The sequence below is a fragment of the Callorhinus ursinus genome, unplaced genomic scaffold (assembly GCF_003265705.2).
Source record: "Callorhinus ursinus isolate GAN/ISIS: 27379988/994484 unplaced genomic scaffold, GSC_fseal_2.0 scaffold15, whole genome shotgun sequence".
Taxonomy (NCBI): Eukaryota; Metazoa; Chordata; class Mammalia; order Carnivora; family Otariidae; genus Callorhinus; species Callorhinus ursinus.
In genome coordinates this window covers 27,305,238-27,449,416 of record NW_027397077.1, presented here as the reverse complement: position 1 = coordinate 27,449,416, position 144,179 = coordinate 27,305,238, and the positions used below count along the sequence as shown (strand labels likewise).

The 144,179-nt window shown below is 42.4% G+C and overlaps 1 protein-coding gene and 1 pseudogene across 1 annotated transcript; both read left to right on the top strand.

Annotated features, from left to right (window-relative positions):
• Positions 1 to 44,054: 44,054 nt before the first annotated feature.
• On the top strand, positions 44,055 to 47,172 carry LOC141374237 (threonylcarbamoyl-AMP synthase pseudogene; annotated as a pseudogene).
• Positions 47,173 to 59,495: 12,323 nt separating this feature from the next.
• Positions 59,496 to 135,723, top strand: RYBP (RING1 and YY1 binding protein). Its single transcript, XM_025885061.2, has 5 exons — positions 59,496 to 59,652; positions 60,429 to 60,554; positions 130,933 to 131,109; positions 131,198 to 131,296; positions 131,683 to 135,723. Exons 1-5 carry the CDS (start codon positions 59,621 to 59,623, stop codon positions 131,933 to 131,935), a joined length of 687 nt encoding a protein of 228 aa, XP_025740846.1. The 5' UTR covers positions 59,496 to 59,620; the 3' UTR covers positions 131,936 to 135,723.
• Positions 135,724 to 144,179: the final 8,456 nt, after the last annotated feature.

Sequence of the window (144,179 nt, the reverse complement as noted above, 5' to 3'; positions counted from 1 at the left end):
AACACGTAGGCTGTCTTTCTCCAGAGACAGTGATCCAAGAGAGAAAGGTAGATGCCACAATGCTTTTTATGACTTTGGTTTTGTGAAATCCCATGCTATCAATCCACCCCATTCTATGTGTTACAAGAAAGTCACTAGGTCCAGCTCTATTCAAAAGGAGAAAAATTCCTTTCTGCTTTTTGAAGGGGGGGGGATGCAAAAGAATCTGTAGATGTATTTTTAAATTTTCTGTGGTAGCCAGGTTTGAGATGGCCCCCCAATGATCCTCATCTCCTGATATTCACACCCTTGTGTATTTTGTTCTATACTCTATCACAGTTGTTCTCTTTGACCAGTGGCCTATGGAGGAGTGATGATGTGTCACTTCTGAAATTAAGATATAAAAAGCTCCAACCTCTTTTGCTCTCTTTCTTTCTCCCTGCCTCCCTTGCTCTGGAGGAAGCAAGCGACCATGCTGTGCACAGCCTTTCGGAGTGGTCCATGAACTAGAGCCTCCAGCTACCAGCCAGCAAGGAACTGAGGCCAGCCAACAGCTGTATGAGCAAGCTGGAAACATCCTCCCGTCCTCACTGAGCCTTCATGACACTACAGATTCAGGTGACAGTTTGTATCCTCCTGAGACCTCTTGAGACCTGGAGCCAGAACCATTCGGCTAAGCTGCTCCTGGATTCCTGACCCGTAGAACCTTTGGGAGATAATGTTTGTTGCTTTAAGTTGCTGATGTTTTGGGGTGATTTTCTTATGCAGCAGTAGATAACTAATACTTCACCGGACATGTAGCACTGTTTTTTCCCCAGAGGAAATAAAGGTTTGTGTGTGAGTATATGTGTGCTGAGTGTGAGTGTGTGTGCTGAGTGTGTGTGTGTTGAGTGTGCAGGTGTGTGTGTGTGTGTGCCTTGAAAAGAGAGTGAGAGAATAAAATATAGCTCTACTTAAGTCAGCAAAGGCAGACATGTCTATCTTTCAGTCCTCACTGAGTATTCTGATGTTTCCCTAACCACTTGGAAATTCTCAATTAAATCTTAAGTTGAAATTGTTCTTTTTTAGGGCTGGAGGCTGCTGCTTACCAAGCTGTAAATTGCCACCAAGATTGTATCAAGCAGAGGCGCCTGGGTGGGTTAGTTGGTTAAGTGTCTGCCTTCGGCTCAGGTCATGATCCCAGGGTCCTGGGATTGAGCCCTGCATCGGGCTCCCTGCTCAGCGGGGAGCCTGCTTCTCCCTCTCCCTCTGCCTGCCACTCCCCCTGCTTGTGCTCTCTCTCTCTCTCTCTCTCTCTCTCTATGTGTCAAATAAATAAATAAAATCTTAAAAAAAAATCATCATTTATTGGAAAAAAAAAAAAAGATGTGTCAAGCAGGGCCTGGGCAGCCCCTCCCTCAAAATTGCGGGTTGGGGCGATACTGGGCTCCAATGTGTATTAACAGGCTCTATGCTTCAAAAGTAGCAGTGATTCTTCTTTTAACTTCTAGTTAGCATTATTGCTTTAGGAAGTCTATAGTTACAGACTATAACAAGTATCTTGTGGGTAATTCAATCATATTTTTAGATTTAATAACAAAAACATATGTACAATCTACACTTTTTTCAGTTATTCAAGATAATACAGCATCCATTTTTTTCAATGAACATGAGATGAGATGAGAACTACCTGGTGCCAACACCGGCCCAGGCCTTGTTCACGGGCTTTAAATGTCCTCACACTGCAGGAAGAGAGCACATGCCATTGGGGCCGCAGTAACACAATGACAGGAATGCTAAAGCCCTCCTCTTCCATTTGGTGAAAAAGCCAGCAGTCTGTCTCCAAGGAGCCCCACAGGGTGACTTGTGAATTCACCCAGGTTCAGGTTCTGGTCATAGAGCTTTGTAGGCAGCACACAGAGAGCAATCTGTGCCCTAGGGAAAATCTATTAACCACCCTCATGAGACTTTTGCATAAACCAGGTCAGTTTATTAATTTACAATGAAAATTCTAACTATCACAGGGACCAGGACACTCCTGTTTGCCTGTCAAGGCTTCCTCCCTCCTCCCGGCCTCTTCTCTTCTCTTACTTCCATCCCTGCTCTGATGAATACTTAGTGAGCATGTCCCGTGAGCCAGGCACAGGGCTGAGAGCTGGAGGAACAGTGACAGATCGAAGCAACAGAGTTCCTGCCCTCCGTCTGAGAGGTAGAAGGAAATCCTAATTGAAACACTCACACAGATGAATGTCAGGTCCCTTTGTTTTTCATGGAGCCCTTTGAGATTATAATGACCGTGAAGGTTCCGGTCCTCAGGACAATGGGCACTCTCAAACACACACAACATGGCGCACACAACTTCAGGGGATTCTCAGTCACCCTTAAACCCATCTGGGGATGTGGGGTGCAGAATATCCCCCTCTGTTGGCAGAACTACATGGGAAGCAGCCAAGTCATACCCAGAAGTTGGCTTCGAGATCATGGAGTTGAAACAAGGGTGTTATTGAGCTGAACTGAATGTTCAAGGCCATTAGGCTAAGATTGCCCACAACATGTCATAAATGGCTTTGCCACTTGAGATACTCCCTCCATTGGAGGTCTCCCCCAACATGGAGCAGTGCCTGAATGGAGTCCTGTCAGCATTAACCTCTTTTCTCTAAGTGAACAAAGCTGACCAAATCCCACTTGGTTGACTAGTCTCTCTTTAGACTGGCCAACACCTTGATCCACCGAGAGCCAACACACCTAGCCTTGGAGTGATACAGTGGCCTTCAGAGGACTCCACATATCTCATCTCTGATCCATCGTATAGGTTTAAAGCTTAACTTCGGTGGAGAGCTGTATCTTTCTTGCAAGTTCTTAGAAGCCATAGTGTTCTGGGCCCCAGCAACTTCCAGCTGGTTTTTTCCAAGAGCATCTGGAACATCAGAAGAGGCAGACACCTGGCTCATCAAAAACCTCTCCAGCCTAACTTTCTTCTCTCCACAAGATAAAGCAGGAGCTGGCAAACTTTTTCTGCAAAAAGAACCACATAGTAAATATTTTAGGTCTCTTTCATAACTACGCTGTTGTTGAGTGCAGAAAGCAGCTGTAGAGAATACATCTATAAATGAGTACAGCTGTGTTCCCACAAAACCTTCCTTACAAAAAACAGCGGGCTGGCCAGATCTGGCCTGTGGTCTGCAGTTTGCTGACCCCTGCCTGGTCTAGGAGATGATCGTCCTGACAGCTTCTCCCCAGTTCCCTCTGCTCTCCTTCACTGGTCTTCCTGAAGGATTTATTTCCACCGTATTTCCGAGGATTTAACAGACAGAGAAAACAGTCCTGCGGTAAGAGCAAATGGAGGATTGCTCTCAGCTAGGAAAGGCTCCCCAACCTCGGGATTCCGTCCTTGCTGATGTGTACAGCGTGCAGAGACGGTGGGGAAGAAACATCAAATGAACGTGGGGAAAACGTGAAGAATGTTAAATCCAGAGAACAGAAGGTTCCAGCAAGGCACCAGGAGCAGTTAAGAGCACTTCCTCTTCAGTCAGATGATGACCTTAATAGTAACAACAGCACAGCACAGGTAACATTATTGAACACTGACCCTGTGTCAAACATTCCTCCAGGTGTTTTTCTAAATATCCTATGTAGTGCTGGGTTTGCCTTCCAGCCGTGCCACCCTCCAGCGGTGTAACCGCCTCACCCCTCCGAGCCTTAGTTTCTCCATCCCTCAAACGAGGGTGTGGAGTAACCTATCAAAAGCATTCAGCGCAGGGCCTGGCTCCCCCTAAGTGCTCAGGGAGAATTAAACCTTCGTTATTCCGATCTGTGCAGGGGCCAGGCTTGTTGTCCATACCCCAGAGCTTAGCATGGAAGCCGGTTGATGGAACCACTGGAACCTCCGCAAAGAGAGACTCCACCCCCAAGAGAAGCTTGTACCCAGTGCTACCAGGGTACAGAGTTCTGTGGGAAGGTTGTAGGTTGTTGTGGGGTTTTGTTCTGTTGTTGTTTTTTAAAGATTTTATTTATTTGTCAGAGAGAGAAAGAGAGCACAAGTAGGGGGAGTGGCAGGCAGAGGGAGAGGGAGAAGCAGGCTCTCTGCTGAGCAGGGAGCCTGATGCGGGGCCGATCCCAGGACCCTGGGACCATGACCTGAGCTGAAGGCAGACGCTTAACGGCAAGCGGCTGCCTAACGACTGAGTAACCCAGGCGTCCCTGTTGCTGTTGTTGTTTTTTAAGATGTTCTTTATTTATTTGAGAGACAGAGAGAGGGAGGGAGAGAGAGAGAGTTCACAAGGCAGGGGAGGGGCAGAGGGAGAAGCAGGTTCCCTGCCAAGCAAGGAGCCTGATGCAGAGCTCCATCCCAGGACCCCAGGATCACGACCTGACCTTAAGGCAGACACTTAACTGACTGAACTACCCAGGCGCCCCCCGCCCCACCAGGTTATAGATTCTTGGAAGAAAGTGTTCTGTAGTGAAACAGATTTGAGAAATTTTCAATTAAGCAAAATTAAACAAGTTTCTCAACGCTATATTTCTTAGAGCCCTGAATATACTACTGTGGTATAAATCACTAAACAGGTGTTATCACAAACAGCTTTTTCCAGATATATTTATCCACCAGTCGTTTCTTGCCCCCCAGGGAGTCCTTGAGGATTGGTTTGTCACAGAAAACCGTTTAAGAAGATACAACTGGAGATGTGTGAAAATTGATTGGCTAAGTGAGGTAGTGAGCTCCTCATTAAGGGAAGCGTGCAAGCAAAAGGCCAGATGCTCAAAGGGCAGGTGTGTTGACAGGGTCATCCTGTGGTAGATGACAAGGGGACCGAGTGAAGTGAAAGGCTCCCGGCATTCCCTACAGCTGGTCTTCAGGCTCTGGGGACTGTGCTGGTTTTCTATTCCAGCCCTGGAATTTTGAATTTGATACCAAGAAACAAGCCTTTTGGAGAACACTCCAGTAGCCCCAAGTAATGAGGCCCTGAGGAGCCAGGCTGACTGACCAGCGCAGGGCCTGGCTCCCCCTAAGTGCTCAGGGAGAATTAAACCTTTGTTATTCCGATCTGTGCAGGGGCCAGGCTTGTTGCTTTGGGGCCCCTCAGGTCTGCTGGGGATCAAGGTGTGGGTCACCAAGGGCAGTGAAATCGCATTGTCTGACATAACGTAGGAGCTCAGGAAATGTTCCTCTTTGCTATCCATCCTGAGTGTCCTGAGATGTCACTGGCCAAGGGCAGATGACCTGAACTGGACCCTCTGTTCTGACAAGGCGGCAGCCTTGCAGTGGGCTGGTCCCTGCAGCTACATTTCTCTAGGCCTCCAGTTCCTCGTGTGTAAAATGGGAATAACAGTCACTTCCTAGGTGAGGATCCCTAGGCTGTCTCGGCTGTAGCTCTCCTCAGGGCTAGGCACACAGGGCCTTCTCTGAAGCTTTGAGCGCCTGCCCCCAGGAGCAACCTCCAATCAAAGGCGGCAGGCACGGGCACGGGGTGACAAGTGGCCCAGCATCCCTGGTCCTGGGGGCAGGCAGTTCTGGGAGGGGGCTTGGAGCGGTGACCTCACTAATTCATCTTATGTCAACATTTGTCTGTTCCTGTCTCATTCTCGTCGCTCCCTCCCCCTGCTCCTGAGATCACCTCTTAAAGAAACTGCCAGTATCTAGATCCTTTCCTCAGGCTTTGCTTTTGGGGGAACCCAAACGAAGACAGGACTGAGTAAGACACTGTGGCTATGGTAAGTGCTCGGTAATTATTCACTGATTATTCACTGACTGTTACTGAAAAGTCGAGTGTGGTCCGCCTTCTGGTCTCCGTCCTGCTACCACCCATGTGCATGTGCACACACATGCACACACGCACGCACATGCTTATATCAGCAATTCTAAGGCTACTTGAGATCTTATTCTCTCCATCCTGGTTAAGACATGCTAAAATTTCCCCTGTCCACATGAGCTGTAGGAGCAATCTGGTTACTGAAACCCTTCCAATCCCCTTGTTTTCAACATGATGTGGACAAACTGCAGGATGTTGTGGGCTAAAACTAGGGTTAATCTCTTTCCACTTGACCAGTCCTAGTCTCCAGTTCTCCCACCACTCTTTGCTCCTTTGCTGGAATTTTCCCGCTTGTCACCAGAAAGGACCCACTTGTCACCAGAAAGGACCAATTCCGGAGCTGACCTTGTTGACAAAGGCCAGAGGCCCTGACTGGAGCCAGGAACACTGAACACAAGCAGGGGGCAGTTTTCGAGGCGGGAGATGGGTGGGTTCATCAAAGAAGGCATTTGGATGCTGTCACAAGGAGTGGCGGGGACGTACCCTCTGCTTCTGACCTCCCCTGTGGCGGTAACAAGTTCTAGAACTTCTTTCTGCACAATGAGCAGAGCTTTTCTGCTCTTGACGCTTAAGTCCTGCCTGACTCCCCCGCCCGCCCCCCGCCATTTAATCATCTTTCAGGTTTGGGGAATGTCTGTTAAAAACTCACCATTTGTTATCACGCTTCTCAACATCCTGGACGATGGGGTACTTTGTGGGAACCCCAGAACATTATGACTCTGTTGGAAACCCCCTCCCCAGTTCACTCGGTGCTGCCCGCTCTCCTCACGAGCAGGGTATGAAGTGTCCTTGGCAGTCCCTGCTCAGTGACTCCTCGGCCCCATATCTGTGCATGCCCCCTCCCAGGCCTTGCTGAGCGCATTGCTGGTTAATTGGAGGAGTTTTCCAGTAACAGGAGGTGACCTACAATGAATAAAAGTTATCTCTTGATCTAGTTTAGTAGATAATGATGACAGAGAATGTTCAGTTACAGTAAAGCAAAGAAAACGGTTTGGTATTACGAGGATGAACAGAGGCACAGTGGAAGAGACTGGGCCTCGGGGGTAGGAAGATCTGAGATTGAATCTAGCTGTGACAGTTACTTGCTGTGTGTTTTGGGCAACTTGCTGAACTTCTCTGGGTCTCAATTTCTTAATCATTATAAATGGGTCAGATTATACTATGCAGACGTCTTTTTTCCCTTTTCCTGCTTTTCTTCTGTCTGTCCAAAAAAATTACATCTTCTGGTAATAGCCTATTCTATCTCATGTTGTGGTGGAGGTGCCGGTTAGAGTAATATCCATCCAGTGCCTGCCACCTCTCCAGGGTTCCTTCTTAGGATTTTGAAGATTTCATTAATTGACTGATTAGAGAGAGAGAGAGAGAGAGAGAGAGAGTGCACAGCAGGGGGAGAGGCAGAGGGAGAAGCAGGCTCCTGGATGAGCAAGGAGCCCGATGCAGGACTCGATCCCAGGACCCTAGGATCAAGACCTGAGCCCAAGGCAGACGCTTAACGACTGAGCCACGCTGGCGGCGCCCTCTTCTTAGGATTTTGTATGTAAAGGCTGGAAGAAAGACCCTCTCTCTTTCCTCTGCTGAAGTGAAATGATCAAAGTCTGGAGCTCTGGGTGGAAGCTCCCTGTTCTTCTAAGGCCCCTCCCCTCAGGCCCCTTCCCCTCCCTCCTTTCTCCTAATGTGGGGAGAAAATAAAGCCAGTACTCAGAAGCAGATCTGTAAGGAGGGAATCCCAACAGCATTTGTTTAAGTGTCTTTTGAATTCTCTTTTGTAACCATTACTACTTTTTAATTTTGGTTTTGGTTTTGTGACTAAAAACAAGAGGGTCTTTAAAGTTTGTTGAGCCAACTTTTCTTGTTTTCTCGATGAATAAAATGAGGTCAAGGGAGGCTGTGTCACCTCCCTCAAGCCTTACGGCACCGCAGGCTTCAGACTAAAGAATGGAGTTCCTGGATTAATGGAGCCCGTGGTGCCTCAGCTTTCTGTTAGGACAGTCGGGTAACTCCCAGACTATTTAGAAGTATAATTCCCAAGTCCCTAGATGATGCCTCCCTAACCTTGCTGTCCCTAAATCCTTCTTATCTTGCCCTCTACCCCTCATCAAACCAATGGTGTCTGGAATACCACTAAGGTACTGATTCCTTTGTGTTCTCCTCTCTATACTTCTTAGGGAAGCATAAACTAATTTAGACTACTGGATGAATTGTTCTTAAGACCCTCTTTCCTCAGAAGGAAAAGGGCTTCAGGTATCTTGGGAGAATGGATAAGAGAAAGGGATAATATATGGCAAAGATTCCAAAAGAGGGAAAATGGTGCACCAAGGGGAGTTCAGTGCTCCTGGAGAGAGACCGCATCAGTTGTAGAATGTTCCTCCTCTCTCTGTCACCGTATTCCCCTTCTCAGTGTTCCTACACAGAATCAACACTGCAGCTGTTCCCGCCCCTTCTCCAAAGCTGCAGAATCTACCTCCTGCCTTAAAGGCTGAAAATGCAACTCACTTGCCCAATTTGCTTGTAGCTAGAGTATGTGACCAATTCCTGACCAGTTAGACAATAGGGGGAGGGACTCTGGTGGAGTTGCTTCTGGGAAGGTCCTTCCTCCTTGATAAAAGAGAGATGCACTGGAGAAAGTTTCTTTTATTTCTGCTTTCAAATGTGGTAATATGGAGACATGATGGTTGGAGCTGTTGCAGCCATTTTGCCATCATGAAGAGACATGTCTAAGACAAAGGCCAACAAACTGAGGATTGTGGTATGAGAGATGCAAAGAGGCAGGGTCCTAGATGACACCATTTGTCTACAGAAATAATCCTGGTACAGCCCAACTACTGGATTTCTTGTTATATAAGATGGTAAATAATCTTTATCATTTAACCACATTTAATTGGGTACTTTCTCTTGCAGCCTCCAATCATTCTATTACTATGTCTCAGGCTTGTTTCCAAGAAGTTTCCTTAGCAGAATATAGTTTTGTCTCTAAAATAAAGGTTTTTTTTGATGTTAGTTTGTATTTTTTTAATCACTGGAGGTTCTTTTATTTTTTTAAGGTTTTATTTATTTATTTGAGAAAGAGAATGAACGGTGAGGAGGGGCAGAGGGAGAGAGATTGGGAAGCAGACTGAGCAGGAAGCTTGATGCAGGGCTCGATCCCAGGACCCGGAGACCATGACCTGAGATGAAGGCAGATGCTTAACCAATGGAACCACCCAGGTGCCCCATTACTGAAGGTTCTATTTGATTTTTTTCAAATCTACTGGGTGACTTGATAGTTTCCTGTCCCATTAGATATCTTTGACCTCGTCTTTTATTTCTTTAAATATATTATGCATGCCTAGTTTATAATCTATTCCTGATAATTCTAATATATAAACTCTTCGCAAGACTACTGCTGCTGCCTGCCATTACTGCTGGTTTTTATACATAGTGCCTTATTTCTTTTTATCCCGGGTTATCTTTGACTGCATGCTGCTCAGTGTACCTGAAGAATCATTGTAGGAGTAATTTGAGGTTGTGGGTAAAGGTACCTTCCTCCAGAGAGGATGTGTGTCTGCATTTGTCAGGTGCTTGGGGGCCACCTTAAACTAGGCTCAAGGTTTGAGGTTGCCTGGACCACCAGACATTGAATCCTGGTTGCAAAGTCACAAGGCCTGGGTTACTTCTGGTTCACCTCTTCCCTGAGTGTGTAGGGTCATGGGGGTCCCTGCTATTACAGAGAGGGTCTCTAATTTGACTGCCCTTTTGTTTTCTGCCTCCCTTATCCCGCAAGGCCATCAAAACAAAAGTTCAAATTGCTGGAATCAGCTAATGCTCTGGTTCAGAAGTGACTTCCATACTCTGCTTATCTGTTTGGGGTCCTGTTTTTCCTTCAATTTTGTCCTGGTAGTGTCTTAGTATATAATTAACTCTTACGTGCTTGTAAGATGCTCAATTTATCCAGCAAATTTTCTTGTTTCCCAAAGGAGGGCTGGTCCAAATAGCCCTCCTGATTTCTAGCCTTCAACCTGATTTCTGCTTGCCCTGATCCCTGACACTTGTTTGTTCCAACTTCTACTGGGTTTTCTGTGCTGACTTGGGTATAATGGGGTTCCAGCTACTCACCTAGCTCTTGACTCTCAGCTGAGCCTGGATCCAGGACCTTATGATATTTGCCAACATTGGCCCCTCATGTGCCTCCCTTCCTCATAAACCTCCTGGCTACCCATCTGGCCTTGACTCTCCTGATTAACTTTCATTTCTAGAGTCACCTACTGCCTTGGTATCACCTACCCAGCTCATGACACCATCTTGAGCTTCCCTTGATTATTTTAAGTAGATGCATTTAAGGCTGAGTCTATTTAATCCTCTTGGTCAGATACAGGACCACGCTGTGGGGGATCCTCATGATTGTTTTTTACTGATGAGTAAGTCTCAGATTTTAATCTTTCTTTAAAATGTAGAAGGCCAAAATTTAAAAAAAGAAACTGAAAATGGTCAAAAAAAAAAAAAAACCCCATCAGACCTGTTTTAAGACTTTTATTTGGGTGTTGAGAGTCTTATTTGGCCACCTACAAGAAAAAGGCAGTTAAGTATAATGACAGAGGGCACAGTCTTATAAATCCAGTGGGCCCAGGCTTAATCCCATTTCCACCCCTTGTTAGCGAGTGGATTTGTACAATTCATCTTACTCTTCTTAATGTCTATTTCCTCACCCATAAAATGGTGCTAATATTTCCTTCTTCATGAGGTTGTTATGGGCAAAAAGAGATAAAAGGCATGTTTAGCACAGTACCTACAGTCCATAATCGCTCAATTAAAGGCATTATCATTATCATTGTTATTATTAACAGTAGTAAGGTCTGCCTCCCCTCCAAATATTTCACAAACTGGGTTGTCATGCAGCTGCTCATCCTTTATTCCATCCTGTAATCTCCACCACCTGAAGCTTGACTTCATTAAGCAACAGTGTGGTGGTAATTATTCCCAAATGGCCCTGGCTAAACCACACATGTTCCTCTGGATCTTACGTGGTCAGATTTGTTTAATGAGGTGACTAGTTGAAACAAGTCCTGCTTGATGAGGTTCGGGGTTGTGATATGAGACAAGTTACATTCATATCTGAAAAACATCTTGGTTTTTCATCTCCAAGAGTAGTTTTTCAGAAGACAGAAGACCCAGCAGAAGACAAAGATAATTAGGCTCCTAGTAGGACATCAATGTACACGGCCTTAAATCTCTTTGGTATAGACACTGCAGGATTTTAAGGCTAAATGGTTCAAATCCAGCCTCCTCATTTGCCAGATGAGAAACCAAGACTCAGAGATATGGAATGACCTTCCCAGGGCCACATGGTCCATTGATGGCAAAGCCAGAACAAGAATCCAGATCCTGGGTCCACAATAAACCAGCCATGGGACATGCCAGATGTCGCGGTTTTAAAAGATGTCTGCAAATACATCTACAAATTCTTTGACATTCCTCCCTTCAAAAGATAAGGTGTAATTCCCTTCCCCTCCAATATGGGCTATACTTAGTGACTCACTTCTAATGCATAGAATGTGAGGAAGTAACACTATGTGATTCCTGAGGTTGGGTCATAAGAAGAACATAATTTTTCCTGGTTCTCTCTCTCTCTCAGTCCAGCCGCCATGGTTCGAGGACACTTAAGGGGAAGTCTGTTGGGGAATAACTGAGGCCTATCACCAACAACCAGTACCAACTTGCCAGCCATATGATTGAGGCACCTTGAAAGTTGATTTTCTAGTCCCAGTCGAGCCTTCAGATGACTGTAGCTCCGGCAGACATCTTATCTTCAACCTCATGACAGATCCTAGGCCAGAACCACGTAGTCGGGTTCCTCTCCAATTTCTGACTCGCAGAAACTGTGGGAGATGCTGTATGTTTATTGTTAGCCTAAGCTATTGAATTTTGGGGTAATTGTCAAGCAGTCCTAGATAACTAATATACTAAGGTAACTAATACTAATATTTAATTTAATACTAAATTGACTCAGGACTTTTTGAGTTGGAAGTGATAAAAGTCCAGCTCACCTGTTAAAAAAAAAAAAAGAGAGAGAGAATTATTACTGGTCTCTAAAGACTAGCTTTAGGGATGCCATGTTGTCAAATGATGTCATCAGGATTCTTTTTCTCTCTCATCTCTCTGTTGGTTTCTCTTTCATGGCTTCTCTCTGCTGGGTCCATTCTCTCCTACAAAGATGTTTTCTCTATACTGTAAGGGTTAGCCTGGCTAGAGGCAACCCAGGGTTTCTTCATTCCAACTTAATAGCCCTAAAAAAAAAAGAGGGCTTCTCTCCTCCAACAGTCATGGACATTCCCAGGAAAGACTCTAATGGGCCAAGTTCGGTTCCCATGCCTGTGCCTGAACCACTCACTGTGATTAGAGAAACGGGGTAGGTGACTGGTATCAGTACCAGGCCAAGGCCACAACAAACTTGTTTTTCAAAGTGTGGTCCGTGGACCAGCAGCGAAGCATCATCTTGGGCCTTGTTTGCAATGCCAGATCTTGACCCCTCTCTAGCATCTCTGGATCAGAATCTGTATTTTCTCTTCACAAGATCTCCAGGTAATTTGTATGCACTAAAATTTGAGAAGCACTATTCTAGTATGATGTATTTCCCAGCAAAAATAATCTTTCCTCCTTCTCATCTCCTCTGTCAATTTATAACTCCCTGCCCTCTTTATCTTTTAACCCTCTTATATATAAGAGGGCTATATATAACCCTCATATATATATCATATATATGATATACAAAATATATAAAAGATATATATGGAACAAAGATGTATGTATATGTATGTATATATGTATATATACGTGTGTGTGTGTATATATATGTGTGTGTATATATATATATATATATATATATATACACACACACACACACATCTCTTTTCCACCACACTTGGGTCCTTAAGGACAGAATCTAATGTCTGATGGACAGTGTCATCTTCTGTAAAATGAAGATAATGTGGGACACCTGGGTGGCTCAGTTGGTTAAGTGTCCAGCTCTTGAATTCGGCTCAGATCAAGATCTCAGGGTTGTGAGATCCAGCCCCATGTTGGGCTCCGTGCTGGGCGTGGAGCCTGCTTAGGATTCTCTGTCTCCCTCTCCTTCTGCCCCTCCTCTCCCACTCCCATGCACGTGTTCTCTCTTTCTAAAAACATTTTAAAAACAAATAAAAATACAAATAAATTGGAGGTAATGCTCTTCACCTTAGAAGGGAGCTCATGAGGACAGCACAGTGCCTGTTTTGTCACAGATGCACAATCCTGAGAGCTAGTACTCTCCTTTTCCACTGGCTGCCATTTAGAGCTTACCAAGCACGGTGCGAGGCCCTTTAGTACATCTTCCCGTTGAAGCCTCACAATAAAGCTCACAGCTATATCAGGGAAACAGGTGTTTTGAAAATTTTGGTATTTAGACAAGTTCTAAATTTCATTTAGAAATCAGGACATGAAGCAAAGTCATACAACTAAGAAGTAATTGAGGCAGGATTTGAGCCCAGAACTATTGACTCCATGGCCTAGTTTTTAATAGCTCTACTATATTGTGTTGCATAAGGAAGTCTTTCAACCATTATTTGTTAACTTAAAGAATAAAAGCCCTGGGCTCCCAAAAACAAGGATCACAAGATTCAAACCGGCTCAGGCCGGGCCAATGATATAACTGAGACAAAGGGCAAGCTAAGGAAACAGTCTCTCTTTTTTTTTTAAGATTTTATTTATTTATTTGAGAGAGAGAGAGAGATAGTGGCAGGCAGAGGAAGAGGGAGAAGCAGGCTTCCCGCGGAGCAGGGAGCCCGACTTGGGGCTCTATCCCAGGACCCTGGGATCATGACCTGAGCCAAAGGCAGACGCTTAATGACTGAGCCATGCAGGTGCCCCAAGGAAACAGCCTCTTCCCTCTTTAGATAAGTGGGTCAAGCAGGTATGATGATAAATGGCAGGTGACCTTCACCTCAGTGTCACGGAGACAAAAGGACAGAGGCGGCCCTGGGAGCTGGAGAGCACACGGGTGGTCTGAGAGGGCAGAGGCCCCACCTTCCTGCCAGTGTGTGTGGATGTGGCACCTGGATGGCTCACGCCTGGCATCTGCTCTGATAAGACAGCCCCGAGCCATACGCAGTGTTAAATATTTTGAATCTGGCCTCTGAGAAGGTGGACCCAGTGTTTTCAGATTTCATTTGTTCAAATAAAGCCAGAGATCTGGACTTCTTTGTGAAATCCTGGACTTTTAAATATTGGTGAATAATTTATTTTTTAAGAAGTGCATGGGCCATACGTGGGGACGGGGGTCTGGGGGGGTGGGGGGTTGGGGGGCATCGTGGGGAGGGTAGTGGTAACCAGACTATAGCCTCTGTCGTAAGCTGTACAGTGAAATCTACACGGTTTTTATTTACTAAACCAGTACAAAAACAAATAGGGAGGGGAGGGAAAAAAGGAAGAAGGAAAGAAAGAAGGAAGGGAGGAGAATGCTGGCTACCTGACCAGGGTGTCAAGCGGTAAGGCCGAAGACAGCTTTCGGCTGTGGAGCGAAGGGGAGAAACAGGGGCTCTCTGGGCTAATTGTCCCAAGGGCCACAGCTTCCAGTGGGGAGTCCCTGCCACCTCCCAGTGCCGCCAAGGGCCAACCCAGCTAATCAACTTTTTTTTTTCATCACCTTGGAGGCCCGCTCCGTCTTTTGTTCAGCTGTAATCTTTCTTAATTAGATAATTGAAATAATCATCCAATTAAGTTGGTTCGCATGGCGAACCCCCCTGACTGGAGGACTTGCTGAATCCAGCTGGCTTCTCATTTCCGCTGACTCTGTTTCTCGCCTCATGCAGGGTCTGGAACAGGTCTCAAGCTGTTTTCTTTCCTCTCTTTCAGTTGGCTGTTTTCAGTTCACAGGAGCTACAACTAAAGTTCATTTCTGGCTGATGTCAAAACAGACTCCCTAAGCAGCTAAAGCCGAAAGTCAGGACTGGCCCCATCACAGTGGTGGACAAGAGTTTCAGGCTCATGAGTATTTGAATCCCTGTTCTGTCACTTACTACCGGGGTGACCTTGAACGTGTGCACTGATATTGCAGAGATGTGGTTTCCTCATCTGCGAAATAGGAATAAAAACAGAACTTACCCACACGTAGGACTGTTGTGTTACCTAATTGAGATCATATAAGTAAGACTATCAGCCCTGTGCCTGGCACATGAGCACTCAGTACATGTGAGGGTTTTTGTTTTAAACATGGAAAAGGATTTTTTTTTAAGATTTTATTTACTTAGAGAGAGAGAGAGAGTACACAAGCAGAGGGAGAGGGAGAAGCAGACTCCCCACTGAGCAGGGAGCCCGACGGAGGGCTCAATCCCAGGACCGACTGAGCCACTCAGGTGCCTCTAAAAGGATGTACTCTTAATAGCTCAAAGAGTTGCCTCCCATCTTTGTAACAAAAATAGAAAAGGGGCGCCTGGGTGTCTCAGTCAGTTAAGCCTCCAGCTCTTGATTTCTGCTCAGGTGCTGATGTCAGGGTCATGCGATCGAGCCCACCGTCCATCGGGTCCATCGGGCTCTGCACTCAGCAGGGAGTCTGCTTCTCTCCTTCTCCCACTCCCTCTGCCCTCCCCTCCCCCCATTCTCTCTCTCTCAAATAAACCTTTAAAAAGCAAATAAATGAACTATAGAAAAGAAAAAGAAATAAAGGAAAGAAAAAAGAGGGGAGTCAGAGAGAGATATAAGATGTAAATGATGCCAGAGATTCTGTGGCTATTTGGTATTCCTATAGGGCATTTATACGCGAATCTAGTATCTCCATCCTGGCTTCTTCCCAGTTACCTCTAACACCCACCCACGAGATTTAGAGATAACAGCCTTTCCCTTCAGGCCCTCCTCTGTAAATGAAATTGCAAGGCAGTATTACCTTCACTTGCGCACCAGATTGGAAGGTCCATATGGGCAGGGCTGTGTCTGCCGTGGGCATCATGGTATCCTGAGGGAATTACCAAGAAATAATTATTAAGTAAGTACATACTGAGCATGGAGGAACTGTTCTCTAAAAAGACATCCAAGCCAGTTTCATGTAGTAACACTTTAAAACATTTTAAAACAAGGATATAAGAGGAGCGCCTGGGTGGCTCAGTCTGTTAAGCCTCTGCCTTCGGCTCAGGTCCTGATCCCAGGGTCCTGGGATCAAGCCCCGCATCGGGCTCCCTCCGTCTCCCTCTCCCTCTGCCTGCCACTCCCCCTGCTTGTGCTCTCTCTCTCTCTCTCTCTCTCTCTCTGTGTGTGTGTGTGTGTGTGTGTGTGTCAAATAAATAAATAAATAAATACATCTTAAAACGAAAAAACCGGGATTTAAGACATGTAACACATTAGCTAAGAATGGAGAAAAATCTAGAAAAAGGCTAGTATTACTAGGATCACAGAGTAAAGCAAAAACCCTTTGTGACTCCAAAACCCAAATGCCCAGGCTTTACCTTAACCTGCTTAAAATGCTGACTAGCCAGAAGCCAGGCAGCCAGTAAGCACAGTGGATTCCGCCTTGGCTCAGCCTTAGCTGCATTTCTTTCTTCAGTGCAGACTCCTGAAAACTCATTCTCCATTGTTTCAGAAGAGTCAGGGATTGGAAGAGAATGATTGCAGTTCTGTGCAGAGTGTATTTTTTAATGCTTTTTAATCTTTTAAAAATTACACAAGCAGTACATCATTTTTTTTTAATGGGAAAAATGCCCACAAGTAAAAAAGAAAAATGAATTTTCAAAGATTGTTTTTTAATGGTATTTTTTTTTTCCAGGAGTGTACTTTTAAAAAGTGATAAATTTGGGGGCGCCTGGGTGGCTCAGTCGTTAAGTGTCTGCCTTCGGCTCAGGTCATGATCCCGGGGTCCTGGGATCGAGCCCCACATCAGGCTCCCTGCTCAGCGGGAAGCCTGCTTCTCCCTCTCCCACTCCCCCCTGCTTGTGTTCCCTCTCTCGCTGTCTCTCTCTCTCTGTCATATAAATGAATAAAATCTTTAAAAAAAAAGTGGTAATCTTCGACTCCCATACAGGGCCACAATGTGCTTTATATACAGTGCATTTCTTGTGCTTTACAAAACTAAAATGTTTCTTAGTGCTTTGCTCTGCAGTTCAGCTGTGGGTAAAGGGATTGCAAATTCCCATCTCTTCAAACACATCAGTAGATCAATACTCTCCAAGGTTGGATTGCTGGACTTTGGCCCAAGAGGACTGTTTGATGTTGAGTATAGTGGGAAGTCAGTAAACGTTCCAGACAACTGCCCAGTCACTAACTTTCTGAGCATACGCTCCCTATTTCTGCCTCTGGGACTTAGTGCATATTCAGTGTGGTAGCCATAATCTGACAGAGCCCTCAGGGATCCTCCCCTCTTGATATTCACATGTTTGTATCAGGCTGGCTTATGTCATCAATGAGATATTGTAGAAAGGATGGAGCGTGGCTTTGGGAAAGTGAAGTCATAAGTCATTGCGGTTTCTGCTTTGCTCTGTCTTGGAACACTTGCTCTGGGGGAGGCCACGTGGCAGCCATGTTGTGAAGATGCTCAAGCAGCCCCGTGGAGAGGCTCACATGGTGAGGAACTCCTGCCGTCAGGCTTGCAAGTGAGCCATTGTGGAAGCAGACCTTCTAGCCCCAGTTAAGCCTTCACACAACAACATCCCCAGCATGGATCTTGGCTACACTCTGCACCACAACCACCCAGCTAGGTCACTTTCAAATTCCTGACCCACAGAGTTGTGCAAGCTTTGTTTGTTTGTTTGAAGCTGCTAGGTTTTGCAGTAATTTGTGATGCAGCGATAGGTGATTTATACATTCACCCACCTATGCAGAAGGCTTACTCCTTTCCTCTCCAAATTCACTTTCTCAAGGCTCAGGTCAAATTCTTCCTGTCTGAATTCTCCAGCCCAGTCACCATGCCTGTCCTTCTTCTGTGGCATTCGGTTAGAAAGAAGGACAGCTGTTGTGTCTTTATTAGAAAGTGACCACATAATTTATAGTCCGTGCTGAGACACTCCAAGAGTACTAAGTAATGATCATGGGAATCAGCAAAATCCAACAGAGTTCAAAGGCAAATGCTAACATTCAGTCAGTCACCCCCGCTGTTTGCAGGGTTGCAGTTGTACTTGCCCAATGTTTGGATGGGCAAAGAAAATGTAACTTCTTTATTTTTCTGTAATAGGTCTTTTTCCTTGCATACCTCCACCCAGCTAGATGGGGGGTGGGGGGGGAGGTAGGATTTTATGCCAGTCTGGTCATTTAAACCATCTGTGTGATTGCTCAGTCATCGCCTGGTTGGGCAGGGGGAGAAGTGCAGCCAGAGTTCTGAGCTTCATCTTCCCATCCCCATCACTGCAAATCCTCCACCTCATCCCTTGAGATGGAACCTGAGCATGTGGGGGATGAGTAGGAAGTGGAAGGGGAACGAAGATGCTCACAGGTTTCCTTTAAGGAGTGATTGGTCTGAGCAGCTCCCTGGGCTGGGGGATCGTGGAAAGGCTATTGGTTTTCCTATCTGTTTGTAGCAAGGTTCTGAAACCAGAGCCTTCTCTAATGGGTGTGGGATTGTGCCCTGCACAAGTGCGCCCACCAAGGGGCTGAAACCTAGCCATTGCTTTGCTAGCTAAGCCATGAATCCGTGGGGCTGTGTGTGTCAGAAGAAGGAGGCTTTTTCTAGTTAGCACAAAGGCATTCTGTGGGCAGGGACAGACCCTGGCCAGCACCCAGAGTCCAGGTTATTCGCTCCTGGCTTTGCATTCTTTGCCTGTGGCAGCTTGTTGCTCCCGATTGCAGGCCAGAGCTGGTTCTATCTCCCCGGTCCCACGGTGGGCCCATGGGAAATTCTGGGTCCCCTACATGCCCTGAACAAGCTACAGAGGGCCCGGGCATCTTCCTCAGGCTCCTGTACACACTCCGGCTATCACCTGCACACCATTGCTCCTAGGCTGAGGGTCCCAGGGCCTTGAGCTGGAGGCAGGTCCCCCAGGGGCTGGCCGACTTCCTTGCACTCTGCCCTAGGATGTGATCAACTTACCCTGTGTTCTCACACTTCCCCCCCCATTTTCTGGATGTTTCTAAATCTCTTCTCCCTGGAGACATCTGTCCTTATCGGTGGCTTTTTCAGCTTTCCTTTTCTTCCCGCCATCTTCCCAGGGCGGCATGAGTAGGTCTGGGGCATACCTGGGAATGACAAAACTCAGTGATCTGGAGTGGTGCTTTCCACCTTTTTCCTCTGGTAGCACACCTAGAAAATAATCTGGGTATGGCCCACTGGGTAAGCTCGAGAGGATCTGGAACTCTGGAGGGCTGCCCTGCAGAACTAAAGGGGGGCCCCATCCACCAAGATCCTACCAGGCTGCTCCAAGAGCAGTGGAGACCAACTCCCCTGGGGTACATGGAGGCACTCTGGTGGGGCAGTCCTTCCTAGAACCTCCAGCCTGACTTTGCTAGAGGGGAACTATGCGAAATACCTTTCCCCCTCCATAAAGCCTCACTTTCAAGGCCATTGTCTCTCCGCAGAGGTCAAGAACCTCAGCTTGGAGAGTAATGCTGATCAATGGGCTCTTTATTCTTTGATCTTTCTTTTTCCCTAGGGCACTAAACTTCCTGGCTCAGCCCTAGAGCTGGGAAGCAGCAAGAATAAATAGTTTCAAGTGGGAAACTAAAATACATAGGCAAAGCCTTGGTGAAATAGGATCTCCAGTACAGCTGCAATGATAGGAACCCCTCTGGCTGTGGGTGTGTCTAGGGGCGGGCACGATGGGTTTGGGGTTGGTGGGTAAGACCTCAAGGCAGCAGCATACTTGAGTTTGAATAAATGGAATTTATCAGCACACTTGAGTAAATTGTAGCTCAACTGCCTTCCAAAAGAGCAGATTCATGTTACTTCCAGGGCTTTTGTTTTGTTGAGTGGCTTATGCAAATGTAGAGCCAGCCCCCTGGCTCCTGGTGACGAAGGGGAGGGAACACCATTATTCCTCTCCTGTGCCCCTACCCTGTCAATACTCATCGCCACGGATTAATTTTGTCTCTGTTTGAATTTCCTATAAATAAGATACTACGGCATGTATTCCTTGTGTTCTGATTTCCTCTGCTTAGCATCATGTCTGATACTCTCCATGTAGCTGTGGTTGGCAGCTCAGTGTTCTTTTTCCTTGCTATGTAGTATTCTGTTGTCGCAAAATACCCTCAGTTTATCCGGCCTTTCTACACTTCATTTGGACCGTTTCCATTTTAGTTATCACACACAAAAGCTGCTATGAACATCTTTGTTCATGCTTTTTTGTAGGCATTACTCATTTCTCTTTTTATGTGGGTTTTTAAAAAATTCTGGCTAATTATTGTTTATGTCTGATAAAAGTCATATGTGTTCATTTAGAAAATGGGACATCCCAAAGGGCAAGGTTTATAAAATGTTGTCATCAATGTACATTCAATTTGTACTTGACTTTTCTTTCTTCTTCTTCTTCTTCTTCTTTTTTTTTTTTTTTAGGTAGGGTCCTTGCCCAGTATGGGGCTTGAACTCCACAACCCCAGGATCAAGAGTGGCACGCCCTACTGACTGAGCCAGCCAGGCACTCCTGTACTTGGCTTTTTCACTCCAAATACCGGGAGCATTTTTTCATCATACTCCATATGGAAGGATTTTACCCTCTTTTTTTTTTTCTTACCCTCTTTTTAATTCCTTTTGGCCTCATTCCTTGATAGGCCATCAGTTAATCTTTGCGATGGTGATGAGAAGGTTTTCCCCAGGAGAGACCTGGAGACAGCTGGCAACCTACCCTATTCCCCGCAATCCCCAGACAGATGCAGGCTGTCTCATGTGAGAATGCACTGGGTCAGCAGGGCAGATGCCTCCCTCCATCACCCCCGGACTGAGCAATCACAAATGGATCTAACAAGTTGCAAGTACAGGCTGCAAACTGAGAAAAGAATGAGAAGTGCAGCTGAGAAATTGGAAAACAGAGTAATAGTAAATAGGGAGGCAAGCAATGAGTTTGGAAAGCAGTGTCACTGCCCTCACCAAAAGTGTCTTGGACAGCTCACCCTGACCACGAACAATTCTGGGGTTTCGGTTCTGTGGGATCCCTGGATTCATGTAACCCTGACAAAGAAAATCACAGGACAGATGCAAACCTAATGCTTTTCCATTTCCCCCCTCTCTTAGTCCATCTCGAATATCGGCAAACTTTTCTCAATCCCTTGTTTGCATTCATTTTGCTGATTATGTTTGATCATAAACCTAAGTATCTGGAAGTACCTCTCTGTCCTTGTGTCCTCATCATAGGGTGAGGGATGATCCCCTATCACTTACAGCAGGGTTTTTCAACCTCAGCACTGTTGACATTTTGGGCCAGTTAATTCTTTGTCATGGGGCTGTCCTGAGAGCATCATGGGATGTGTGACCCACTAGGTGCCAGTAACGATACTCTTCCCTCAAGGTGTGATGAGCAAAAATGTCTTCAGACATTGCCGAATATTCCCAGGGATTGAGGGGGAGGGCAATATAATTTCCATTTGAGAAGAACTGGCTTAGAGTTACTATAAGTATCACGTGAGATAATATCGGTAAAGTTCTTAGAAGAGTACCTGGCACTAAGTAAGCACTCAGCGTTGATGAGGAGGTCCTAGAAATGTGGACTTGTGGCTGGGGCTACTTCACAAACCAATTTGCTTGTTTATTTATTTCCCCTGTATTACTTTTTGCATCTTCTGTTCTTCCTTCTTAAAGTGCCATGGTTTAAAGGGCTTTTTTTTTTTTTTTTTCCAAATGAGCAGTTCCTTTCTTTATAGGTGCAAGTATCAGAAATAAAACTTAGAAGTGCTGGCATTTGCAAGTGGCTTTTGAAACTGGAGAATGTCAAAGGAATGTAAATCATACTCTGTATGAGCAGGAGAGTGTATTTTTCTGAAGCTTTTGCGACCATTAACTCATTGGACACCACGACAGTGTGTTCTAGATGAGCCTAAACGCAGACGTGAGCTTTGCTGTTTGCGGACAGCCTGGGCTGGTGAGAGACCAGAGTTGGTGAGCACCAGGTGGTGGGGGGGGGGGGGGGGGGGCGCATGGGGGTATTGCTTGGTTTGTTTATTTCTTCCTGGTGGAAGGGACGAGATTATTCTGTGGACTGGGAGGCCTGAAGAAGACAGAAGATGAGGAAGCGGCCCGATAGTGTAGGTCCCTTCATGCAGCCTCCGGGATCGGAATGCCGAGAGGGGGCTTAGGACCGTGTTGCAGAAGAATACTGCTGCCAGATGCAGGGCAAGGGCAACCTTCCGTCAAGCTCTCTGCCACAGACACTGTCAGTTTGGGCTTCCTGAACCCGCATACCCTCCAGAAAGGAGTCCAAGTGGTTTCAGGTCTCTTGCCTGCCACACCCCACTATCACCAGCAGACACAGAAAACACCAAGGTATGTGACTGGGACCTCCGATCTTTTGCCAGGCCCCTCAGGGCCTCTCCCCGCCCTTGGCTCGGTTTTGCCTTGATTCTGCCTAGAGTTCTACCTGCCCTGGGGGATCAAGGGCACAGTTCTTTAAGTCCCTGGGGTCCCTGAGATGAGGCCAGTCAGCAGCGTCTCCTCGGGTTACCACTCAGAGACTGACAGCCACCCCCACAGCCTGTCCCCAGGCTCCAGCCACGCCCTCAGGCACGCCCTTTGCTGTGACCACGCCCACAGCCTGTCCCCCGGCTCCAGCCGCGCCCGCGGCCACGCCTTTAGCTGTGACCACGCCCACAGCCTCCCCTCCGGCCACGCCCTCGGCCACGCCCACATCCCGTTTCCCCTCCCCCCCGGCTCCGGCCACGCCCGCGGCCACGCCCGCGGCTGCGACCACGCCCGCAGCCTGTCCCCTGGCTCCAGCCACGCCCGCGGCTGCGACCGCTCGGCCTGGACATTCCTCCTCACAGCTGCTTTCAGCCAAGTGGCTGCCACCAAGTTCCTGCGAAATGACTCATAGGAGACTGCTAACTTTAGGGGAAATCTCGTGCCTGCTTTATTTGTATGTTGTGGGGACCAACATGATGAGAGGCCACAGGGTACCTGAACTCCATCTAGAGCTTTCAAAACTCTACATTCAAAACGTAACATTTTAAAGGCCCCTGCACACCCCTCTGTGCAATACTTGGGGACCCGCTTCCCAAGTATTGAGTGGAGGAGAGGCCAGCCGTGAGTACCCTGGCACACTTTTATATCTCAGCGTGGCATTTGGGACGGCACTCCCGAGTACCGCTGGACCTCCAAATATATCTGCGCAGTCCCGTGAAACTTAATTTCCCATTCTCTCCCTTTGTCCTCGGGATCCTCACCAGATCAGGCTGTACCAAAGCCAGTTCAGCCCCGAGAACCGTGCCATGGCACTTGGAAGCCCTCGATATCCCTTTGGACGGCCTGGCCTCCTCCTCCCTCGAGAACATAGCGCTCCAAGGTCACAGACTGTCTGCTTGGTCGTTGTTTACAGGACAAAAATTATTGGCATGCGAGTGTTCTCATTTCTTTCTCCCCGTACCAGAGGCAACCCTGTAGTTGACCACCCGTCTCCTGCCTCTTGCTGAAGAGGCGGGATTCTTTCAGATGGGTGCGAAACTGGGTTGATCTGTAAAGAACTGGAGAGAGGAGGGCAGAGGAAAGTGTATAAATGAGGCAGAGGCAGAGGCAGAGGAAAGTGTATAAACTTAACCTGTATCAGAAGAACCACCTGGGGATCGTGCCAACATGCGAACTCCGATTCGGTAGATCTGGGGTGGAGCCTGCCACTGCATTTCTAGCAGGCTCTCAGGTGGCAAAGATGCTGCTGGTGTTCAGAATGCATTTCGCACAGCAAGGGCATGTGGGACTGGATATCCGGGAGGGTTGCACAGAACCAGAGAGATAAATTCCATAGAGTAGCTTTAGCATGTGAGAGAAATGGATAGAAAAGAAAAGATTTGGCTTGGTTTTGTTTTTATAAGTGTTGTCACAGCCTCTGTACTTGGCCCTCATCATTCTCAAGAAACGCAAGGATATTGTTTGTCAGCTGCCCAGCCTCTAGCCTGTCTTCTGCAGCTAATGGCTCTCCATTTCTGTCTGATGGAATAGTTAGCCAGGTGCCCACCCCTCCCTGGCACGTGACTGCCAGCAAGGCCAATGAGGTCTCCCGCTCTGAAATGTGAATCATGGATTCAGGCCCAAAACAGACAACAGTTGGAGTGTTCTCTTTCCAGCCAAGGCAGCTGGGTGAGATTTTTGAGCGTTTTCTGCTGCCAAGAACCTTCTGGAGATGCTGGGTGCCTGATGGCTCTATGCCTGAGTCTTTAGCCTTCCCTTTGCTCTAGAGTACTCTCCAGTATCCTTTCAAGAAATTCTCCTTTTTTGCCTAGACCAGCCAGAGTCAGTTTCTGTTGCTTGCCATCAAAGCACCCTAACAGATATGCTATTTAACCAACATAACATTTTGAGCTCTTATTTTGAAATAATGTCTCTTTTCCTGACTCTGGGGTGGGGGTAGGGGGTCATTTTAATACCACTGCACCACTTAGGCTGAACCTATGGTTGCTGGTTTTGTACAGATTGCATTTGGAGTCCATGCCTAGCTCTGTGCCTGAGAGAAACACAGTAGGTGCTCAATGAATGGCCATAAAAAGAACGAGCAGTCACTTCACAGCATGTGCGCTGAGCTCTGGCATCTGTCAGCTGCCCCTGTGCCCAGGGACATGTTAGATGGCCATCAAATACTAAAATAGCAACAGCTTATAGGAGAGCCTGTGTAAGCTCGTAGCAGCACTAGCTAATAAACTTCTGACCTTTTCCTTGGATTTCCTTTCTCCCTGCATCTTTTAAGAGCAGAGTATTATGGAAGGTCAGCAGGGAGCATGGTCTTTGTTCCATGAATGTATTGTATTGTGGTTCCATTAAAATATTCCCTGTTAAATGAGAAGCATGCCAACATTTTCATTATGGTCTTTCCAGTTGTGGCAGTTATTGCTAAAAAAGAGATAAACTCTCTATATACTCTGAGGGTTGATAGTCCAGGCTGTAGAGCCAAAAAAAACCAAACCAAAAAAAAAAAAACCCTCTACCATCTCAACTGCACTATGAACTAGCTATCCTTGGCCATGTGACTTAAATTCTCTGAGGCTTAGTTTCCTCATCTGTAAAATGGGCATGGTATTAGCATCTTCCTCAATGGGGTGTTACGAAGATTCAGTAAGGCAATGCATATAAAGTACTTATGTGCATTAAGGCGATACCTGTAAAGTGACTGGATCATTGTCAGTACTTGAGAAGTGTAAGCTATTAATAAAATTCATTTTTCACTGAAGCCAGAATGTATAATCCTTCCCTCTCCTACTTTTAATAGAAGTCTTAAAAAAGGCATTTGATCCAATTATGGTAAAAAAAAATCGTGCACATGCGGAAAAGACAGAAAGAAAACATACTACAGTTTTTAATGTTTGTCTAAGGGTGTGACATTGTGTCTAATTTTTTTCTTCTTTTAGCTTTCTATGCCTTCCACCTTCTTATGCAGTGACCATGCACATTATTTTATAACCAGAAGAGAAGCCCTGACAAATGCTATCTTTAAAAAAGAAGGAAAATATTGACGCAAACTGCAACATGATTTTGTAGAAACTGGGTGGGGAAAAAAAATTCCCTGTTAGATGGAGAAATAGATGTTTTCTGGTCAAGAGCTTATTGGGAGGAAAATGACATCAATTTGGGTTCTCATCAGTTCGAGTGGCAAATCATAATGCAAAATGAAAGTACATTCAGGGGAGCTGAACCCACACTGGGATTTTGCTGCCTGAATCATTAAGCTAGAAATGACCTCAGGAGGGTATGTGACCCCACCCCCTTCCCTCTCCTCGGGAAGGCTGACCCTGGGACTTTTCAGGACTCATGAGCAATGGTCCTATTTATAAGCCCTCTAGGAACTAACTCTACATACATTGCCTTCCTCCTAAGCTTCAGGCAGGCTCAGTTTAGCTTCTGCAGGTGCCCCCAACTAAGGATCTCCAACCTAGTTCTCCTTCTGCCTAGAAGCCTGGAAATTGTCCCAGATCTTTTCTGTTCACCCTGGGTCCTTGCACAAAACCTTTATCCCCCTGGAAGTCAGTTTTGTCACCTGTCAAAGAGGGATGGGAAGGATTCGAAGAGATCATGCAGAGCTGGGAGTTCGACGGGGGCCATCTTATCCTGTGACACAGCCTGTGTGTTTAGCCATGTCGCTACCACCCTGGTGGGAAAGGGTGACACAGAGAGGTGGCTTGTCTACAAGAAAGGTGACAGTATTTTGGAGGTGGGGTGGCAATCCTGGGAGAAGGAAGCGAGTGGTGGCTGGGAATGGGAGGAAGGGAGAATGGGGGGGATTTCAGAGAAAAATGGAGGCAACTCAGGAAAGTAGTGCACTGTCAGCAAGGGTGCACACAGAGCAACAGAAACCCCTGTTACAGCAACCGCTGAGGAGCTCAAGGACCAAGCTGTTAGAGATTCCATTTTAATTACTCTGCTGTGCAGGACTGTAATACCCCTCTCATTATCCACAAACTTTTAGGGGCCCAGCCTGTGTTCATAATGCTTTGAGGCCCAGAGGAAGTGAGCTGGTCCAGCAGTAACGGAGGGGGAGACTGGGTACTGCAGCCTCAAGAGCAGAGGATGAGGATTAAGGACTAGGGAAGAGTATGGACCAAGGCTGCAGTCCCCACTGACCAGACAGGGTAGAACTTTCCGGAAATCTGTGGCGTTTTTTCAGGAGACTTATCAAAGCACTGCAGTGGAGGCTGAAACCATTTTCCCTGGGTATTAAAGCAAAGAGCGATTACTGGATTTCGAAGAACTTGGGCTCCTCCAGGGGGAGGTGTCTGGATGATGAGTATTAGCAGTGTTAATATGAGTCGTAGTGAAGAGTGTCGCTATTATTACTGACATTCGTATTGGTATTGGTATATTCCTTCCCCTCCCTCAAGTCCTGAATTAGCTCTTGCGTCCATTCTCCTGGGACCAAATCAATGAACCACCGCTAAGACCCTGCCTCGCTGCGTGTTGATGAGAGTGGCATGTGGTATCAAATTAAAGGCCCTTCTGAGACCAGAGAGATACACTTATTGCCCACACCCCCTCCATCCACATCCCAGGTCACTTCATCATGAAAGGAAGTTAAATGGGATTGGAATGAATTGCTCTTCCAGAAGCCATGTGTGTAGGTCCCAACCTTCCAAACGGCTGCCAGCCGAAGGCTTGATCATCTGCTGCTGCCTAACAGATCTCCAGACAATTTAATAGCTTGAGTAACCGTGCACTTTTATTCTCTCACACAGTTTCTGTGGGTCAGGAAATAGGGAGTGGCTTGGCTGGGTGGTTGTGGCCCGGGGTTGCTCAAGAAGTTACTGTCAAGATGTCACCCAGGGCTGCACCCCTCTGAAGGGATGAAGGCACGGTTTCCAAGATGGCCCACTCACGTGGCTGGCAAGCTGGGGCTGACAGTTAGCAGGAGGCTTCCGTTCCTTGCCTCCAAGGACCTCGCTTGATTGTCCTCATGACATGGCAGCTAGTTTCCCCTTTCCCCCAGAATGAGTGAGCCAAGAGAGAGTAAGGCAGAATCATAATACCTTTTATGACCCAGCCTCAGAATCACATGCTGTCATTTTTGCAGTGTCCTGCTGGTCACAGAGGTCAGCTGTACTCACTGGGGGAGGGCATTAATACTGGGAGGTGAGAATCACAGGGGACCATCCAAGGCTGGCTTCCACCCCCTGCCCCAACTCTGGTACCAACTGAGATCAACCATGTTACAACTCCCAGAATCATTGGTTTTTTTCTTCTTTTTACATGAGTGCGAAATTGGCCACTTTTCAGTTGCAAGAATAATTATAATGATGATCCCACTTGACATTACTGCATCATTTTCATCTTCTAGGAGCTGTTACTGCTCCATGCTGCAAATGAGGAAATGAAGGCTCAGAGAAGTTCAATGACTTGCCCAGTGTCCCCAAATTAGAAAGTTCTGGAAGGCTGGGAACAGAACTTGTGTGTTGTAGTTCCCAGTCCAATGTCCTTGTCATCATACCACACCGTGCCAACAGTCCTTAAAGACACCACATGCCTCCCTATTTTCCAGGGCAAGTATGGGTTGGAAAGCAATGGTAGTGTAGGAGACCTCATCTTTCTTTATTTGAAAAAAACTATTACACAGGTGATCCATGTTCATTACGAAAAAATTACAAAATAAAAATAATCTTTTAAAAAAGAAGAAAAAGGGGGCACCTGGGTGGCTCAGTTGGTTAAGCATCTGCCTTCGGCTCAGGTCATGATTCCGAGGTTCTGGGATCCAGCCCCTTGTTGGGCTCCCTGCTCAGCAGTGAGAATGCTTCTCCCTCTCCCTCTGCCCTCCCCGCCCAACTCGTGCGTGCGCGCGTGCTCTCTCTCTCAAATAAATACAATCTTTAAAAAAAAGAAGAAAAGACATTCGCCTATAATTCTACCCACCCAAATCTACCACTGTTAACATCTTAGTGTATTCCCCTAAGAACAAAGAAATGGTTTTAGAGTACATTACATTAACAGCATCTCCAGGGCAAGTTGTAAAGGAAATCCCATCCTCAAGCTCCACCCGAGGGGAAGAAGGATATGAGATGTGAAAGTCATGAGCGTGGCAGGCTGTGTGTGTGCGCACGTGTGTGCACGTGTGCGCGCGTGTGTACGTGCCTGGTACTTCTCTACCCAGACCAAGAGAGGGCTTGGCACGGCAGCAGTTAGCCAAGTTGGCAGGGAATTTACTACAACGTCGCAGAAAGTGTTTCTTCAAATGAGAGGCAGAGCGGCTGTGACTCCAGGTGACAAAAGTGGCCTGCCCTCTAGTTTAGTTCAAGTTCCTGTAGGCAGGGGAAGGTTGATTATGTTTAATTCAATCCACTTGGCCTTCTGCTGAGGGATGGGGTCCTTGTGTGGTCCCAGGACACTGCAAGATTCCCCTTCATCCTTTTTCTTGCACATGAAATGTCCTGTTTGTGACTGTCTTCCCAGCCTCTCCCCCAAACAGAAGGGCAGCCCCAGAGAGGGGGTCTCATCTGCCTTGCTCACCTGTCTCTATCTTCTAGCACCTGTCTCACTGTCTGGCAGGTTGTACCACTCACACACAACATGTTTGAATTGACTGCAGAATTTGGGGGTATGCACAAAAGAGTTGCTAAGGGCATCCATACTTGGTATGTTGAAAGAAATAGACCCCACTCAAGGGGATAGTCAAAGTCCCAGCACCTTCTCTATGTCATCTGTTTGTAACTCGGGACCCCTAAGGGAGGTTGCCAGCACCTGGAAACAGAAAGGCCAGGTCCACATCTTTTCTTCCGTGAACTGCAAGAAGCGTTCCAATGTATTTGCGCACTCATTTTGTCCAAACTAGAAAGATCGGAGGAAACTGACTCTCCTTCATTGACTCATACTTCATCATCTCAGCTCCTCAAGATTTCCCCCTTCAAGTACAGTGTCAGGGGGCAGTGAGGGGCGGGGTTATGAGCACCAGGGTTGAAGTCTCATGAACCAGGAATCAAATGCCAGGTCATCTGCATTTCAGCTGTGTGAGCTGTGGGAGTTTTGGTGACCTCTCTGAACCTCAGCATCTTCATCTGTGAAATGGGAACATGAAATGTGCAGTGTTGCACCGCTTAGATGAGATAAAAGTGAACGTTGTGAGTGCAGTGCTTTGGCACATCATCTGTGTCTTAAGAATATATATGTTTCCCTCTGGGAAAATCTCCTTTCACCTTGAAAGTCTAAAAGCAGCGACAGCTCTGCAGCCCCCAAGGTCTTTGCATGAGGCGTGCACTGATAAATTCTGCCCAGGGACAGCTGCCCACTGAATAGCACACTCCCAGCACCCGGCAGGACCTGTCAAGCCTGGACAGGATACCTTCGACCTAATGGAGAGTGTGAGCAGGCTCTCCCTAGAGGGGTCTTTCTTCTTCCGCTTGGGATGGGCCAGAGAGGTCCCTTCTCGGCTAAGAGTCCAGGTTTGGGGGCTGAAGTAGAAATCCTAGGAACACTAAGGTTCCAGATGCTAATCGAAGGACCAGGATATTAGGGAGTGGATTAAGCGTGTCCCCTGTGGCCCCTCTGCCAATCTTCTGCTGCACTCCTTTCCTCCCTTTTGGCGTCTTTCTTGTCAGAGAGACTTTTAGTGCTTTAGGCTCTCTCACTATGGCAACTTCTTTCCCCATCAAAACTTGTTCACACCTGGACCAACTCTCGGAACCTAATTGTTTTGAAAGGCTCATATGAAAGAGTTACGGGGGATCACCGTTTGCAATATGTGACAACTTAGATTAGCCAGGTGCTTCTTGAAGATACCACTTGCATTTTCTGGGCTGTAGGACTAGAAATCGTGCCCAGTCTTCCTCCAGGATCTTCTGACTTCCCATGGCGTCTGGGAGAGCGGTTATAAGGGTTAAGTATTTATTATCTCTGATCTACAGCGATTGCCTGGCTCCATTTTATGTACGAGAAATCTAAGATTTTGGAGGCGAAGTGACTTCTCTGAAGACTCATGGTAACTTTGTCACAGAACCTGGGGGAGTGGGGGTGGGGGACAAATCTCCTGACCTCTTACCATCGGCCTGTCCCTAATTCTAGTATCTTTCTACTCAAAATGTGATGTGTAGACCAGCAGCATTGCTTGTCACCTGGGAGCTTGTTAAAAATGCAGAATCTCAAATACAACCCGAGACCTATTGAAATGGAATCTGCATTTTAACAAGATCCCCAGTTGATTCATATGCCATTTAGAATCTGAAAAGCACTGGTTTAGAACTCACATTTTCCCCCCTGTTTCCTTTCTCATCATTACTTCAAAACCCAAGGGTCCGTGAACCTCTGAGGCTGAATTTAGCCCAATTTCAACATATCATGTTCCAGGAGTTCTGGTGTCATTACATACGGCACAATTTTCCGGTGGAAAAGATTTCTGCCTGGTTTTCTGACATTTTTTTTCCCTTTACCTTATTTAAAATTCTAAAAAGAAAAGCCTCATTAATGGAGTTCTTTTTAGAATGGGCAGGAGAATCCACCACCTTGAACTTCTAGCAGGAAAGGTATGATAGACACTTAAATAATCATAACTGGGTGGTAACATGTGTATGAAAGCACTTAGCAAATTACAAAGCAGAGTACAAATGTTCCTGATTATAATTCCCAGGCTGTAGGATCACAGAACGAGATCCTTCATGAGCCCATTCAGGGTGAAAATGTTCCTCAGGAATATAATGTGAAACTTAAAGTTTTTATTTTTTTTATTTTTTTAAAGATTTTATTTATTTATTCATGAGAGACATACACACAGAGAGAGAAGCAGAGGGAGAAGCAGGCTCCCAAGGAGCAGGGAGCCCGATGCAGGACTCGATCCCAGGACCCTGGGATCATGACCTGCGCCAAAGGCAGACGCTTAACCATCTGAGCCACCCAGGCGCCCTAAGGCTTAAATTATTCTCATTTTCTAGACATCTAAGGGGCAAAATTAATGGTTGTGAACCCTGGCTATATACATCAGAATAACTTGGGGGAGCTTCATTTAAGGATCTTTATTTTTAAAAATACGTAAGCCTGGGTTTGGCCCTTGACTCTATTTCTTGAGGTCCTGAGGGTCCAGCCTGGGCCATGGTTTATTTTTGAGCACTCCCAGGTGATTCTAATACACAGTGAGATTGGAGAGCCGCTGAACTGGAAAAGTTGTTATTTCCAGGTTTACGGTAAATGAATGTAAGTGAGCATTTTCTCCATATTTATGATATGGCTCAAGTCTAAGTTTTCTATTTTCTAAATCTTAATGATGATCAAACCACCGGGAGATAACCCCCCGCCCCCTGAAATACTAATGGCTGCTGATTCCAAACAGTATTAACTCGGTAATGACAATTTTGTTCCTTCATTCTCTTACCACTTAACATGGGTCGACTTACCTTCATGGAGCCGAGGACTGACCTAGATCCCAACAGCCTATCTGTGTACAGGCTTGTACCCTGGTGTCAGTACCGAATTCTCAAATTCCATAGGGTTTTTAGTCCAGTGACAAGACATTCTGACAACACGGGTTTGAAAGAGTATTGATGAGGATCTAAGAGACCTAAGTTCTAGGCAATGTTCTTTGCTGGAGTTGTCTGATGTTGGGTCAGTTTCCTGATGTGAAAAATGAGGGCAATGGACCAGTGGTTACTGAATCTGGCTGACCGTAAGATTCACCTGGAGGGTTTTGCAAGACCACTGACTTCAGGGCCCCAGAACTACCCACTGAAACTTTTGGAGCGAATGTGTATGTGTGTGGGGGGAAGAGTGGGAGGCAGTGCTAGAAAGCAGGATTTTTTTTTTTAAGATTTATTTTTTTTGAGAGAGTGAGACAGAGAGAGTGGGGGCAGAGACAGAGGGACGGAATCTTCAAGCCGACCTCGTGCTGAGCGAGGAGCCTAATGCAGGCATAGAGCCTGAAGCGGGGCTCGATCTCAGGATCCTGAGATCATGACCTGAGCCAAAATCACAAGTTGGAGGCTTAACCCACTGAGCCACCCGGGTGCCGCTGGAAAGCAGAATTTTTTTAAAAGAATCCTAAAATTGACTGGAAAATTAGCTGTGTTTGTGAGCCATTGGACAGGATAAGCTCCTAAGTCCATCTCCACTCTAAGAATCTATGACATTAGACCTAGTTGGTTAAATTCCTATATCAGAAGAAGCTGGTGTGGGCTCAGGGCCTAGCTGAGGGCTGGGTCTGCAGAAGGATAAAACAGGAAACAGAACGGGCACAAGAAGAAGTGTCATCTTTGACCACTACCTGCATGTGTCTCAGGATTTCGCTGTTCATATGGCTTCTGCTCAGGTCTTTTTGTCAGAGTCATATTGTTAAATGTCTCATGGCCATCTTCTTACATTACCTTTGAAAACGGTTGAAAAGGTGCTTCTCGGGAATAATGTTCTTAGAGAGAATAATTTTCCTCACATTTCCTGCCACCCACCTCACCTTGCTACTGCTCCAAGTCTGAGTTTCACTGTGCAGAAGAATCTTTCTGGGATGCTTGTTTAAAATGCAGGTTCCTGGGCACCTGGCTGGCTCAGTGGGTAGAGCCTGTGACTCCTGATCTTGGGGTCATGAGTTCAAGCCCCACGCTGGGCCTAGAGCTTACTTAAAAAAATACAGGTTCCTGGGCCTTTCCCCTGATTCTAATTCAGGACATTTGGTTTGGACCCAGAAACCTGCATTTTTCATCTGAACTGCTTTCAATCTTCCTGTAAAACTTAGTTTGCAGCCTTTCTCAAGCTTCTTTTATGATAAGAATCTCCTGAGTCCATCAACAAATGAATGGATAAAATGTGATGTAGCTATAAAATGCAATAATCCTCAGCCATAAAAAGAAGTGAAGTATGGAGAACATGCTACAACATGGATGAGCCGTGAAAACATTATACTAAGTGAAAGAAGTCAGATACAAAAGGCCACATCATGTACAATTCCATTAATGCAAAACGTGCAGAATAGGCAAACCCATAGAGATAGGAAGTTGATCAGTGGTTGCCAGGGGTTTGGAGGGAGAGAGGAATGCAGAGTAAGTGCTAATGGATAGGGGTTTCTTTAAGGGCGATGAAATGTTCTCAGAAAGTTGTGATAGTTGCACAACTTTGTGAATATGTTAAAATCATTGAATTGTATACTTTAAAAGGGTGAGTTTTATGGCATGTGAATTATATCTTTAGGAAGAGAAACAGGGGCTCAGTTGATAGAGCACGTGACTCTTGGTCTCCGGGTTGTGAGTTCGAGGCCCATGTTGAGTGTAGAGATTACTTAAAAAAACAAAATCTTTAAAAAATACAAAAACCAACCAACCAAACAAAAAACAACCTGGGCAGATGTTTAAAAAAGCAGATTCCCAAGCCCTAGTCAAGATCCACTGAGTTAGCACCTCTAGGGAAGAACCTAAGAATCTGATTTTAATAAATGCCCCAAGTGATCCTTATCCTAGAGGAAGTTCAGGAGAAGCTCCTTGGAACACTGAAAGCTAGAGTCGTCCTTCTGCACGGACTCTTGATTCTCCATCTGTGGTTGGCAGCCTCTAAGATTGTCCCTATTATCCCTACCTTCTAGTATTCTGCTCCCCTTGAGTGTGGACTGGGCTTGTTGACTCACTTCTAATGAATAGAGTACAACAGAAGTGATGGATATTACTTTTAATATTAGGTTTTTAAAAGATTGTGGCTTCCATCCAAAGAATATATACAAATGGCCAATAACATATGAAAAGACACTGGATGTCACTCATCAGTAGAGAAATGCAAATCAAAACCACCGTGAGATATCACCTCACACCCATCAGGATGGCCACTATAAGACAAAAGAAAACAAAGCAATGGAAAATAATGTGGTGATGATGTGGAAAAATCAGAACACACCTGCACTGTCAGTGGGAATGTAAAACGGTGCAGCTGCTATGAAAAACAGTATGGAGGGTCCTCACGTATTAAAAATAGAAATACCATCTGATCCAACAATCCTACTTTTGAGTATATACCCAAAAGAATTGGAAGCAGGATCTTGAAGAGATATTTGCATACCCATGTTCACTGTAGCACTATTCACAATAGCTAAGGGGTAGAAGCTACTCAAATGCCCATTGACAGATGAATTAATAAAGAAAATGTGGTAGAATGCATATGATGGGATATTATTTGGCCCTAAAAAGGGAGGAAATCCTATTACATACAATAACATGGATGAACTGGAAGACATTATACTTAGTGAAATAACCCAGTCACCAAAAGACAAATACTGTATGGTTCCACTTATGCGAGGCACATAGAATAGTCAAATTCATAGAGACAGAAAGTAGAATGGTGGTTCCCAGGGGTGGAGGAGAATGGGAAGTTGTTCAATGAGTGTAGAGTGCCGGTTTTGTGGGATGGAATAGTTCTGGAGATCTCATGCACAATGTGAGTATATTTAACACAATAGAACTGCACACTTAAAAATGGTTAAGATGGGTAAAAAACAATTGTGGGGGTGCCTGGGTGACTCAGTCGGTTAAGCATCCGACTCTTGATTTTGGCTCAGGTCATGATCTCAGGGTCATGAGATTGAGCCCCATGTCAGGCTCTGCACTGGGCATGGAACGTGCTTGAGATTCTCTATCTCCCTCTCCGTCTGGCCCTCTCTTCCCCAACCCCCACCGCAGGTGTGCTCTTTTTCTCTTTCTCTCTCTCAAAAAAAAAAAAAATTGTGGCTTCTTTTGCAGGCTCTTGTTCTCTCTGATACACCTCCAGCCCATGTTGTGTTTCAGATCCCCAGCTGTCATGTTGGGAGGACACTCAGGCAGTCTATGCAGAGACCCATGAGGTGAGGAGAAGAGATTTGCCAGCAACACCGCGGTGAGCTTGGACGTGAATCTTCTGAGGCCTGCCAGCATGTGAATAAACTTGGAAGTGTAACTTTAACCCCCCAGTTGAATCTTCAGATAAATTGTAGCCCTCACAAACAGCTTGACTGAAGCCTCACAAGAGACTTTGGGGTAGGGGCACTCAGCTGAGCTGCATCTGAATTCTGACACACTGAAGTTGTGACACAATGACAATTCATTGTTTTAAACTGCTAATTTTTGGGGTAATTCGCTATGCAACAATAGATAACTAATACACCATCAAATGTATTTTGCTCAGTTAGTCAAATTGCCATGTAGACCCTACCAGGGCATGGGCTACAATCCTGTTTTTCAGGATATAAAATTGTATGTATATTTTGGTAAGCCAAATAATGGGTCCCCCAAAATGTCCACATCCTAATCCCTGGAATTTGTGAATATAGTATGTCCCATGGCAAAAGGGACTGCAGATATAATTAACGTTACAAACTTTAGGGGCACTTGGGTGACTCAGTCAGTTAAGCATCTGACTTTGGCTCAGGTCATGATCTCAGGATCCTGGAATCGAGCCCCACATCGGGTTCCCCACTTGGCAAGAAGTCTACCTCTTCCTGTCCTTCTTCCTCTGCCTCTACCCCTCCCTCTGCTTACACTCTCTCTCTCTTAAAAAAAAAAAAATTACAAACTTTAAAATAGATTATCCTGGATGATCCAAATGGGCCCAATCTAATCGCACAAACCCTTGAAAGTAGAGAACTTTCTCTGGCCAGAGGTAGGAGAGATTTGGCAGAAGTAGAAGTTGGAGAGATTCCAAGTGTCGGAGGGACCCCAGCACTGATGGAGGGCAGTGGGCAATGTGTAAAGCATGAGAATGAATGTGAGCAGCCTGTAGGAGCAAAGACCAGCACCCAGCTGATGGCCAGCAAGGAAATGGGGACCTGAACCCTACAGCTGTAAGGAACTGAATTCAACCAAAACTTGAATGAGCTTGGAAGTGATTCATCCCGAAGTCTCCAAAAAGCAATGCAGTCCTGCTGACACCTTTATTTTGGCCTTGTGAAACCCAGAGCATAGAAACCAATCCAGCCAACTGGGATTTCGGATCTACAGAGGTGGGATAATAAATCTGTATCACTTTCAGTTACCAAGTTTGGGGTAATTTGTTATAGCAGCAACAGAAAATGCACATTATTTATGTGTATATGATATTTATTGGTTTCCAGTCCCTTCCTACCAGGTATCATAGCTAAGCAGATGATGCACAGTGTTATTTATCACTTTCCACTTATTCTGCTGAAGCAGTCATTCACTATCTTAGTGCCTCTCTGTATCGCAGGCTTGAGTGTTCCATGCATTGTTTTTCAAGGCTCTCTGGGAAAGACACTCCTTTTTCGGGAGCCTGGTGTCTGGCTGGGGCAAGACTGCGCGCGTGCTGATTGTCTCTGAGGCTACTGATCAATACTTACCATTAGGAGGACAACTCCATGCATCACTAAACTTTGACCTCAGTGCCCCAGAGCAGTCCCAAGATGCCAATTGATGTACAGGCAATATACATATTCCTCAAATGCAATACCCCTTTCATAGACTTCCCTGAATTAAATTTTAGAGGCTTCAGTGATGACAAAGTAATGTTGCTAATGTACCGGCAAGCCCAGAGTATTCAGAAAGGATGCTTGGATAAAAGTAATTGGGTTTATGCTTCTTAAAAAGATCTTTTGGAAAGACACTGTGTTTGGACCATTGAACGGCTGTCCCTGCCTTCTATACAATGGGTGGTATGGGCACAAAGTGTCCCTTAAGCCCACTAAGCACAAACCTAAGAAACCCAAGACCTTAAAACAAGCGGTTGGCTCCCTTTAGAAATCACAAGGGCTAAAAAGGGCCTAAAATAATGTTAATTGCACTTTTTTATCTACAACGTTTGGAATTTTATTTCCCCAGAAGTATGTATTTTTCAGGGAACTCTTCATAATGGTCTCCCATCACATACCATCCTGGTATGCTGAGTCAAAGAGATGATACTACTGTTTTCCTGGATCTGTTCAAATGAGATCAATTGCCAAACAGTTGTTTGGATTAAAACCAAACGGTTAATTTAATCAGGCTTTCAAGAGGCAGTTATTTTGATTAAAGGAATCATATCTGAGTGGCCTTTGGCAGCTTCTTATCTCCAGTCTGTGGGTCCCACACGTTTAGCTCTTCTGTGGAACCAGGGGGGCATCCATTGCTTGAGTAAAAAGGGGTTTACTGGAAGAGAAGACTCTTGAAATCCCATTGAAAAAAAAAGTATAGCTGAGCCTCATATGGACTGAAAAGCCATTAGGAACCAAAAAGGCTACTCCCTCCATCTCTTTCTCTCATGTCTTTCTAGAGCTACCTGGCTTCCCAACACTGCTTTCCTCTGAAATTCTCTGCTTACTCACTGGTGTGCCCAAGGCTGAGAATTCTAGCAGCCTTGAGGTTATATCACCTTTGGTATTGGACCCACCACCATGATTAATTTCATCCTGAGTCTGAATTCTAAGCTGCTCAACTTTAAATTCCCAGGAAAGAATTTGATGGCTTGGTCTGGTCTGGTGTCTAGCTCTGGTCCAGTCAGCTGTCCCCAGGATGAGTCAGGTGTCACAAGACACACAAGAAGGACTGACCCCTCCAGGTGATGGATGGAGCAGGGAAGAGGTAAATGATAGATGCCTCCAGAATTTTTTCTGAACTGATAATAGCAGATGCCCCTTTGCCATGTCTTTTCTTACCAACCTGCAAACTCTTTAAAGGTAGAGGATTTTTTTTTCATCTTTATCTTCACCACCATACTTGGGCCAATGCCTCATTGATAGATACTCAATAAGTAAAAAAAAGATAAAGTTGGTCATGCCCACTTGCAGTGGTACATACATGGTTCTTAGCATGCTGGCAAAATCCATGTGAGTGCTGAGGCAAGAAGAAATGAGGTATCACATGGGCTGACCACTCCTGAGTTCTTTCTTTCAGCAATGCTTGGGTTAATAGTAACTATTATGCATTCTCCATTTTCCAAGGGGCAAGCATAATATAAAGTGTTTTATACATCATTATCCCGCTTATCCACTATGATAACCCTGTGAGAAAATTGGGAGTTCAGAGAAGTTAAGTAACTTGCCCAGGGTCACACAGCTCAAAAGTACTGTGGCCAATTCTAAACTGAAATCTAGAGCCCAACCTCCAAAGCCTTGCATTTTCCTTCCACCTCTGTTATGAGAAGTTGGGAATGAGGCTGAGAGATGAAGCTAAAAGGAGAGGTGTTGGCTGGGTCAATGCCAGTTTTGTGAACTAAACAAAATTGTTCCGTGCTAACAGTTTTTGAAAGCTTTTTGAACATGGCCTTGGGCCTTTCATGGTTCTGAGGTTTTCCAACAACTTCTCTTAATTGAGTCTTTCCAAGCTGAGCTGCAGGATTTAAGTAATTCAACAAGAAAAGAGTTCTCAGATTCCTTTTCTCCCTTTAAGCTGGGTGAGAATGTGTCCCCCAGCTTCCTGCTTTTAAACACTGGAAAACATTCTGGGAATCTGAGACCAGACCTGGGTCAGTGCTGCCATTTTTTTATTGTGCTTTGCAGAGCGAGGGCTGAAATCCATGCTGCCTTCTACTCACTACGTCTTGTACCCTGGCGCCAGGTTGTATTGTTCAGAGGAAGAGGTGCCATGTTCTAATTCACATCTTAGGGCACCCTATATAGGTGCACTGTGGGCTAGGGGAGGGTCAGATGGGCATAACATTGTTTCAGATTCCCTCTGCTTTAAGTTTTGATTATGACTTGTGATAATGCCATTTCTGGATCATAGCTCTAGTGTCTGGCAAGAGGAATCCAAATTCTGTTAGTCATTTTCAAGGGAGAGAGGGGTTGACATTAGTGCCTGGAACTGGGTTTCCAACTGTTGGTAGATGGGTGGGGTCTTCTCCCTGCCATTTCATGCCACTGCTTAGCTGGTCTCCCAATTCTGTACACACAGCCCCTCACCCAAGCCACAGGGGACAATCTTAGCAGTCTTGGGAATAATGGGGAAAAAAGCGGAACTTGGTTAGCAAAATGACTTGGTCGAGACCCAATCTAGAGCAGGCCTGTATTAACCCTAAGAAAGGCTGGTTTGCCTTAGGGTTCTGGCTTTCTGAAAAAACACAAAGCCCCTTTACCCAACCCCCAGGGCACGATAGACCTAGCTAAGGGGTTATATAGTATTTATGGCCTCTTTGCTTTTATTTGTGGTACTGTTAAAATGCCTTTCCAACATGCTGCCATGATTTAAATTATGTATGTGTGCTCATCCTGAAATATACGCACTTTGGAATGTATTTGGAACAGAAATAGGATTTTAAAGAAACAGAAAGATTGTGGGTTCCAAGAACCTCCTCCTCCTGCCCCTACCCTGGCTTCACTCAGTCCCTGGAGCTGTGTATTCATGGCACTACCGAGGGAGTCCCCAGGTGGTAAAGTGTCATGGTTATAGATGATCAGTGTGGAGGGACAGATCTGGGTAGGTCCAATCTCATCTTGGCCACTCATTAGCTGTATTACCCTAAGCAAATTGCTTAAACGCTCAAGCCTCCTTTTCTTCATCTATAAAACAGAGATGATAAAAGTTCCTTCTCCATGACTTCTCTGTGAGGCTCAGTGAAATAATGCCCCTGGAATGCTGAGGCCAGAGCCGAAAAGAGTTAGCCCCATAAGCTCAACTTCTCTCATCTCAAGACATGAACGTGAATTCCAGTTGAGAAGCTGTTGAGTGCCCAAGAGTTTCTGTCTTCTTTTGTTGGAGGTCCCCCTTTCCTCATATGAATGCCCTCAGAGTATGATCCTAGTCCCCCAAACTTCCTCTGCGACACTGTTCCCACCAGGAAGAAGTTCTGGTTCCCATGACTTGCACCTAGCCTGTGAGCATGCCGTCCCACCTCTGTCTCCCTGTCCCGCAGGTGCCGGGTGAGACCAGGGAGCTTGTTAACGAGGGTGCAAAGCTGGAAGGAATGGGCTGTCTGCTGGATGTGCTTTAGTTGCAACGTTGTGTGGAGAAATGAAATGCTGAAATCTCAGGACACTGGTAAAGAGGAAAAGCTCATGGCCTCACATTTTCCATTCTCACATACAATTGCTTCCATCTCCAGGGTATAACAAAGCCTCCCAGTGGCTTCTTTTTATCAGAGGCAGTGGTAGGGGGTCCTCAGCATGTGCGCTGACTTTGGGATGAGGCAGTCCTGGGTCGGCTGCTACCAGCTGAGGGACTTCAGACAAGTCATTGAACCTCCACACACCTCAGTTTTCTCCTCTATACAATGGACATATTAGTAGCATCTATCCATCTCACTTGTGTTTTGAAGATTGAGAAAATGAATATAAAATGCCTGGCACAGAGTAAGCTCTCAATAAGTGTACTTCATTGCTAGTACCATCCTCATGATTATTACCTACATCCTGATATTGCTGAGTATAGAAGATCTGCAGGGCCATCAGCCTCCTGCCCAAAGTTGGTAGTCAATAAGTGGTGGATATTATTATAATGTCTCAGCTGTGGATATTAACTAGAAAAGCTAATCATTCTTTTCAAAGCACCCCAAGGGCTTGTCCCGTTCTGTAAGGTCTCTGGTGCGTTCCCCTCACCCTATGAAAAAATGGTTTCCTACCGCAGACACTACGGGTTGTCACCCCAACTGCCAGATCCCCTTCTTCCTTGTGAGCAGAACACCGTTTCTATTCAAGCAGGCTTCAACCATGAGGAATCATGATTGGTGCAAGCCACTTATGGCAGTCCCATTTACCTTCATCTTAATTGGTCTAAGAGAAGGCATGTGATAAGACATAAGGGAAAGTCTCCCAGTGAAAGGAGAGAGTGTGAGGTGAGCCTCATTTTGGTCCCTGGCATCTTCCTTCCTGCTTTAGTTACTGTCATGTGAGGATGTGAGGCATGGAGCAGCAGCTGCCATTTTGTGACCATGTGGTTACCAGCATGAGCCTGACAGAGCAAAAAAAAAAAAAAAATAGAAAGAGTCGAGATTCTTAGACACTGTTAAGCTGCCAAGTCGACTCTGAAGCTGCTTGCCTCCACACTTCCTTTTTGGTACACAATAACTGTTCTTATGATTTGGCCTATTGTTGATCTGGTTTTCTGCTTAATCAATTTACTCCTTTTCTGTTTGCCAAGTCTGCAGAATGTCTGCTATTCAAATTCTGCCCGGATATAAAGACATTCAGTTCCCATTTTCTTCCTCTACATTTGGGTAATCGAGTGTTTTTAAATAAATTCCACGCTCACCATTGTAGTGAAACTGCTCTTGAAAAGGTCACCAGTGACCTCTTGATTGACATGTCCAATGGCTTCATCTAATTTTCCATCCTGCTTAACCTCCGCTGCATTGGACAGCTTGACCTCTTTCTTATTCTCCAAGTGAGGCCCTCCCTTGGTGGGTGCCATTGCTCTTTCTATGTCTCTGGTCTGTCCTCTGTGGTTCCTTCTTTTTTTGCCCCTCAACTCTGCATGAACCCCAACATTCTGCCCTTTGTCTTCTCATCTTTCACCAGGTACTGTCCCTGAGTGCCTTCTCCACGTTTAAGACTCCAGTTACCACTCGTGGGCCCTCGTGATTCCCACATCCATGTCTCCAGTGCCTGTCTTTCCTCAGCACCAGATCTGCTTTTCTCACTGTGAACAGGATGTGTCCACTTGGATGTCCCCACAGGACCATCAACACCATATTTGTAAACTGAACTATGTCCCCTACAAATTACTTCTCCTCTGTCACACACCTCACCACTCACACTAGTCCTCAGTTAGAAACCTCAGAGTCATCCTAAGCAATTCCTTCTTTCCCAACACCCAATTAATCATCAAGAATAAAAATGTCTCTATTCTCAGGAGTCTATGGCAGCTTCCCCATGCTCCCTGCCATGGCCTCCAGTCATTGTTTCTGTCTTGCAGAAGTTTCGCACGTGCCTCCAATCTGCCCCCCACACCCCGCCACCTTCTGTAATCATCTGCATTGCTGTTAGAGTGGATTTTCTGAAATCAAATGGAATCATGTCGCTGAATTTAAAATTCTCCAAAGGGGTAGATGTGTGTGAAAGGGGGCAGGGCGGGGAGATTGTATTAGCCATCACGCCCTCCAGATCAAGTCCATACTTCCTCACATGGCACAGAAGACCTTCTAGTTGCTCTGGGAACAGACAGGATTTTGTGTTTTATCTCCTACCAACTCCCCTCCACCTTCCCTGTCTTCTCAGCTGGAGCTCCTGGGGTCGAGTCTTTCTCGTCATTATTTCAAACTCTGCTTGGATGCTGGACTGCTCTTCCCCAGCATTCTGAACTTCTAGCATCTTTTAGTTCTCAAATCAAATTGCACTTCTCCAAAGCATTCCCTGAGCCTAGGACCAGGCCAGAGTTTTTCAGTCTTGGCACTACTGACATTTCGGGTTGCATAATACTCTGTTGGCTAATTCTCAACAACAGGCTGTTGGAGTCTGTTGTAGGATGGGCATTGGAGGATGTTTGGCAGCATGCTGGCCTCTACCTGCTGGATGTGAGCAGCACCCACCTCCCCCAGTTTCCACAACCAAAAATGTGTCCAGATACTGTGAAATTTTCCATGGAGGACAAATTGCCCCCTCTCCCGGTTGCAAGCCATTGAACTAAACCAAGTCCCCTTCTTATCATCCTGTAGTCTCCCGTCCTTCTCTGATCATAACACCCATGGCACAGTTTTGAAGTGACTTGTCTGATTGTCTCATCCGTTCCAACAGAATGTTATCCCCAAGAGGGCATCACCCAGGGCATCATCACCAGCACCCAACTAGGCATGTAGTCTAGCTTCATGGAAGAGTGAGCTCCCTGATGGGAGCGACCTTGTCTGTCCTCTGCATGGTGCCCAGTATGGTGCTGGCACATATAGGGCTCAATAAACATTTGTTGAATGAAGGAATGATTCAATCATTCCATTCAAATGCTTCTTTCTCTGTGAAACTTCTACTAGTATCCCCGTCAAGGTTAGAGTCTTTTTCTCTCTTAACCCCATAGTATTTTATGCATGCCCCTGTCCCCCAGCACTTACTGCGTTGGACATTATAATCAGTTTGGTAATACATGTTTGTGGAAATGAAATCATGTTCTCTAGGGGCACCTGGGTGGCTCTGTTGGTTAAACATCTGCCTTCGGCTCAGGTCATGATCTCAGGGTCGTGAGATGGAGCCCTGCATCAGGCTCTATACTCAGCACAGAGTCTGCTTAAGATTCTCTCCCTCTTTGGGGTGCCTGGGTGGCTCAGTTGGTTAAGTGTCTGCCTTCGGCTCAGGTCCTGGGAGCGAGCCCCACGTCGGGCTCCCTGCTCAGCGGGAAGCCTGCTTCTTCCTCTCCCTCTGCCCTCTCCCATGCTCTTGCTCCTACTCTCTCTCTCTCTTTCAAGTAAATAAATAAAATCTTAAAAAAAAGATTCTTTTCTTCTCCCTCTGCCCTTCCCTGCCCTGCTCGCACACAGTCTCTCTCTCTCTAAAATCATCATCATCATCATCATCATAATCATGTTCTCTGTATCTTCAGGTCTCTCTCTTGAAACAGAAAAACTAGGTCCATTCCTGTGCCCAGGAAGGTCATGATCTACCTTTTCCTTAAACTCCTACACCTGTTCTGCTCCTGGCTGTTCTCAGCTGCACCCACCACACACGCACTCATCCATCTTCCTTAGCCGACTTCAAAGAGGAGGAACAGCTCAGAGCTGCTGGGCATTGAGGACCCATGTCTGCTTCACAGCCCCATTTTGCCTCTCTCTTCTCTGACTGTGCTCCCAGCAATGGCAATGGGTTCTGAGAGGTCTTAATAACACATGGTGCTTGCTCGCAAGCCTCTCCCAGGGACAGGAAGCACCACATCTACAGCATGCCCCCCACCTGATGACTTGAAATGCAAAAGCCTACAGCGAACCCCATGGCGGAAAGGTGCCGTGATAGTATTAAAGTAAACGTACATTCACAATGGTCAGAAAGGAGATCAGCCTTCCTTTGAGAGGAGTTCAGTACTCAGAGAAGAGTAGGGTAGGATTTTGCACATGGTAGATGGTTAATATGCATCCTTTAGTCACAAAGCCTGGGGGAGAAGATGCCGAAGTTAATATTTATATTTGGCATCCAAGCCTCTGCATAACTAACAGCATTGAGGCCGGGTGTTTGGTTTGAGGGTCAGCTCCGTTTAAACAGCGAGGCCAGGTGCAGACACACATGCTGGACCTTTGAACTCTGTGTTGCAATCCAGATGTTCTGCAGAGGTGATGAACTTGGGTCACTGATGGTGGGAGAGTGTGTAGCGCTCTTCTAGCATCTTCCACGGGGAGCCCTGGACCATAGACTTGGCCCTAAGCCCATGTTCCTTGCCAGAGTCAAGAAACAGTAGCAGATGCAGTTGTTGCTAGGGATAAGAGATCATCCACTGGGGAGTTGAGATAGCCGGGACAGGGGGTGGGTAGCACGAGGGAGGTCACAGAACTGACCTCGCTTAGCCTCTGCCCATGTCTGAATTACTTGGAGATGTTCTGCAACGGGAAAAATCTTAGGCTTTTAATGACAGCCCTGACAAACATGATCCGTATGACCAAACTGGTCGCAAAAGCAACTGCTATCATGTCTTCAAGGAGGATCTGTCAAATTGCACGTTTCGCACGGGGTTTTCCTAGTCCCACACTTTGCCTTGAAAAACGTGCACAGAGTGAGGGGTTTGAACTTTCTGAATTTAATGCAAAGCCCATATGTTGTTTGGGTTTTGTTTGTGTTGTTTGTTTGTTTGTTTTTATGGCTGCAAAATATGTTATATAAAAAAGAACCATATAGCAATAAAACGGTAATGTAAACACAAATCCTCCAAAGCACGCAACATATTTCTAATGAAAGGAAACAACCACCTTCACTGTATCTACAAAAAAAAAGAAAGAAAGAAAGAAAGAAAGAAAGAAAAACGATGAAGAGGGGCCGTTTCGTTCACAGATTGTGGAATCCTACTGTTTACTGCTCTCCAAATGAGTATTTTTGAGGCATGACTTAAAACGGGGAATCTTCCAAACAAAGCGGCTCCTGGCATCGTGCAAAGAATGCTGCTGTTGGTTGGCAGCCAGGCAACTTGAATTCTGGTCTTGACTGCTGACCCCTGCTTCCTGGCTCCCAACCCCAGCACTCCACTCAGGGTGCTCTTGTCAAGGGCACCAGCGACCTTCTCGTTGCTGAATCCAAAGGGCATTTTGCAGTCCACTTCTGCCCTGACCTCTCTTCAGCAGATGACACGATTGCCCGCTCTTTCCTCATTGAAATCCTCTTGCTCTGTGCCTACCGTGACACCACCCCGTCCTGGTTATTCTCTGGCTTTTCCCTATGCTCCTCAGACACTCTCTAGGCTGTTCTTCTTCACCAGTGGCGACAAGCAGCTGCTGGGGCCTGAGGTCACACGAGGTTTTGTGGGCATTTTCTTATCAACTCTTCACAGCAGCCCCGGGAGCCAGGACTTCCTGGCTCCCTTTCACGGCCGGAATCTGTCCTCTGTCCCTCATCTCCAACTGCTTCCAACATATCTCCATTTGCCTGTGCCACAGTCACCTAGTAGGGGTAGTGGTGGTGGACGACTTCTCAGCTGCGAATCCTTTCCTGATGATCGGCTGAAGCCCATGATTACTTAAGGAGTGGACACATGACCCAGACAAGGGAGATTTCTGGGAATGTCTAGGAAAAGTTTTCTCTCTCTTAAATAGACACATGAAGAATGGTTTCTTTTCTCCTTCTAGATACTGCTGTGCCTTGTAATATTAGAGTCATGACAACCGTCTGTAACCATGAGAAATAGGTCAAATCCAACAAAAGAAGAATGGCACCTGGGTCCTTCATGACCAGCCGATTGAATCTTATCTGGGACAGGGGCTTCCAACTATGTTATAAATAATACATTTCTTTATTGCTTGTATAGGTTTTTGTTTTGTTTTGTTATTGTTACTTGCAGCCAAAAGCTTCCTAAGTGATACACCAAATTCATCGTATCTGTAGCTCAACTCAGTATCTCCTCCTCCAAATAGCCTCCCCTCCTATAACTCTAGCTCTATTAATATCACCATGGTTGACTCATTAAACCATGTCAGCACCCTGGGCATCATCCTTGACTCCTCCCTGTACCTCACCCCCAGAGTCCAATCATGAATTAAGTCCAGGAGATTTGCAGGCAGCTGAGGGCCATGGTGGGGTTGAGCTCTGTCACCTGTCCTCCACCTGCAGAGCCCAGCTCAGGCAGTGCTGGGAGCCCAGCTGTTGCGGCTCCCCAGGAGCTGCGCCATGCCGGCCAACAGCCTGGATCACACACGTGGAACCAAGGTGCTTTGGGCTGCCATGGCCAGGCTGTGCCCCAGCACCATGGTGGCCGTCCCCACCGACACACTGTGTAGCCTGACCTGCTTGGCCAGCTGGGTGCCGTGTACTGCCTCCAGGGCCACAGCCAGGCCAAGCTGCCAGCCCTCTGCATGAGCCACATGGCTGATATCTTCAGGGACTGCCATGTGAGAGTACCCAAGGGGCTCCTGAAAGACTTACTACCAGGACGAGTGACCCTGGTGTTAGAACGCTCCCAGGAGCTCAGTAAAGACCTGAACCACTTTATTCCTCTTATAGGCATCTGGATTCCTGACCATTCCTTCATGCAGGATTTGGCTCAGGTGTTTGGGACACTATTTTCTCTCACCAGTGCCAACCTCAGCTCTCAGGCCAGTTCTCAGAATGTCTTTGAATTCTGGTACCTCTGGCCTCAATTGTCCCAGGTCGTTGGTGGGGGACCAATTGAGGATGGCCAAAGCCCTGAGTATTGCCTGGGCTCAACTATGGTTGACTTGTCTGTATCTGGCATCATTCATCCTACAACAGAAGTAGGGACTGCTGTCCTCACAGGGATCCTGCTTGTGAATCCAGTAGAAGGGAGGACCCAAGGACTGATGCTGGCCACTATGTGTCTGTCCACTGGTGACCAGCAAGGGTTCATTTACAGAGGCCATTGGGGCTACAACATCACTAGTCTGACTCTTTAAGGCAAGGTGTCTTTCTGAACACTGTAGACCAGGCCCCAAGCTGGGGTTTAGTCTCACCCCTGGTGGGGGAGGTCTTATGTATTATCTATAATTTCATGTATCAGCCAAAAGCTGACTAGAGACTTTGAGAACACTCCTAGGATGGCCCTATTCTTTTTTTTTTTTTTTTTTAAGATTTATTTATTAGAGAGAGAGTGTGTGTGTGTGCATGGGTCGGGGGGAGGGGCAGAGGGAGAGGGAGAAGCAGATTCCTCATTGAGCAGGGAGCCTGATGTGGGGCTCTATCCCAGGACCCTGGGATCATGACCTGAGCTGAAGGTAGACGCTTAACTGACCAGATGCCCTGGTCTTGTTCTAATTAGTTTCTTTTTAAAAAATAGTTTTGGGAAATAATTTAAAGAACAGATTTGGAGTCTAGTCAGAGCCTCTTCTCTGATGGGTAGTGGCATTTAAGGTCCACATCAGCTAGAGCACCAGCTGGTGCTGTTTAAAAGTCTCCAGTGACTGACAGCACGTGTTTGTGCACCTGAAGCTGGAACCAGGTTTGGATAAAGATTGTTGAGCTCAGGCCCAATACTATTTCCTCTGACTGGGTAGGCTGGTGGTGTAGTATGCTTTAATGCCTAGAGGAGAGAGTTATCAGTTTGGACTAATGGTGGGAAGTGAGCTCAGTTGGAAGGGGTGGGAGTAGGGAGGTCCAAATTTTAAAATATTGGGAGGCATCTGGGTGGCTCAGTCCATTAAGCATCCAACTCTTGGTTTTGGCTCAGGGGTCGTGAGATCAAGCTCTTCACACTTAGCTCGGAGTCTGCTTAAGATTGTTTGTCTCCCTCCTTCTCCCTCTGCCCCTCCCTTGCTTGTGTGCTCTCCCTCAAAAAAAAAAAAAAATTGGAGGGGTGCCTGGGTGGCTCAGTTGTTAAGCGTCTGCTTTCAGCTCAGGTCAGGATCCCAGGGTCCTGGGATTGAGCTCCGCATCGGGCTCCCTGCTCATCAGGAAGCCTGCTTCTCCCTCTCCCACTCCCCTTGCTTGTGTTCCCTCTCTCACTGTTTCTCTCTCTCTCTCTGTCAAATAAATAAATAAAATCTTTAAAAAAAAATTGGAAAACAAATCTCTATTGTTTTTCTCAAAAAAAAAAAAAAAAGTCCAGGAGACCCTGCTGCTGAAGATCTCTTATTCTTTCTTTCCATTAACCCCCTCCTTGTTCTTTTCAGTTCTTTGCCATTTTTACTGTCTTTCTGCACCCTTTCTCATTTTGAGAGGTCACCACTATCTATATTGCTCCCAAGGAGATTTTAAAAACTCAGTACTAATCCTCCAACTTCCTTGGTTACACTGTGTCGATAGCCTACACTTATCTTCCACATAAACTCTGGCCAATGCGCACGGTGTGTAAGCTGCATCAAGACAGGGCTTACCTCTTTGGATTGTCACCTCCACTGCTCCACATCATCCTAGTTTCAACACACTGATTTCCTTGTGGTCCATGAGCCACTGTCCCTTAGTGTCACTGCATGTGCGGTTCCCTGGACCTGGGATGCCTTCCCTGATGCTGCCCTGAACAATCCTGGCTGGCTAGCATGTTCTCATGCACCTTGGTTTCCCTCTCCTACAACATAGCTCGTGTACATTTCAGGCATGCCAGGCATATCTTTCCTTATTTTCATCTCTCCCCTCTTGATTTGTATTTTGAACCCCATCCCAAGTCAATCTCCATCAGTGTGGTGCTTCCCCACTCTCCAGTGGTGAATCTAAGTCCTAGATTCTCTAGTGTTGCAGTGCTAAGGGAGGTGTCTGCTTGGTCTTGGGGCATCTGTTCATCACAGTTTGCCATTAAGACATCCCTGGTTTTCTCTTCATGGCCCCTTCAAGTTCAGGCGTCATGTAGGCAATGCTCACTGCATGCTGGGTCTCTAGAATCTCTGCAAGGCGGCCTTGGCTTGGATACTATGTACTTGGATACTCTGCATGGATACTGCCACCACTGCGCCTGCTCTGAGGTCTTGCCGCCTTCCCGGGGCCCCCTTTGTGGACAGACCCTCCTGCTCCCTGGTCCTCAGCTCTCTCCCCCTAATTAACTCCTTGTCTTCTCTCCCTCCCCCAGCACCTGTGAAGAGTTTTCTTGTCTGGAAAAAGCACTCCCCTCCACTTCCTTCTTTGGGACATTTGTTTATCCCCCTACCTGCCCTGGGTTGCCCCAGGGGAACTTTGATAGTTTAGAATTATGGAATTTGAGAGGCAGAGACTGACAGTCCTCCTTTTTTCCTTCTATTCTGTCAAATTTCTTCCTTAAGACAGAGAGCACAAGCCCAATAAACTGCTTGGGAAAGAAGGAAGATACCGGGAGACGAGAGAACACTGATGATTACGATCACCTGGCCACCACGGTCCTCACCACCCTGGAAGTGATCTACATGTGTACCCGTTTCATCCAGACAGTGTGCTCCAGAGGCCAAGGCCTGCCGTGTCCTTTATCCTGGTGTCGTCAGCCTCTGGTATTGGGCCCATAGTGGGTGCCTTGTAAAATAGCCATCGAAGCTAAAAATGGAAGAGGGGAGTGGACTTGAGAGTCAAGGACACCTGAAAGAATCCTGTCAGCTGCCTGCCTCGTTATGTGGCCCCAGGGCAAGTTACTTCACTTCTCTGTCCATGGGCAGTAGCAAGAGGGAGGAGAGGGCATAAAGGGGGGTGGGGGACCCCGCTTCTCAAAGGTCTTTGATTTCTACATTCCCCTTCTCCTAGCCTTCCCAGATTCTGGCTCCATGTTACTTTTTCCCCTCACCCACAAATTCATTTTGTGCATACATAGATTTTTGCTCTTGCTCTTTCAGGTTGGGTCCCTTCCCTTCCTCCAGTAAATGACTTTCAGGATTCTTGAGTTCCAGGGATTCCGTTTGTGATGAAATACAAAGAACCTGGAATTCTGGGTCCACCATGCCCTGGCTCTGGGGATGTTGGACAAATGTCTGAGTGTCAGTTTCCTCACCTGGACCATGGGAATGATGATAACTAACTCAACTAGATCCTTCGGGACAAAGGCTTGGGAGCCCAGGCTGCCTGGATTTGAATCCTAGCCCTGCCACTTTACAAATGTGCAGTTCAGTGCAAGTGACTCTACTTTGTCTTACTTTCCTTAGTCATAAAAGGCACACCATCACAGAACCCACCTCACGGGGTTATCGTTAGCATTCATTTCATGAAAACACCTAATGCTTTCAGACCACACCTGAGTAAACACTCCATATTGGTTGGCTATCCAATCCCATGAGCGGCCTCCCTTTAGCAACCCACAAACTCATGACATGTGTACTATTTGTGTGCTTGGGCTACTGTGACAAAATACCACAGACTGGGTGACTTACACAACAGAAATTTATTGTCTCTCATCGTGGAGCCTGGGCATCCGAGATGACGGTGTCAGCAGGGTTGGTTTCTCCTGGGGCCTTTCCCTGACTTGCAGCAGCCTCCTTGTCACTGAGTCCTCACATGGTCTTTTCTCTGTGCACACACATCCCTCATGCCTCCTCCTGTTTTATAAGGAAACCAGTCACATTGGACTCGGTCCCACTGTAAGGGCCTCACTTTAACTTAATCACTGCTCTCAAGGCCCTATCTCCAAATACAGTCACTTTCTGAGACGCTGGGGATTAGGGCTTACTGTATGAATTTGAGGAAGAACACAATTCAGTCCATGACAATGTATAAACAGACCCCACCATTAGATGTTCCTGTGAGTGAGCCTCTTCCTTAATCTAATTCTTAAGGAATCCCAGGATGTTCGTGTCCCATGGATTCTGTTTGTTGTCCATAAGCGAGAACCTGCCATCAAAAAAGCAGGTTTTGAAGCTCAGGTTTCAAACCTGCTCATGGGTCTACGACCTTAGGCAAGTCATATGCCCTGCCTGAGCCTCAGCGCTCACATCTTCATCCTAAGGAGAAGGACGACAGTAACTCTCACCAAGGGGGCAGTGAGGACCAAGGGCAACCATGTGTATGAAAACCCTCTGTAATCTCCACGTCCCCAGGGGTTTTGCCCCTGAACTAAAAGGACATAAGTAGATGAATCTTGATTGTCTTGACTCTCCTTCCTACCCTCAAAATTCTGTGACTCTGATTCTGAAGGTGGAAAGTATCGAGGTATCAAGGACAAGCTACGAGGGAAACAATTTCGGGATCCAAAACATCAACAGATGTTGTTGAATCAATGAAGGAAATCACATCATCATGGGGAACCCCCGCTCTGCATATTCCTGAGGCCCCAAATGGAGCTGCGCCAAAGTGCATCATTCATTCCCTGGGCTCTGGCACACGTGTCTTGTCTGTTTCTGCAAGAACTCATTGTAACGTGGGCCCACGAACTAGGTGTAACGGGGCCAGCAAACCTCTCTGTCTTTAACAGGACCCTGGGATCTTTTGTCAGAAAGGACCCCTTGAACTTCCATGTCTGTTCACCTTCCCCAGGCACCCTCCAAAACTGGCTGGTTCTTTGTCAATGAAAGCTGTGCTTCACAAGCAGCATAGTGAAGAGAGAAATTAAGAAGTGGAGCTGGGGGGCACCTGGGTGGCTGAGTCAGTTAAGTGTCTGACTCTTGGTTTCGGCTCAGGTCACGATCTCACCATCTTGGGATCCAGCTCCGAGTCGGGCTCTGTGCTCAGCGCAGGGTCTGCTTCAGATTCTTTCTCCCTCTCACTCCCACTTTCTCTCTCAAACGAATAAATAAAATCCTAAAAAAAAAAAAAAAAAAAAGAGGTAGAGCCGGGAAATCAGATGCTGAGTTTGAACTCAAACCCTGTCCCTGACTCCAGGCAAATCACTTCTCTGACTCAGATTCTTCCTCTGTTAAGGAGGGCAATAATAATAGTTCTTACCTCACCGGGTCATTTGGAGTTTCAACAGGGTAATAGATGTACAAGTGCTTCATTCATTTCACAAATAATTTCTGAGTTCCTACTATGTGGAGGAACATTTTTACACTGTTCTAGGCACCAGGGATGCAGAAACAAAGCAAAGCTATTGTCCTGATAGATAGAAATTAAATTCTAGTGTGAGAGTCAGGCAAAAACAAATAATACATTGTGTAATACCAGAGCATAATGATGATGGAAAGAAAAATAAAGCAGAATTAAGGGGAAAACTGACCAGGGGTTATGTTGTGGATGATATCTCAAGTCAGGGAGGTCCTCTCTGAAGAGGGGACATTTAGGAGACATCTGGACAATGAGAAAGATGGAGCCATGGCAGGATGTGGGGGAGAACAGATAGAAAGGCCCTAAGAGGTGGTTGGGCTCGGCAGGAAGGCACAAAAGGTCAGTGTGCCTGGAGCTGGGTTGGAAGTGGATGAAGTCAGTAAGCCTTGAAGGCCAGGGTCAAGACTCTGAATTTTAATTTAAGTGTCAGGGGAAGTCATTAGAGGATTTTGAGCAGTGGACTGCCTTTGTCCTGGATGTCCCTCTGACCACTGTTTGGAGAAGAGACTTTAAAGAGTCATGGTTATCACAAAGCTGATGGACACATACTTCCTGCTCTCCACCTCCTGGGCACATGGTGGGCTGCACGTCCTGTTGCTGAGTGGGGCCATGAGCTAGGACAGTGAACAGAAATCAGGAGTGTCACTTACAGGCCAAGCCATTAATTGGTTGCCAGTGCAAGTCTCTCCAGAACTCCTTACCCCGTGTCTCGGTGACCAGCAGAACTCAAGGTGAACACTGGTCCCTCCGCCTGGGTTCTAGAAGGAGGATATATGGGACGGAGCTACAACTGGCTTGCAGTGGGCATGCCACTTCTGGGCATAACCTAGCATATCCAGACAGGTGCAGGGAGCAAGAGGAGAGGTAGGGAGGCCATGTAGGGGGCTGAAAGGTGATCCTAGCTTGCAGCGGAGTGATAGCAATAGATATAATGAGAAGCGGTCAGATTCAGGATGTGTATTGAAGGTCAAGTGCAAAACATTTGCTAATGGGCTGGATGTAGTATATAGGGTTAAGAGAGGAGTCGAGGATGATTCTAAGAATCAGGGTCTGACTAACTGGGTGAATTACTAAGGAAAACACTCAGGAAAGCACAGGATTACCCACAGTGCTAGGCACGCAGCTGAACTACAAAATGCTAGCTCTTGTGGTTCATGTTATTACTGGCACAGGCAGTATGGAATGTAGAGGCGTGAGGAAGTTTCCATTCTAGAAGGACAGAATGATCAAAAAGTCAGATTTACTAAAGTAATTTATATATAATAAAACTCTTTTGGTGTATACGTCCGAGTTTTGACAAGGGCATTTTGTCTTGTAATCACCACCACAATCAAGATGTAAACTACTTCCTTCTTCTCCCCAAATTCCCTTTTGCTGCTCCTCTGTTTGGTCAAACTCTTCCTCCACCCCAACCCCAGGCAACCACTGATCTGTTGCCCATCCCTATAGTTTTGCCTTTTCCAGAATGTCATATAAATAGAATCACACAGTATGTTACCTTTTGAGACCAGCCTCTGTCACTTAGGATAATGTATTTGAGATTCATCTGTGTTGCATATGCTGGGAGTCTGTTCCTTTTTCTTGCTGAGTAGTATTCCATGGTAGGGATGGTCCACTCTTTGTTTCTCATTCACCAGCTGAAGGGCATTTGGGTTGCTTCCAGATTTTGGTGATATGAATAAAGCTTCTATAAATATCTGAGTACAGGTTTTTGTGTGAACATATGTCTTTATTTCTTTTAGTAACTTTCTAGAAGTGGGATTGCTGGCTCATATGGTAAATGCATGTTTAACTTTATAAGAAACTGCCAAACCGTTTTCCCAAAGGAACTGTACCATATTGTACTCCCACTGGCATTGTGCAGGTCGCCGAACTTCCTCCCCAGCACTGGGGATTGTCAGGATTTTTTTTGATTTAAGCCATTCTAATGTTCAGTGGTATCTAGTTGTGCTTTTAATTTGCATTTTCCTAATGAATAATGATGCTGAGTGTCTTTTCATGTGTTTATTAGCCATTCACATATCCTTCTCAGCACAATGTCCATTCAGATCTTTTGCTCATGTTTTCATTAGATTGCTTATCTTTTAGTATGTAGTAAGTTCTATATATATTTTGGATATGATTCCTTTATCAGATATGTGCTTTGCAAATATTTTCTCCCAGTCTTTGACTTCTCTTTTCATTTTCTTAACAGTGTCTTTCTAAAAGAGCAGTTTTTAATTTTGATAAAGTCCAAAGTTATCAGCTCTTTCTTCTATGGATTTTTTTTTTTTTTTTTGTATCACGTCTAAGAAATCTTTGTCTATCCAGGGGCACAAAGGTTTTCTTCTGGAAGTTTTATAGTTATAGGTTTTACACTCAGGTCTATGATCTATTTGGAATTAATTTTTATAAAGGGCATGAGGTCTAACCCAGGACAATTTTGACTGGTGATATTTCCTACTGTGCCAGAAGCAGATCAATAAAACTTCATAGCTCTGATAAGCACGTGCACAGGTGACATGGGCTGTTTGCAAAATCTGGTTAAGGTTCAGACACAGATGGTCAGGGAAGCTCCACCTCTCTCTAACTCCAGGCTGCTTCTCTGGACGTTAATCCTATCCTCAGTATTGCTCTGCAGATGTCCCCAGTGATACCAGCACAAGCCCGAGTCTTTCTGTAAAGTGAGCTAGGTTCTCCCCAGTTCCTAAAACACTCCCTGTAGTGAGTTACTTTGAGAAAAAATGTTTTCTCCTAAACCACTAAAGGAGCATTCAGTGCAAAGTAGCACATTAAATCTTAGCAATCAGGGTCAGAATCTTAACCTTCTTAGTTTCTGTCCTGCTTGGGTGGCTTTTTAGTCACCAAATCATACTGTTTTCTTCCTCTTCTCCTTAGTAACACTCCCACTGAAAGTTTCGTTAAAATCATTTAGATTTTGGTATGCTTAAAATGTCAAGAATAAAATTGGTGAGGAGAAAAGGTTAGAAAGTCAACATATGGACACCTGGCTGGCTCAGTCAGTGAGCGTGCCGTTCTTGATCCCAGGGGTTGTGAGTCTGAGCCCCACACTGGGTGTAGAGATTACTTAAAAAAAAAAAAAAAGTCAACATAGAATTGTCATCTTGTGATGTGGCCAATTGAGAACATTTTAAGAAAGAAAACTAATGTCTACTATTGCCTTTATTAAAAAAGGCATTTATTTATTACATCAAGAATGATGAAGCAGAAAAAGCAAGAGTATTTGAAGGGGTCTGGCACTATTTCTATACTATTTCTATACTATTTCTATATATATATGTCTTTAACTCAAGATATGAATATCAAATTCTGTTTTGCATTGGTCTAGTGCACGAATCTGATGCTCTTACTCAACTATGAGTCAGAACATCTTGAAAGCCAAAAAGTTAATAAATCTAGAAATCTGGGGAAAAAAAAGGGAGGTGAGGGGGCATTAAATTATCCAACTTTCCAAGAAATGAAAAAAGTTGGAAGGACATGATCTCATTATAAAAAATACTCTTTCCCAAGAATCAATTGTTGGTAATTTACTTGGATGTAGGAAAGTATTCATACATTTACCATTAGTTTTCTCATTTCCTCTCACTGCAGACCAGTGAAAACCTCACACCGAATTGCAGTTTGGGACTCAGACCAGAAGGTGAAACATGGATGATGGAGTGGCTTAAACCATGAAGTATTTGGAGAAAGGCTTGTTTTCTGTCACTTGTTTATAATAGCTTTACGGGGTATTCCTAGGGTTCAAAGTCCTTCTCTTAGTGAGTATGTAGGTTTTCTGTCTAGGAATAGCACTTGCAAATTTAAAGGCAGGACACAGCAGAGTTGATAACATTCCAGTCCCTTCTTTGGCGGGGGTCAGTAATTTTTGCTTCTTTCTTGACCAAACGAAGGGAAGCCCGCTAGAGCTGCCCTCCTCCTCTATCAGGCCAATCTAAAGGTCCTTCACTACCTCCCCCTCCAGGGGTCTGCTTTCTCTCAGCATCTCATTTATTAAGGCAGACCACAAACAGTCTCAGGTAGACAAATATTCTTGGTAAACCCATCAGTGGCTTCCATGGCACTCAGGATAAGGACCCCACTCCTTCAATGCATGCTTACAAGGCACTCTTCAGTGCACTTACATAGAATAGTGGGAAGGGAAAAAATAAAACATAAAGAGAAAAAAAATCCTTGCTGTTACGGAACTTATATTCTGCTGGGCAAAGATCTGCTAATCAAGATAAGTAAACTAACTACATGGTATGTAGATGGTGATAAGTGCTAAGGAGAAGAAGGTGGTCAAGAGGGGAAAAAGTAAAGTAGTTAAGGGGGACAGAAGCAGTTAAGGTATCAGGTTATGGGTTGATGTGTGATATGTTTAGATAGGGCGCCCAGGAAAAATCTCACTGAGAATGTGACTTTTGAATAAAGACCTGAAGGAAGTGAGGCAGCTAAGAATGTGGTTATCTAGGGAAAGAGCATTCCAGGTAAACAGAAGAGCAGGTGCAAAGGCCCTGAGGTGGGAGCATGCATGTTCCAGGAACAGCAAAAGAATCCAGTGTGACTGAAGTAGAGTGAATGATGAGAAGGGAGGCAGAATGTGGTCTTTTACTCTGTCTTGTGTATCTGTGGAATCATTTACTTCAGACACTTATTGGGGAGTGCTTCTAACCAGCATCTACTCTAAAGACCATGGATTTCAAATAATTTTTAAAGCAGTAGAACACTTCCTTCAAATGAAACTTGAAATGGAAGTTCAAAATAGGAAAAAGAAAAGCAGGGGAGGGGCTGTCTGTCAAAATCCCACTCCTCCCTACACCCCACAGTGGTTCAAGGCAACACCATGGAGGAAGATTTGTTTCCCACACAGCTCAGGTGCAAACCACAACTCTAGAATGATAGTCTGATATTCTGCCTAGAGCCAAGATATTTTATAGCACACTGCTCCAGAAGTAGTCTTGTCTGGCTCCTATACCAGAAAGTCTACCAAGGAGACTTTCAGTAGATATTTACCTCCAACAAGGGAATGAAATTAGAGCCTCTACAGTTACAACCACATGGTGATGTGTGGGTTTGATATGTTCCTAGAAATTAGTTCTCTATTCTGGGACTTCTTTTTTCTTAAAAACATTTTTTAAAACTTTTTTTTAAAAAGGTGAAACAGGTCAAAGAAGAAAAAAAATGCACTCAAAAAGTTTGTCTCTTAGGGATAACTATATTACTGTGTATTTGCAATGGGATTCCACGTACGTGAGCAAATAAAAAGGAACTACTGATAATAGGCAACAAGGTGGAGGAATATCACAAATACTAAGTTGAGCAGACACACGAATGCATACCATATGACCCATGTATATGACATGCAAACAGGCAAAGCTTATCTTTGGTGACAGAAGTTGGAATAGAGGTTACCTGTGGGGAGGGGAGTTACTGGGAGGATGAAAATTTCTGTATCTTGATCGGGATGGTGGATACAAAGGTGTAGTAGACATCTATAAAAATTCATGGTGTTGAAAAATGATTTGTGCATTTTATTCCGTGTTCATAATTAAGCCAGTCTCCTTTCCACTATCTGTTGCTCCCAGCTACCCAGTTCCCCTACCCAGAGGCCACTCCTCCAGGGATTTCTTAATGCCCCTTTTCTTTCAGTACCTTCATACCAGGGGTGGAGTCCTGGGAGGAAGCCAGGCAGACAGCAGAGGCCAAGGCTCTGGGCACTGGGCCATGGCTTGTGTGCATGGCCCTTGGCTTTCTCTGGCCCCTTTGCCCCTCTGCCTCCCTCTTTTTCCTCCTTTTCTCCCTCCCTTCCTTAGAAGACAAGGGGGGAAGCCAGGGAGGTTCGGGAGGTTGCTGACCCTTGCTAAATAATGCTGTCCCTCCTGGCTCTCCAGGGTGTGCCTGCCTGCAAAGGACAGCATGTGCTGATCAAGCTTATCATTGACACATTCATTCCCTCCCTCTTTTATTCTCTCCCTTCTGTTCCCAGTTCCCTGGAATGATCCTAGGACTTCCTGCTCCTTGGGCATTCAGTCTCAGCGAGCTTCCCTGGTCTCATGTTTCCTTTCCAAGGGGCAGTCCTGGTAACCCACTCTGTGGTTGCATATAAACATATCTCAGTAGATGCTGCGGGCCTGTCTTATCTCCCCTCCACACCCCTATCCCCACCTCCCAACTTCTAGCATCATTCTTTGACCAATTCCCTACCCCCACCCAGAGCTTCCGCCCAGACAAGCCTTTTATCTAATCATCTAGGGTCCTGACTCCCTGAGGGCAAAGGGGCCTGAGTCACGTTCAAGACAATTTAGCAAGCATTCTTGAAGCTGGGCAGTTCCTCGCCTTCAAGAATCTTCTAAAGCGGGGGAAACGGTGCTCAATCCAGACCCAGTTACGAGAGTTCTTAACCCAATACTTTGTATTGATCCTTCCTCAGTGCCAGGCACTGACTTGCGTGCTTTTCGTACATTACATCTCTGAATCTTCCGAACAACCCTAGGAGGAGGGTTGTTAGCCTCACCTTGCAGATGAAGGAGCTGAGGCACAAGGTTAGACTGCTGGCACGTGGCCGCCAGGATTTTGAACAGCAACTTCCCTAGGGAAACGCCCTATTTAGGCCCTGGCCGGGGAGGGTGGGGGTCTCAAGCGGGAGTTGGCGTCCCCGAGTGTCGAGTGTCGAGTGTCGGGCTTTGGGGAACCTTTAGCTGTGCCACACCCTTTCAGCACAGTTCTCTCCTGCGTCAGGGGCCTGGGAGGGGGCTTAGGACTGGAGTATCTGCAGGAGGCCGGGACTTTAGAAGAGGTAGATACAAAGCTCCGCGTGGCAGAGGAGCAGAAGACAGCAGGGGAACCCGGCCCAAAAGAAAGAGGCCCTCCCGTCTCCCGGGGCACTACAAGCCTCGAGGCGTTGCAAGCGGCGCGGCAGTTGCAAGCCCCAGTGGCGCGCGCAAACTGCGCGGAACTACTACCCCGGGGCGGCTTCGGGGCCCGGGTCCCCGCGACAGCCCCTTAGGGCGGGCGCGTGGGGTCCGGAGCCCATCGCCCCTTCCCGGGCGCGGCCACGTGCACCCCGCCGGGCTCGTACGCTCCGCCGCGCCGGGCCGCCGGGCCACCGGCAGGCACGCGCGCCCGCAGCGCGCACACACTCCCGGGCACGCACACCGACGGCCCGGCCCACGTCCGCCACGCCCCGCCCTCCCCCGCGCCCCGCCCCCGCCCTCGCGGCGCCGTCCGCCGTCCTCCCATTGGCCACACGGCGCGTGACGCGCGGCGCCCGGCCCCGCCCCTCGTCAGTCACTCGGCGGAGGCGGCGCTGGCGGGGACTAGTCTCGTCCGGAGACTGGCAGCAGCGGCGGCGGCGGCGGCCGGAGCTCGAGCCCCAGCGGCTGAGGGCGGGCGGGCGGGCGCGGGGGAGGGAGGGGGGCCGGTCCGCGACGACTCCCCGGACGGCGTTTCTCCTCCGAGCGGCGCCGGTTTCGGCTTTGGGGGGGGCGGGGGTACAGCCCATCCATGACCATGGGCGACAAGAAGAGCCCGACCAGGTACCTGCTCGGAGCTGAGGGGGCGGAAGGGGAGGGAGGGCTGGGGGCGGGCGGGGACCGACGACGACTAGGCCCCGGAGCTACCCGGGGCGGGGGGGAGGCGCTGCTAAGATGGAGATCCGGGGGCGGGGGGAGGCGGCGGCGGCGGGCGGTGGCGGCGGCGGCGGGAGGCGGTGTAGCTCCCGCTCGGGGCCGGCGGCCGTGCGCGCCGCAGCCATGGCGGCTCCTCCTCAGCCGCCCTCCGCCGCCGCCGCCGCCGCCACTCCTCCCAGACAAAGGGAGATTTAACCAGGTGGGGAGGGAGGGAGGGAGGGCGCTAGCAAGGGAGGGGAGAGGGAAGGAGCCGGCCCACTCCCCGCCGCCGGCCTCGGGCTGCCCCTGCGCGCCCCCTCCAGATCCGGCCCGCGGCTCCCCTGCCGGCCCCCCCAGCCCCACGCTCAAGTCCACAAGTCCGCCCGCTTCCTGCGCCCGCCGCGGCCCTTCCCGGGGCGCCGCCGCCGCCGCCGCCGCCGCAGCCGCCGCCGCCTGCTGTGCGAGGCAGCACGGCCCGGGCCCGGAGGTTGCAGGGTGCCGGTGGGGGCGCCCCGTGCCCTCCCCGAGTCCCTGTTTCGGTCCCCGAAAAGGGTGGGTGGGTGGTCGCTCGAGCGAAGTTTCCAGCACTGGATTCCTGCGAAATTGGCGACGGCTCACCAGCGCCTGTGTTTTGCTGTTTCTCCCCCGTTTTCCTGCTCCCTGTCTCTTCCCTCCCCTTTCCCCCACTCCTCACTCCTCCGAAGGCCAAAAAGACAAGCGAAACCTGCCGCAGACGAAGGCTTTTGGGATTGTAGCGTCTGTACCTTCAGAAACAGCGCTGAAGCCTTTAAATGCAGCATCTGCGATGTGAGGAAAGGCACCTCCACCAGGTACTTGAAGATCTGTGTTAGCTTTTGTTGAAGGACTTTTTTTTTTTATATAAGGTGGGGGAGAGGGTGGAGAGCTATACTTTCTGCTCTCTTTCCAACTTGTTGATTATGGCTTTTTTGCATTTGGGGGGTGGGTGATGTGTGGTTTTGGTTGTGTGTATTTATTTTGTGTTGGGTGCAAAGCGTCCTATTCACTGAATGATTTATGGGAGGGAGTTTTTCCAGGTTTTCGTCTTATTTCAAACAGGCTGGATTTATTTGACACTTGTATCCATTGGCTTATTGGTATTGGCTCAAAAAGAGAGGAAGCACTGTTTTTGCTATGGATTGTAGGACTTTAGACCTTTTATTTTTGCCATGTGTAGAATGTTTTTAATTTGCCTGTCCTGAATTATTTTTTTCTTCTCTGAGCGATTTAGTGGTGGATGTACAGTTAAGCTGTTTGTTGTGCTTTTCCTGTCTTGAACTGCAAATGTCTGTTATTTTCTTGCACTTGAAAATAAATGTTGGGGTTTGATAAAGCGCATTTTTTGGAAAGCTGAGCTGTCAATTTGTGTTTTTTCTGATTAGCTTATGCAGAGTGGTGATGGAGGACGATTTTGCAAAATGGTGAAATGAATAGGCTGTATTGAAGTTTTTTTGTGTTTAAAGCCTTATTACAATGAAAAGAATGTTGAAAGAATTCCTTTTCACTTTTGTGAAGGTAGTAAATCGCATCTGGTATCAAAACAAGTTGGACTACTCCACATTTAACGTTTAGATATATTTGGATAAAATGTCGAAGCTAATTTTGTAGCCTTCTGGTCATCTTTCAAATTGAATCTGGAATTTGTGTCAGTGATGTTAGAGTTTGAAGTTAAGCTATTCTTGATGTCATTTCATGGGAAGGCATTGCGGTATATGTGTGTAAAAGCTGGGAGGAGTGAGTTCCTAGTGGGTCCTTGAAGACTTAAGTTGATTGCCAGAAGTCTCATTTCATCAGGTACTTGTTTTTGAATTGGTGGTGTTCCAATATGATTGTATAGTAGTACTCTGTAGTTCCAACTGGATGTTATTTTTTTACTAAATGTGTCCTCTTAGGGTTTCATTGCTTTATTTATACCCGGGATTACCTCGGATATTGGGTAACCTAAAGAATATAATTCTGGGATGAATTGGTCCAATTACTGGTGGAGCATTTTTGGGACTTCCACTAAATCTTTAAATAAAGAGTGCTTTGAATTAAAGTACTCAAGAACGAAAAATATTTCTCCAGAAGTTTTTACAGCAAATTCATGTCAATTTTTGTATTACCATAGGACAGATTTAGTTAAAATAAAACACACTTATTGGGAGCTTAATAGATTTTGTTTTGCTCTGGGAAACAGGGAATTCCATCAAATGGCATGAAAGTTTAGAAATGTATTTGTTATTTAAAGCAATAGTGATTATATTTTATTTATGAGTAATGTTTTTTTACATGTAGAATCCCTCAGAGGCCAAACCTCTTTATTGTGGTTTTGCTTTGAGTGTTACGGTAGATGACGTTTAAGTAAATGACTAGGAAACTCCTAAGAACTTGAGAACTTCACTGGTGAAGAGCAAAACCAAATTCAAGTTTACATCTGATGTATTGCTGGGAATAATCTTAAAATGAAATGCATTTCAGTTTCTTTGTGCATTTAAAAAAAATCTGACTTATCAACTTTTTGGAAGCATGTGGGAGGTTTTGGTTTTAAAAGCTATAGAAATATTTAAACTTTTTTCAGAGTTACAGATGATGACAGTGAAATTCAGTTTTTTAACAAATACATTAAATTACTGAAGACGAAATATTTTAGAGTCTGTTCAGGAACAGGATACTTATCTCTTTAAGGGTTTTCATTTAATTTTTGGAGGACTTAAACTCTTAAAAGTCAAGATACCTTTACATGGCCTTTTTGTTTTCATCTTGGTTATTGTCAGTGTTTTGGTGTTTGAGATCTATTCTTGAAGTCATCATTAATTGGAAAGCAAACAACATTTTGGCTTTCTTAGGCTATGAATGTATTTCACGTGGAAAGGTGAATTTCAGAGGTCTTCATTTGGGCGTTATCAGGTGTAGGAACTGTTGGTTAATTTCTCTGCCATACTAGCTACTGCTGTGTGATTTTCCTGTAATTTTTTGGCACCTCAAAGATTTAATATTTTTTGCCTTGCATAGTTTTAATCAGATCTGGTATTGATGATAGTACAAAACTTGTTGGGTTTTGGATGCTGAGTAATAGGCAAAAATTGGTGATTTTAGAATAACTTTTTAAAAAATGATAAAAGGGCTTCGTTAACCTGTTGACTGGTATAGAAATTGGGTTTTATTGCTCCAAGCTGGTGCTTCGTATTCATATTATAACAACAGCCTAGCTGGTGGCCTAGCCAGTGGTCATTTTGGAGTTTGTTCATCATTTTTGTCTTTGTTGCCATCATCTACCAAGTCAACCAAGGAAGTCAGGTTTTAATTAGTAGTAAGTTCAGTAGGACATGGAACTGTATTTACCCTTTGAGGATAGAATTGGTGTCCCTTAATTTGATGAGAATAATAAGTTATCCAAACAACATTTATTAAATTCCTAGGATGTGAAAGATACTGGTCAAGACATTGGCGAGGGGTGGGGGGGGATTGGTTAGACATGTACGACAAAGAGCAGAATCCAAGTGATAAGGGCTCTAAGAGAGGTATAAATAAAGTGCTGTGTGGGAGATTGGAGCAGTCTGGCTTGGCGAATCAATTAGGATGCCTCCTCCTCCCTATTTCTTCCAAAAAGGGAATTGATTTCTACAGAATCACCTGCCAACTTTTCATTGTTATTGTCATGTGTACTTTATATGTTGAATTCTGCAGGTGGATTCATGAAAGTGATTCATAAGATCTTTTTTTCCTTATTGGAGCAGCATAGAGACTGGAAGGCGGTCAGAAGCTCCTAAGGAACATGTTAAGGGAAGAAGGAGGAAATACTTAATAGGCTACTTGGACATTCAGGGGGCAATAGAGATCTATATTGGATGTGTCAATTATATGGAGGGTTTCTTTGGGTCTTAGATACACTCCTTTTTCTAACTAATTGTATCATCCCACTCTAGCCCTTGCTGGTGATTATTTTATAGTTTTATTGAGGTATGATTTACATACTGTAGAATTCACTAATTCTAAGTGCACGATTCATTGAATTTTAAAGACTTGTGCAACCATCACCACAAAACCAGTTTTAGAAGATTTCCATCACATCATAGGTTTTCTCCTGTCCTGTGATACAGCTTAAGAGCATGGATGGGTCACCTGCAGCCGGAAGGTTGCCTCCTCACCATGCTGAGAGAACTCTGCCCTAAGCCTTTCAACATAGGAAATAAAGGAGTGTGTATATAAGGTGGCTGTGGGTGGGGAGGAAACACTATCTCTTTCCTAGGTGATAAATAGGAGATAAATAAAGTAGGATTTCCCAGCCTACTTTGCCAGTCTCTTGAAAGATGATACTATCAGCTTTTAGAAGGAAAAATCCCTGCAAATTAACAAATTTACTTAACCATTTTGTTAAGTTGAAGTTCTTGAGTGTTGAGCAGAGTAACTTGCTAGACTCGGTGGTAAATTAAATATACTTTGCTTCGGTCTTGCTACTTCTCTGAATCTAATAATGTCTTTGTTGGAAATAAACACACTGCTGCAGCTCTAGCTGATTAGTGGTTCTTTGATCATAGTGCTGCATTTTGATCTTCAGCTACTGCTTAAATGACACTCACTTGAAAATTGGTCAATTTTTGCTTTGGGTAATTACCATAGATTTAGAACTTTTCTAGTCTTCAGTGCCAGATTTTATCCTGATACTGGGTTCAAATCATGTTTATTGGACTACTATCCCTCTGAAAAGTGTACTGTTTTTTAGAGCTTTTGCAGACAGAAGTGAGGAATTTACTGGTGTGCAATAAGATTATGTCACTTAAAAAAAAAAGTTGGTACTCAGCATATTGAATTAGAAGTTGGTACTCCATTTTGTTGGTAAAATGTTTCCCTTGTTCCGGAACTCATTTTTTGAAGTTGGAAATTTGGACATTTTCTCTCCTTAAATTCAGGTAGCCAAACAACTCAATATCCCTTGAATAGTCATGAAGTACTTTAGAAGTTTTAGGGGAAAACATACATAATTAGTGATATGTGAAAGTTCTGATCTTGCTTCAAAAGTGCATTGCCCTGAGGTAATTTTCAGGTAGGAAAACTCCCAGAAAGCAGGGGTGGGGTGTACCTAACCTAGAGTAGAGCCAGGCCTCTTCCCTATGGTTTCTGATCATCTACCACAGTGGTTTTGCTCCTTAGATCACATGGGTTTTACGGTAGTGTTTGTCTTTCATAAAATTTCTCCATAAAATACATGGAGAAATTACCTGTCTTCTGAACCATCAAACCTTACCAAACCTTTCGGCCTCAAAGCTGGTAGAGTTTTAAAGATCACTCTTACCCAGAAGCAGTGATAATTTATTTTGTATTTGCTATTACATTGGACTTACTGATTTATTGCTACTGACTTGATCTTATGTATACTTGGTGACCTTAAAGTAAATTACCTGGGTAGTTGTGGTTATTTGACAAGTTTTTATTGAGCACACAGCCAAATGGGCTCTGGGTGTACAGTGGTGGAAAGACAGACAAGGTCCTTGTTCTCATGAAATTTGAAATATTATGGAGAGGAAGAGAAAATAGCAGGTAAACAGAAAAATAATTTCGGCCAGTGGCAAGTGTTTTGAGAAATAAGAGCAGAATATGGAACTATAGAATGATGAGAACTGGGGGAGTGATGAGAACCACTGTGTTGAGGTACACATTTGCCTTGTTAGGCAGCATGCATGCTCCTTTCTTTTGGAGCAAGGGATAATTACTTCTGTAGGTGTAGCCTCTGCCATTTAGCTCATTGGGTTGGGGACAATTTAGAATTGGAATCTTTGTTGTTCAGACTACTCAGCTTTTCCTTAGTTGCATGCCATATACTGAGGCCAGGCCAGCCAGCTAACTTGTCAGTATGTCCTGTAGTTACTGGGATGGGAGGCTTGAATGGATTACTCATGTGGCATACATTTATCCTGTGCTTTTGTCAATGCTGAAGAAATTCCAAGATTAATAACTATTTTGGTAAACGGCAGCTACTTGAGGAAGTTGCAGCACTAAGGTCACTGGAACTTTAGGTAATGGTGGATTTCTACATATTTGTCTCCTTTGCAGTTTGAACTAAAACATTCTAGTCTTTCTGGCTCTCATTTTCTGTTTGGCTCTGTCACCAGGACCTTTTTTGTTTGTGGCATCTTCCTTTATCCTCCCCATCAGGCATGTTCCCTCCCTGTTTTTTTAGGTAAGGAGTTTTTTGTTTGTTTAAGGTTTATTATTTTAAAGATTTTTATTTAGAGAGAGAGAATCTCAAGTATACTCTGTACTGAGCAGGGAGCCAGACTCAGGGCTCCATCCCAGGACCCTGAGATCATGACCTGAACCAAAGTCAAGAGTTGGATGCCTAACCCACTGAGCCACCCAGGCGCCCCTTTAAGTAAACTTTCTGAACTGAAGCATGCATACAGAGAAGTGCACAAATTATAATGAAAAGGCTTGAGGAATCTTCACAAGGTGAACACACCATGTAACTTGCACCCAGATTAAGAAACAATACCAGGACCGCAGAGTCCATTGTACACTCTTGACGGTCACTTCAGCCACTGTCCTGACTTCTAACTCTGGGGGGGAGTTCTGCATGTTTCTGAATTTGGTATAAGTGGAGTCATACAGTTAGATGCACTCCTAGGTCTGGCTTCTTGAGATTCATCCATGTTAGTGTGTGTGGTTCTTGTTTATTTTACCAGTGCTGCTGTTTTATCCTGAGTATCTTAGATCTCAACTCTGCATGTAGACCATTACACATTCTAGAGATAGGATTTCTCCTTGATAGGTTATTATTATCTACATACTTTAACACAGTTGTCTTCTTTCATCTGTGGTGTAAATTCACACATCATTAGGTGTAAGGATAAAACCTGGTGTGTGGAACTTTCTACAGTACATAAATGGAGTAAGCTTTTGTCTCTCATGAGTTGTAGTGTTTATCAGTCATTTGTATTTCAAGTCATTGGTTAAGTAAACCGAAAATTCCTGCATTCAGGGAACCTAACAGATGTTGAAAAGATGAGACAATAAAAAGATCTTCAGTGTTGTGAAGCGCCCAGTGATGGTAGGCATGGAATGAATGAGTACATGGTAGAGATAGTTGGTCTTTGTGGGTACATTGGGGAAGGCCTTACTGAATCTGGGATTTAAATGAGGCCTTTATGATTCTTAGGTGTAGACTTTGTTGTACAGGCTGGTACAGGTTAGTTGTTTGCTCCCTCCTACATCCTTTTCAGCTCTTCCCTCACTTCAGATGTCATCCACACCTTTCCACTTCTCCCCACAGGCTGGTAATTCCCATTTACTATATAATAACCATCCATCACCACCCTTATGCATGCATGCCCATGGCAATCAAATCCAGCTGGTTTTGGAGCCTCTCCATTTGGTCCACTTAAATTATCTCCTAGTTCTTATTGCCTTTAAGGTAAAGTCCAAATGCTGAGCATCACAAAGGGTTTCTGATTTAGTCCTTTCTTTCGTATTCCTTTAGGATTTTTGGAGGCAGACTGCCACCACACCTCATCTGCCCTCCACATATACCATGTGTGTGTTTCCTGCCAAACTGCTTGTTTCCCAAGCATGGATCATGATACCTCATTTCCATACCTTCACACCTTCTATTCCTCTGGATTTTCTCTGAAATGCTTTCCCTTCCTTTTGTGTCCTGCCTCACTCCTATTTGTCCTTCTGGATGTCTCAGGAACCCTTTTCATCACCCTCCAATCAGGTGTACCTCATCGTAACACTTGAATTGGATTTTTATTTGATTGCCTCACCCTCCAAATCATGTATAACTTATTGTAACACTTTAACGGAATTTTTATTTGATCACCTGTTAGGTTTTACCTTTTTTGAGGGCAAGACCTCTCTCTCTCTCTCTCTCTCTCTCTCTTTTTTAACTAATTTGAGGGAGGGAGGGTGGGGACAGAGGGAGAGAGAATCTTAAGCGGTCTCCATGCACAGCCTCAGAGCCCAATGTGGGTCTCCATCTGATGACCCTGAGATCATGACCTGAGCAAAACCAAGAGTCTGACGCTTAACTGACTTGAGCCACCCAGGTGCCCCCTGAGGGCAGTACCTTTTTCACAGCTTAAAAATCTAGTACAGTGCCTGGCACTTGACAGGGGTTCAGTAAATGTATATAGAATAGATGAAGACTAGGAGTTTCAATTGGAATCCCCTTTAAAACTGTTCCAGTTTAAAAGTTTTATCTGATAAATATGCTTTCATAGTAGGGCTTGAATCGTGTGTGTAATGTTACTGGTTTAGGGGAAAGCTGTCTTTATTAAGTGTGTCCTTAAAAGTAGTATTCCTGTTTTTCTGGTTTTGTTTTTCCAAACGTGTGCTGGAAATTAAACACAGAGCTTGAGCCTTGGATGCTGTAGGCAGTGCATTTAAAGTACTTCCTGGAGTGGTTTGGAGCTTCAGAGCATTAGCACATTTACCTAAATAATAACTGATAATTCCTAATCCTTTTTGGTTGCCCATTTGGTTATTAAAGCAGCCAGAAGTCATAAAAGTCTGATAATAAAGCGAAAGATCAGTCATGTTGTGCAAAATCAATTTTAAGGACCTAGATGGGTGTGCATGTAACCTGGCATCTAAAGGCAGTTTAAAAAATGGGTATAAAACGTGTTGGGTGTTGATGGAGATGTTATGCTGTCCATTGTATAAGTTCTCTTGTGTTAATATATTATAAGTTGGAAGTTGTACATGGAGTATATTCTGTTGAGTAACTTGGATTAATTCTGTTAAATTGAAGTCTTGACTCAGTCAGTTATTTAGCTTTAATTTCAATTCAATGCAGTGATTGACTGTTGTGTTAAAGAAGAATTCTCAGTAAAGTCAATACAAGTAAACTGCAGTGTTATCAGAAACCATGAATAGTTGAAATCACAAGGTAAACAGGTGAAATTTTAATTTTTCAGTAGGATTAGATAATACTGCTCTCCCCTCCCGATGTCAATTTAGAAAAACTATTTAAATGATCCTTTGAGAAAAGAAACTGGTGGAAGGGATATGTAAAAACAAAAACAAAAAATCTTACTTAAAACTTTAAGAGCATTAGCAATACATTTTAAGATGAAGTAGACTTTGGGAGGGACAGGAAATTAAAGGTGAGGTGGGATGCCAATCTTATCAGCCTGTATTGGATCTTAAAACCTATTGAGTATATGGTAGTTAGTCATGGAGAAAACAAACCTGGTGACTGCTTTCTAAGAAGAGATCAGATTTCATATGTTAAGTTATAAGGTTTATGTACTGTTCATTCTTTTACAGAACCAAAAGTTAATATCTTAAGTCTGTCAGAATATTCAAGGTTTCAAGAAATAAGAATTCAGCTCCAGCTACCTTCAGTCAAAACAAAACTGTTGTCTTGGGGCACCTGGGTGGCTCAGTTGGTTAAGTGTCTGCCTTCGGCTCAGGTCATGATCTTGGGGTCCTGGGATTGAGCCCCACGTTGGGCTCCCTGCTCAGAAGGGAGTCAGCTTGTCCCTCTCCTTCTGCTGCCCCGCCCCCCTCTTGGTTTTCACACGCTTGCTCGTTCTTTCAAGTAAATAAAATCTTAAAAAAAAATTTTTTTTTGCTATTTTACATAATAATGAGAAGAATACCATTTAAACTCAGAATAAGCTGTAGGAATCGGGACCCCTGTTACTTGCCCAATTTCTGGACCATTCTTTGTTGCCTGGGGGTTGGGACAGGTAGATTGGCCAAGCCTAACATATCTGCAGAGTCTTAGTTGGAGGGAAATGGGACACTTACCCAGGTCGATAGGAAGTAGCTACCATAGTAACACACCTTTGTAACTGGATTAATACTCATATATTCACTTTGAATTTCAAACTTTAATAAACATGAAGGCTGGAACTCTGTTTATCTGGTACTACCCCAGCATCTTGTAAATTTTTATCATACAGATAAAGGAAAGAGATTATCAGTGCATTGGTAAAATTTAAAATAATTGAGGTGTTGTAGGTTATTTTCCTGTATCATTACATATAGTCATGATTCTCCTTTATTTTAGTTGTCAGGGTGGTAATACATGCTTATCATAAGTTTGGGGACAAAACAAAAACATAAAGGTCACTTTTATTCTGCCATGCAGAATTATTTTTATTTGTTGACCAATTTATTAATTTATTCCCTGGACTGCAAATATTTGAGTAGTTTTCCAGGTGCTGTTTAATATGCTAGTTCATTGAATTTTCAAAGTGTTGTAGGAGTGGGAATATCAGGCAGTGTGTGATACAAAACAAATTGAGTCTCTGATTTGAAAGGCATGCACTCTGACCTGTTGGTTTTATATGGTTCATTTTGGGTTTTCTTCTAAGGGAAATTTTTTGTGAACACTTCATGGGTTTTAGGATTCCTTTTTGTAGGAAATAAAGCTAAGATCCAGTTTCCAGTTTTCTTTTTGGGTTGTTTTAATTTGGGGGAGAATGAAAATATGTCTTTGAATTCTTAATATCTGTGGCATGATTAACTTTGTATATAAGGCAATCCAGATTTGTTTTTATATTAAATTTGTTTAGAATGGTGGTTCTCAAATTTAGCATGTATCACAATCGCCTGGAACACTTGTGAAACACATTGCTTGATTGCCTGCTCGACCCCCCACCTTCTGTTTTTTTATTAAGTAGGTCTAGGGTAGAGCCTGTGAATTTGCATTCCTTAAAAGTTAGTAGGTGATGTTAGTGCTGCTGGTGCTGGTCTAGGGAGCACACTTTTGAGAACTATTGGTTGGATGACCTTAAATTCTAAAGAGAAGCAGCCATGTTTCTTAATGAAGCTGGAGATAGTTTTGATGTTTGTTATGGAAAATTTATGTCTTGGCATTTCAAAGTGAAGTTAAGAGAAGTGATCCACATTCACGTTTTTAACCTAGAGCTGGCATTAGAGGTGATTTCTTAATAAATAAATTGTGTGTAATACAAGAATATTTATAAATTGGGGGATCATATCAACTAAACTTTTTCACGTTGTAAAATATGATATTGTCTTGCCCTATTAATATGTGAGTTGGATTTCAGATATGTATTTTAAAAAGCTATTTCTTTGCAGTGTACGTTAGAACCAAGTTTTACAATCACTAAACTAACGTTTCAATAAAATGTTGCCAAAGACTATGAATAGGTAATTAATAAAAGAACTACAGATTGAGTCATGAAACATGAGAAATGTATAACCTTCCCATTACTTAAATACAAAACAACATTTTTGCAAATCAGTTTAAAGACTAAAAATTTTTTAGTGAGTCTAGGAAGAAGTGGACATTGTCACAGACCCTTGGTGGTTGGGTAAGTTGCTTTAAATTTTCTGAAGGCCAGTTGGTATCAATTCCCTTAAAAATATTTGTACCTTAAAAAAAAAATTTGTAGCTTGTGACCCAACAGTTCAACTTCTAGTAATAAGTGTTATCTGCATATAAAAATTTCTGTGTAAATATATCAGTTATATCATTATTATAACAAAAAAGGACTGGCTGGCTGGTGAACCCACAAGTGTTGGTAGTGCACTACATGAGGGACAAGTCTTCACTAAACACCACAGGGGTCTCTGGCCCAAAAAGTGGAGTTTGATAGTAATTCTTGCTGCAAGTAAAACAAACAAAAAAAACCTACATAGAAATCAGCAGGGAATTGTTAAAAACCATGCAATAGTTATAAATATTTTGCAGCTCTTAAAAATGTTTTGAACTGTTTCTTTTGGTGGGAATGTAAAATGATAAAACCGCTCTGGAAAACAGCTTGGCAGTTTCTTGCAAAATTAACCATATAATTACTGTATGACCTAGTAGTTGCATTCCTGGGCATTTATCCCAGAGAAATGGAAACTTAAGTTCACACAGAACCTGTTAACGAATGTTCATGGCAGCTTTATTTGTAATACCTTAAAACTGGAAATAACCCAAATGTCTTTTCAGTAGGTGAGTGGTACATCCATACCACATGGAATACTACTCAGCAATTAAGAAGGAGCTAACTCTTGATACATAGAACAACTGGCATGGATTTCAGGGGCATGATGCTGAGTGAAAAAAGCCATTCTCTAAAGGTCACACACTTTGTAGGCATCCATTAACATTTTTGTAATAAAGTTAGATAAGCAGTTGCCAAGGGTTAGGTTAGGGCTGATGGGGTGGGAGGGAGATGGGTGTGACTGTAAAGGGGTACTGAGAGGGAAAGTTTTGTGTTGATTAAATCTAATCTTGATTGTGGTGGTTACATGAATCTACATGTGATAAGGTGACATAAAATGGTACACAGACATCCCAGTGTCAGTTTCTTGGTTTTGATGTACTGTAATCCAGAGAATGCAGCCCTGTCTGGGAAACAGGGTACAAATTATATGGGACCCCATAATATTTTTGCAACATCCTGTGAATCTGTAATTATTTCAAAATAAAATGTTAAGTTTTAGAATATGTAATAAAAGGAAATGTTCATAATATTAGGAAAAAACAAGTTTCAAAATGATAAAACAATATGATCCCACCTTAATATTTCATACCACCTAATTTAATATATATACCTGGAAGTAATGAGTGATCAAAATAGTCTGAGCAGTAGCATGACGGATTCTTTTGTGTATATGCTTTTCTGTAATTTCTGTAGTGTAGCTGAGTTGGTATCACTTGTAGTTGGAAAAACCAATATTCATAATAAGTTCTAAAAATTTAATTCTGGAATATTGAAATTTAAATAACATTTTACATTGAGATTGTAAAGTTTTGTTTTTATTGTTTTCACTAATTTAGCATGTAAACAACTATTAGCTGATATTGGAGAATATATTTGTACTTAAAACATGTTCTGTTGGTAAATTTAAAGCTGTTTTGTGCTCTTGGTATTACAGATGTCCTGTATGATGTTCTAACTCAGTGCTGTCCAATATACGTATATACATTGCAAGCCACATGAAATTTTAAACTTCATTAGCCACAGTAAGAAAGTAAAAAGCAGGTGAAATTATTATTTTTAAAGATTTTATTTATGTGTTTGTCACAGAGAGAGAGAGAGCACAAGCAGGGGGAGCAGCAGGCAGAGTAGGCAGAAGGAGAAGCAGGCGACTTGATCCCAAGACTCTGAGATCATGACCTGAGCTGAAGGCAGACACTTAAGCAATTGAGCCACCCAGGTGCCCCTAGTTGAAATTATTTTTAAGAATTTATTGTGTTTAATCAATTATATCCAAAATACTATCATTTCAATATGTAATCAGTATAAAATTGCAGTGAGATATTTTACATTCTTTTTATCATACTAGGTTTTCACGATCTGGTATGCATTTTACAAATTACAGCACAACTAGGTTCAGATTAGCCACCTTTCAAGTGCTCAGTAGCCACATATGGCTACCATATTGGAGAGTAGTAGTTGTAGTTGAGAGCCAAGGCTTTGGTGTCAGACCTAAGTTTGAGTAACACCAGCCCTGTCATTTGCTAACTTTGTGACCTTGAGCAGGTTACTTAACCTTGTGCTTTAGTGTTTCATTTGTGAATAGTAACTTCTCCATAGGGGTATTACATGGATTGAGTGGGTGAATGTTCTTTTTTTTTTTTTTTTTAAGATTTTATTTATTTGACAGAGAGAGACACAGCGAGAGAGGGAACACAAGCAGGGGGAGTGGGAGAGGGAGAAGCAGGCTTCCTGCTGAGCAGGGAACCCGATGGTGGGGCTTGATCCCAGGACCCTGGGATCGTGACCTGAGCCGAAGGCAGACGCTTAATGACGGAGCCACAGAGGCGCCCCGAGTGAGTGAATGTAGCAACTTGGCACAGGACCTAGCCCAGAATACGTACTGAAAAATAATAAAGCTGTTGATGGATTGTATTGGATTGAATGACTAATCATTCTAAAGGCACAAATAATATTACTAGGGAGAAATACATAAGTAGTACATGAGATAGTCTTTGATTTTCACAATTGAACTTTTGGGGACCTAAGTTTTAAATGATGATGGGGGCGCCTGGGTGGCTCAGTTGGTTGGACGACTGCCTTCGGCTTGGGTCATGGTCCTGGAGTCCCAGGATCGAGTCCCGCATCGGGCTCCCTCCTCGGCGGGGAGTCTGCTTCTCCCTCTGATCCTCCCTCTCATGCTCTCTGTTCCTCATTCTCTTCTCTTGCAAATAAATAAAATCTAAAAAAAAAAAAAAGAATAAAGGGACAAATATTTGAGCACTCATGTGCAATGTATTGCACAGGCACTTGAACATTTAGACTAAATCTTAAGAAGATATTCTCAAATACTATGTATTTGCATAGCACTTTACATTTACCATACCAGTTTTTTGTCTGTTTTCCCAATGTAACACTTAAAGCAACCTGAGATAGAGTTGTTATTCCAGCTTTCACAGTTGAGGAAGTTGAGACTCAGAAAAGTTAAGTAACTTAGTTGATTTCATACCCAGTTAGTAGAATAGAAGAAATAGAAAGGTGACATAATTAAATGGACAAATTAACATGGAACCAAAGTGTTTTGACTGCATTCTTTTAATTCCTTCCCTTCCTCCTTTGCTGTCTCAGGGGAGAACACTTTTCCAGGGCCATTTAAATTAAATAAGGGCAATAATATAATGTCCACTTTGTTTAGAATTCTGAGATTATTAGCTTAATTGTATCATCTATGATGTAGAAGGTTAACATAAGCCTATATAGGTTAGGCGATTTATTTTGCTTGTTGTGATGATTCTTTTTATAACACTGAGTTTTTCTCACTCTGTCTCTTGATGAAATATCCTCAAGAAAATGGGCCGAGAATATGCAGTATAATACTGCTGACTGTCTTAAAATCACCTTTGAGGTACTGTTTATCACTTGACTCATTCAGAAAATTACACAATTCTTGAAAGAACATGGCATGCCACCGTTAAAATCAGTAGTCTGAGGCAGCAGTGAGTTTGTGACTGACTCTCCCAAGGAAGTGGTGCCTGGGCAGAGTCTGATGGAGCACATATAATTAGGCGTTCAGTCTCTCTGTTCTAATATGTAGATTCTGCTTTCCGGTGTATGCATTGCTGTCTTTATTTGTGGGTGATTTTCTCCAGTTAAGAAAATTGAGGGAGTCACAGGACATCTAATTTGTTGTTGAGTACTCTGGGACAAAATGTATGACAGTGAACTCATCCTGACATGTACTTTTGGTGTGCATCATTGAAGTATATTTATAAGGGGGGATTGCATTTTGGTGCTCAAGACAGGAGTTGATAATAGGGGGAGGTGGGTAGGTAGAGTGTTCTTTGCCCCTTGGTTTTCTCTCTGCCTCCCCTTCTCACACCCCCCACCCCTGGCTCAGCGTAATGTGCCTGACAATGCCTCTCTTCTTGTCTACCCAACCTGTAAATGTTGTACAAAGAACCCCTCAGAAATTCTATGTGAAGAACTCATTTCTGATCTTGGTGAGTCTTAGCAACATGAAATTCTGCAATTAGTATGGTTTTTTTCCCCCTTTATTGAAGGGTTGTGAGGATTGTGGAATGTGGCTATCCAGACTGACTGAAATGCGATGTAATTATGTTTCAAAGATTTGTTTTTTTCTCAGTGCTTAGGATGTCTTAAAAGTTTCACCGTACACAGTCTCCGCTTACTGCAATTATATTGTGAATAAAAGCTTTAAAAATATCACACTGGATGATACTATATATGTACAACTATATATGCTGGGTTGGGATTTTAAACTGTGGGTTGCAGTTAATTGAAGTTCCCTGAAATTTACAGAACTGGATGATTTCTTTGTCTTCGCCAGTTATAAAGTACAGTGATTTATGTCAGTTTTGGCGGTTTATAATGTAATAATGAAATGACTTAAATATCACGATGCCAAATTACTCGTCTAAAGTATATTGAAAATAATTTATTTGTAATGTCATACTCCTCCACGCCCAAAATGTGTCAGTAGAAATTTATACATTTCAGAATCTCTGAATAGGAGGGCTTTATCTGTTAAAATTTTATTAAAGATTTTTTTTTATCTATTTGAGAGAGAGAGAATGAGAGCTAGAGAGCACGAGAGGGAAGAGGGTCAGAGGGAGAAGCAGACTCCCCACTGAGCAGGGAGCCCGATGTGGGACTCGATCCTGGGACTCCAGGATCATGACCTGAGCCGAAGGCAGTAGCTTAACCAACTGAGCCACCCAGGCGCCCCTGTTAAAACTTTTTTGCAAGAGTTTGTATAGTTGAAATTTCCTTATTTACAGTTAATGTTTTTATTTTGAAATCCTTCATTTATGGACCTAAAAATCTTTGTCCCTCTTTTTCCCAGTCTAAGAAATTAAACTCATTGCAGACTGACCAAAACACTAGATTCAGTTACTCTTCTCTTACAGATCTTTAAGACAAGCTTTTTGTCAAAACACCTGGTGTGGAAGGTGTATTAACTACAGATAGGTGTACTACAGCCCTAGGGGTATTTTTAGTCTTTGTTATTTAATTAAAAGACCGACTCCCTGTGCTTTTCTTTCCTCTTTTTTTTTTTTTTTTGGAAAGTTGTATTACTGAAATAGTTAATACTGTGTCATGCCCCAAGGCAAAGCTTGGTTCTAATAGAACAGGTGTACATTTGCACTTTTTCATGCTTGGCATTTATTGAATAACCATTATTGAGGAAGTAACTGGAACACAGATCTAGAAGGAGCTTCATTGGGTAACAGGAAGAAGAGTGGGACACCTCATCAAAGGCTTCATCAGTAACCTGTATCCAACCTAATAATAATGCTGATAAGGGCCGGCATTTAACCAACGTTTAACAAACAGCAGGCACCATATTAAGCCTATTTCATGCATTGTCTCATGTTAATCCTTTTAGGGGTATGCTATATATCTCCATTTTACAGATAACGAAATGAGGCTTAAGAGTTTACATTCCCAGCCCGAGTTTATATAGCACAGTTGCACTTGACTCGGATCTTTTCCAATTTCACATTCATATCGTTTCCAGTAAGTTTTTTTCTGAAAATGTCATTGCCATCTATGCAGCCACCAGTCTATAGACATCACTTTAGACACCCAGCTATAGCAGTCAGACATCAAATTCTGTTGCTTTATTCCTCCTGTATTTCTGTTGCTACCACCTTAATTAGGTCCTCATTATTTCATTTTTTAGTTCAGTGTGAACTTCATTAATTACAAATCTCTACAGTACAGACCTGCACCTGGGCTATTGGAGTAGCTTTGCTCAGCCAGGTGTTCGGTGATCTCTCTAGAAAACACATAGATCATGTAGCTTGTCTGCCTAGAATCCTTAGTTGCTGTCTGATTGCCGGAGGAGGTATTGCCTTGTCTCCTTAAAGGACCTGCGAGGCCCAGCATGTCTACTTACCAGCTCATCTGTCCTACCTACCAGCTCATCTTTGCCACTTCTTACCATGAACCTTCTACTCAAACTTGTGTTCCCTCAGCATGTTCTCTCATGTCACTGTGTTGCCTGAAGACTTTTACCTTAGTGTTACTTGGTAAAAGCCACCTTAAGAAGACCCAGCTCATGTCAACTCTTTTGGGAAACCTCTTGATTCTTTTTTTCTGTGATCATTGAAGAACTTTGTGCATTTCATTTTGTAGTGGAATTTCTTGTTTACATTTTTGCTCCGAATTTAAATTTGAAGTCCACATGGGCAAGGATAGTGCCTCTGACACAGTGTTAAATCTTCAGAGGCAGGGTCTTAATGTGCTGCTGCTTTTGTACTCTTAGGTGTAACTTGAAGTGTAATCCATTCTCCCAATCTCTAATTTTAAAATAATGTCATATATCAGTTAGCCTTTTCTGCAAAAGGGTATGGCCATTAAAATTTTTTTAAAAAAGTACTTGGTGAATGACTTGGAAATACTGCCAACATTTGTTTACTTCCTCTCTTTAGTTCCTAATTTTAGTTTTCGCATAGTCTGTTAACATTAAGTCTCTTTATTATCTCCCTTTCAAGTTCATACCTGCTCCTCTGCTCACAGCTGAGACAACAGTGTATTGCAAAATAGAATTCTTCAGAACCAGTGTCTGTTTTAAAAAGGTTCACCTTCTCAGGAGAACTAAAAAATGCCTTTCTCTTACGTTCCATTTTGTTCTGTGCTTGCTGGCTGAAGGTTTTAAAAACGGAGCTGTCTTGAAAGAGAACAGTGACTAGAGTGGTCTAGATGCAGTATGGCTTGAGGAAAAGGATTAAAATTGACCAGATCATGAAGTCTATTTTTCTTAGAAATTTTACAGCTGAATAGGACTCAGAATGGCTGGAGTTCTCTTAGCAAGGGATTTTCAAGAGGTGGGCTGAAGAATTTTTTGAACTATTAGTAATTTAGATACTGGTATTTTATCTATTATTTTTCAGGATTGAAGTCCTAGATGATCTTTCCCTTTCAGTTGGTATTGTTTTATAAATGAAGCCTCTTAATTGTATATAAATATTTTCTTTTTTTTTTTTTTTTTTTGGATTTTATTTGTTTGACAGAGAGAGAGCCTTTGGAATCGGGCGCACAAGTAGGGGGAACAGCAAGGGAGAGGGAGAAGCAGGCTCCCCACCCAGCAGGGAGTCCAATGTGGGGCTCGATTCCAGGACCCTTGGGTCATGACCTAAGCCAAAGGCAGACGCTTAACCAACTGAGTCACCCAGGCGCCCCTGTATTATCAGTATTTTCAAAACTCATTGATCTAATAATGAATTTCATGAAAGAAGATACATCTGATGAGTTGGAATGTTCTGGTAAATAAGAATTTGTGACATCTTAAATTAATCTGGTAGCTGTTAATAAGAATTTAATTAATGGAACACAAACTTTGAGAATATGAAAATAGAGACTAATGCTGAACTGCAAAGTTGGCCTCTAGAGATGTTACATGCAAACTTAAAAAAATCCATACCTAGTTTTAAAAACATTTGCAAACAGGAAATATCCTGTACAAACATGAATAAATTTAGTACACAGCAACCATGTTGATCCCTAACTGGGGAGCTTTTGCTAAATTTAGTGTTGGGCTTAATCCTATTCGTTAAACCAGCTAATGGTAACTTGATGAATCATTGTGATCCTCTTGTGGTTTTGAAAGGTGTATTTTCAGAATTAATTTTATTCATAACATGCTCAGAAAATTGTATAAGGTTATTGCTTTGTTTTTCTCATTGACCAGTATGATCTTTACTTTTCAGTTTTCTTTTGCAATCACCAGAAGTTTGTTTCCATTTCATTAATTTTTGTCGAGTAAATAGATCTAATTTTTTTTCCTATTCCTCCTTCCTTTATACAGGCCCTCTAGTTTTATGTGAAATAATGGTTTAGGAATGAGGGTTGTATTTGTAACTCTTTACTTTTTCAAGTGCCTTACCCATAAAGTGAAATTTAAATTTACGGTAGTTTTCTCCAAAGTCTTAGTAATAGTGTGTTGTGGAAAAATCTTTCATATTCTAACATAATGACAAATATATCTTGTCTATTTTTGTGTCATTTTAACTTTTCTAACCCTAATGCAAACAAATCAGATTTTTGAGGAAAGAGGTGTGAGCTAAACTTCTAACTTGGACTTCATGGTGGTGTCTGCTACTTAGTCTTTTATTGTAAAACTCTCTTACCTTTCTGTAATTGAGCAAATCCATCTAGATTGTAGAAAGTAAGATAAAGAATGTGGTTTTCTTAAAAAATTTTTTTCTTTCCTTTAAAGAACAGACTTTTGGGCTGATGAATTGTCCTTTAGAGTAAGAATATTTGTAGTTTGCAGATGAATCAGACTTTTTCTATGGGTCTGTTCTGGAGGATTATAATTTGACTTTCGGTTCAGCAAATATTTGTATTAAATTGTGGAATACTATTGTATATGAATGAACACATTTTTAAGTCTTGCATTTTAGAATCAAGAAAGCAATCTTGTTGGCCTCCTCTGCTTCTGCTTTGCAGCAAAGAGCAGAGTAAGAATGATGACTGCAGAGCAGTTAGTGCCATTTTCCACTTGAATTTATATGATTTAGACTTTCTTCATGTAACCTGGAAATTCATTTTAATCATTAGATTTAAACCTTTTCATCACCACCCCGCCCCAGCCCCAACAAACAAACAAACAAACAAACCCATGCCCTGGAATTTAAAAAGGAAGGCTTCTGGCAAATGAGAGTTGGTTTACTTCTCTTCCCTTACCTCTGGCTTTTCAAGACTCAGGGATTCAAAAGTAGTGAAAGAAGTTCTACCGCTCCCTGTGTCCAGCCCCACAAAAACTTTTAGATGCTGTGAAGCGAGAAAGAGATAATTAGAATATTGATCTTTAAGTAAAACTTAGCCTGGCTGTGTTTTTTGCCTTTCATATCTTTTCAAATGTTTTGGACATAAAAACATTTGGACCAGGGGCGCCTGGGTGGCTCAGTTGGTTAAGCGACTGCCTTCGGCTCAGGTCATGATCCTGGAGTCCCGGGATCAAGTCCCACATCGGGCTCCCTGCTCAGTGGGGAGTCTGCTTCTCCCTCTGACCCTCCCCCCTCTCATGCTCTCTCTCATTCTCTCTCAAATAAATAAATAAATAAAATCTTTAAAAAAAAAAAAAAACATTTGGACCAGATACTAGTGTGGAGATCAGGAAGAAGAATAAGATTTTACTCTGCTATAGGGAATATAAGAGATAGCATAGTGACCCCAAAATTACATGAAGTTGTGAACAAGTTAGATTTATGAACTCTTCCAGCCATCAGGAAAACCACTTTATGCCTTGGTGAAACCCTGATGGTACAGGTTGTTTCTGAAAAGATGCGTGTTATAGTTTATGGGGTGGTGTGTGTGTGTGTGTGTGTGTGTGTGTGTGTGTGTGTGTGTGTGTGTGATGGTAATGACGGTGTTGATACTAAATTTACAGCTAAAATGTTAGACTCTATTGCCAATTAAAATTACTAGGAATGAAGGTAGAGCATTTTGAAAACACTTAAAAGCTAGTGAGAAAATACTTTGCTCTACAAAAAAAATGACGTATTTGTAGCATTTCTAGAATACATTCTTAAATAGAACTAAACAGCTAGATTTCATCTCCTAATTTTAAAAAATGATGAAAATGATGAATAGTAAAACACATAGAGAAATTATGCATTGCTGTATAAATTTCTCTATCTCTGTATTACTTAATCCTCTCAAAAACGAAAAAGTATTGTAATCAGGAGAAAAAGCACAACATCTTGTCTGGGTTTAATTTTTTTAGCTTCATTAAAATCTAATTGGCTTATAAGATACTTCACATTTAAAGAATAACCTGTGAAAGCCAGTAGAAATAAGATAATTATCATATTTATTAACCCAAAAAATTTTCTCCTGCCCTTTGATAATTCTTCCTTCCCTTCTCTGTCCCCAGTCGGCCACTAATCTACTTTCTGTAACTATACATTAGTTTGCATTTTCTTGAATTTTGTATAAATGTGATCCTACAGTATGTACTTTGGGGTTTTCCTTTGGTTTCTTTCAATCATTGTGCTTATTTTGAGATTCATCCATGTTTATCCCTTTTTATCGCTGAATACTATTCCATTGTATGCCTGTTTTGCTGTTTATCTCTTCACCTGTTGATGGACATTTGAGTTTCCAGTTTCTGGCTAATACAGATAAAGCTGCCTTGTACATTCCTGAACAAGTCTTTGTGTAGACATACACTTTATTTCACTTGAGTAAAGCAGTGGAGTCACTGGGTATGTTTAACTTTTTAACAAACTGCCAAACTGTTTTTTTTTTTTTTTTTTTACAGTGGTTGTATATTTTTAAATTTCCGAAGCAGTGTGTGAGAGTTCTCTGGTTGTTCCACATTTTTCCAGTCTTTTTAATTTTAGGCGAATAGAGGGTGTCTGATGGTATCTCATTGTGGTTTTGTATTTTCCTAATAACTAATAACGATTGTTATTTTCATGTGCTTATTTGCCATCTTTTTTCTTTTTTTTTTCATATCTTTTACCATTTTTAACTTTGGTTGACTTACTGAATTGTGAGAGTTCTTTATTCTAGGTTCAGATGTAGGTTTCAAAAGTCTTTTGAAGCGGGGTGCCTGGGTGGCTCAGTCGTTAAGTGTCTGCCTTCAGCTCAGGTCATGATCCTAGGACTCTGGGATCGAGCCCCGCATTGGGCTTCCTGCTCCACGGGAAGCCTGCTTCTCCCTCTCCCACTCCCCCTGCTTGTGTTCCCTCTCTCTCTCTGTCTCTCTCTGTCAAATAAATAAAATAAAATAAACTTAAATAAGTCCGTTGAAGAACACTAGATGAAATCCATTTGTTTTTTTCTTTTATGACTTTTACTCTTTGTGTCATATTTAAGAAGTCTTTGCCAAACCCATCATCACCAAGATTTTCTCAGATTTTTGCTTGTAGGAGTTTTATAGTTTTAACTCTTATATTTGGGTCCTTAGTCTATTTTGAAGTGATATTTGTATACAGATTTGTAAGGGTGAGGTAAGTTGGTTTTTGGTTTTTTCTTTATTTTGTTTTTTTAACATGGCCATCCTGTTATTCTGGCATCATTTATTGGGAAGATTTTTATTTCTTCATTGAATTGCCTTGGCATCTTGGTGAAAATCAATGGACTGTATATTTGATGCTGTTTCTGGACTCTGTCTTGTTCCATCAATCTGTCTTTACACTGGTACTATACTGTCTTAATGTTTTTTAAGGTCTTGAAATCGGGGAGTATAAGACTTCTAATATTGTTCATTTTCAAAGTTACTTTGGCTCTTCTAGATCCTTTGTATTTGCATATAAATTTTAGAATCACCTTGTCAATTTTTGAAATTTTTTAAAAGATTTTTATTTACTTATTTGTCAGAGGGGCAGGCAGAGGGAGAAGCAGGCTCCCCACTGAGCAAGGAGCCTGGGATCATGACCTGAGCTGAAGGCAGATAGACGCTTAACTGACTGAGCCACCCAGGCGTCCCCACATTGTCAATTTCTACAAAAAGGGTTGCTGGGATTTTTCTTGGAATGCATTCGAATTTGTAGAAAACTGACATCAGTGTTCCAACCCCTAAAAATGGTGTAGGTCTCCTCTTTAGGTCTTATTTCAGCAGTGTTTTGTGTGTTTCAGTATATAAATCTTGCAAATCATGTGTCAAATTCATTTTTTGATGCTTTATAGATCTGCTTTAAAGATTTCAATTTCTGGTTGTTCTTAGCTGATTTATACAATTTTTTAAGGTTTTATTTATTTGACAGAGACACAGTGAGAGAGGAAACACAAGCAGGGGGAATGGGAGAGGGAGAAGCAGGCTTCCCCCTGAGCAGGGAGCCCAATACGGGGCTCTATCCCAGGACCCTAGGACCTGAGCCAAAGGGGGATGCTTAACAACTGAGCCACCCAGGCGCCCCTACAAATAGTTATTTTTGTATGTCTTGTACTGCATCTTTGCTAAACTTACGTATCCTAGTAGCTTTTTAAGGATTTTGCAATTTCTTCCATAGATCTTATTTGTGAATTAAGACAGTTTTACTTTTCCAATTTGAATGCCTTTTTTCTCTTCTTGCCTACTAAATGGTTTAACTCTTCAGAACAATGTTGAATTATAAGTAGTTAAAGAGTTGACATCTAACATTCCTTACAGTTTGGGTCTGCTGGTGATTGATTCTTTCGTTTTTTTTCTCAGAAGTTTTTATTTTGCTTTTCTTCTGATAACAGCTTTTTGAAGGTACAACGCATATATAATACAGTTCATCTATTTAAAGTGTACAGTTCATTGGTGTTTATTATATTCACAGAATTATGAACTTTGGCCTCATTTCATCACCCCCAAAAGGAATGCTCTGCTTTTTAGCTGTCACCCTCAAGGCTGCCCCCACTCCTAGTGCACACAGCCATCCCCAGTCTTAGGGAACCACTGATAAACTCTCTCTCTCTAAAGATTTGGGGTTCAGGGTATTTTGTGTAAATGGAATCAGATGACATGGGGTCTCTTGTGACTGGGTTCTTCACTACCATTAATGTTTCTAAGGCTCACCTTGGAAATGTATGTTGTAGCATATATCAGTACCCATTCCTGGTAATAGCCAAGTAATATTCCATTGTATAGATAAACCACATTTTGTTTATTCAGTTGATGGTTATTTTGAATTTTTCTACCTTTTGGCTATTAATGAATAATGCTGCCATGAACATTAGTGTACACATTTTGGTATGGATACATGTTTTAATCTCTCAGGTATATTCCTAGAATTGGAATTGATGGGACAAATGATAACTCTAACTTTTTGAAATTTACCACACTTTTCCAAAGTGACTGCACTGTTTTATATTACCAACGGTATGTGAGGCTTTCAGTTTCTTGTCCTTGTTTTGGAAGATGTTTTCAATGGGTATAGAATTCTAGGTTCAGTTTATGTCTTTTAGTACCTTAAAGGTGTTGTTCCATTGTTTTCTGGGTTTCATTATTTCTGATGAGTAATTTGCCATTCCCCCCCTTTTTTTCTTTCTCTACAAAGTGTGTCTTCGGTTGCTTTTAAGAGTTCTCTTTATCACTGGCTTTTAGCAGTTTGTGATGGCCCTTGATGTTGTTTTCTACATGTTTCTTGTGCTTAGGGTTTGTTGAGCAGCATTGTGCTTCCTACTTAAAGCCCATATGCTATTGGAAATAAATAATGAACAGTTTTATAAAATGAACTAATGTTAAATCCACATTCATAATGACTATAGTCATATCTGGCCAAGAAGAGCTAGAATTCTTTGAATTGCCCTGGGCTACCGTTTTTCCTCCATGGAGAAATTTCTTTAGAATGGGCCTTAGAGATAATTTTATTCAGCCATTACATCCAGGAAAACTAAATCCAGTGAGATTAAGTGACTGGCCCCAAGTCATGAAACAGGTTAGTAGTAGTAGAACCTGGACTAGACTCCTGGACTAGTTTTGTCCTCTTCCCACCAAGTGTATCACCTTTCTGACAAACCAAGCATTAGGAAGATGATTAGAGAGATTTCTCTGGACTCTGCAGTATGAGTGCTGCTATGCCTTACATTTTACAGTTTCTTTACATTTAAGATTCAGAACTATGGCAGGCACATGTGTATTTCTTAGTGAAATAACTGTTTCTTCTCAATTTCCAGCTCTCATTTTTCTCTTTATAAGCACTTCTGTGAAATACTCCCTGTTACAGTCTATAAACTGTTATAAATATCTTAGACTTCCAATACTTGTATGTTGTCATAGGAAGTCCCGTGATTTGGTTTGCGTGACAGGGAAATTTGATATGAGGGGATTCAGGGTGTGAATTAGCTTTCTTTTGATTTGTTTCTGTGCTTCTGCCCACCTAATTTCTCCTAATGGGAGGTATGTATGAGTATGGGTGGTGATTTGTTGTTGTTGTTACCATCACATGCATAACACTCCCTTTCCCTTTGTAAGATTTCCTTTGTTTTTAGACTTCTTTCATTTGATTATTCCTCTTGATGATTTTCTTCATAGATAATTGTGGAGCTCCTGTAGTAGTTTGGCAGAGGTGGAATGCTTTACATGCTTTTATCCTTTTTGAAGATTATCTGATTAGCTGTATAATACTATGCATTGGAAGCAGATTGTCGAGTCATATGGAACATTCGCTTGTCTTTTGGAGTTGAGGTTTGATCAGGCTGGTTATATGAGGCTTTCAGAAGGCCATTTAGAAGTACATGGTGAGGGCGCCTGGGTGGCTCAGTTGGTTAAGCGACTGCCTTCGGCTCAGGTCATGGTCCTGGAGTCCTGGGATCGAGTCCCGCATCGGGCTCCCTGCTCAGCAGGGGGTCTGCTTCTCCCTCTGACCCTCTTCCCTCTCATGCTCTCTGTCTCTCATTCTCTCTCTCACAAATAAATAAATAAAATCTTTAAAAAAAAAAAAAAAGAAGTACATGGTGAGAAGAGTAGTTAGAAAAGTTTGAATTGAGTTTGGAACTGAAATGTTAAAATACTTATGATATGAGAATTTTGTTTTAGGTCAGGTGTACTGAGGTATTCATGTACAGTAAGATTAATCCTTTTTGGTGTGCAGGTCTGTGAATTTTTATGAACTTATTAGCCTTGTAATTACAATCAAGAACAGTATTTGCATCATCCCCAAAAGTACCATTTTGTTTTTCATTATCCACAGTGTAGAAATCCCTGTCTCTGTGCATCCTCAGTATTTGACATTGCCAGTTGTCTTTTTGTAATACCAGTATAGTAGATTTTAGTGGTGTATCATTGTAGTTGTAATTTGCATTGCCTTAGTGACTAATGGTAAGTCTCTTTTCATGTGTTTATGTAAGTCACCCATGTATCTCTGGGGAAATGACTTCAGATTTTTTTTTTTTTGCCCGTTTGTAAATTGTGTTTATTCAGCTTTCATACAAGTTTTCATATATTCTGAATAACAGTTTATTAGATACATGTTTTGTGTGTTTTTTCTCCTAGTCTGTGGCTTTTCATTTTCTTAATGGCGTTTTTCGGGGGGAGAGGGAATTCAAGGAAGGTGGTCAAAAGGCACAAATGCCAAGTTATAAGTAGTAAGGATGAAATGTACAGCATGATGACCATAATTCTGTTGAACGGCATATAGGAAAGTTGTTAAAGGAGTGGATTCTAAGAGTTCTTACCACAAGGAGAACTTTTTTCCTTTTTATTATATTTATATGAGTGATGGCTGTTAACCAAACGTGTGGTAATCATTTTATGCTATATGTAAATCAAACCATCCTGCTGTACACCTTAAACTTATACAGTGATGTGTGTCAGTTATTTCTCAAAACTGGGGAAATGTCTTTCAGAGAATGGAGATTTTTAGTTTTTTGAAACTCAGTATATAGATATTTTTTCTTTTGCAGTTTATGCTTTTTATGTTTTATCCAAGGAATCTTTGCATAGACTGGGGTCTAAAAGATTTTCCTTTATGTTTTCTTAGAAGTTTTATAATAACTTTGAGGTTTTATGATTGGGTATTTGATCCATTTTCAGTTTATTCTTATATACGGGTAAGAGTATGGATTGAGGTTCTTAATTTTTACATATGGACGTCCCAGCTTTTTCCGTACCATTTGTTGGAAGACTCCTTTCTCTAACGAATTACATTAGTATCTTTGTTTAAAATCAAATGATCATACATATGTATGTATGTGTATCTGGACTTTGTCTTTTTGCCAATACCACACTGTCTTTACTGTAAGCAATCCTCATGAATCATGAAATCCAGTAACATCAGTCCTTCAGCTTGGTACTTTTTTCAGGCTTTTTTTTTTTATTTTTTGGAGTATACGAGGTCCTCTTTTTCCATCCTCATTTCTGTGAAATTTGGTGGAGATTTCGACTGGATTGCATTGAATCTGTAGATCAGCACTGTCCAATAGCAATAAGAATTTTCTGTAATGAGGGTAATGTTTTCCATCTACACTGTCCAGTATGCGGTAGTGACTAACAACATGTGACTTGACTACCTGAAAAGTGGATAGTGAGACTGAGGAAATGAATTCTAAATTTTATTTGATTTTAATTAAAAGCACAAATGTAAATAGCCATGTTACTAGTGGCTGCTATATTGGGTATCATAACTACAGATCATTTTTAGGAAAATTGGTTTAACATTAATGAGTTTTCTGATCTACAAGCATGGTATATCTCCTATTCAGTTAAGTGTTCGGTTCTCTCATCAGTGTTTTGTATATTGTAGCATACAGATCTTTTACATTTTGTTAGATTTATCCCTGAATAGTTCATGGTTTTTTTGATGCTACTGTTAAGTGGTACTTTATTTTTAATTTCCAGTTATCTGTTGCTAATATGTCAATAAAATTGTATTTGTTTTAGTAATTTTTTTGTATGTTCTTTGTGATTTTCTGCATAGACAGTCCTGTAAAACAAAACCGGTTTTATTTTGTTCTTTCCTATCTACTTTTTATGTATTAGTGGACCACTAGTACAGTGTTGACTAGAAGGCTTAGTTTGCTGACTTTTCAAAAATTATGATTATGAATGGATGTTGAGGTACTTTTTTTTTACTTCATCTGTTACTATGGTCATACAGTTTTCCTTTAATATGTTGACATAGTTATTTTCATTTTTCAGATACTGAAACAGTTTTGCACTCAACGGTATAAACTCGTTCATCATGTATTATCTTTTTTAGGTATTGCTGAATTCAATTTTCTATTTTCTTAAGGCGTTTTGGTTCCATGTTCTTGAGAGAGATCTATAGTTTTCTTGTGTCGTCTTTATTTTTGATGTTCTGGTAATGCTGGCTTTATAACATTGAGTTGAAAAGTTCTTTTTGGAGGGAAGAATTTGTGTGGAATTCTTTCTTAAATTTTTGGTAGAAATTCACCAGTGAAGGCTTGGTTGGGGGTATTTTTCTGGTTTTGTTGTCTTAATTGAAGTTTTTAAGTACAAGTCAGTTTTTTTTTAAATATATATAGGTCTATTTCATCTATTCTTACGTAGTCTTTGGTAATTGGAAAAATTCTTTGAGACATCTCATCTAAGCTGTCACACACATAAATTGCTCTCGTAAGTTCCCTTATCCTTTTAATATCTGTAAGACTTGTAATGATGTCTCTTCTTGATTCCTGAGAGAATTTGTATCTCCTTTTTTCCTTTGACTTAATGTAGTTCCCCCTTTTAAAACTTTTGAAAAAACAATCTTTTAAACTAATAGAAAACCACAAAGTAGTATATACTCATCCCCTAATTTTAATAAATGTTAACATTTTTTCTACCTTTGATTTGGATAGTTTTGATTAAAATTTTCAAACAGTGAATATTTAGCAGGAATTTAAACAGTGAGCCCCTCTTCTCTGTGACTTTTTCTCCCTCAGTGCCTTTCCCAACCACTACTACTGAAGATGATGTGTATCATTCCTTTGCATGTTTACCTATTTTTTGGTACATGTTTGAATTCATCATCAGTATAAACCTTTTTTCTTAGTTTGGAAAATCTGTCTAAGTGGTGTACTGTACATACCCTTTTGCGTGCCCCCCCCCCCTTTTTTTGGACTTAACATTGTCTGAGATACAACCATGTTGATACTGGATCTAGCTTGCACATTTTTACTGTTACATACTGTTTCCTTGGGTAAAATACAGCTTATCTATTCTTAGGTAGCTTCTCCTTGTCCTTATTACAAATAGCACTGTTGTGAGCATCTTTGTGTATACATCTTGAGACAAGTACAAGAGATCTTTTAAGTGGAATTGCCGGATTATAGGATATGGGCCTTTTCAGCATTAAGAATTATAAATTGGTCTCCAAAGGGTTTTTGCTAACAGCAGAATTCCAGTTTTCTTGTATAATAGCAACAGTTGGGGTTATCAGATTTCACATTCAGAAAAGAGAGTGGGAAATGTAGGGTGGGAAATGGTATTTCATTCTTTTAATTTACATTTCCCTTATCCAGAAGTTTAAACTTCTTTTTGTATGTTTGTTAGCTATTTGAAATCTTTCTCTGTTTGTTAACTGTGTTGGAATGTAAGAAGGTTTAATCTTCTGGACATTGTTCCCTGAGTTATAATTTGAACTTCAGTGTTCCTTTCTTTTGGTTCCTTTATAGTCTCTTCTCATGTTTTCTATCCTTTGTCTTTAGTTACCTGTTATTTCAGGGTGCAAAAGGACTACAGTATGTTCCCATCTTGCTTTCTTTTGTAACTGTCAGGTAATGTTACAGTTTTCAAATGGCTCCTTTACTGTTGCTTTTTACTGTGAAATGGAAAGGAAGGCTTCCCCACCTTTACTGTCAGCCCTCCTTTTTCTGGTAGCTGTCCATTGCGTTTGAAGACTCGCTGGGTGCCATCAGTAGATTACCAGATGGAAGGGCTATAGCTTTGCACGCTTTTTGTGGAGTTGAGAGATGAAGATGAAATCAGGCTCCCAAAAGACTGAAATATAAGCAGTTTATTTGGTAATTCTTTCCACTAACCAGGTATCCTATCAGATGGGAGTTTAAGGTGTCAAGGTGCTAAGAACCCAGGTTAGTGATTTGAGCTTACTTGGTAAACTTGGACTTAATAATGAAAGGTATGCCTTTTTGTGTATCTTCTAGTCTTGAAGGCATGGCTTCATCTGTACCACACTGTAGAAAGTACTTTCTGATTGAAGAGATTGTTCCTGGGTTTTTTTGGTTAAAATTTCAAATCCACCTCTAGAGATTTTTTATGCAGCTTGGTCTAGAATTGTTAAGTGCTGAATTTCTTTCCTACGTTTGTTCACTGGTGTTTAAGAATCAGTAGTCAGTGATTGATTTTAATCACTTTTGTTTGGTCTACTTCTGTTTAGGAGAAGGTTTATACCCCATAAAAAAGAGTAATATATTGCAAAACTTAAACGTAATGCAGCCTCAGAATATGTGAGCTATTGGTATTCCATGGAAGTAGCAGTGCAAATATACTGTGTTGAATTTTTTAATTTAAAAAAACTTTATCTTGAAATAATTGTAGATTTATATGCAGTTATAAGAAATACTAGAGACATCTCATATAACCTTTATCCTGTTTTTCCCAGTGATAACATCTTGAATGACTGTAGAAAACAATATCACATCCAGAAAATTGACACTGACACAATCCAGACTTTATACCAGTGAAGGAGTGATATATTTACATTTAGGAGCTTTTATTACTGTTTCTGAAATGATACTGGGTTACTGCCGCCTTTTCTTGTTTTTTAGTTTTCTTAACCAACAATGAAAAACAACTTACAGTATTTATATTTTTGCCCCAGAACCTTCTGAATGTACTATAAATCTTGTGTGAACAGTTTTGTTTTCTTCATTCGTTTACAGTGAAAAAGCAGTAAATACTTTCACCCTAGGCCTGTTCAGGACATTTTTTGAAGAACAAGCATGAACTTGATGGAGATGCACTATATATATATATATATACTCTGTAAAACGAATGCCACATGTTATCCAGTTATTATTAGAAATTCAGGTTAGTGGGGAACCAGTGTCTCCATTTGAACTCTGTTGTCTATCCTCACTCTGTTTAGAACTCATAGCAGAAGAAACAGAAAGGCTCTTCTGTTTCTCCTTTTGAAGTTTTTTAATACAGACTTTATTGTTGCAACAAGCTTTTTAAAAATTGCCATCTGGAAATAAATCGCAGCAGTGTAATTCTGACTTGAGAGGTGTTAATTTTTTGTCATCTTTTTTCCTCCCTTCATACCTGTATGTCTCAGTTTCATCTTAGTTTGCCATCATTGTCTTACTAGTAAAATTATCAAAATGCAAGGCAGATTTTGAGTAAATATTAAGGAAAATCTGGTAACAGGGGGAATGCAAACTATACGCCTAATTATGGCATTAGGGTTGGACTTCTTACCCACTTATCGTCTTCATATACAAAAGTCAGCACAGGGATGTCAATTAAAAGTAAACTTCTCAGGTGCATCTCAAGTTAGAGAGGTATTTGAGTACTTCTTCCATGTATTTAGCACTGCCTTGCATCAGCCGTCTTTTATGAATCTCCTCTGTACAGAACAGTCCTGCTCTGGGTATTGCATAAACATGCACAGACTCACACAATTTAAGCAACTTTGAGAATGAACTTGAAACTGGAGGGGCCTGATAACGCCTCTCAGGACACAATAGCATGAACTGAGGAGTGTGCACTTCCAGCTTTCACAGGCAGATTTTTGCTTGCAAAAGTTAGATTTTACTTGTTGCTAGGAAGTAAAACAGCATATCTAAAGTTAATGAAAAGATGGGGGAATTTTAGTAGGAATTTAGTTGTTGCTTCACTGAAAAGCTTCTTAAATGAGGGAATTCTGTGAGGGAGAAAGTGTGTGGCATTTGGAGTGTTGGTGGAGTAACATGGTAAGCTGGTGTGCAAGCTCATGCCCATCAGAGAATTAGCTGTGCCTTTTTGGCAAGTGTCTCCTATGCTGTACATTGTACACAGTTGTGTGGAGGTTCATCTTGTGGATACGCAGTGTCTGCTTCTGCAGACTTTTAAGTTAGTTAACAGGTTTTTTTTCCCAACATAATTGATGCACAGAAGTGAAAATATGGGAAAGTGTTTTAATAAGAATGCTATAATCTTTTAAATATCTACTATCTTGCAGTTTGCCAGAAACAAATTTCAGGTAACAGTTTTCAAGCCTTTGATGGTTAACCCGAAGCGGTTTCAGTTAGGCTGCAGCTGGCAGAGCGGCACCTAACTGTGTACAGGGCAGTGTGGGCAATCTGATCCTGTCCTCTTGCCATCCATAGCCTAGGAAACGGAGCGGACAGGGCCCCGAGCCAGCTGACTCGAGGGCTTTCCCTCAATTACAGACCAAGAAGCGTGTTTGCTGACTGTTGAAGAAAGGTGGGTAGTGAACAAGCAGGTGACTAGAGTTAAGCTCCTTGCTTTAATTTTTTTCCCTCAAGCACCATATTTTTGCCCATTGGCTACATTTTCACTGTATGAGTTAATTGGGTTTGTCTTCGCAGCATTTAGTTGGAGTTGATGATGGATTTTGTCTTTCTGTTTTTGAGGAATATTCTCTAGTAACACTTGTTTGTCAGTGTCTTTGGGAGTAGGGAGGGGAGGGTGTTTTGGGGAAGGAATTTGCTTTGACCAGTATACTTGCTCTGATCTCTAGGCTCCTCTCCTACATTTAAGGATAAATGTGCTGTAGAAGGTAAATTTGCTAACAAATACTGGAATCCCTTTTGGTGCCGTACAAAAAAAGTTCTATTGTTTGTTATTCACATCATTAGTATAGCTGCACAAGGATTGATTGGAATCTAAGTCTTCTGACAATGATAAGCGTGAACCAGCCTCATTTTTGCCTCCCTATAGATCTTGGCCTTTAAAGTTGCCAAGGTGTGTATGTGGTCCTGGTCACCTATGAAATGGTTTCATGGTACATGGGGGGATTCTTCTTTTCACATTAGTTTCCAGAGATACATATTAAGAGAGTTTCTCATCAGATTTACAAATTGGCTGAATTATCCTTAATTTTTGCTATTCTGGAATTTGTCATGTGTGCTAGAGTTGATTACTCATTTTCCTTATATGTAAGATGTACTTAGGTTTGTGTTCTGAGGTGTATGTGTACTTTACAATATACTTTAAAGTTTCTGAATATATCACAGCAACCACTAGGTAGGTAACAACCACTATTCAATGGAACAATGAAAATACTTTGGCTTGAGTCCACTAAATTCAGACTTTGATTACTCATCCTGGTAAAACAAGGGTTAAATGAGACGCAAGATGTTATTACAGTTGAACTTGTGTAAAATAATCTTTATAGAAACCTTAACGATTTTTTTTTTTTAATTACTACAAATTTGTTATCTGTAAGTTAGATGTTCTTAGCAAAGCACATTAGAAAATACTTTTCCCGGTAGTAATCAGTTTCTCACTGATTAGAACAATGTTAGTAATAGAGTAAACACGTTTGAAAGTATTTTTAGGCTAAAAAAGCTGATATTGAAATACAGCCAGTTAAGCTTAGTTATTATAATAGGTGTTCAAGTGAATATAAATACTGAGTTTGGGAAGCGTTATAAAATGATGCTTTTTGTTACCCACCATTGCTGTTGCTACTTATTACTCTATTATGAAATCTAATTTTTGAAGTGGGGTATGTTGCTTGAAAAGAGGACAGGTAGTGAAAGGCAGCGTGCCTGGAAAGTTGAGTTCAGCGTGAGGCCTCTGCCTGAGCACCACATGTGACCCTGGGCAAGTCACACACCTTCTCCTGCTTTTGTTTTCTAATCTGTAAAATGAAAGGCTTCTACTTATTAGAATAGCTCAGCAGTGCTTTCCAGCTCTATCCTCCAATTTACAGTCTGTGTCCCTTTTTTTTTTTTTTAACGAAGCTTTGTTTTAAATAAACACATCATCTGAAAGGCTTAACAGTTGCATTATTTGCAGGTATCTTATGACCTGTGGAAAATAGTGTATCTTTTTTCCCTCTCCCCTCTGAGAGAAAAACACAACAGCAATGGAAATTCCTCACCATTTAGTCCTAGCTTTCCGATAAGAGAACAAACCTCAGGTTGAGTTTATATCAGTTCTGTGTTCAGTACTAAGATAAGTGCAAACACAGCGTTCTTGAGCCCAACAGCCTCTCTTAATCGGTTCTGGAGAGAATTGGCTCCACTGCTCTAAGGCTTCCATTGGATAGTGCATTACCTCCTCTGTGCGTTCGGAACCATACTGGTTATATATATCCTTGGGGGAATTGAAATAATGACCGAAGTCATTTTTCTGAGTTGAGTGGTTGAGGCTGAGACAGGCTGTGGAGCTAGAAGCACACACCACGATGGAATCAGTTCTCGTGTCAATTTACCACTGCAGAACGAAACTGCCAGCGGAGATGGCCTTTGTACTTGAGACATCCCCATCAGGCATATGCTTTTAGTTTTCCAGTAACCCGAATACTTAGTGAGCACCTGCAGTCCTTTCTCCTCACCGGTGAGAATGTGCTTTAGCTGTCCAAATGATTTGGGAGTTTCCCACACTTCCCTGTCTCTGTCCCCTTACGTAGATTTTTCCCCCCTCCCTGTTTGCTTTGTGCACTGGTTCACTGAAGACTCCCTCATCATTTCCCTCAGTCATCTCCCAGGGCAAAGTTGGTATTCCCGCTTTTTTGTGCCAGAATACCTAGCGTCCTCACCATCAGCTTTCACATTTAAAATGAACATTTTACAGAATTGTCTGGTCACCCCATCCCTATCCATCCCCAGAAGGCAGGTACTGTTTGACTTGTCAACACCTAATGTCTGTTGGTTGACTTCTGAATGAAGCATTACACTCGCTGGCTCTGGGTAGTGGTAGGCATTTATAGGAAGGTTTTGCAGCAGTAACAGCAGCAGTGTATCTGGGCAACCAAACAGCAGAACACCTTGGTCTACACGGAGATAGAAATGCAGTCTTCGCTTCTGTAATACCACACTCAAACCACTCGAACCCAGAACTACTACCAGTGCCTGACGGGACCACAAGAACATTAAACCATGTCCTGAGTGATGTAAAACTATAGTGCATCAAACACAGGTATGTAGTTAGTGGCTACAAAGGTAAAATCAAATAGAGCTTCAGAGGAGGGGTATACCCAGAAGACTTAAATAAGGTTACTTGTGTTGTCACTAGCTAGGTCTTAAAAGGTCCATACCATTGCTGAACCTCTTGTAGTTTTCTCAGTAGTGAAATTGTTTTGTGAGAATTACTTGAATATATGAACAACTGTGTTGAAAGTGAGGAAGCAACAAAGTGCAAGTGTGAAGTGTAATGAAACTGAAAATTCTGGGTTTGGATCGTGGAAAGGTCTCTAGCTGTCAGTTCCTTTGTCAATCAGAGGGGTTAATACGCAATGAAATAAGTGAGTCTCAAGGTATAATTAACAAGAATGATACCATGGGTTGAGTTGGGCAGCAGAAAAAGTAGTCTGGGAAAAAGGTATCTCTGGAGAACATCTAGAAGTGCCAGTGCTACTGAGGAATGGGTCGTGAAGTTAACAGCTTAGATTTAGCCCCATAGTGCGTGTGGGAACTCAGGCTCATGCTTTGGAGTGAGGGAGTGGTATAATCAGTGACAGTGAAAGAATGAACTTTGAGACTCTGTGAGAAACAAAAGGAAGGTTGTACTAGAGGTGAGGAGGTTGGTGCTAAATAGCTTAGGTGAGCTGTAGTTTGATCTACAGCAGGAGGTGGGATAATAACTACTTAACGAGTGACCCATAAATCTCCAGTAAGTTTCCCAGCCTGCTACAAGACATTTTTAGGTGACTCTTTTCTTTACAACAGCTGTGAAGGCCCCTGGTACCACTGTCATCTTAAAGAATGAGGATAGCCATAACCCATCCAGAGCATACGTAGTCAGTATGGTATACTGACTTGAGTTGGAGAGTAAGGAGTTACACCGAGGAGAAAAGTGGGGAGTGGGAGATGGTTGTGTTGTGAAGGATCGCGCTTAACTGTGGAGCCACCTCTTCAGGCTTTGCCTTTCCAGATTTGGTGGAGAACTAAGGTGAAGCTGGTTTTGATTTCTTTGGAAACTTACTTGTTTTTGTTCAGATTATTTAGTAATTATTACCTCAGTAAGTCAGACCTTTCAGTTCCGTGACATTGAACATCAGTCTCATTATGAGGAAGGATCCTTAACCACTTTGAAAATGCATAATAACCATTTTTAAAAGATCATCTGATATGATGGGTAATGTGTTAAAAATTATGAATTTGGGGGAGAAAAATAACAGCTAAATACTTTCGAAAGTAAAACTAAAATCTCTGTGCATTAATAAACTTCCCACTTTGAGTAACTTAGCTGTCTACATTAACCACCCAGAGAAGAAATGAGAATCCACTTTTTACCGTTCAGGTACTTGGCTGAGCATACTGAATCAGTTGTTTTATATTCCAAAGCCCCTTTTCTTGAACAGATTGCCTTTTTTTCCCCCTCAGGTCTTCACACTTCTTTGCCTTCTATAGACGGTATAGATTTATACACAGAAATCCACTTTGGTTTTTTATTCAAGCCTTCTTTTTAATTGCATTTATTTCTGAAATGTCTTTTCTCAGCTTGTACCCCTCCTCCCTTCAGTAACCCCAAAGATTTGAGTCATGTAGATGCCTATAAATATTAGGATGTGTTCAGCTATTCTATACGAAGTCTTAAGGATTTATTACAACAAATTGCTATTACTCCTTTGCCTGTGTATTCACCAGTCCACTGAATGAACTATATTACTTTGCACCAAATATTTTTTTTTTAACTTTGTATGCCTTGAATATCTTGTATTGTCTGTAGGTTTAGATCATAATCTCCAATATCTTTCATTTGTTTGGCATTGAGCTTAGTCCAGTGTAAACAGGCTCTTACTTTAAAAAGAGTTTTATTAAATTTTATTAAGGCTCTTACTTTAAAGTTTTATTTAATAAAAGTTTTATTTAATATTTCATGTGTTTTCATCTACAATTGGAAGAAATACTAAAGGTAAAGGAAATGGTTTGGGGGGTATTAAATTGCTGAGTTTATAGAAGTAATTTTTAAATACCACATGAAGAGAAATATATTTGAAAACGCTGCTTGATGCATGATAAAGTAATTTTGCATTGTTTCTGCCAATCTAAGATTTATATTAAATTAATATTTTAAATACAAAGACATACCATTGCCTTAATGGTGACAGTGGGATAGCATTTCCAAGAATGCAGCCATTGTTAAAAGAAAGACTTATGTGGGATGGCATTTTACAGTCATCCCCCCCCCCCTTTTTTTTTTTAGAGTGTAATTATGTTTGGGGAAGGAAATAAAAATCTGATTGAAATGTGTTTTAAATTATGGCATCAAAAGGTAACATGGAATGTTCTTGTTCTGGATTTAAAGAAAAAAACATTTCATGTATGTTTGAAATTTAGAAGTTTGGAGGTGGGAGGCATTTGCTGAGCAGTTTATTTCATTCATACACTCAAGATCCTCCTTAAAACACTGTGTTAGGCTGACAGTTCCACGTGTGCTACGTAGATTCAGATGCTTTGCCAAGGGTTCAACCTTTAGCTAACAGGAAGCAAAGGTATTAAGAAGCCCAATAATGCATTCTCACATCAGCTCTATATACTCTGGTCAGTGGAACGGGAGAGAGATTGTTCGCATTAAGTGGGATGGGTAAAGAAAGGCACTTCTGCCATTGATGTGAGACTCCTTAAATGAAAAATGACTTCAAATAATGGTGCCAGGATGGTGTGATTTAGTTGGCCCAGGTTCATCTTAGAACAGAAAGTTCTTGGAGAGAGCTAATTTTTCTCATTGTGTCATTTGTAATTCTTAGAATGGGTTTAGTTTTAAATCATAGAAGGTGAAATTGGATTGTATCTTTTGAGATAAATTTCATCAAACAAATCCTGATTTTTTTTTAATAGGTAAAACTGCCTACATCATGATTAAACTCTCCTTTGTACTTTGCACCTCAGCCTGATACTGAAGAACATGGCAAAGTAGCCAGTGAAATCTAAAATTGTTCATAACATGCATTTAATTTTGAATTATTTTAAACATTACTTTTGTATATAAGCACCATTAGGGATAGAATCCTATTACTACAGGTAACATTGATTACCAGTTTTCTTTTATTACAAAACAAAAGCTGTAGCCAAAATCTCTCTCCTTAAATTCAGCCAATTTTAATAGCTTAAGAGTCAACCTACATTTGGTTGTATTTGGGTTCTTATAACTGTTATATGCCTGCAACTTCAGGAGCAATTTTGAATGCACTCCTCTTCTCCCAGTTTCTTGAGACCCTGCTGTCTATAATGTTCTTTCAGTTTCTCAGAGCCTTTTGCCTGGGAAACAAACAAACGTGAATCAAGTGGTTACCCTTTCCCAGTTTTTTCTCCTTTTTTTCTGATGATGGGGCAGATTGTTCTGTCTTGGATAGAATTCACTCATCTTCTCATTTTGTCTGCCACCTTAGGGATTTTACTGCTGTTGCATAAATGAGACTTTTGATTAGAGTATTCAAGACTGAACAGAGTTACTTTCAGGGTGGTTTTTAAATTCCAATTCAACACTTCCACCCCCTCTTCACTTTTTATAGCAACTTGCTTGTTTGAAAGGGTATAAAAAGAATGTGGTTCCTGGGATGTAGCTACAGATGTTACAGATGTGTTTGGGAACACCAGCAGTTGGGTTAAACCTAGGAGGAATAGGGGAGGGCCTATCTCTAATGTTTAAGGAGCAGGTAGGAGAAACAAAAGCTATCTCTGAGAAGTTTGTTAGAACCATCCCCAAGACAAATGGTTCTCTATCCAGACTTCACATTCGAGTCTCCTGGGAGCTCGGTAAAATGTGTAGGAATAAATTTTAATCTAAGAGGTGAAAAACCTCATACTCCCCCAAACTGTAAGACATTGAAGTTGAAGACAGTATAAACAAACACATGGAGAGGTATACCATGCACATGGATTAGAAGACTTAGTATTGTCAGAATGTCCATACTACTCAAAGCAGTCTACAGATTTAGTGCAATCCCTATCAAAAATACCAGTAGCGTTTTTTCACAGACCTATAAAGCAATTCCAGAATTTGTATGGAAGTACAAAAGACCTGGACTAGCCAAAGTATTCTTGAATAAGAACAAAACTGGAGGTATCACAATCCCAGATGTGAAGAAATAGTACAAAGCTACAGTAATCAGAACAGTATGGTACTGGCACAAAAATAGGCACAGGTCAATGGAACCAGGATAGAGGACCCAAAAATAAACCCATTCCTGTATGGTCAATTAATCTGTGACAGAGGAGGCAAGAATATACAGTTGGGAAAAGATACTTTCTTAGAATGAAACTGGACCACTTTCTTAAACCGTACACAAAATAAACTCAAAATGGAGTTTGACCTAAATGTGAGACCTGGATCCATAAAACTCCTAAGAGAAAACATTGGTGGTGATCTCCTAGACATCGACCATTAGCACTGTTTTTCTAGATAGGTCTCCTCAGGCAAGGGATGCAAAAGCAAAAATAAATTATTGGGACTACACCAAAATAAAAAGCTTCTGTACAGCAAAGGAAACAGTTAACAAAATAAAAAAGGCAACCTAGTGAATAGAAGATATTTACAAATGATATCTCTAATATCCAGAATATATAAAGACATCACCAAAAAAAACATTCCAATTTAAAAATGAACAGAGAGGACCTGAATAGACATTTTTCCAAAGACCTATGGATGGCCAACAGGCGTATGAAAAGATGTTCCAACCACTAATCAGAGAAATGCAAATCAAAACCACAATGAGATACATCACCTTATGCCTCTTTGGTAAAATCAAAGACAAGAAATAACAGGTGTTGGCAAGGATATGGAGAAAAGGGAATCCTCATGCATTATTGGTGAGATTGTAAATTGGTGCAACCACTGTGGAAAACAGTTTGGATGTTCCTCAAAAATGAAAAATAGAAATACCATAGGATCTAGTAACTCTACTGGGTATTTACTCAGAGAAACAAAAACACTAATTCAAAAGGATAAATGCATCCCTATGTTTACTGTAGCATTATTTGCAATAGCCAAGATAGAAAGTAAGCCAAGTATCCATCGATAGATGAATAAAGATAAGGTATTTTGACAGTGCAATATTACTCAGCCATAAAAAAGAATGAGATAGGGAGGTGGATAGGGAGATTGATGAGCAAATAGATGAAGGGGATTAAGAGGTGCACACTTCCAGTAAAATAAATCATGAGTAACAGAGATGAGAAGTACAGCATAGGGAATATAGTCAGTAATACTACAATAATATTGTATGGTGGCTACACTTATTGTGAGCGTTGAATAATGTACATAATTGTGAAGTCAGTATGTTGGACACCTGAAACTAATATGATCTTGTAAGCCAGTTGTACTTCAGTTACAAATAAAAACATACAGACAGGGAAAAATAGGTAAAATAAAATGCATTTGCCTAGGTGGCCTCCCATCTCTGACCCATTAAATCAGTATTACTCTTGGTGGGGCCATAGCATCCTTGTTCTTTAAAGGCTCCCCAGTTGATTCTAATGTGCAGTTAGATTTGAGAATTGCACATCTCTAAGGGTAAGCATGATTGGGAATCAGGGATATGAATTTGGTAGGATTGGCTACTAGGCTGCTGATTTGTTTAGCAACTTGCATATTTTGTTAATATTTCAACACATCTCTGTTGATGTATTTAACTTCATTCAGCAAGTAAATTTTGAGGTTTTTATTATAGTAGCAGAATAAGGAATTTATGGCGAGTGGAATATAGGATTCCTAATTAATAGTGCCTGTCTGGCTCCTTGCCTGCTCTTCCGGCCTCATCTTTTGCTGCCTGGTCTCTGCAAATCGGCCACCTTGGTCTTGTTTTAGTATTAACCTAACACCATAAGACTTTGTTTCCTACAGAGTGCCATTTTCCATTTTTCCCCTACCTGAGACTTTAGTCCTTGACTCTTCCCTCCCCACATCCCTCATTAACTCCCACACCCCAAGACTACTTTCTCTGAATATGCCCTTGATGTTTCTTTGGAACATTTTCCTCCTTTGTAATTTACTATTTCTGTGTGATTATTTGCTAGTTTGACTATTTAGACAAAGCTCTCTAAGAGCAGGGATCAGCCTGTTTTTACCCACCATTGTATTTCTAGCATCTAGCACAGCACTTGAGATATAGCATATGTTGAATGAATGAATAAATGAAAGTGCAGAGTAACTGGACAAAAATTACATTAGCTATATGTGTCTACAGAACCAAATAAAGAATAGGAGAGCTAATAGAAGCTCAGAGACTGCTGAGGCTGGAGACAGTGTTATGAACAAACAGGAGCAGTCAGGAAAAGCTTTGGAATGGAGGTAGGAAAGGGAATAATTGTCATTTTGGGGGTGAACAGGGTCAGTAGCCAGACATATTTGTTAAGGATATAGCAGTCATGCTGGGGAAAGGCAGGTTTGAGATTGGTGTTACATCGTGAACTTTAGGATTGACTTTCTAGGTAGTTGAAAGACAGTGAAGATTTTAGAAGAAGGGTCATAGTCATATATATATATATATATATATATATTAATTTAATATATTTATTTTTTTTTTTTTTTTTTTTTTTTTTTTTTTTGACAGAGGGAGACACAGCGAGAGAGGGAACACAAGCAGGGGGAGTGGGAGAGGGAGAAGCAGGCTTCCCACTGAGCAGGGAGCCCGAGGTGGGGCTTGATCCCAGGACCCTGGGATGATGACCTGAGCTGAAGGCAGACGCTTAACGACTGAGCCACCCAGGCACCCCTATAGTCTTATTTTAAAAGATGATTTTGGCATTAGTGTAGAGGCTAAGGTGGGTGGGAAAAAAAGGAACTGGAAATACTAGGAATGAGAAAATAGGTTATGAATTTTATCTTACAGCTTTCTGGAGGGTAGTTTTGAGCATTCTGGAGCCTCATCTGGGCTCTCCCATGTTTGCTCTGGGTTTGGAAGGGAGAGAATTGGTGCTAGCTATTTGTCATTCCTATTTGTGGGATGGATGGTAAGGAGTCAGTGTGAGAAAACTTTGGGGGAGAAATAATAAAGAGCAGTTATTTTGTAAATAAGGTACTTGTGACTTCGCTGGGTGGGATTTTTTTTGAGATGGAGATAATCTTAAGTCCAAAATTGGCAGGCAGACCAATTGTTCATTTATTTTTTGATGCTTATTGATAGTAGATGAGTCTTAGGACAAATTTCTAATACTTAGGAGTATATATTCAGGATATTTATATGAAATTTTATAAGGAAGGCAGTGTTATGGAATGAAAAAGGCAAGACCACTATACCCGGGAGTTAGGAGAGACAAAATGACAGTAAAACATTTGGAAAATCATTAAGTATCTGCATTTCATTTTTGTCATCTGTAAAACAAGAGAAATTGGAGTAAATATTTTCCAATTGGAAGAACCATTGGAACATGGTTACCTATTATTCTTTTTTTGCCTGGACTTACCTTACAGCTTTAAATAAGACATGTCCTAATACATAAACTAAGGAAAAGATTATAATCACGGTTGACTTTTTTTATTAGTTATTTCTGTTTTTAATTGTCCAGGGACTAAAATGCACAGAGATTTATCAGTGTTCTTTGCTAATGACTGGCCTTGCCAGAAGCTTATGCTTGTTTAGTGGTTAAACTCACCGGAAAGCATTGGCAAAGCCGGAATATCCATGGCAGTATCCTGAAGACCTTTCTGTGATCCTGGTGGGGACCTCTGCTGAAAATTTTCCAGTTGAGAATCACCTTACATGGCCTGTGATGCAGAACTTTAGGGAGGTCAGTTCAATAACTTGTCCATGTGCTGAGATGGGCTCTCCAGATAACAAAAAATGGAGACACTGCCTATAGCTTTCTCTGTTGTTCACCCCTCAGGCGGGTAGATAGCCTGGTTTTAAGTGCCTTAATTGTTGTCATACCTCAGCACTTACTTCTATCTGGTTGCTAGTATCTAGACCCTCATCAGAAAATTTCTCCTCTGACTTATGATGTTTAGCTTCTTCCCAAAATTGACAAAAACAAAAAATTACTGATACTAAAGGAAGATTAGACTCCTTAGTCCATTTACTCCTAAACTCTCTTCCTTAATGATGACGTTGTCCCAACCAGAATCTGTTACTCAGTGGTTTTCAAATGTACCCAGGAGAGCCCTGGGAAACTCCAAGCCAAAATTTGAAGTTCTCATTTTCTGCTTTTGTTTTTCATTTAGTACTGATTTTTTATATGTAAATATTTAAGCTGTGACTTAAAAAAATTGTAAGCTGTCTCATCCTTTGTAGAACACCAGAGGAAGGAGAATAATGGTCATATTTTTTTAAGTCCCAAATCTCATTTAAACATGTTTCATTTCCACGCTTTACTTTGAAACATTTAGGTCGTTTTTTTTTTTTTTAAGATTTTATTTATTTATTTGACACAGAGCGAGAGAGAGCACAAGCAGGGGGAGCGGCAGGCAGAGGGAGAGGGAGAAGCAGGCTCCCCACGGAGCAGGGAACCAGATGCAGGGCTCGATCCCAGGACCCTGAGACCCATGACCTGAGTGAGCCCAAGGCAGACGCTTAACAACTGAGCCACCCAGGCGTCCCTAAACATTTAGGTCTTTTCTATTCCTCTCTTCAACCCTCATTAAAATAATTTATGGAATAGATTTTTATTGGCGAGAAGATGATTAGCCATGGCACAGCACTAAATTTATTAAGAAATAAATTTAAGAAAACGTAAGTTTCTGTAAAACGTTGGATTTTCCTAAAGTGATTTGTATTTTTCAGTTTTTAAAAAATTTTGCTTCAGTATGGACTCTTAAGTACATTCACAACTTTATGCTAAGTATATCTAAAATATTGAAGACTCTAAACAGTTTCTCAGTACAGTGTGCGTGGATTCAGACTGGATCCTTGCTGTCACCATATGCCAAAGATAGGATAATGATGTTGACCCTAAATGCTTTCAGTCACCAAGCAGGTTACTCTGTAGCCAAGTTGAGTGCAAGACTGTATATAATTTCCCAATAAGTACCTGGTATCCATTTGTGGCAAATGGCTTGATCGTGTTACTTTCCTATAGGGGTTTTCAGGGTCATTGATTGGCCCACCAGACTGATTTCAAGTTCTTGAGTGATATTTTCCTTTAAGAGAGTGCATTTAACAGGAAGTCTTTATGGGGGGGGTGGGAATTCAGTGGAGATTAATGGGTCTGTAATGTTAGAGACAAGGATAAAACACTTCTTAAGGCAGGTTAACAAGAAGATTGGCATTCTCCATGGAAGACATTCATTGGCTTAGAGAATTCTCCTAATATGAGAACTTAAGCAAATGGAGTATTTTCCAGACCTTAATTTCTTTTCATTTCTTTTCCTCTTTTTAGTATAACACCTGCTTACCACCTAATAGCAGTTAAGGGGACAGAATTAACTTATTTCAGGCTTCTTAATTTGTTTTAAATATGTATCAGTCATGGATTTTTACCATTCAGAATATTCAGATATAATAAATTCTAGTTCTGTCATGTGGAATATGAATCCCAGAGAAAACAAACAACTGGGCAAAGACTGAGCAGCTAGTCACAGAGTGTAAGGACTAGATGTTGGAGGTCTCCTGACTCTTATACATTATAATGAGGGGCTAATGTAGTATGATTAACCCAGATACCCATTGATGCAAATAAACTGAGTTTACAGAGCTGTGTGCTATAGATATATATATATATAGGTATATAGCATACGCTATATATATTATATATATTAATATATCAAAACTTTAAAGGAGAAAAAGGTGTGAGATAATACGTTTAAGTTGTAGTTTGGGGGACAATTTGTTACACAGCTGTAGATAACTTATACATACACACACACCTCTTACATTTCCCAAATATACATTAATTATTTACACACACACACACACACACACACACATACACACATATATATGTATATATAGAGAGAGAGAGGAAACTAACTTTTGATGAGTTTTAAAGCCAGAGGGTGTGATGATGGTAATAGTTGAAGGTGAGTAGTAGAATTCTTGTTGTGTTGGCTATAACAAATATGTCATTTTTGCCACTCAAATCCCTTCTTTAATGATAAATTTATGTGCTGGGAATATTACCATTATCGCTCTCTTGCCCTTAATATTCTTACTGAAACAAATTCACATTTCTTTCAGTTTGTTAGGAATGTTGTCTTTGTTCTTCTGACTCGGGGGTTGAGATACTGTTAACTTTGGAATGGCAAGCCTTACTGTCTTAGGAAAAAGCAGCCATTCTAGTTAAGGTGTTTTTTGTTTTTGTTTTTTTTTTTACTATTATTTGCATAATGTGCAGCCTATGGGGAAGTCCTTTGAAATACACACACTGAAAGTTTTGTATTGTTTTTATATGAGACACCATATACTTTTTGTAGTCTAGGCTCTGAAGCTGACCACCTATATTTATAGGGTCTAGAGAGCTCAAAATGGTCTTTACATTTTAAATGGTTGTTACATAAGTGTGTCCATAATCTTTATTTTTGCATTTTGGCCTACAGAGCCAAAACCAGCCGCTGTCAAAAGTTGGCTGACTCCTGTCTAAAGGAATACAGTAACTATTGACAGTATTTGATTGAATATCTGAAGAGTTGACTATGAGGTCAGAGCTGGATTACTTTAATTAAGATTCACTTCGAGCTTCCTCAGATTAACCTTTATTCTCTCTAGAGTGGATCTGATCAGGATGTATAACCTCAAGGGTTTTGTAGAAGATAGTATATGTTTTATAATCTGGAACATGTACCTTTTTTCCTAGACTTTTTTTTTTTTTAAACTTTATAGGAAAATACTGTATATTTGGAAAATGGGGGAGGTGTGTATGTATGTGTTATCTATGGCTGTGTAACACAGTATCCTCTAAATAGCGACTTTAAACATATTATCTTACACCTTTTTTTCCTTTAAAGTTTTATTGACATAATTGACATACAGCACTATTAAGGCATACAGCATAGAGTTGACTTACATATATTGTGAAATGATTGCCACAATAAGTTCTGTCACCTCATAGGGTTAAAAAAAAAAAACGGTGAGGGGGAAGGTTTTTCATTTGTGATGAGAACTTTTAGGATTTACCCTCTTAGTAACTTTCAAATATACCATGAGCGGTGTTAATATATTCATCATGTTGTACATTACATCCCCAGTACTTATAAAAGTGGAAGTTTGTAGCTTTTAACCATGTTTATTCAATTCTCACACCCTCTCTCAGGGGTGGAAATCTAGAAATGGTTTACCTGGGTGGTTCTGGCTCAGGGTCCCTAATGAGCTTGTAACAAGATGTTGGGCTGCAGTCATCTGAAGGCTTGACTGAGGTTGGGGGTCCGCTTCTCAAAATGACTTACTAAATGACTTTGCTGAAGACCTCAGTTCCTTGCTGGCTGGAGGTCTTGGTTGCTTACCATATGAACCTCTCCTTAAGGCTTTGTAAGTTCCCTCATGACCATGACTGCTGGCTTCTCACAGTGGTCCAAGAGTGAGCAAGGAGGAAGCCACAATGTTTATATTCTAAGCCCAGAAGTCACTTAAGTCAGACTCCGTTTGTTAGATTCATGTCACTAAGTGCAGCCCCTGGTCAAGAAGAAGAAACCGTTAACACTGGAGTACTGTTTTACCTGGAAGGAAGGCTGATTGGTTAGAAAAAGTAGACTCGTATCAGGGATGTTGAGATTTCATTTGGAGGCCTCCAGGAGAGGTCACATCTCTGCTTTTGAAAACTGCCTTTGCCCCAAACTGGCTACACAGGCCTGTGGAACTCATCTTATCCAAGCCACTCCATTTTATTCTACCCCCATTAACTCACCCAAGGATCTGCCTGAGCTATTGCCAAACTCCCTTAATAGTTACATTTTCAAATTGGGCCCAATGGATTCAGCTGTGAAGGAGATTGAATAAACCTTTTTAAAAAGACTTATTCCCTCATGTTGGAACATATTCCAAAATATCTCTATTCTGAGAGGACTTTAGAGTACAGATTTTGAACTCAGGGCTAATGTTCAAGGTGTCATAGGAGAACAGAAACACAACTTTTCTCAATCCTGTAATATTAGATGTTGGTAATCCTCTTCATCTTCAAGATAAATTTTACAGAGGCTCGGATTTCAAAAAAGAAGTGAACTATTCTTGATCATAAAATAATTAGGGAATTTAAACACAGGCAAAAACTCAATTTTAGAATAGATAAGCTTAAAAATAAAAAACTGTGCTTAATAAAAGGCAATGACAGGGCTGAGTGGAGAGGGAAAGATGGAATATTCTTGGATGTGGATATTGTACCTTAGTGGAAATAATGTAGGTAACTTCTAGAAAAAAGGTAGTATGGTGTGTGTGTGTGTGTGTGTGTGTGTGTGTGTGTATGTGCACGTGCACGTGCGTGCGCGCCATTCTCAATCATTTTAATTTAAGCTATGTTTTTGGATACTGTTCAAGGCATGATCCACTTCTTAAATGCTGAATTTGTAGTTCTCCTAGTGGATAAGTTAAGAATCAGACAGCTTGAACGTTAACATTCTGAGAGTCTGCAAGTTCCAGATGGAATCTTGGCCACTCATCCCTATTGTTTGTTTTTATATAAATCAGTATTTGTTGGACCAGTCGTAACTGTGGGATCTACAAATCTGAAATTGCATGCAGATAATTACTTGTGTGTGCACTTTTTTCTGAGTAGGTTAATAACTTTACCTCATTCACAAAAGCTTCCACAGAAAACCCACCATGTTGAGTACTGAAGAATTTGAGATATAGGTAGTGTTCTTTATTTCTGTTTCCTTAGCAGTTTAGCACAGTGAATAAATATATCCCAGGGACACAAGTCTGGTTTTTTTCTGGGAAAATTTATTACTGTAGGTGTCCCATAATTCCCTCTACTAACCCATGCTCTTTTCTCTTTGGGCACCGGAACAGCAGAATAAAATGCAGATCAGTTTTAAAAAGAGTGTTTTTTCTGAATCATTTGGAAAAGTTTTATTTATTTATTTATTTTTAAGATACTTCTAGAAAAAGCAATTGACAGGGGCACCTGGGTGGCTCAGTAGGGTAAGCATCTGCCTTCAGCTCAGGTCATGGTCCCAGGGTCCTGGGGTCAAGCCCTGTGTCAGGCTCCCTGCTCATGCTCTCTCTCATTCTCTCTCGCACTCTTCTCTCGCGCTCTCATAAATAAAATCTTTTAAAAAATTAAAAAGCAATCGACAGAAATATGGTTAACAACCACTTCCCTGAAGCTTTAGATTACACATTAATAAAAGCTAACTATTTTGGAAGGAGGAGTCCAATCTGACTTCAGAATTAGAATATTGGAGTATGTTTAAGTTAATTCAGTTTTATTTTTAAACACTATGTCTGTTGCAGTGGTAACTGTTACAGGCAAGTGTTAAGTGATCCATAGGAATAAATCAAATCAATACCCTGTTTTGCCTGTTCTGATACATCACTTTCCCGTATTTTAATCTTTCTGAAATAGGAACACATACTAAAATTGTTGACATCTCATTTGGTGTTAGAAAGTGGGAAGTGTAAAAATTTCCCTTTGACACCTGGTAATATTAGGAAAACATGACATCACTTGGGCCTTGGAGTAGGTGAATAAGATTTGTTTTAGGCAGTGACCCCTTCTATTATAAGCTGGGAAAAATGTTTAGGAGTCTTGGTTAGGCACTTACCTGGTTGTTACTGTGTGTTAAATGCAACCCAGCTTCTTGAGAAAATTACTAGTTATCTCTAAGCCTCTTTATTCATCTGTAAAATAAAAGAAATTATTTATTACTGTGAAAAACCAAGAGATCTTCCTTGACTTCTGATGGGGTTATATCCCAGTAAACTCATTGTGAGTTGAAAATATCAAGTCTACAGTGCATGTATAATAACACCTAACCTGTGGAACATCACAGCTTGGCCTCACCTACTGTAAATGTGCTCAGAATACTTAGGTTAGCCTGCAGTTGGGCAAAATCATCTAACACGTAGCCTTTTTTTATGGGATGTGTGTATTTTATAATAATATCTCATGTAAGGGGCACCTGGTGGCTCAGTCAGTTAAACGTATGACTCTTGGTTTGAGCTCAGATCATGATCTCAGGCCTATGAGATGAAGCCCCACATTGGGCTCCTCACTGGGTGTGGAGCCTGCTTAAGATTCTCTCTCTCCCTTTCCATCTGCCCCCCCAAAATAAAAATAAGTAAATAAAAAAAAATAGCTCGTGTAATTTGTTGAATTGTGTACTGAAAGTGAATATAGAATGGTTGTCAGTGTATCGGTTGTTTACCCTTGTGATCATGGGACTGACTGGGAGCTGCATGCGCAGCTGCCCAGCATCACAAGAGAGGATCATACCACGTGCCACTAGTCCTGAAAAAGATCCAAATCCAGAATTTGAAGTATGGCCTCTACTGATTGTGCATTGCTTTCACACCATCAAGTCATGCCATTGTAAGTCGGGGACCCTCTGCACTTTGAAATTGAACAAAAGAGCGAGGATCGAGCTTATTCCAGCAACCTCTGCAGGTATTCTATCGGCATTTTTAATCATGTAACTACAATAAGATTACCCTGGGAATTGAAATTTGTAAAATGTTTAAACTCATTACCCTATTGGCTACTAACTCATACTTCTATCACGGACACTTAGCACTTTTTGGAGTTAACTTTATTACTAGAGAAAAAAGGAAATGAACCACAACTTCCTTTAGGACAGCAGAGAGAATTCCGCCCCCACCCTGCTCTCCTCAGGAAAAAAAAAAAAAGGCTCCAGTCTTCACACTTCAGTTCACTGGTGAGGCAGATGGAACAGAGAAAGAAAATCCTCTGAAAAGTTAGAAATTTAATGAATATGAACAGGGAAAACAAGCAAAACCAAAGAAGTTTCTGTGATTAAATAAATGTGTGGAATCTTTGGGTAAAGACAAAGTTATGTGGATTTAATGTACGGTTTTTGGTCTTTGATGTTTACTGTCTATTGTGAACCTTGAGGAGGATACTAGGACATTTTTCTCAAATGTATTTCTTCAGGAGAGCTCCATTTGCACCCCTTGGCAACTGCTCTGGGTTTCTGTAAAGTCACATTTTGACTACAAGCCCAGGCTAGGTCTTCAAAAGTTTGAAAATCCTGTTTATTCCTCACAGTCCCCTTGAAACCCTTTCCTCCTCCTCCTCGGAGATATTTCTTATCACAATACTGGATGTATTTTCCCTTTTGCACAAAACTCTGATGTACTTTGTACTTTTTTAGTAGATATCCTCTAGTTCCTCATTCTGGTCCCTGTCTTACTCGCCTTTGTTTTCTTGCAAAATTTCGTATGGGGCCAGTTTTGCATTAGTAGACCCTTAAATATGTATAGACTTGAATTTCCATTCTCCCTCATAAGGAACAGAAGTGAGAGAAGCTTCTGGCTTTTTTCCTAAGTGTTGATTTCCTCTCAGTGGTGCAGCTCTGCAGAGGCAGAATTGGGGCTTTGGGCAAGGTCCTTTTGATCAAGAGGTGGGCTTCTCAGGAGCTTGGGTGCATGTGGCAGTACCCTCCTGTCCAGTCTGTGGATCTTGGACTGTGGATGATTACTCACAATTAAAAAAATTAGGGTTGGGGGATTGTTATATGCTGTGTCTTCCCCCACAGTTGAACCACTTGCTCTGCTTATCACTCTGTTCAAGCATGTTCATGTATTTCTTAACCCAGTGAGATAGTTTGTTCAGTTTTGCCAAAAGCTGGTGGGCAAGGGGCTTATCACATTCTTCAACAGGTGAAAAGGTGGGATGAACCTAATTCTGTTATAATGCAAAACAAATCAGTTAAATTGATAATGAATATTATTTAGAGTTTTATAAACTTCTAATGTTAGGTAATTTTCTAAAAATTAAGAATTTGCTAATTCTTTCAAGAGAAGATGGGTCATTTGTTGGGTAGGAAACACCTCTGATTAAGATTTTAATGGTTAGTCCTGATATGTCCTCACCCATTTCCCTACCAATTAAAAATATATTTCTAGCTGCTCTTTGAAGGGAACAGCTTTGGTCTTGATTTCCTGTATTTGTCATTCCTGTGAGATAATTCCTACTTCTAGGATGAAGATGACTATTGATGTGTTTGTCTTTTTCAAGTTTTCCTTACTAGATTATAGGTTTGGGATGTGTATACATATTGAGATAACATGGCTGTGACTTATTACTAAGAACAGTTAAGTATAATTTTTAAATGTGTTTTTTATGTTTGATGGATTTATTGCAGTAATAACTCATTTAAGAGAACAAACTTCTTGTAAAGTCGTTTGGAGAAGATACTGGATGAGTGGTCAAACACTGAGTGCATAGTAACCTGCTTCTTTAACAATTGTATTTTCAGTTTTAACCTGTATTTTATAAGTGCATTCCAGGCTCCTTTATTGGCCCTTTATTAACAGCAGGAACAATGGGCAGGTGCTGAGTAGCAGAAATGGCACTGCTGTGGCACACTCATTGACATAGACGATGAAGAGTGTGGCGTGGACTGTAGGGGCTTGGAGGTGCTCTGCATACTTCTCCATGGAACCTCATTGTAATTGCCTAAAATAATCAGAAAAAGGTTAAATTATTTTCCATGTGTATTTAATAATATGAGAAATATAGGGTATAATTTTTAAAAGCCCCCCCCCCACACACACACTGTTTGGCCCTGGGCAGATTTACTTACCTGGAAAATTGATTTATCACCACGGGTACTCAATAAATGTAATGTGGCAATGAAGGCTTGCCTTTTTTTCTTGTTGGAGTATTTATGTAGCATCATATTGATATGAAACTTGGGGAAATATTCTTTCATTTTTACTAAAACCAAAGTTTTTAAAACTTGAATATGTATGCAGAAGTGAGTGTGAAAACCAAAATAGGTCTTCTATACTTGTCTCCCCAAGTGTTTGTTTTGCTGGTCCAACATTTTATCCTCAGCCCTATGAGAGGAATGTAGGACTGGTCTTTTCTTTTTAACCAAGGCTGAAGGCTGTGGTTCTTGTTGTAAGTTATTCTGCAAATTGAGAAGAAGAACCAGAGCTGAAATTCCATTTTCTTAACATCTAGGAGTCTTTTCACTACACAAATTTTATTTAGATTAAGAAATACAAGAGGGGCGCCTGGGTGGCTGTCGGTTAAGCAGCTGCCCTCGGCTCAGGTCATGATCCTGGGGTCCTGGGATCGAGCCCCACGTCCGGCTCCCTGCTCAGCAGAGAGCCTGCTTCTCCCTCTCCCTCTGCCTGCCACTCTGCCTACTTGTGCTCTCTCTCTCTGTCAAATAAATAAAGAAAGAAAATCTTAAAAAAGAAAAATACAAGAAGCAGATTATCTCCATTGATACTATTTTGTGAAATCTTACTGTCTGATCTTAAATCTGTTATTCCAGTTTGTTTGAATCTCTTCAGAATTTCATTCTGTCATCTAAAGTGGTAGCTCTCTTTTCTAGTCTTGTTACCTGTCTTACCACTTATTTTTACAAGCCTTTTATATATAGTATGTATACTCTTACTCATCTGGGTCAATTGAGTAATTTATAGGAGTTCGTTCATAGTAGTTTCTTAAAGCTGTTTAGTTCAGAGTCAAAAATGCTTTATTTCATTACTCTGTGCCAAGTAGTCATCTTTACCTCATTCTCTTCTGAGTTCTTATATATAAGTTAAAACATTAACACATTCTTTGGGCATGCAACCCAGCAGGCTTCTGGTTTATTTATATTTAACAAACGCAGTTTAAACACAAAAGTAGAGACAGCAGTCTCCCTGACCATCACCCAGCTTCAGCATTAATCTATTGGCAAGCTTCTTGATCTTCAGGAATATTATAAAATCTTACTGTTTCTGGTAAGCCACCAAACATCCTAGGCAAAAAGTTGGCTGAACATCATCAGTCTTTGGGGAATTACATGTTAAAACCACATTGAGATACTACTGTACACCCAGTAGAATGACTCAAGTTAAAAAGACTGACAGTACCAAGTGTTGAAGATGTGGAGCATTTGGAATGCCCATACTTTGCTGGAGGAAATGTAACACAGCACAATCGCACTGAAAAATAGTTTGGCAGTTTCTTAAAAAGTTGAATACACACTTGCCACAAAGTTTAAATATAAACCTGCCATAGGAATTTTAGCCAAGAGAAATGAAAACATGTCCACACAAAGACTTGTGCATGAATGTTCATAGCAACCTTAATCATGATAGCTAAAAATTGGCAATAGCCCAAATGTCCATCATTAGGAGACTCGGTAAATAAATACAGCACCACGGGTGAATCTCAGAATATTATGTTAAACAAAAATAGCTATACACAAAAGAAGAATATATGCCATATAATTTCACCTAAATTTATGTGAAACTCTGATTTAATCCATAGTGACAGAAAACAAATTGGTGGCCTCTTGGAGCTGGGAGTGTGGGTTGCCTGGAAGGGGGCCACAAAGGAACCGTGATTGGGGATGATTACTGCTATATACGTGTGTCAAAACTTAAACTGTACTCTTAAAACTATGTGCATTTTGTCTTCCATAAATTGTGTCGCCTTAAAGTGTATCTTAGGCAAAAGTTGTTCCATTTAGCAGACCATAGCACCTGTTATTCTTCCTACCTGCCTCCCTTATTTTTGTGTGGATGGCAGGTGATCATGCACCTGTAAGCAAGTGGGGAGTCATTTTGGAAGTGCTACTGGTTATTTCTTCTAAAGCTGTGGACAGAGCTGCACAAAGGGGACAGGAGGGGCTTCTTTGTTTCCCACGCCATGGGCTGTTTACTCTTTGGAGCATGCACTCAGCTTTGACTCTTGTACCCTTTCCTATTTCCAGTTTCTTCCAGAGCCTGAAATTTGCCCCCACCCCCGCACCCCCGTGCCAGAAAATGTGTTTTATGTTTTAGAGAACATTTTCTAACTAACTGAAATCCATCATCATTCCTCCTGGCAATTTTACCTCTGGCCACAAAATGTTCAATGATCAAGTATGTCTTTAGAACGCAGCAGTTTTCTGTTAGTAGAAGCATTAGATTGGTGAGTACATTAAGAGAAAATGTGCTCTCTAGCGCTCCTGCTTGCTTACTTGCTTAGACATCATCCGATTTCTGTTAATAGTTGTGCTGTCTGGAATATAACACTGATTGGGATAGGATGTATGCAAGTGAGAGTGTTTTATTCCTTTTCTAGCTGGGCTGTAGTGGTTTTGGGGACAGTGCTTAGGAATGTAAAAGAGTCCTAGGAGTAGTTGATCCGAAAACCTGGACTTTAACGGCTCGGAAAAGGATGAGGACTCTTCAAAAGAACTGAACCTGAAGAAGCTGGAACAATTTCAGCAACAAAGTAAATAATGGTAGTATTGGATTTTATTTATTTTATTTTTAAAGAGTTTATTTCTTTGAGAGACAGAGTGAGCAAGAGAGAGAGAGCACATGAGCAGGGGCAGAGGGGGAGGGAGAAGCAGGCTCCCTGCTGAGCAGGGAGCCCAACGTGTGAGATCATGACCTGACCCGAAGGCAGACGATTAACCCACTGTGCCACCCAGGCGTCCTGGTAGTATTGGATTTTAATCTGTGAAAAAAGTAAATACCCATGAATTCATACTGGTACAGATAAATGGGAGAGAAGAGACTGCTCGTACCTACAGAATTCCAGTTAAGTATAGAAGGAGAGAGGGAATTAGAAAACCACCATTAGGCAAAAACAAAGTAGTAATTTCTGCACAATCCACATTTGGATGCTAAAGTTAGTCACAGTTTGAGGAGAAACTGCATGTTCTTATATATAGTCTCAAGATACCTTTTTTAAGATGTTGATTTAAAAGACTATAACTTTAAACAAACCTGACTAGCACCGTCGTAGCTAGGCGGTCATGGTTAACGTCACAAATAATAACCCTTTCATACAACGCGTACAGGAGGACACGCGTCTTGGCCGTGGGGGTGTCAAAACGTATGACCTCATTTTGGTCATGAGGAAATATCAGACCGAAAATGAAGGAAATTTCTGCAAAATAAGTGACCAGTACTCTTCAAAGTTCTCAAGGCCGTCAAAGACCAGGAAACTGAGGAGCTATTGAGAAGTAACAACAGAATGCAATGTGGGGAACCTAAACAGGATGCTGAAAGAAAAAAGGACATTGGTGGGACAGGGTTGAGAATAAAAAAAAAAAAAGTGTTCAGAAGTACCTGGGTGGCTCAGTGGGTTAAGTGATTTGATTTTGGTTTTGGCTCAGGTCATGATCTCAGGGTTGGGATCAAGCCCTCTGTCAGGCTTCATGGTGGGTACGGAGCCTGCTTGAGATTCTCTATCTACCCCCCCGCCCCAACTCATGTGCGCACACTTGCGCGCACGCTCTCTCTCTCTCTCTCTCTCTCTCTCTCTCTCTAAAAAATGTCCTTAGTTAACAGTATTGTACCCTGGTGTTAATTTTTTTGGTTTTGATAGTTACGTTTATATAAGAAATAAACAGTAGGAGAAGCTGGGTGATGGTTATATGCTAACTTGGTACTATTTTTGCAACTCTAAAATTAATTAAAAATGGAACATGTAAAACTTTTTTTCAGACTTCTGAAACAAAGCATTTGAAAAATCTCTCTTATCTTTGCAAGTTAGTGAATCAGATTTTCAGCAAATCTTTGAAGAAAGTGAAGTTACAGTAGTTTGGCTTAGGTGAAAAAGTCCATTTCAAACTTGAGTCATTTTTGGAAGTCCACAGGATCCTTACCTTTACCTACAAAGCGTGTGAATTGGCTTACATTGATGCCAAATGGAGACACATGATTTGGAGTGGAGTACCAACTTGAAAAGTTCTATTGGAATAGTGGGGATACTTCATATATGCACTATACCATCATCTCAGTTTGTACACATATCTCTTTATAAGTGAAGGATTTAGATAAATCTGTGTAATTAGAGAGCTTGCGGGTAGTAGGAGAATCCCACTTGATGCCACAGTACTTACTCTTGTGATAATGTGGTTCCTGTAAGGCTAAGTAAGCAGATTTATTAATTGTGCAATGCTTTGAGAAGTCATTTGTTATTACCCATAGATCTTTTTACATTGTTAGAGAAATAGAAAAGATCAAGAGCATTCCTTAGGCTTGACTTCCTAAGAATTTTGTACCAATTCATTGGCCCTAGATATTTAAAAATAACAGGCATTGTACAACACAGTGTCAGAGTCTGCTTTCTTCATACCTATATAGTTGTGAGTATAGGTTGGATATGTTGAAATAGTTGGGATATTTGAGGTAGGAGGAAAGGTGAAGGGGCATATATGTAATGTAGTGAAGGAATAGAAGAGAAACATGTCTTTTGCAAATGCACAAGATCCTTGCAAACGCACAATCCTTGATTAACAGATTCAGAGACCTGTTTTTTTCAGTCCTCATTTGCTGCAACTTTAAATATTATGGCTGTTGTTTCCTGGAATCAATCAGTCTCTGTCTCTGTGTTTCTGTATACCATTCTCTTTTGTTATCCTCACTTTCACTGGCTTCAGTTCACTTCCCTCCCTTCTTGAGATTCACTGGGTGGGCAGTGTGGGTTGGTGGAAAGAGCATAAACTTGGATTAAACTCCACCAGCTTTGGCCTTCTATTTAAGGTTGGATGACCTTCAGGCTTTGGTTCCTTCAGTGACTTCAAAAAAGTTGTGAGAATTTGAGATGATAGATGCAGGACACTCAACACAGTGCCTCTTCTCAGGATGCATTTCATTGTTGATTACTTTTCTTGCTTCTTTCCTCTTTTAAACTGGGAGCTGTTCTGTCCCTGGGGTAGGTATTTATATTCATTGAGAACCTCCTGTGTCTTAGGCTTTTGCTGGGGAATGGCAATATAAAAGATGAGTTGTACAAAGTCCCTCAGTTTTGAGGCCCAGAGAGAATGTTAAGTACAGTATTATTATTATAAAATCTTGTGTTACATGCTGATACAGCATCTGTCTGCACCACAATGTACAGAGGACATGCATTCCTGCAGCCAGTATTAACAGGGCTACTGTCAGGAAACAATTATTTTGAAGCAAGTTTGGGAAGTATAACAAAATTTAAAATGTCAGTATTGCCTCAGAGATGTTCATCATCTCGTAAGAAGAGACAGATAAATAGAGTGGTATTATAATGTAGAGTATTAAGTAGTAGAGGTAGATCAGGGCATTTGGGAATCTTGAAAATCTGGCCACAAAGTGGTATTAGCCAGGAGAATTTGCAAAAGTGGAGGCATTTGGTCTGGGTCTTCAAGTAGGTACGGGTTTTGCACATCAATTGCAGGGAAGGACATTTCAGAAGCTAAGGGATCAGTAGATAAGCAAGGACAGCAAGTGGTAAAAGGTATCTTCTGAAAAAGCTGAGCTAAAGCACATGTGGCTTGAGCTAGAACTCAGGAGCAACCTGAGGTGGTGAGTGTGGAGAAACGGTGAGCTTGAGGAATGTTGGAACTGAATTGAGGGGAACCCTTCGCATCAAGTGAGGGGATTAAGATTTACTTCTGTAAACCACTGGCAGGGGCGGAGCTTTTAGACAGAAATAGGCAGTTACACTTTTTCAGACACTTGGTCTCAGTAGCGTCACGTGAGATTAACTAGAGGGAAGACTGAAAATTAGCGGTGGGACACTGCTTAGGTCCTGAAGTAGAATGGAGGAAGACAGTGAAGATGTAGAAGTGGGGTAGGAGAGATTGAGGCAAGTGGACAATGTTGTTCTGAGGTAATGGTGTAGCATGTGAATAATGAGGAGGAGAGAATATACCAGAGTATTCCCAGGAAGGTGTTCTGAACACAGTAGTAACAAATGTTGGCACTGAAAACGTTAGGCAGCACTCATTATGATAGATTTGTGCATCAGTTGGCCACACTTAATTGCTAGGAAAGTTGTTCTGAGAATCTTGCTTAAGTTAAAATATTTATGGGTAGGGGCTGTGCACAGAATTAGCTTTTTATATGGAAATGTTTATTAATGTAATTTCTTTGGCCCTTCAGAATTAGAGGGATTCATTCTAGAAAGAAGTGGCTTTCAATATTTCCCAACAAATGTTTTCTTTATCTAAAGCAGATTTTGATACTTGCCTGACTAATTTCTTAGGCACTAAGATAAGGTGCCTACTTGGACGTGTTTGGGTGTGATACATGGGTGTGATACACTGCTGACAGTGTATCTCAACATATCCTCGTCTTTATTTAGGCTTCTGTTCTTACTCAGATAATTCTCATGATTTTCTGGTTTTTCGAGAAATGTCATTCACGTGTAACAAATAGGACCAGATGTTGAATTCAAAGATTCACTGTACTGTTGAAGTTGATCCCTGAAGTCCCATCTGCACCCTGTGCTGCACTGTCCCACACTCCGCTTGCAAAACAAAATCACAGTTACCGAGTTGAAGGAATTCTCAGACTCCAGTGCTAGTTTCTCTAGCTGAGAGCTACTGGTGGTTTCAGAGTCCTCATCTTCATTCACATCTAATTTTTCAACCGTTTGAAGTAATGAGATACCCTAAAATTTCCCTGCTTACTGGAAATAAAAATCGTAATTAACCTTAAACACCCGAAATCTAGATAACCTTAGTAGAGGTGAAATTGTGAGAGATCCATCAAATAGTCTTTCCTCTGGCATCTCTTCGGTGATGGATCAGACTGGTCTCATGGTTATTAATATACAAAAGTTGCTTTCCCCCTTGGAATAGGTGCTACACATTAAAATGATGTTACTTAGATCTGAGCAATTGGTGAGTTCCTGACTAAATGTGTGATGCTTTTTATATATGGAATTACCAAAGACCTGTGTTTAATATCCGTGTAAATGATATATCTTATAATGGGTAAATCCTTTTGTTGTTATGCAGTACAGAACTTTAATAAAATTATTGCACAGTGAGGAGTGATCATACAGCTTTATAAAAAATAGTGTGAATATATTCAAAGTTCTTCAGGTTCTTCCTAAATCCCACTCTCTAATAAATAACCCCCAACAGCTAGAATCATGAACACATTACACATATTTTTGGTGAAATCTTTTGATAAAATTTTAACAGAAATGCTGTTGTAATCTGGGCTGCTTTCCTATGTTTGTAAATATTTCTGCTTCTCTATATTATATTCTTGTACAGACCGGTGGTTTTCACCTGGGAATGATTTTGCTTCCCAGAGAACATTTGGCAGTGTCTGGAGAAATTTTTCCATCAGAACTTGGGGGTGGGTGCTACTGGCATCTGGTAGGTAGAGGCCAGGGATGCTACTAAATACGCCTCAGTGCTTAAGCACAGCCCCTACAGCAAAAAATTACGGGGTCCAAAATATCAACAGTGCTGAGGCTGAAAAAAACCTAGCAGTAGACAGCCTTTCAAAGTGATGGCAGGCTTTACGTTTTGATTACCAGTGATTTAGGAAACCCATTATAACATCATAATTTGACCAGGAACTAGCTTGTTAGAACTGTTATTTTCTAGGATATACATTTTTGTTTTGTTTTTAAGGATTAGATTTGAAGGAATCCTTAAAGATTAACTTAATTAAGCCTAACCCTTTAATTTTACCGGTGAGAAAACCAAGACCTGAAGGAAGACTACTGACTTGTTAGACCTCAGATTCCTTTAAATTATCTAATCACTTTTTCCCCTTTGAAGATGTACTAATTCTTTTGTGTGGTTTGCAAGTGCCCAGTTTTGTGACATGAACTGTAATTTCAAAGTGGTGAAATGCATTTTAAGTGGGATCTGTGACAGTTGTAATTTGCAGAGTAGATTGGATTGCTTTAGTGTTTTTCTGAGAGAGAAAGACTTGGCTCATCATTGGGTTTATTTGCATCTGAAAATGTGGTTTGCCTAGAGATCTGTAGTTTCTGTGATTCCTCTTAAATCATTGACATGATTTATAAGGTAATTTTGTGTGTCTTTTGCAGGAGAAGAGAGAGGTCGTATCAGAGTCACTAAACCAACAGCATAGTTTGTAGAAATGTACCTCATGGTGTTTAATCCCGTTTTTAAAAAAGAGGCTAAATGAGTTACTAACAGCATAAACTGAAAACTTGCCTCTACCTTGAGAACAAATACTCTAGTTGTCTGTATTAAATATTGAATACAGGTGTCTTAGTTAAAGGAGCCTTTAGAGATCACTTGCTTCTAATCTCCTTTGCCATTGAGGAAACGAAAGTTTGGAGAGGGTATGTAACTCACCCAAGGTCACACTGAGTTAGGTTCCACAATAAATACAGAAAGCAAAGAGGGGGAGAGCTTAGGCATTTCACCTGTTAAGTCCTATGATCTAGCTTGTGTGACAGGGATCACCCCATAAAACACAAAGGACCCTCACCAGCGATCTGGGCCATTGGAATCTTATTTTATCAGTTCCTTGGAAAAATGAGCATATATCCACACACATCCTGAGTGCACAGCACCCTGACTCAGCATATAGTAGGCACAAGGAAAAACATGTTCAGTGAATTTGAAAACAAAAGCCAGAATACCAGAGGTGAAGCTGGGAGAGGAGACGGCACAAGGCATGCTGTGTCTCTGCTCCTTTACTCAAGTGGGGTTTGAGACGTAGAAGATGCTAGCCCAGGAAGTAGGGATTGGATGCCTGTGTGGGCTTTCTCTTCAGAAAGAGGGGGTGAAGGGAGCTGGGGCTCTGCCACACCTGTGTTCTCACGGACAGCATCCTCAGACGGTGTGCTGCCTCCCGTGTGGCAGTGACGCTGCAATGCTGCTCAGACCAAATCCAAAAGAAGCGTTTCAGTCTGAACACTGAAGCCTTTCGCAGTTGAATTAAATTTATGTTGAAAATAATGAATGGAGGTATTAAAAAGAAATTCAGTTAGCTGTCTTCAAAGAAGGTCCAGTTTAAAAACAATTTAGGAAACAGTTTTCCTTATAAAGTCAGCTAGTATATTCTTAATCAGTGAGTGGGCTTGCTTTTGAGAAATGGCTGTGGGAGATCTAAAGGGCATATTTATTATGGGACGTTTACTTAAAATATTTGAATGACCACAATAAAAATCTGTTATTTTAGGCACTACAGGGGAGAGGAAATAGAAGGATGCCAGATTTATAGTCTGTGGTTGAAATGCTTTAAGTTCTCATGTTTAGTAAGTTTAAAATTTTTCTTTATTTTCAAACTTTTTTAACCTGCATTTGGAGGTAATGTTGCTTTTCATGTTTCTTTTCTTCTCATGTTTCGTTTAAGTTTTGCTGAGGAGAATTTAAGCTTAAGAAGTGGCCTTCTAAAGTGTCTTCTTTGCCTGTGATAAAGCAAGACTTGCACAGTAAGAAAATTTGGCAATTCTAGGATAGCAGTTCTCAAGCTTTTTGGTCAGAAGTTCTGTTGATAAAATTATTGTAGATCCCAAGGAGCTTTCACTCATATTGGTTGTAACTATCTATAGATATTTTCCATAACAGAAATTAAAACTGAGAAATGTTTGAAACACAAGACTGTACAGTTGACCCTTGAACAACATGGGGGTTATAGGCACCGACGTCCCCTGCCCAACCCCTGCAGTCACATCTGCATATAACTTTTGACTCCCCCAAAACTTAATTAACTACTAATTGCCTACTGTTACTATTTCTTACTGATAACATAGTTAACATGTATTTTGTATATTATATGTATTACTGTATCCCTACAATAAAGTAAGCTAGAGAAAGCATTAAGAAAATCATAGGAAAAAATGCATTTACAGTACTGTATTGTATCAAAAAAGATCTGTGTATAAGCAGTCCTGTATAGTTCAAACCTGTGTTGTTCAAGGGTCACCTGTACAAACATACATTTCAGTGGCGCCTGGGTGGCTCAGTCGTTAAGCGTCTGCCTTCGGCTCAGGTCATGATCCCCAGGGTCCTGAGATCGAGCCCCGCATCGGATTCCCTGCTCCGTGGGAACCCTGCTTCTCCCTCCCCCACTGCTTGTGTTCCCTCTCTTGCTATGTCTCTGTCAAATAAATAAAATCTTAACAAAACAAAACATACATTTCATTAGATGTCAGAGCAGTGATGTCACATGTCATGTAATCTTTGGAAAGTGAAAAGGCAAGTAATGTTTTAGAATTGTGGACATTATTATGGAAAATAAAATTATTACGGAAATAGTTTTGGTCTTTGTAGGTAGACCCTCCTTGAAAAGGGCGTAGAGGACCCCCACCCCCCAGGAGTCTCTGTATCACACTTTGAGAACCATCAGGCTAAGATACTCATTGCTACCAGGTTGTTTTTATAAAATAGATGTCTTGGGGTGCCTGGGTGGCTCAGTCAGTTAAATGTCTGCCTTCAGCTCAGGTCATGATCCTGGAGTCCTGGGTTCCAGCCAGGCAGCTGGCTCCCTGCTCAGCAGGGAGTCTGCTTCTCCCTCTCCTTCCCGCTTGTGGTCTCTCTCACTGTCTCTCACTCTCAAATGAATAAAATCTTTAAAAAAAATAAATAAATAAAATAGATGTCTTTCAAGACTGCAAACCACCTGTAGCTCCTTTTGCCTATTGAATGTGTTTCTGAGTTACAGAGAGGTTATATAGTGCCTATACTTAGTGGTTATTTGTAAAGTAAGTGTGTTTTCAGGGCATAAGACACATTTGAATATTCAAAATGACAATTTTGAATCTAGAATAGAACATTGCTGATTCTGCTGTTTATTAATGATGCTTATTGGAGCCAGTTGTTTGTTCCTAACCAAGTTGTATCTGGTGAGAGTTTATGTAATACCGTTAGGTATTGTACAGTTGGTCTGGTGACTTACCCTAAAGACATTCTCTTAAAAGGAATATCTGCAAAACCACAGTTCTGATACTGATATGCAGAAATATTGGTAGCTATGTTTATGAGGATCCTTAATGCTGCTCTTACTGCTAGATAACATGATTAACTTGAGGATACTAACACATGTGAAGGATTTATGTCTCTACAACCATTTCCTAGGGCAGGCTTACCAAATTCTTTCATTTGTAAATCTTGCCATTTGCTTCCCAGTATCTGAGGACGGGTGGTAGACACATCTGCAGCTGGAAAAGTAGTGCTTTGAAATGTATACATTACTTTTAAGGGGAATTATTTTGTTGAGTATCTGTGCATTCTGTGTACATGAACTATGATAAGCTAAGTGAACTTCACTTCGTTTAATCTTGACTTCAACTGTATTAAATGATATATGGCCCCATTACCCTTTTGAGTAACTACTACTACTAGCTCTCAGTAGTGGGGGGCATATATTAAGTCCAAAGGCTGTCCTAACGCCAGAGTGTGCTCTCCCCATCAGCTGTGTGTGAAGATGGTGGAAGGAAAGATATGTGAGACAAAGGGGATGGTTTGGGTTTTTTAAAAACTTGATAGTTGGAGTCAGACTTGAGAGAAAGCTTTAGTTTCTGGTACAGAGTAGAGTGGTACAACCTAAGTCAAGGATGTGTACTGTTGGGAAGGAGTAATGTAGAAAGATAACTAAGACGCCTTGGGTCACTTAATGGCTCCTTCTAAAAGATAAGCCAAAGGATATGGGAAATTTCATGAAGATAAGTGTGTACGTGAGAGATGAAAGAACATTTTCTTTACATTTGGGAGGAAAAGAACGGCAAGAAGAGATACTGTTGGGGAAGCAGACATTGATAATGCCATACCATGTATGATCCTAGCAATGTTAAGTGATAGTTGACTTTTTAAAGTTATCCATATTATAATGATGGTTGGGTTCAGTGAAAGTCACAAGGTCATACAGGTTTCTTTTTACCCTGGTGTGCTGCATGGCCTGACATTGTGGCAAGAGCAGCTCTGGGGAAGGCCACAAGTACTGATCTTTCACAGCAGAGCCAGCTAGGTCTAAATGTTGACATGGGCCCCAGCTAGCCAGCTGAAAGGGCACTCTGGTCATTGGGACTAACAACTGGTACAACGAGGTCTTGTGTTTAAGGCATCATGGAGGAATTAGGTTGGGGACAGTTTCATCTTCCATAGCTGAACATACGAATATTTGTTCAGTGGTCTGTTTAGATAATCAGTCCTTAGAAATAGTGGCAAAGAAAGCACTTAACTAGAAAATCCCTGGGGATTTACTTTTGAACCAGATTATCTGCTGTATTTCCTCATCTGTTATTCTTCGTTGGGCTAGTTGATCACCTTGGTGATTCTTAGTAATTATACTGTCCTGTAACACTGCAACAAATATGAAAAAGTACAGAAATTAAGAGATTAAAACCTTTTATTTAAAAAAGTCTCAGCCTCACATGGCATAGCTGAAAGAATACCGCACTATAGTCTGGAGATTCTGCTTCTCTTTGTAGTTGTTAACCCTCTCATTTTTTATTTTATTTTATTTTATTTTTTTAATTTTTTTTTAACTGGGAATCTTGCTGTCTAACTTTTGAAATTGTTGAGGATAAAGTGAGATGATAGTTATTTAAAAATAAGTAATACACAAAGGGGGAAGAGCCCTAAAAGTGGCCTATTAACTTTAAATCTATACATTTCTAGATTTTAAAAGTTTTCTATCACCTTGTAAGGTCTCGTGGTCATTGATGTTGGAGCCGGAATTCTAATTTCTGTTTCTGTTCCCAGCATTTCTTTTCTGGGTTATCTTTGCTCTTTTAAAAAAATAGAATGGGTCAGGAGCTGGTGGGTAAAATGAACAAAAAACAGGTTGTTCTTGTAGGGCCTCTTTTCTGTATTAGTCATCAAAGCCAGGGCCATTAGTGTGTCTTGGGCAGTGTTGTTGACCCAATGTGTACATTGCCTTAGAAGTAAATACGGACATTGCTATGTTCCCAGCTGGTATGTTTTTGTTTGGGGGCATCATTAATACAAAAGTTCAGTTACTGAGTGGGGTAGAATCTGTCCTAGCTGGCCTAGTACATATGTATAGGATGACCTTTTGATAGGAGGAAAATGGGTCGTGTGCAGGTTCCTTTTATATTACCATGTGATACATCATAAAGAATCGTGGGCTCCTGATAGGAGTGAGCTAATAGTGGAAAGACATTCTCAGAACTGTTAAATTCTTGAAGTTGCTAGTTCTTCAACTAACAGATTGCCAAGGCAAGAAAAGGGTTGGGTAGTTGTAAACATCCAGAGAACTCGGGAATGGTATAAGCTGACTTAGTGAAGATGTTTTATAAGTTTGTAAAGCACCTTTAAAAAAAAAAAAAGGATGAGTTGATTGTCTGATTCCAGAGTCTTTGCGGGGTATTTTAATTGAAAAGTGAGACACCATATGGAATACCCTAAGTTGGCAACATGCACAAATGATAATTTAGGAAAAGCTGAACATAATCAAGGACAAGATAAAATTTGTTAGAGATTCTTCTTGTTCGTTGTTGCCTGAACCACAAGAAAATGGGTTTGTCTTGTTGCTTGTTTGGTAGCTGAGATACAGAGAAGTGCATGAGAAATGAGTTGTAAGAGCTCATGTTCCTCTGAGCTGTACACAAGCAGACAAGAGAAAGGGTATATGGTAAACACCTCTTAAAAAAATAGGTTTGACTAAAATTAAAAAAAAAAATAAAAGAATTTGCCTGTGTGCTCCTGAAGTGTTGTGAGTACACATAACAAAAACAATTCAGAAAGATTGTTTTGTGCCGTCATTTCTATTCATTCATTCGTACATGTTCAAACTCTGAAATTTTTTCCTAGTCTAAAATTAAGGTTGTCCCTACATGAAGATTTGCTTCACTTTTTATGGAATGGACTCTTCTGAAATATTAGCTGGTTTTTTTTTTTTTTTTTAAGATTTTATTTGTCAGAGGGAGCGAGCACACAAGCAAGGGGAGCGGCAGAGGGAGAAACAGATTCCCCACTGAGCAGGGAGCCCATTGGGGGACTCCATCCCAGGACCCTGGGATCATGACCTGAATGAACCAAAGGCAGACGCTTAACCGACTGAGCCACCCAGGCACCCCAGTATTAGCTGCTTTAAATGCAAATACATAGACCTGTTTTCTTAATGATTTGTTATTGAAATTTCACAGCAAATTTTCATTCGTAAATGTTTATTGAAACAGCAACAATAAACCTATAAAATAATTTTAAGACACCTTTTTTCCATTAAAAGTCTTGAAGAAGATACAAAACACTTTAGTGTCAACTTTATTCTTTTTTTTTTTTTTTTAAATGAGAGAGAGAGAGCACGCACATGAGAGGGGGAACTTTATTCTTTAAAGAAAGGAAACTAGGCCCCCTGTTTATAACATTTCTCAAATAGGGTTTTTCATTTGTTTGGTGGTGTTAGTTGATTGGCTTTAATTCAAGGCTTAGACATCTAGAGCTTAAGCCATGTGCTTTGATCTAATGCTTGCCACTGTGTTGCTAAGGCTATTAATTGCTTATTTTAGGCTTGTTAGTTGAGAAACAGGTAATTTTGAAGAACTCAGACTGGCACCTGCATATTGAAGAATTGACTTTTTGCAACATGTTGAAAGTTGTGCCCATTAAATGTGCTGTCTGTGTGTTGTATGACACTTACAAGACAGATGAGGCAATGTAAATCTGTGGAAGGTGATGGATTTCTTACTGATCTGCAGTATCTATCCCATCTCATGATAAAGGTTCACTTCTTCCTGGGAATGTTCCATAGGCAGTGGAAAGCATTCTTGCTAGCCCTCCTGCCCTTTTATCTTCCCTTAAGAACAACGAGTCCTTTCCAGAACAAGGATGGTGAGGCTGAGGCTTCTGGCATTCTCGGGGAGTTGTCTAATGAAACTGCAGACTGGGTTAGCCTGGATTTTTCACCCTGGTACCCCAGGCCCGAGTCTCTCAGACAGGCGTGCGCATGCACACACGCACGTGCACACACATCTGGGCTCTTTAAAGGCAGGAGACTCATTTGAGGTTACCTTCCATAACAGGAGTCCAGAGAGAGTCCAGATAGATCTGGGTTAAAAATCGCAGCTCAGCTACTTAATTGTTAGCCTTAGACAAGTTTCTTTTTCTTTTCTTTTCTTTTTTCTTTTTTTTTTTTTTTTTAAGATTTTATTTATTTGACAGAGAGAGACAGTGAGAGAGGGAACACAAGCAGGGGGAGTGGGAGAGGGAGAAGCAGGCTTCCCGCTGAGTAGGGACCCTGATGCGGAGCTCCATCCCAGGACCCTGGGATCATGACCTGAGCCGAAGGCAGATGCTTAATGACTTGAGTCACCCAGGCGCCCCGACAAGTTTCTTTATCTTGCAGCTCCTCAGTCTTCTTACTTTGTAAAGTGAGGATAGTCCATCCCTCCTGGAGAGGCACTGTGCTGTGTTCCCTGCATGCTGGCCCGTCCTGTGATGGCCGTGCGAGGGCTCTGCCTCTGCCACTCCAGGCAGTTCGCGGGGTCTTGTCCAGAGGAGCTGGCACGGCCTCACTGGAGCAGAGTGTGCCATTCTCGTGCGGATCGGACATTCCCGTTCTTCCACGTGCAGTCACAACACAAGCCTAGGAACAAGAAGGGGACAGGTGGCAGGACAGGCGACACCAGTTCCGACAGGGTGGCACTTGGGGGGTTGTGTTCACACTGGTGGGCCTTCTAGTTTTCTTTACCTTCCTCTTCCAAAGTGGTTGGCTTTGCCTTTTGAACCAGTAAGTATAATGCACTTTGTTCAGAAACACTGTGCACCTTTTAAAAAATTTTTTAGGTGTGGGGCACCTGGCTGGCTCAGTCAGAAGAGTGTGCGACTCTTGATCCCAGGGCTCTGAGTTCGAGCCCCACATTAGGTGTAGAGATTACTTTAAAATCTTAAAAAAAAACTTGGTTAGGTTTATTTCCTACCTCATCCCCGAACCCTGATTTTAGAAGTTCTGTGGGACTTGTTGGGGGTGGGGGGGAAGTTGAAAAAGCTGCTGTAGTCATTTAAGTAATAAATGCTTGTCTGTTGTGGAGGGTTTTTTTGTGGGAGGGTGCAAGTAATGCCTGAGGAGTTAGGTTGTTAACTTTGTGACATATATGACATAAAACAGCAATATTTTTGACACAACACAGATGCTTTTAGCAGACACCCTGTATTTCTTGCTTATTTGCTTATTATCAGATCCCAAGTGGCCTTGGGTCCTTTTCATTTATGAGGTTGTGGCCTGGTAGGCTATTGGAGAACAGCACTCAGCTTCACCATTCTAGTCCAGTATCCATTTTCCTAGAAGCAAGTAAGAACAGTCCCATCGCTTTGCACATGTGCTGCATATTAAGAATTATAGCTGAATTTTACCTTCTGTACATGTAGATTTTTTTTCCCTGTAGATAACTGGACTATGGTGCATGTGCTGAAGAAGAATTCTGACAGTGTATTTGTGGAAGTGTTAGGGAATGATCACTAGGGGCAGAACCACACAGACACCTCACCTGTTGTCCTTGGTATGCCCAGAGCCTTGGCAGGCCGCTCTTGTTTGGGAGTACTCCGTCCTGGACAAGCATGATGTCTGGCTGGTTGTAAGCTTCTTTATGGCCCCCCCACCCCTCCCCCCCCCCCCCAACACACACACTCAAGATACAAGTAACTTTTTGATGGAGGCTACACTTGTGGTGAGCCTAGCATATAGAGCTGTTCAATCACCTGAAGGTAATATAACACTGTATGTCAACTTTATACTCAAATTAAAAAATTAAAACAAGCCATTTCCTTCTCTCTCTGATCATCACTAGCTCTCTTTTCTGCTCTTAGTGCCTGCTATTCACTGAACCAGACATCACTTCTAATGTCCATGGTTTCTGATTCTCTTCTCTGACTTCTTTTACCTAGCATCCCTCTCCTGTCTCAGAAGAAAAGTGTCCGCATTCCTTTTCCAGGACTGTTTTTTGTTTTTAAGATTTTATTTATTTATTTGACAGAAAGAGACACAGCGAGAGAGGGAACACAAGCAGGGGGAGAAGGAGAAGCAGGAAGCCTGATGCGGGACTCGATCCCAGGACCCTGGGATCATGACCTGAGCCGAAGGCAGACGCTTAACGACTGAACCACCCAGGCGCCCCATCCAGGACTGTTCTTGATTGTACTTTCTCTCCTTTGCCCACCTTCATCCTTTTCCGCCTTTTGCGGCGTACAACATGATTTAAGTCTCCTTTTCCTATAGAAATCTCAAACCTGGCGTGCTGCTTTCGATAATGGCCAGAGCCATCCTCTACCTCAGCACCACGATTCTCAGAGAAGGGTTCCTGTTTTCCATCTCTGTACTAGTCCTCCTGCAGGCTGTAATCCATCAAGTCTTTGCAGCTCTTGATTCCATGTGGCCTGCTGTCCTGGAAGTCAGCATTGACATCCTCCCAATCACCAAAGCTTGGACCCTCTTGTCTGTTCTCATTTTACTTGGTCTTTCTCTGCTGTGGTCGCCTATTTATTCATCCAGTAGATAATTTTATTGAGTACCTGCCACCGTGCTGAATGACATTGTGACAAGAATGATTAAGATGTGATCTTGCCACTGAGGAGTTTACAGTTGATTGGCAATTTCAGTACAGCATTGTGAGTGACAGAACTTTGTAGGGTGTTCTAGAGTGAGACAGACCCCTCTAACTCAGATTGGGTGGGCCTGTTGATTAGGATGGCAGTTACCTTTGATTCTGTGACCGTTGAAGGTTTTCTTAGGCTGGTGTCCAGGTGTCCGTTATTGTTTTTGCATGTCACAGTGCTCTGGAATAAAGTGCACATACTGGCTTAACTGAAATTCTCAAAGTGTAGTTTTTCATAAAGTTTTTATGGCTTTTTCACAGTATTAACTCTGGTCGAGTTACTCATTTTGACACCTGAGTGTTGTTTAGTGTATGGCATTTTATTTAATGGATTTAAACTGCTCTGTAGTCCCTTTAGACGGCTGAATTGCTGATTTGCCCCCATGAGTGTGAAATGTTTGGTAGTGGTGATTATCTTCCTTGTAAGTATCTAACACATTCATACTTACTCTTTGGCGGAGTAGCTGCCGCCTTGCTTTCAGAACCTGTCAGAAGAGAAGGTTACCTTTCATGTGTGTGTTTGGGGACGTGGTGGCTTAGAGTAAGTACATTCCTCCCTTTCCCTAGGGTACTTGACGTCTGTGTTTGCACCTCTTGCCCAGTGACAAGAGACTGTGGTCCACGCTGAGGTGTACCTGTGACTGGGTTTCACGTGTGCCACGCCATGACCAAGGCCTGTGTTGTTGGAGGCTGATAGGAAGCTTGATATGAGATTGCATCTTTGTTGATCTGTTTTCAGGCAAAGCCACACTAGCACCAAAGAAGTACTGAAACAGAGCAAACCCAGTGCCTTCCATGCTCAGGCTCACGTTGGTGAGCTCGTGGGAGTGAGCCATCTGTCTCCTCCTCATCCACCCCACACCTGCTCTCATGAGCTCCAGGAACATGGGGGTTAACTTAGGGGTTCAGCATGTCATGTATCTAGCGGCTGTTCTGTTTTTCCAAATTTGTTGGTTTGTCATTCCCCCCCCTGCAGTGTTCCACCACTGGCCTTCCCACTGATGAGCCAGACCTAGGGTGTCTGGTTATGTTTTCTGGCCCAGTTCTCCATCCTGGGGAATGAGAGGGAGCTGTAGGGGTGTGAAGGTGATGGTTACATTGAGACAGCCAGTCATTCACCCCATTAATGACCCATCTGAGTATTTGTTTCCTACCTTGTTTTTGGAGACTTTATTCTATTATAAATGGCAGTCTGGATGGGAATGTCTTTGAAAATGAATATATTATAGAAATAACACATAAGCTCTTTCTCCCTTTCCCATTTGGGTTTGAATGCTCATGTATTGTGCAGAGTGTTTGGCAGCACTTAGAATTTGTAAACAATAGTGTTAAGAGCCGGTGTCAGTTGGAGATTGGCGGAGACGGAATGGTTGATGGCACAATGAATGTATCACTTGTCTGAGGTTTTTTTTATAGTGACTCTCAGTCTTTCACCCCTTGGGAGCTAGTATGAACCACAGTTACCTTTTATTGCTCTATATGTGTTGTCCATGCCAATCACAGAGCTGCAGGGGAGCCGAGCAAGTTGGAATAATTAAATTGAGAAGTGAATGTCACACTTCTAATTTCATTCTCCTTTCAAGGGTTTACCAGTGTCCATTTAATAAAATGAGATTAACCCTCTGCAGCAGGAGTATTTGAAAGCTGTCAGTCAGTATAATCTTGACAGCTCAAAAGAAGTAGTGTTGTCAGCACTCTTAGAAACAGTGTCATGTTTTATGGGCTGAAGGAGTTTTTTTACTGCGAAGGGATGTGTATGTTTGAGCACATGTGTATGTGTCATTAAAGGTAGACATGTATACAGGAGGTGGATTTGAAAGAGGAAAAGTTTTACGGACTTATCCATACTGCACAGAAACAATCATGTAGAAATAACAAGTAATTTAATTTCGAGTTGCTAAATACTAGTAATAAAACACCTAAGAAATTATAAAACCAAAATTAAAAAAAGAGAAATAATTTATAAAGCGAAGAATGATGTGTCTTTTCTTGAATGTTCTAGAAAACCTCGGATCAATTCTCAGCTGGTGGCACAACAAGTGGCACAACAGTATGCCACCCCACCACCCCCTAAAAAGGAGAAGAAGGAGAAAGTGGAAAAGCAAGACAAAGAGAAACCTGAGAAAGATAAGGAAATTAGTCCTAGTGTCACCAAGAAAAATACCAACAAGAAAACAAAGTAAGTTCCCATTCCCAGCTAACTCAGCACAGTAGATATTATTTTGCAGGTGAATCTAAGCTGTTGCCTTTTTGTGTCCCCACCTTAGACCAAAGTCTGATATCCTGAAAGATCCTCCGAGCGAAGCAAACAGTATACAGTCTGCAAATGCTACAACAAAGACCAGTGAAACGAATCACACCTCAAGGTATTTGGAACTAGAATGAAATACAGCATTGATGCTCTGATTTACTTGGTCCTAGTCAAGGACCCCAGGGCGGTTTTGTGCCTCTGGGTTTGCAGGCTGAGAACGGTGTCGGGGGGCGTGAGCTGGGTATGGGCTGTCAACTTTGAAGACACACGTGTGTGTATATGTGGGCTGTTTCTGTATCACTGTGGCTACAACATGAGAAAGATAAACTGATGATAGTTTTGCATTGGTCCAAAGCTTTGTTTAATGGTGGTTTCTGTTGCTAAAGTAGTAAGCTTTGGTATGTGTGGTGGCAATTTATGAAGTCTCGTGTGTATTGATGAAGAAGTCGCTTTGAATCCATAGCTTATTTAATTGGCTGTTCCCCGGGGTGTTGCTTTCAGGCCCCGGCTGAAAAACGTGGACAGGAGCACCGCACAGCAGTTGGCAGTGACTGTGGGCAACGTCACCGTCATTATCACAGACTTTAAGGAAAAGACTCGCTCCTCCTCGACATCCTCATCCACAGTGACCTCCAGTGCAGGGTCAGAACAGCAGAACCAGAGCAGCTCGGGGTCGGAGAGCACAGACAAGGGCTCCTCCCGTTCCTCCACGCCAAAGGGCGACATGTCAGCAGTAAATGATGAATCTTTCTGAAATTGCACATGGAATTGTGAAAACTATGAATCAGGGTATGAAATTCAAATCCTCCACCTGCCCATGCTGCTTGCACCCCCTGGAGAATCTTCTGTGGACATCGGCCTCTTAGTGAAGCTGCCAGGATAATTTCTGCTTGCCATGGGCATCTGGCCACCAAGGAATTTCGCACCCTGACGATTACTCTTGACACTTTTATGTATTCCATTGTTTTATATGATTTTCCTAACAATCATTTATAATTGGATGTGCTCCTGAATCTACTTTTTATAAAAAAAAAAAAAATCTGCTGTGCACAATTTTCCATGTACATTACAACTGGTTTTTGTTTTTGTTTTGTTGGGGGGAGGGTTGGGAGGGGGAGGGAACTTTTATTTATTGTGTTCACAAACTCCATCCTTTCAGCATATCCTTTTAAGTTTAGTTCTTTCTTCCAGTTATACTATGTACTATCAGTTTTGATATAACTATATATATATAAATATAAAATTATATATAAAGGGTTATTTGAAACCAATCCATGGCAACGCTGGTGCTTGATACACTGTGAAGTGAATACAACATTGAACAGTTAACAGATCTGGGACAGTCCCTTCTATGAAAGTGCTGAAATTAAATTAAAGTCAGTCTTACATGAAGTCTGTTCCAACCCATGTGGGAACTTGACTCTCTTCATCTGTCTAAAGAGTACTGGACGATAGAAAAAAATATATTTTTTAAACAATGTGATCTCAAATTTAAAGACTGCTCCAGATAGCCTGCATTTGCAATGGAATAACTGACAAATCACACATGGTTTAGTTGGGAGGGCTTTGATCGTTCAAAAGTAACTAAACTAGCTCCAGAATGCCAAGTATTCGTGTAAGTTCCGGTTACATGTTAACATTGCTGTTCTTACATAAGCACTCATGAAAATATGGTATTCTGTAACTCGAATTCCATCCATTTTCCAGACCTCTACTCATGACTGAGGTAAATATAAATTGTCTCTTAGTTTTAGGATTAAAACCGTCTAAACTGTGTTTTTGGTCCATAAAAGAAGCAACTCCCTATTTCCACTTTGCACGTGACATTGCAGTTGTGGTTTTCGTAATTGAAATTGGTTTGCCTCGTGTCCCCTCCTTTTCCTTACCCTACCAATTTAGTTATGAGAATTCTTTCTCTTTCTTAAAATCTCTTGTTTGCTTTACTGAACAAAGGTTATCAACTGCACATCCAGTCCCGACATGGAGCTTTTCAGTGTTTGGAGACATTTCTCAATTCCCGCTGTGGGAAGGAACTCAAGTGGTGAATGGTTTAAGCACTAGCAGCCAGAATTGCAGGGAAAGCTCATACTTCCTGCGAGCCTGTGATTCTTTCTTTCTCATCATAAAGATAGCTTGAGCAAATTCTTTCAAGGTTTCTTTTCACTCATTTTTTACTGTCTTGCGAAAACAAACAAAAAACAAAGACCACTAATAGGGATTCTACCCCCTCCTTATTTTTCAAATGTTTTGTTTTGCTTTGTTTGGATTTAGGGTCTCTCTTCTGTTTGACTCTTAGATTCATATCCACACGGTTCATAGGCTTCAGAGTCATTTCAAGCATGGGAACTTGGTGTTAACCTTCCTTTAACATACTGAAGGATTCACGGGAGGGCAGCCAATTTGTGATGAAACGCCACGTTTTGGTGTGAAAAACCTGGTTTGCTTAAGAACAGAAGTACCTGTCTGTGGAGGCAACGAGTAAAAAAGAAACAATTAACAGCTTGATTTGAGTAGCCAACAGGAAAGGTTCCTTTCACATTTACATTAAAACTATTCTGTAGTCACTAATGCACCATAATTCAAATTCTGTTCTCAAAGGTATAGACGATAAAGCAGTGCCATTTGTTGCTGTGGTCCTATTCTCAAATGCACGGACAATTGTTCCCCTCTTTTTAAAATAATGCTTGTATCTGGGATGCAAGCTATGCTATCTTTTTAAATACATTTTTAAAGTATTTATTAATGAACCAAAGGAAATCAGATGCTTTCTGTAAGCATCAGAATATATAATACATAGTGATTTGACTATGAATTTTAAATCCACATTTTAATATTAGTGGGATATTGCAAAGACATTCCTTCTAAAGTTTTAATATTCCTTTTATTAAGGGTCTCAGGGAGGGTAAATTAGTCAGCCATATTTATTTTCCAGAGCTGTAAGGAATTGCTACGTTTTTTAATTAACTTTTTAAAAAAATTTAAATGCCACCAAACTCATGTGGGTTGCACTGCTTTTTGAACCAGTAAGTGTTGGTATGCACTTTGTTCAGAAACACTGTGTACGTGTTCAAAATTAGTTTCATGTAAAGTGATTGGACCCCTAGATTAGTGGAAAAAGCTGATTAACCAGCTACTCATAGGCTGCTAATTAATTCATTGCCAATGTCTTGGTTTTTCAGTTTTGCCTCCGTGATAAATCAGTACATGAAAGAATGGGGAGGGGTGAAGGAAGGGAGGATTGCTTTAGAACAGGTGAGGTGAGATTGGCATTTGGCTAGAACTGCAGCTGACAGTGGGACTTGTCAACGATGTTACCGCTCCAGTCCTCTAGCTGCTGTTGTGTCTTCTGTTGAGGTAGTGAGGTGGTAGGCACCTTAAACTTTTAGTTTCCCAAATTGATGACATCCCTCAGGCATGTATTCTGGAAATGGAATTCCTGTAACTTCTTGCATTTGCAGTTTGCCCTACAATTAGTAGGCAGCGCGTAAAAACACTAGTGTAGATTATAAAGATATATATTAAAAGAGGACCAGAAATACTTGGTATTCAGTGGCACAGTAAGCAGGTTATAAAAACAAAACAAACAAAAAAAACAAAAGCACAGTGTTACGCTTGCAAGTTTCCATTTGTTTTAATACCACACTATCTTTCACACTCTTGCGTGCGTGCACGCGCGCGCACACACACACACACACAGAGCTTACCTGACTTGCTCTGCTTGAGTCATGCAGTTTTTAAAAAAGGTAAAGACGTCTTGACACCCACAAAATATTTTAATCAAAACCTTTCAGTTTCAATCTGGATCTTTAAAAACATTGGCAGAAGCTTCTGTGAGTTTAGTTCCACTAAGATGTTCCACCTGCCTTATCAAGACCATTCTCAGTCTACTTTTTTAAGCTACCGTATCTTAAATTATTGAAAATTTATTAATTGCTGAATATATAATAACCTTTGCTTGTATGTAACCGAAAATGGTTTAAGAGCCAACATTTAGAGTATGACAATGGAGCTGAACAGTTTTTAATGCGCAAGCAGTTCTGTTCTTGTGTATGACTTGTAACCTTAATTTACTGTGTAAAGATGGTTACATTATTTCCTTAGCTTTGTTTGTTGGAGACAAATAGAGAATGCTTGTTAAGTATGTCCAAACATAATCTTATCTTGTGAATTTTTGTTAATGTATTATACGAGCTATATTTTTCATTTGCCCAGAAAGACAGCTTGTATAACGCTTTTGGAAGTTTCTGCTCTGTAACGTCTTTAGAGCTGACAGTCTGTTAGGTTTGTTTTTTTCTTCATGCTAAAGTGTCAGTTGGTGGTTTTGTGAACTGGTCAGAAATTCACAGGTCTTAAATGTTTTGGGAAAATTTATATTGGACACTGCTCTTTGTCTAGCAAATAAAAGATGTTAATATATTCCTGTTACTGGCATGTGCACGACTATGTTATTAGAAGCCACTTTATCATTTTCCTGCTTTAAATAGAAATGTCTATTTATGAATTCTGCTTGTAGTTTTTTCACAAATAAAATAGTAAAATTTACACGGAAATCTTTATTTTCTTGTGTATAGATTTTAGCCCTTAGGAAAATGGTTACTTACTGTACTCGGATTTTTAGCTTGTGGGATATTTACAGTGGGAGCAGGAGGCTAAGGAGGACTCGAGTTGTTTATCAGAAGTGCAATTTGATTTGGGTGTCTCGGGACATGTGTCTAAGCTGCAGCAGCAAGCACGATTGAATGAAAGAATGTCCAGATTGGGGAAGAAAACCAACTAATGTGTGTAAGCTCTTCTTTTGAGATCGGTTGCAGTGATCTAAAGGAGATGACGGCTGATGGTTCAGTGGATGACTGAAAACCCTCAGAAGACACCCCGTTTCTGGTCACATGCAGTTAGGTACACTGTGACTCGGATGTCAGCGAAATGCAGCATCAGGCCTAAAAGCCACACACACAGCTGGGGGACTGCTGCCCAGAGGCCACGACAGTCGCAGTAGCCTTCCAAAGAATATGGAAACCACTTGAAACACTTCAAGATCCACCCCCTGATTACTCCTCTTTGTCCCGAGTTTGCACTTGAACTAGTACTGAAAGGAAGACCGTGTAAAATGGTGCAGGACGCCAAATTGGAAAATGGGCCTGTCCTGGTAAGAGGAAACAGCAAACTACATTCTCCTTTGTCCCTTTTCCAGTACCGAGTCCTAACCCGCGTCTGACTCCTCAGAAGTCTCAGGAAGGATCTGGAAGGGTGGAAGGGCGGGGATCAGATGACATCTCATGTTTCCCAGGGGCCAGTGTGGGTACAGATGGGCGATGGGCTGTACCCCTCACCCCTCAGCTTTCTTTGGTACCTAAGGAGTCCTGTAGGAGGGTCCCCACTGCTGGTGGTACTGGCGCCACCCTTTTGGGGAGGATGGAAGCTGCCCCCCACCCCAGATAGAGGCATACGTAGAGCAAGAGGTTGGCCCTTTGAGTGAAAGGGCAAGGATGTCTGTTAGGGAAAGAGTATGGATCCTTTCTAGTCATGAGGACAAGAGGGGAGGCAAAGGCTCCTTCCCTCTTGCTCTCGGCTAAACCCCAGCGTTGACAGGTCCAGACCCTCCACTGAGGAACGCCTGGCTAGGATGTGACATCAACATGGTAAGACACTGGCTAAATTGGTCTTGGTCAAGGATAGGGTGATCTCTGAAGCTAGGAAGTGCCCAGGCTTCTGCTCTGCTTTCAGAGTCCTGTGACATGGCAACCAGCCACCCCTGCGTGGGGCAGCGAAGGGAAGATGAGGGGTGTCAGGGAGGCCCTTGGTCTGTCTCGTCCCTGATCTCCCAGCGGTTCCGAAGAGTTACTCTGAAACCTTAAAGTCACAGCAAGGGGAGATTCAGAACCACCTTTGTATTGGAATTAAAAACTTGATCAGGGTCCTGTCAAAGAAGCCAGGGTCTAACCTGGCCACCCCTCATGGTGTGGGGAAGGCACAGCCTTCTCCCCAGCAGTCCGGGCTCTGTTACAGGCAATTGAAATGGACCCCTGAAGACTGCAGGGAAGGCTCTGATGTTTCTAGAAAAGGTCGTGGGACATGTCTGGAAAGATGAAGGCAGGGCTCAGGTCAGGGCAGACCCGAGAGTGAAAGTTGATAATCTAGGAGTTCTGTTCTGCCTGGTAAACCTGCCTTCTCTCCAGGCATTCATCACAAAGCTGCGACTGGGGGCTCCCTGTGGGGCTTCTGGTGACTAGGTATTTTCTGTAGTGCCAATTACACGGCTATGCTAAAACACAGCTAAGGCGGGGAGGAGCGTGTGGATTCAGACTGAAATTGGCCCACTCCTGCAGGTGCTTTTGACCTAGACCTGGCATACAGGAGACAGCCCCCACACCTGTCATGTGCCAGACACCATGCATCAGTCACAGGACTCCTTTTTTTTTTTTTTTTTTTTCCAGCTGAATTCAGACTCCGAAACCTCAGCACAGCTCTGCGGGCTTCATGACCCCATGTTCCTGTGTGGTAAAACTCACTTGCCATTCCTGCCCTGGACCAAGCCCACCCAAAGCAGTTGGAGAACCCTACAAGGCTGATTTTAATCAACACCTCAATTGTGGGGCACTCCCTGGGGCCACTGGAATTCCAAACGGAAGGCCAGCTGAAAGGCTTGGAGGGGTGAGGAAAGGGGAAAACTAAATACCCAACGCCAGCTCTTCAAAAGGCTCAGCTTTCCTGTTCGAAATGGGAGTGGAGAAGGCCGGTGCTCAGCACTGTAGCTTTAAGTGCCAGACCCCGAGGCCTGCTGGCAGTGACGGGCGTCGCCGTGGAGGTCTGCCATGTAGGCCAGACGGGGACCGCCCAGGCTGTCACACCGGTTCTGCCAACCCCAGGGACTCTCAAATAACAGGGCAAAACACCAAACGGATGTGATTCCTGGAAGCAGCAAGATACACCCTTGGAGTCAGAACTGTAGAAGGCTCCCACCTCTACCTGCTTGGGTGACCTTGGGCACGTCAGCCGCCTTAGGCTCATTTTTCTCATCTCTGAAACAAACCCTCCTCCTCTGCCGTGTTCTCTGCTCCCAGGGGCAAAGGGCCAGTGCCCTTGGGGTGGTCTCTGTCATGGTTTTAATACTGATAAGGAACAACCTTCTTTTCAGAACATTCGCTCGGATGCTTCACTGATGTCAACACTGGGAATGAGTGAGAAAGCTTTGTTCTTTTGTATTGTTTTTTTCTTTTTATATTATATATACATATACATACATATGTGTGTGTATAATATATATGTGTGTGTGTGTGTGTGTGTGTGTGTATCTGTTGCCTCCTGGCCCAGAGCAGGTGGTTTGCAAGCCACATGTAAATCGATCCAGTGGTATTTTTCACAGCTCCTTGGTGTTTCTTACCTACAGACAGTGTTACAATGCATATGGCTTTCCTTCATTGAAAGTTTGATTTTTTTTTTTAAATGATGTCCCCTGCCCTGTTACTACCAAAAAAAGAAAAAGGTTCCAGTCAGTTGGAGAGTTTGAGCCCTGCAGGGTGCCTGGCATCACCACACGGCAGGAGCTTAGTAAGGGTTAGTTGTGGGTCGCACACGTGTACCATACCTGCTTCCGTATATGTGCGTACATACGTGTGTATATGTGCACACGCATACTGATGGAGAAGGGGTTTTTCACCCAGCCATAAATGTCACAAGCTCCTGGCACAGAGGCCACAAACCACTAGATCAGCCACAAATACACTGGTGGGGAGTGAATTGTAGACGAGACCCGTTTTTCCAGCCTGAGTGATTCAGCCATCACAGAAGCCCCAGAAGCAGGAGAGCTCCGTGTATGGGAGCAAGGCAGATACAGAAATTGTATTCATTGCCTCTTCACATGTCAAGGAATTTGTACCCGTTTGGAGAAGTCTCCAGTAGAGTCATCTCATTGGCTGGAATTATAACAATCTGCCAGAGTGGAAAATGTGTGAATGTGAGGCGTTCCCAAGAGGCCAGACCCCCTAATAAATTATACTGTAACGTTCCAAGCGACTCCCGCGTGCAGAGATCATCCTGACGATGCAGACGAAGGCAGCAAACAAATAGGCTAATAGGAGGGAGCATTGCAAGCACCTCCATTCATCTGGGAGCAATCAGCAGCCGCTGGTGGACAGATGGGCCAGCTCACTGGTGTGGCTGGCAAGAGTGGGGACCACGCTGGTGGCCGCTGAGCAGAGGCGGGGCGCCGACAACTGGCTGGGCTCACTACTCTTCTGTAGAAGCCCCTAAATCCCTAGCGAGAGCTTATGCCTCAGTAGCACTGAGTGAACTGGGAATGGTGGGTCCTGGGAACAACAGTTGCCTGGGACCCTTTTTTATGTTCCCAGCTCGATGACAAGTCCTCATTTCATCCTGACTCTAAATCCATTCTACTCTGCGTGGAGGGGCATCACCTCAGTGAAATTTATTTAAGCAGCAAGAACAGCACACTTTCTCGGTACTGATTTTAGTACCTGACTAGCTCACTTAATCCTCATAGAAACACGATGGAATAGAGTCAGGGCGGGCAAATTACGGCCCGTGGGCCAAATCCTTCCCCACTGCCTGTTTCTGTACAGCCCACGAGCTAAGGATGGATTTTACGTTTTAAAATGGTTGAAAAAAAATGTTAAAGAATCATATTTGTGATGTGAAAATTACATGAAACTCAAATTTCCGTGTCTATCAATAAAGTTTTATTGGAACACAGCCTCGCCCATTCGTTCATGTATTGTCTGTGGCTGCTTTCCGGCTATGAAGGCAGAGTGGAGTTGCTGCAGTGGAGACCGTTTGGACCCCAGAGCCTACAATATTTATTACCTGGCCCCTTAGAGAAAAAAATGTACTGCTCCCTGGAATACACTCCCATCTGTCACATTCTATGAGGTAAGCGCTGACGTCGCCCTTGGAGTCCAGAAGGGTTCCTGGCAGAGTGGGCTGGATAAATGTTGTGGAATGAAGGCATCGCTGCCTGCTTTACAAATGAGGGAACTGGAGTGCAGAGATTTTAAGGAATTTGCCCAAGGCCCCCCAGCTAGTAAGTGGAGGAATTGGGATTTGAACAAAGGCTGTCTAATCCGGAGTCCTGGCTTTTGGGCAGCTTCCTCCAAAGTATGTTCCTTGAACAGAAGTTAGGCCGGATGCCTAGCTGCGGCCAAATAAATTTGGTTGAAATCCTGTTTAACATAAGAAGTCCTCTTGGAGTTTCACGGTGATCATTAGCATATCAAAGGCTCTGAGAAGTCCTGCAGGAAAGAAACCCATTTCACTTTCTTTAATATGGTGTTTTTAAAACTTACTCCACCAACTAATATAACTCTGGGGGGAGCATTTGTGAAAAGACTTGTAGTTAAGACTTACTGGGTTACAAAGGTGGCCTGTGGCGGTGAGAAAAATTATTGAGCCTCTCTGAACCTGTTTTATTTTTTCTCTGTAGAATGGTGACAGGGGCATGAAGGTTTAGTGAGCTGCTCAGTTCCTGGGTCCTGGTAGATAACTACAAAATGTCAGTTTCCTGCTGGCAAGGTAACTCGGGTGTCCTGCACACTTGCCATTTCCTACCTTGGAGGCTACACGTGGAACCACAGTTGCTTTCCAGAGGGAAAGTGCCTATTAGTTACGAGGATCCGACCACTCAGGGCTATAAGGCAGAACCCCCAGCGCCGGAGAGGGAAGGTCTGCCATCCTAACGGGGAACAGGAGAGTGCCCCGTGTGCGTGGCCAGCAGCGTGGTCCCTTTCTGCGGACGTCTAACGGTGCGCTCGGTGAGCTCGGCAATCCGCTCTCATCTTAGTCACCCTCCTGCTTAAGTGAGTCCGTCTTGACTCCCTGGACGCCGGAGTCTTTCCTCCTGACATCAGGTGAGGCACTGGCCGCATCTTGACGTGACCATGCCCTTCAGTGCCTGCGGAAGTCCCTGCCGCCCGCAAGCCAGACATCTGAAGAGTTTGCTTAATCAACGGCGCGGAGGAGGGGGGTCGGGGCTCTGGCCGGTGGGGGTCAGGGGGTGCTGCTGCCCCCAGGGCCCAGCCGCCCTTCCCTCACCAGGCAGGGGATGGGGTGAGGGCCGGGGAGGCGAGGGGGCAGGCTACCAGCCGGGCAGGAGCGGCTGGGCCACAGTGTCGTTACCGAAACACAGAAGAATGAAACCCAAGGCCTGGAAGACCTGTCGTGTGCCCGCCCTTGTACCCTCCTTTCTGCCCGCCGTCGTGTCCCCTGCAAAGCGGGAGGGGCCCTGCGGCCTAGTCGGGGCAGGGGCAGGAGGAGGGGTGGGGGTCTGACCGAGCGGGGTTCCCGGCCCTGCAGTGGGCAGTCGGAGCCAGAGGCCCTCTCCCTCCCTGGAGGTCCTCCCCACATGGAAGATTCTGGCTTCGCCTTCCCAGCTCTCTTGGAGAACAGGCCCTTCCGGTGCAGGGCCAGGGGTGCAGATGGGGCGTGCATCCCAAGAGTCAGCAGGCCCCGTGCTGGGAGCCCAGATGAAGGCCAGCCCTCCTCCCCTCCCCCTGACCCTTGCCTTTTTTTTTTTTTTTTAAGATTTTTATTTATTTATTTGAGAGAGAGAGAGATTGAATGAGTGGGAGGAGGGGCAGAGGGAGAAGCAGACTCCCGGCAGAGCAGGGAGCCTGATGTGGGGCTCGATCCCAGGACCCCCAGGATCATGACCTGAGCCAAAAGCAACATAAGAACATAACAGACTGAGCCACCCAGGTGCCCAGGGCTTAACCTTTATTTCCCGAGTTTTGTATGCCTCTGGTTGGCTGTTTTCTCTTACTTTGTCGGATGTCAGCATATTTCCCTTCACTCTGCCCACTCTTAAGAGTTTGCCTGCAAGGCATCCACCCTGGAAATGAGAGTACGACTGACCTCCCGTTAAACAACCATCACAGACTGTACAAGAACATGACAGTCCTTACACCTTGACAGCCCTTGCCTGTTGTTGCCAAGTGCCCAGCCAGACTGAAATCAGTCTGATTAGAAGGGCCATATTTGAATATAAAAACGAGGATATCTTCCAGTTATGCAGTAGAGACTCTTAATGTCCTCCAGTGATGGGAGGGAGGCAAGCATGCTTTAATTTTGCCTGATTCCTCAGGCTTCTGGGTTGGAACTTTAAGATGATGGCTGGAACTCCATCAATCACCGTGGATCATGAGGTCATCTTAAGGATGGAAGCTACATAGTAAGGATTAAAAGAGCTGAAAGATAGAGCCTGGGTCCCAGATGACTCCATGGAGCCATCGTCCTAGGGTGCCCTGCCTAGTTCCTGACCCCTTATAGGTGAGACGTAAACTTCTCTTTTTATTTAAACCCCTGTGTATTAGTTTGGGCTCTCCAGAGGAAAAGAACCAGTAGGAGATAGATAGATAGATAGATATATATAGGCCAAGAAGGATCCAGACAATTTTGGCATGTCTCTCACTTCCTATATATGACTTTCTCCCTGAAGAACAAAGAATGTGTATTAGGGAGAAAATGTGGTGGCCACATGAGTTAATGGGCAGCAGTCGGGCAGCTTCAAGCTGCAGAAAACCCCACCCGAATGAGGCAGCTCAGGCTGTGTTCTGATGCTGTAACAAATCACCTCAAATCTACAAAGCTCACGAGAGCAAAGGTTTGTTTCTCACCCAGGCTATGAGTCTCTCCCAGCTCCACTTCCTGTCCTCTTTACTCTGGAACCCAGGCTCGCTCTGGGATATTATTTTGGGTCTTGAAGCAGAAGGGATAGCAAAATATGCCTGGCCCCTTCCGTCCTCTGCTTAGAGGTGACACACATCACTTCCCCTCACATTTTATTAGCCAAAGAATCACACGACCACACGGGATAGGGATGTATAATCATCCTCCAGGCTGGGTGCCACGGGGTGGGGCAGCAAATATTTTGAGCATTAACTAGTCTACCACACCATTTTGCTGGACTATAAGAATATAAACAGAAATTGACCAAGAATTAGAAAGAACCAACTCCAACTTCACTTCCTCCGTTCCAATCCCTTCACCCTCCCGTATCCAAGGAGAGATTCTGAGCAGAAAAAAAAAAAAAAAAAACGGTTTCCCATTCTGGCTGACTTGTTAACAATGGGAGAAAAATGAAGCCAGGTGGAGGCATGTGGAACTCTGGGAGAGGCAGGCTGAAGATTAATACCAACCCACATTCCCAGTCACCTTTTTGCCTCTAGTCTGATTCCTCTAAAGTGAAAACTGGGAAATGTTCATGAAGTGGGGGAATTCTGTGGTCTGAGGTTTTGGGTTTGGGGAAGAGATGAAATTTCAGTTACATATTTAATTGCTTCTGCTCTGGAAGGTCTTTGTGTGAGTCTGGTCCATCTCTGGCGCCCTTGAGGCCGAGTCTCCTGTGTGATCCAAAGGCAGGACTCATAAGAAGCATATGTGCTCCAAACTCCAGTATTAGCCCATCTCGTTATGCCCTCAATCCGGGCCTTTATATCAGGACACTTTAACATATAGTGGATTCTCCCCAGATACACCCTACTCCACATGCGCATAGCCTAAAGAATCTCCTGGATCAACAGGTCATATTAAGTGTTATGGATTGAATTGTGTTCCCCCAAATTCTTATGCTGAAGCCCTAACTCCCAATGTGACCTATTTGGAGATAGGGCTTTTAAAGACATATGTAAAATTTAAGTGAGGTCATCAGGGTGGGGTTCCTTAAGGAGACTGGTGTCCTAATAAGAAGAGATAGAGGCACTAGCGACCTGTCTGTCTCACCACACACAGAGAAAAGGCCATGTGAGGACATAGAAGGCAGCTGTCTACAATTCAAGGAGAGAGGCCTCACCAGAGACCATCCCTGCTGGTGTCTTGGTCTTAGACTTCTGGCCTTCAGAACTGTGAAAAAATAAGTATCTGTTCTTTAAGTCATCCTTTAGTGGAATTTTGTTATGCAGCCCTAGCTAACTAATACATTAAGAGTAACAGCAACCCCAACTTCCAGTCCTGCTTCCCTCCTCTTCCATTCCCCCCCCCTTTTTTTAAGA

Excerpts from the sequence above, each read along its gene's own strand:
- RYBP (XM_025885061.2), top strand. The coding sequence starts at position 59,621 with ATGACCATGGGCGACAAGAAGAGCCCGACCAG. Across the intron at positions 60,555-130,932 it reads AGGAAAGGCACCTCCACCAG|AAAACCTCGGATCAATTCTC; the intron begins GTACTTGAAGAT and ends TGAATGTTCTAG. Across the intron at positions 131,110-131,197 it reads AATACCAACAAGAAAACAAA|ACCAAAGTCTGATATCCTGA; the intron begins GTAAGTTCCCAT and ends TCCCCACCTTAG.